This window comes from Aedes aegypti, chromosome 3 (genome assembly GCF_002204515.2).
Source record: "Aedes aegypti strain LVP_AGWG chromosome 3, AaegL5.0 Primary Assembly, whole genome shotgun sequence".
Taxonomy (NCBI): Eukaryota; Metazoa; Arthropoda; class Insecta; order Diptera; family Culicidae; genus Aedes; species Aedes aegypti.
In genome coordinates this window covers 160,263,469-160,403,910 of record NC_035109.1, presented here as the reverse complement: position 1 = coordinate 160,403,910, position 140,442 = coordinate 160,263,469, and the positions used below count along the sequence as shown (strand labels likewise).

The following is a 140,442-nucleotide window of genomic DNA, read 5'->3' as shown; positions in this document are numbered from 1 at the left end:
CATTCTTGAGAGAATGCTAGAAAATATATTGAAGGATCTATTATGAACATTGTTAAAACAACCGCTAGATGAATCACTTTTGATTTTTTTTAAGCAAAGTTTGAGTAATTTCCAAAAATTAATTAACGAAGCACTATTTGATGTTGGGCCAGAAGTTATAGTCAAGATATTGATCGAAATACTTTTAGTAACTCAGTGAGCAATACCCATAGGAATCCTTTAAGATTTTCTTTGAGGAATTTTGAATTTTTTGTGACATTTTTCTAAGTTCATTATTTTGTTGGGTGATTTCCGAAAAAAAAACAAACACGGAGGAAAAAAATCCTGTAACTTACCGTAAGATTTATTAACGAATTCCTCAAAAAGCTCCTGGAAGATTTCCTGAGTAAAATAAAAATATCACAGGAAATCGATAAGGAATCTTCGCATGAATCAGCTGCTTTACCTGCTGAGTCTTAAGTTCATTCTGGAATAAGATTGATAATAATTCTTGCAAAAATCTCTAGGGTTATACAAAACATCTTCTGAAAGAATTCTTAACGTAATGTCTGTAAAAATTCAAGAGGAATATAAAATCCCTGATTATTTCTGGGAATCCTTCAACAGAATTTAAGAACTTGTATAAGTTCTAATTCAAGAAGAAAACGTAGTGAAAATATAACGATATTACCGTAGTATTATTATAGTAGTTTACGTTCAAGGCAAATACCACTGAAAAGTTTAAAAAAAAAAACATGCGTCCAAGATTTATTAGATTTTTTTACTGAAATTAACTCTGAGAAACTCTGAAAAAATACAGGATTTATTAGATTTTTTTAAATTGAAATTAACTTTGAGAAACTCTGAAAAAATCGTCGAAAAAGTTGTGAACCATATTTTTGGATGATTTCCATGAAAGCTTGCAAAAATCTGTAGGAATAGCATTTTATTAAAGCTTAGCATGCTGCTCGCTCCAAAAATATATTAATAAATAAATAAAAAAATACTTGACAGAATTGGATAAGAAATTTATTACAGGGAGCTCCATTTGGAATTATATTTCTTCTTAAACGCATAAAAAAAAAGATCATCTAGTACATAGTGCGTCACAAAATCGTAAATTCCCCCCTTAAATACTTAAATAGCTATTACATAAACAGATTTTAAATAATAATCGTGAATAAATTAATTGTAAAAAAATATATTTTGGAAAAAAAAATCTAGATGATCTTTGAAAAAAATACATTCTTGGCTGAATAAAAGGCTGAAGGAATTTCTTAAACATTTTTAGAGAAATCTTTGGAAAACGCTGCAACTCAAATCTATGAAAAAGTTATGAAGGAATCTTTGCAAAAATTCTTAGAAAGTTTATGAATTCCTGGAGGAAGCCTCAGAAGGCTCCCTGAAGGAGATTTTAGGAAAATCATTGTTTGCTTCTTTAGAGGATCCTTGAAGTAGAGCCACTCGGTAATTTCTTTAATTTTCTTTGGATTTTTTTTTAATTTCTGGTGAACTTTTATCCACTAAGAAAAAGATAATCAAATAGTTGAACAATTATTTTTGCCATTAATTTTAATTTCTGAAGTTGTGCGTTTTCAGCGTTGATCCTGCTATCAATTCAAAGCCTTCCGTCGATTTTAAATACTGTCGAAATTCTTATCGGGTTGATAGCATGAATATTCAAAGATCCGGCATTTTCAATCATGTAAACAAGAACCTGATTCACTTGAAGGTACGTCCACACATTGCCCAGCTGCAGAATCTGGAAATAAATCTCCATTATCCAAACGAGAAAAAAGTCCGTATACAACAGAAAACAACTTTGGCGTTCGTTCGTATTGCATTGAGCATGGTCAGTAGCTGACTCAGGATTTTCTGAGCATTTACTCAGCTTTCACCGCTTTATTCATACGAATTCGGATGTTCGAAAAGTAAATGCTCAAATGCTCAGTTTTATCATACCAACTTGAGTAAATGCTCAAGAAAATAATTTGACAGGTGGATTTGAGTAAAGTAAAAGCTTTTGCTCAGTTTATTCATACGACCTAATAGGTCATATGAATAAAACCGAGTACTTGCTCATGCTCAAGCCGCTTTGAGTAAAGTTAAGTCTTTGAGCAAAACCATATGAATAAAACGATACTTTACTCAAAGTAAGTTCGAATTTCGAACTGAGCATTTACTCTGTCAAAAATGTTGTTTTTGTTTTGGCTATCTGATTTTTGCGAAAAAGAAGGAAGTCAGTGGTGCAAACAATCTTTGCGGATCCATCCGGCTTTTGCCGTAAAAAAATAGTTTGACCCGTGCCGTTTGTTATCGGCTGGTGATGGAAGCACGCCACACACCCCGGTGAAAATCGACTGCCAACATTACGTAACTCGTAACTGGCCCGTCTTCAACGGTAAGTGTATTGCACTTGTGCTATTCTTCAATTTATTTATTATTTCTGTCCCTTCCCTTCTAAATAGTCCTCATCGGTGTGTAGTCGCCTACCGAGATAGAAGATGATCGTGTCCCCCAGCAGAATCGTTGACCTTATTAGAGCGTGGGCGATTACCATATGAGACCAGCAACAGTGCCAGCGGAATCAGAACCGGCAGCAAGAAACTCATCAGCTGCGCAAGGAACTTTAATTCCGATCAAAGCCGTGCCTGTCTGTTTCCTTGTGCTCGGTGTTGGCGATCGAAAGAAAAAATGATCCACCGCACATTGCAGCTACCCTTTACACACCGGATAAGGAAACCGGTGAAAACTCTTGCAGACTATTGGTTCACGATGCCATCAAGGATTTGCAAATAAGTGGACGAGGAGCCGAACGGAGAGACTGTCCGCATTCCAAGGCAGTCGACATTCTCATCGGGCTGCATTGGCGTAAGGACAGGATCAAAGCTGATGGTGCTGAAGGAATATTTTCATGAGGATTTCTTGACAAAATCCCTGAAGCAATGCATGGGACAATTTTTAATAAATGTATCGAATAACTTCTAAAAAAATTCTACAAACATCAAAATTCCACCGAATTTTCCGCTTTTTAAACTTTTATGAAAATAGGTGCAGAGCTAGTTGGGCACTTCCATATTTCACTTTGGCATCAGGGGTTTTTCTTGACCGAATCGTCTGAAACTAAGAAGCACTTAAATACGCCGCATATTGTAGCCAAATATGAGCTCAGTAGTTTTCAAAAAACAACCCACTGCCGAAGTGAATTAAAAGTGCCAAGAATACGATCTAGCTCCCTACCAAAAAGAAAACTATCACAAATTGCTCCTGAAATTAGATTGATTTTGTGAAGTATTTATCATGAAGTTTTTGGACATCTACCAGACATTTCTACAGAGGATCTATCTTTAAATTTTATCCAAATATGGCCTGACTTATCCAGTAATACAGAGCAATACTTCATCGGAATAATTAAACACATCTACAGTCACTTTCATAATAGGATATTCTTCTGGTTCTCCTTCAGTGTCCTCCAAAATATCTCAAATATTAAATTTCTCCAGGTTTCCTGGAGGAACCCCTTGAAAAATTTATGAAGGGGTATTTTTTGGATTTCATTAAGGAATCCCAGCAGGAATTCCGGGGAGAAGTCCTGGTTAAATACCTGAAGAAGTTCTCGCATGACTCTCTGGAGGGATAGCCGAAAGGAGGGAGGGATGCGGTCAAAAATTCTAATTTGTCAGCGATAAAACATCCTGTTAGGCAAAAAAAATATGATTTATGAGTGATTCTAATTAATTATATTTCCAAATTTCAATCAAATAATTTGGCAATAACGGAAGTGTGGGAGGCCTAAATATCCGTTGCAATAAAGGCGTAACTATTCCACAAAACCATTATTTTGATATCCCTCAGAGTATCTTCGTATCTGCCACATGATATTCACATGTAAAATAATCAATTGGCAAAGAATACTCTTAGTAAATAACTGTAAAAGTGCTCATAAGAACACTAAGCTGAGATGCTGGTTCTTTTCCGGTTGGGACGTAACGCCAGAAATAAGATGAAGAATTTTATGTTTAGTATTTCGCAATGTGACTTTTTAGGTCTGAATGAAAAATTATGACTTTTGAACTGTCGCATGATGGATCTATATGATGGTCTGAAAATGTTCTCATCACAGCCTGTCGGAATCGGTTTCGGAATGTTCCGGCCAAATACGGCCAAAAAAAATTCCACTTGATGCTCTTCAAATCGGAATGAAAAATCGTGAAATTTGAACCGTCGCACCATGCTTATGAACTTCTAAATATGATAAGCTCTAGTTCCTTCCGACATAGGTTCCAGGTGCCCTTGTGTCCAAAATGGCCATACTTACAAAAAATATCCATGGTTTCATATCTTTCATATAAAGATAAACGAACGAAAATCGATTCAAAAATTGATTTTTGGGAGGGTTCCATGCCAGTTACTTTCTGAGATATCGATAAAATGATGAAAGCGTCCGAGTTTCTTCATTATTTTTTACCATTTTAAACATAACATTCGCGCTTTTTTCCATCTGAGCATGGTCAGTATGTGACTCGGGATTTTTTGAGCATTTACTCAGCTTTTACTGCTTTATTCATACGAATCATAATGTTCGAAAAGTAAATGCTCAAGTACTCAGTTTTATCATACCAACTTGAGTAAATGCTCAAGAAAATGATTTGACAGATGGATTTGAGTAAAGTAAAAGCTTTTGCTCAGATTATTCATACGACCTAATGTTGAAACATTGGAACAAATGTCAAATACAATCATTAATAATTTCAGGCAAAAATCGTTACAATCTTCTATTGCCACGATTAATGCGTTATATGTTTAGGTTAAGTTAGGTTAAGTATATTAAAAACGTTTTTTTTTCTCTTATAAGCAGGTGAAATCAACTCACCTGTAAAAAAACTGAACTGCTACGGCAAATGAAATGTAATATGTTGTTAACAAAATGTTAATTAAATCTTAAATTTGTTTTACCAAATTAAATTAGGATGATAGTGTTGTCAAATAACACAGAACACCTAGATATAAGAAATGAATGTAATGTTTGGAATGATACTAATAAAGAAATTAAAAAAAAAAAAAAAAAAAAAAAAAAAAAAAAAAAAAAAAAAAAAAAAAAAAAAAAACAAAGCATAGCTGGTGTCTCCAATTAGCACACCGCAACAAAATGTCGATATTTTCAGAGTCGCTCTGCCTCGCAATATTGAATACGCTCAAATATTAATAATATTAATATTAATAACAAAAAGAGAACGAGGTACACAAAACTGTATTTTGGCACGGCAGCAAAACGAGCAACGTGCATGCGCGACTTGCGCACATATAGGTATTTGCAGAGCAATAATTCACCGAAGAGCGGAGAAGGTGTATGTATTTGTTTGGCATTGGTTTCCTACAACACAATCGACGGCGCCGTCGTCGTCATCATTTCCCACCGCTATTTCTTGTTTGCGCCGAATCAGAGGGATGACATCATAGTTTTTCAATATGGTATTTGACAGGTCTTGTTGTGCCTTCTTATCGGGAGCATAAATTTATACTCCAGTTTCAATTCTCACGCACACTCATATATTTGTTGAATGTTTACCTTCCGTATGAGTGAAAATGGGACAAAATGCGCCAAACAAGTCAAAAACTGCGCAAAGCTGGTATGTGAGAATATGCATTGCAAGTTTTCGGTTTTCTTATAAGTGGTTTTATCCGCGTTTGCAATAGCATTTAGCCATCGATCCCTCGCATCGGTATGTGTTGGAAACTTATAATGCGAAATGTTATCATCGTGATAATTGTTCTTCTGATTATGAAAATCGACACCGCAAGAAGGAAAACAACACTTCATTGTGCTTTTCACGATAATACAAATGAAACTTACCTTGGAATGGAAATAATAACGAACAATATACGTAGATTTTGTGTTCCTAGGTTCGTTTTCCCATATTTACACCAGCTACATTGCTTATAGCGTAATAGTATTGGTGAGCACTGCTTGCGTTCGATAAGAGGCAACAAAATATGGCCATCATGCCGGCCCCCTGCGCCGAATGGTGCCGAATGCAACACAGTCGTCACCACCCATCGTGCAGTGGGTAACTCACACACGAATAAGTGTGGGCGAAACCAGCATTGAAACGGGGAGAAGATTGAGAGAGAAACAGCGAGAAAGCAAAAAGTCCCATGTACAGCTTAACGTTTTCCCTCTTTCTGTTGTTACATAGGACACACAGACGGAGGGGAAAAAGTGACGTCGTGGCATTGAATGAATCAAAACAAAGCACAGCTGGTGCCTGCGATTATCACACCGCAACAAAATGAGCAGTTCAACTTGAATGTTGAAGCAGTTCAACGCACGTGGATACAAAATGAAATAAAACATGCTTGCTGTGTGCTCAAATCAAAATGTCCGATGTTACTATAACTGAAACAAAATGACCGAAGTGAATGTCCAATGTAACAATTGTTGAAACAGAACGACCTATGTGATTTATCCTATGTACATATTTTTGGTCAAAACGTCCTATCCGATGTTTTTATAGATTTCAGTGTAATTTCCAAATAAATTGACAAAATTTCATTTCTTACGTTGAACTCTATTACACTGCTTCCCTCTACAAGCAACACAGTGGGGAAAAATTGTTTCATTTTGATACAGTTTCAAAATATATTTTTCACAACCTTCAAGCTCGATTTACTCGAAATGTGTGAATTGTTAGATAGGCCGTTTTGAAAAGTTACGCGAAATCATCACTACGAAAAATGTCGTAAATTGGTTTTAATCATGTTTTCAGTGGAACAGTGATCTATCACTATGGTTTCCTGAATGTGTACTTCATTTTTCGAGGTTTGGGAATGATCGTGGGACAATTTTCCTATAAATGTTAAGGTGTCCATACTGCCCCATGGGGGTGTCCACTTTGCCCCGCTAGCTTGATGGTTTCTACCAAATATGAGTTTTTTTTAAACCCAGTTTTGCAAACAAAATATTTTTTTCAAAATTTTGCAACAATGTTTAACAAATGCTTGAGACCTCTAAAAAGCATACTGCACATGAAAAAATGTATATTATTCGTGTCTTTACAGACAAAATAGAAAAATTCCTTAGGGTGTCCATACTGCCCCGTGTTCCCCTAAATATGAGAAACATTAGGGGTTGCTTCTTGGATTGCAACATAGGTTGCTTCCTTGTGGGACGCCTGTTCTAAGCCGTTTGTAAGAGCTACGCGAAGCGTTATGTGAAACAAATTGTTTCCGATTTGCTAAATAACTGCTTAATAACTGCTTAAAAAAAATGCCGTGATCGAAAGTGTTGAAAGCTTTTTTCAAATCCAGAAACAAAGCTCCAACCATTTTGTTTGCATCTGTTACTTGAACGATTTTATCCACAATGACTATGGTTGTACTGCTTCCATTACGGAAACCATATTGAAACGAATATAATACATTATGCCTCTTCAGTAAATTCACAAGCAGAAGCAGTTTTTCCAGAATCTTGTTAAACACAGAAAGGGTCGAAATAGGACGATAAGGGCCCAATCACAAATTTCATAACGCTTTAGGGGGTGGGTGGGTGTCCGAACGTTGTTACGGGTGGTGGGTGTCCAGAATGGCAAATTTTAGCGTTATGAAAAATATGAACAAGCCCTAATTATCGATTCTACGAGTGTCACCTGATATGAATATCGGAACCACTTTTGCTGTTCTTAGACACTCTGTGTGTTGCGACCCCTCGGTAGACGCGGCTCATCAGAACGATCTTCCTTAATCACATGCTACCTATTGAATTAGCAACGCGACTCAGAACGATGACGGATCATGAAAAGCGAATGTCACAAGCGACATGCGAAGAATGCAAAATACGAAAGTTGATACAAAATGTACATGCTCATGCTTAACGTTAGCTATTTTGAAATTTTTTATAATCATTCTTAAACAATTAGAGGTCCTAAAATTAATTCTTTGAAAGGTAATTAATTGCGTGAATCGCAAGTCAGTCCCACCTACATTTTCGTCAAAATTGAGTTGAGTTTAATTTTTAACATATCTTCCACTGCTCTTTTAGCTGAACTAATGAGATAAAAAATTGAACAAAACAAACAGCAAGTCAAATTGAAATAAATGAAAAGTAATCGCATATCAGTCCCACTACGGATTTACGCATTGTGTAACACATGCGTGTTTCAATCATCTTTATATTTTTCTCGAAAAGATATCGTTGTGAAAAGCAAATTTTGAAAGTTTCATTACTATTTGAACATGTTCCAATCCTCTGGAATTTTTTGAATATTCGAATGGAAAACGAGTTTGGAAACTTCACAGTCTATTTTCTCAATGCCTTTTTTCACAGATGGGACTGACTTGCGATTCACGGCAGTATATAAAGGTGCAAATTTATTAAAGATTCTTAATTGTTGTAGAGCTTAAAATTTGTGAACTCGCCAAGCTGTCGGTTCTCCTAGAACGAATTACCATAGTGGTCCGAAGTAACGTAAGTCTTGCAGTCAATATACGAGAGTTTGCATTCGTTGAAACTTATTATAATTAATTAGGCGAAGCTAGTGCGCATCGTACCTTCGTGCTGTGCGTACACGAATTCTCTCTGCTCTTGGAAGTTTTCTTAAAAACTACCTAAAGCAATAAAACAGTACTTTTCAGTGCTACACAAACAGTACTTTTCAGTGCTAAAATTAAAAACGGTACTTTTCAGTGCTACTTAAACAGTACTTTTCAGTACTATTTTTTCTACTATTGATCCCTTTACGATCCTTGTTTGGACCCGTGCCTTCGATTTTTCGTTGGACCCGTTGGCGAAAGCTAGCGGTGGTAATCCTTCTTGGACACCGTCTAGGGAAAAAACCTCTCGAAGGTCACGTCTTTCTCGTTTATTTACTAAACATGGTATCAACAACAAACAAAAGGAAGGGTGAATCTCTGAATTCACTACTTCCTTCCAAAAAAGTGGGTTTTAAAACTGTCACTACACGTGGCAAGAATGGAAGAAAGGACGCTTCCCCGGAATGCGAAGTTTCTTCCAAGGGTGAAATGAATAATTGTATTGAAATGAGCAATCAGTTCGATGCTCTAGACAAATTTTCCGAACACCAAATCGAAGCAGCCTCTAGCCCGAGCTCTTTGATTCAAGTGAGGAAGCAAAGAGTGCCGCCTATCGTGGTCAGTTGTTCCGAATTTGGGGGATTTAGGCAGGAGATCTTGAACTCCATTAGGGGAATCAAGGTTTCCTTCCAAATCGCAAAGAAAGGAGACTGTCGCGTTTTGCCGGAAACTCTTAAAGATCGCGAACTTCTTCTCAGATATCTTGAAGAGAAGAAGCACAAATTTTTTACTTATGACGACAAAACTGAACGTTTGTTCAAAGTCGTCTTGAAAGGTCTCTCAAGTGACTATAAGTCACCTGAAGAGATCAAAAATGGAATAAATGATTTACTTGGATTTTCCCCAGTCCAAGTAATCATTATGAAAAAGAGAACCCAATCTGGCATTGTTCGGAAAGGGCTTTCTCAAGAATATTATTTAGTTCACTTTAACAAAAAAGAACTAAATAATATTAAAGCTTTAGAAAAAGCTAAACTTATGTTCGATGTCCGTGTGACGTGGGAACATTTCCAGAAACCTGGAGGAAATTACCAGAACCCCACTCAGTGCCGTCGGTGCCAAAAGTGGGGTCATGGTACAAAAAATTGTCGCATGGATGCTAAATGCATGATTTGCGGAGGTTCTTCTCACGCTAAGGACGACTGTCCTGTGAAAGAAGATACCAGAAAATTTCAATGCGCCAATTGCAAGGGCCCTCACAAAGCTAACTTTTGGGAATGCATTTCACGCAAAAGAGTCGTTGAGGCTCGTGCCAAGCAGATGAAGGATAATATCCGTTACGATAACGGTCGTTTCCGGAATTTGCCTGGTAGAGTATCGAACAATGCTCATTTTTCAGTTAACGATCGCTTGATTAGGAATCATACCCACCAGGAAGATCATAATCATGCTCATTCACAAACAAATTTTAATCCGTCGGGTAGCCGTTCGAATCTTTCAATTTCGAATGTATCTACCCACGGTAAATCCTTTGCCGATATCGTAGCAGGTAATTTGAACTCTTCCCCTGTTCGTTCCATGAGTTCTACTTGTTTCAAATCAAATGGAAAAAACCCTACCGCCACAGGTAACTCCACTTCTTCGTCTACCGGAAATTCCAATGGGAAATCACATGACATGTCTGCCTCTGATTTTAATTTTCTAACTGAACAATTGAATCTAATGATTGATGCAATGTTCAAAGCCACCACTATGACTGAAGCAGTCCAAGTAGGTGTAAAATTTACAAATAAAATTGTTATTGGATTACGTTTTTCTAATGGATCCAAATAATAATTTAAATATTTTAAATTGGAATGCTCGTTCTCTGAATGGTAAAGAGGACGAGCTGTTTAATTTTCTTACGGTTAATAACGTGCATATAGCAGTTATTACCGAAACTTATTTAAAACCTGGATCCAAATTTTAAAAAGATCCTAACTTTTTTGTTTATCGTAATGATCGACTTGATGGGGCATGTGGAGGAGTTGCAATCATCATTCATAGGCGTATAAAACATCAACTGTTTTCGTCATTTGAAACTAAAGTTTTTGAAACTTTAGGTGTTTCTGTTGAAACACAGTTTGGTAAATATACTTTCATAGCTGCCTATTTGCCTTTTCAATGCTCTGGACAGCAAGTTAATTGGCTTCAAACTGACTTGCGAAAATTAACTCGCAATAAGTCAAAATTTTTTGTCATTGGTGACTTCAATGCCAAACATCGGTCATGGAATAATTCTCAAAGTAATTCCAACGGCAGAATTTTATTTGATGAGTGCTCTTCAGGATATTTCTCAATTCAATACCCTGATAGCCCTACATGTTTTTCCTCTTCTAGAAATCCATCTACGATTGACTTGGTCTTAACCGACTCTAGTCATCTTTGTAGCCAATTAGTTACTCATGCTGATTTTGATTCTGATCATGTCCCTGTTACATTTCAAATATCGCATGAAGCGATTCTCAATCCTATCAGCTCCACTTTCAATTATTTACGAGCCGACTGGAATATATATGAAACGTATGTTGACTCTAATCTTGATGTTAACATTTCTTTAGAAACTAAAATTGATATTGACAATGCTCTTGAAACTTTAACAAATTCCATTGTTGAAGCCAGAAACATTGCAATTCCAAAATGTGAAGTAAAATTTGAATCCGTCATTATAGACGATGATCTTAAACTCTTGATCCGTCTTAAAAACGTGAGGAGAAGGCAATTTCAACGCACTCGTGATCCTGCTATGAAAATTATATGGCAGGATTTGCAGAAAGAAATCAAGAAACGTTTTGCAGATTTAAGAAACAAAAATTTTGAAAATAAAATTTCTCAATTGGACCCCGGCTCTAAGCCCTTTTGGAAATTATCTAAAATCTTGAAAAAACCTCAGAAGCCTATACCGGCATTGAAAGAGGAAAACAAATTATTACTAACTAATTGCGAAAAAGCTCAAAAACTTGCTATGCAGTTTGAAAGTGCGCACAATTTTAATTTAGGACTTACTAGTCCAATTGAAAATGAAGTTACTCAGGAGTTCGAAAATATTCTCAATCAAGAGAACGTTTTCGAAAATGTCTGGGAGACTGATTTGGAAGAAGTGAGAACTATTATTAAAAAAATCAAAAATATGAAAGCTCCTGGCGATGATGGAATTTTCTACATCCTCATCAAGAAACTTCCAGAAAGTAGCTTATCATTTTTAGTTGATATATTTAACAAATGTTTTCAATTAACATATTTTCCTGACAAATGGAAAAATGCTAAGGTTGTTCCAATTTTAAAACCAGACAAAAATCCTGCAGAAGCTTCTAGCTATCGTCCAATCAGTTTGCTTTCCTCCATCAGTAAACTTTTTGAAAAGGTTATTTTGAACAGAATGATGGCCCACATCAACGAGAATTCAATTTTTGCCAATGAACAGTTCGGATTCCGCCATGGACATTCGACCACTCATCAACTTTTACGTGTAACAAATTTGATCCGTTCCAACAAATCTGAAGGCTACTCTACTGGTCTTGCTCTTCTAGACATAGAAAAAGCATTCGACAGTGTTTGGCATGAAGGTTTGATTGTAAAATTGAAAAATTTTAATTTTCCAACATACATTGTTAGAATAATTCAAAGTTATCTGTCAAATCGTACACTTCAGGTTAATTATCAGAACTCCAGATCTGAAAGACTTCCTGTAAGAGCTGGTGTTCCCCAAGGCAGCATTTTGGGACCAATATTATACAATATTTTCACATCTGACTTACCTGAGTTACCTCAGGGATGTCAAAAATCTTTGTTTGCGGATGACACAGGCCTCTCCGCCAAAGGACGAAGCCTGCGTGTCATCTGTAGTCGATTGCAAAAAAGTTTGGATATTTTTTCTTCATACTTGCAAAAATGGAAGATTTCTCCTAATGCTTCCAAAACTCAACTAATAATATTCCCACATAAACCAAAAGCTCTTTATTTGAAACCTTCAAGTAGACATGTTGTCACGATGAGAGGGGTTCCAATAAATTGGTCAGATGAAGTTAAGTATCTAGGACTCATGCTAGATAAGAATTTAACTTTCAAAAATCACATTGAGGGCATTCAAGCCAAATGTAACAAATATGTAAAATGTCTTTATCCCCTTATTAATAGAAAATCAAAACTTTGTCTTAAGAACAAGCTTTTGATATTCAAACAAATTTTCAGGCCAGCCATGTTGTATGCTGTACCAATATGGACTAGCTGTTGTAATACCAGGAAGAAAGCTCTGCAGAGAATTCAAAATAAAATTTTGAAAATGATTCTGAGGCTTCCTCCCTGGTATAGTACCAATGAGTTACATAGGATATCCAATGTTGAAACATTGGAACAAATGTCAAATAAAATAATCAATAATTTCAGGCAAAAATCGTTACAATCTTCTATTGCCACGATTAATGCGTTATATGTTTAGATTAAGTTAGGTTAAGTATATTAAAAACTTTTTTTTTTTTTCTCTTATAAGCAGGTGAAATCAACTCACCTGTAAAAAATCTGAACTGCTACGGCAAATGATATGTAATATGTTGTTAACAAAATGTTAATAAAATCTTAGATTTGTTTTACCAAATTAGGATGATAGTGTTGTCTAATAACACAGAACACCTAGATATAAGAAATAATGAATGTAATGTTTGGAATGATACTAATAAAGAAATTTAAAAAAAAAAAAAAAAAAAAAAAAAAAAAAAAAAAAAAAAAAAAAAAAAAAAAAAAAAAAAAAAAAAAAAAAAAAAAAAAAAATTAGGCGAAGCTGGTAAATTTAGAGTGGTTTTTGCGAAGTAGGAGAAGAAAGCCAATGAAGAACGCTAAACGAACTAAAAATAAGTTGTTTGAGTATACACTTTCATTTACTGATAATTAAAAACGAATTAATGAAATTTTAGGAATTTTTTGATGCTCGCCAATAAATATTAAGAAATTGGAAATTCGTGCTTTCTTCTGCTATCCAGTTCTGTTGACCGGAGAGTCAACACTGGGTATGAACCTGTTAAATTGAATGATTCGGACAAAATCCATGAGGAAGAAGCCGCATTGTTTCTATTATTCTAGCTGGGACGTTAGCAGGACCACGACTCTTGTTCACTTTCAGATCATTGATCAATAAATTTATTCCATTCACTGTCGATGGCTGCAAATAAATTGAATCAGAAATGGGAGTAATGTGTCGCAGTGGATTTCCAGAAGTAGAATTTTTTTTCTGCTACCTCAGGACCAACTTCCAAAAAAAAACAAATAGAAGCGCTTTCAGTGGAGACGACGCCATCAACAACCAAAGAGAGTTTAGATTCATTTACAGATTTTTCAAATATTTTGTTAATATTCTTTCACATTTTAGAAGGCGAAGCATAGTTCAATAAATTTTCATAATATCTTTTTTCGCTAGTTTCTTAGCTGTGCCCAAGCAACATTTTTCAGAAATTCAGCTAGTTGGACATTGTTTGGATCTCTGCGACATTTTTTTTAAGTTGCTCTTTAAAATAAATTAGGGTCCACAGGTCAAAGTTCATCCGGGGGCACTTCGTGTTTTTATTGTTAGCAATCCTTGAGTATCGTATTGTATTTCGAGATTATTGTTTCAAAGCATAAATCAACATTTAACACAGGGCCATCGATGTATCGATGTAATTTTTAAATTCTAATTCTTATCTATCATGGTTAACTACAGTTTTTGTTAAGGTATCCCGGGGCAAGTGGGACATAAAAAAAACGATAGTTCAAACAGATTGTTCAATATAATTTAAAAATGTCAATATTTTTCAAATCCAACAACACAGTCACATTTTGGCTACATATTTGCTGGTGTATGCATGAATTTGATCGAATAATTTCGAAATTGTAAAAACCTAAGAAGACAGATGGACAATGAGCCATTAGACGCAGTTACCTCGCCAAACGGGGCAAGTGGGACACATCCAATTCCATGCGTCAAACCACATCAGTAAGTAAACCATTGCAATAATAGGATTGATAAATCATAAATTTTCTATTTTGAGTACATATTTGATATACATAAGGGATCAACCATAAAATACGTAACGTTTCAGAAAGAAAACGTAAATGTAAGGTTATGTCACATCGCATTTAATTTTTAACTGAAAAGTCCTCACTAAAAGTATAAAGAGGTATAAAATATGTTCAAAATATATAATTTATAAGTTATCAATCGAAGTACAGCACGTAAACTTTCAATAATTGACGAATTTTCAATTATTTTATTATTATCATGCCGGAAAACCACTTAATGAGATAGAACTGTTTTCCACAATTACTGAATTTGGTAGATATATCAAATAAAGTTCAATAAAAATAGTACAGTAATTGTTCTCATGCTGTATTTTAAATTTTACAGCTGTCTTCATTCAATTTTAAATTCATTTTCAAAAATAAAAATAGAAAAAAATATTTGGAAAAATAAGTTATTTTGTCTCCCTATTCAACAATGTATAATATAAGATTGATTTTCTTTTTGATAAAAATCATTCGTTTGAATGTTTTAGTGCTACTCTCTAGGATAATGTTTGAAACGTGTAGGAAAAGTTTCGATTCTGGTGCTTGTTTCGATAGGTCCCACTTACCCCGAGTATAAAGATATTTTGGGGTAAGTTAAACTATAGATTTTTTTTTATATGAAATGAAAACATAATACCTGTTTATCGTAAACAGCTTGTAACAATACTTAAAGTTGTAGCTTACCGATGGTAATTCGATTTATAGCACAAATATTTTTTGCGAGCCAATGCAGAACGTGCAACGTGTCACAATTTATCATGCAAGTTGAAAATGGCGCTGAGCTGATAACTGTTACATGGAGCACATGGTATTAAAAATAACAGTATTTTTTGTACTAAATACTTTTCTTATCATTGTATCCTCAACTTTTTAGAAGAATACCCCCTTGAAAAACTTTTCCTAAACGAGCTATGACGGAATGTCCCACTTACCCCGGATTTTTACTTGCCCGGGGTACCTTAATATCGTTGCGTATGAACCAATATAAATTCGGATAATATTAAATAATTATCACTTAAATCAATTAAAATGGAGTGATTAGTAGTCTCACTAGACATTTCACATAAAACATGATCCAAAATATTGGAGCTAGCGAGCCTTGTGACAAAATAAATACAAGAAAGAAAATTATAGGACTGCAAGAGATACTTATATTTTAAAAACATTTTTTTTTATAGGCACTCCGTGCTCGTGGCCACTACTGTGCCGGACTCAGTTGATCTGTAGCTGCTTTATCGATACAGATCTATTTTTAACTTATCTATATTTACATCTAGTTTCACTCTCTCCTACTCTTTCTCACACCGAACAGGTAGGAGAGAGCTCTGCTATTAGTGAGGCTAGCTGCCTGCGAAGAGGGTCAGTTTGTCTCAGTCACCATCTGATACTGACGGAGGATGGATGTGCTCCGTGAGGCGTCTTCTGGTGGCTGGACGGGTCTTTTTTGTGGAGGGGCTGGGAATCGAACCCTTGACCTTCCGCTTATGAAGCGGAAGCGTAACCTCAAGGCTACAGACCCCCTTATTAAAAACAATTATTATTAGACAAATTAACTGGAACATCGCCAAAAATTAAACAAGGTTGATTGACGCAAATATCATTCAGCTAACCTTCTAGACGATCGTAAAAACATTAAAATCATAAGATGGTGGACGATACATCCCGTGGATAATGAAATTTGCCCCATTTGATGTTAATTTAACGCTAATATGGTGAAAACCACAGGATACATTTTACGCGATCTTATAAAAAATGATGCTCTTAATATACATTGCTAACCTCCAGATAAGCTATTATAGCCACTAATAGAATAAAGTGAAATATTACCTGCTTTCACCCACGTTTCTCCGACATACATCGATAGGATACACAAAATGATCAATTGCAACATTTCAACATATTTACATAGGTCATAAATACTTCGAAAATTCCTCTGCAATATTCGTAGCTGTTTGGAATTATTTCTCCTTTGTGCCACGTTGAACTGGTCAATGTGATTGTGGAAGAAATTAAGCTGTTGAGCCATTTTAAAAATTATTCAAAAACACATGAAAAAGCAAAAGAAAGACAACATAAGAAGGTTATTTGCAATGCATTGGATTTGGTTATTTCTTCCTTGATTTGGTGAAACAGTTCCTTTCCTTTTCCTTTTCGAACAATGTATACTTTTCGATGACGCGGCTTACCTAAATCTTTCCTAGTTTTAATTACATCTGGTTTGCAATTGTCACTTTTTTAAACCAAAATGTAAAAAGAAGAGTGCCCGAGTTTTTTCTTTGAGAATACTAATTCCTTGATATACTTGTCGCTGAAAGTGATTTGAATAGATACTACAGCATTTGGCTTGTTACTATGATTAAACCTCGCAGCAGACACAATTGAACCATTAGGTAAGTCGACGCCACGGTGCGCAAAAGTTTTTTCAACCAATGACACTACACACTCGTTTAGCACTTGTGACAAACCTAGCAAAATTGCATTGTTCGATACTGACTTGCGATCATATTTATCGGCGTTAGATTTAAGTTGATAAACAATGTTAGCCAGTTTAGAATTAAAGCTAGATAAACCATTGATTTGTGGTTTTAGCCTTTCATTAACAGCTTCGATGTTCTTAAACTCTAAAACAATGTTATCAATTTTTGCAGATAGAAAATCTTGCGAGTTTTCTATAGCAGCAGTTACTAAACGTATCTCGGATTTCACATTGACCATTTGTTAAGCAACAATACTAGAGTGATCACAACAACAACAGCAGCAGCAACATACACACCATTCAACAATTTTATAGCAGGTTGTCTTTTATCAGGCCATCAAATCTCAATTGTTATTAATGTTCGCCAAATTTAATCGTATTTTCCAAAGCTTGTTACACACCTTACCTTAGAATTTGTTCCCAGTGAGGGCAGAAAGTGATCAAAGCTACAGTCATTTTCTAGGTATTTAGGAGTTGCTTGGAAAAGGTTTTAAGATTTAAAAGGTAGAGGCGATAATCGTTATATGTTTGCCACCATAAACAGTGTTACCAAGGAAGGATTATTAAAGGCATGTTCTCCGGTACACGCGTGATTTATTTGCAATCGTAATAAGCAATACCGTAAAATGGGGCGAATAGAAACACTCTCTTACATGTTTGAATGTGTAAAACTTAAACAGTGTGGATAAAAAACAATTTTATTAGTCCCAAACATGGGTCACGTCTTCCTTTGCTGAAACCCCAATTGCTGTTAAAAAATAACAATTATATCATACAAAGATTTATGAAAATGTTGTATGTTTCTATTCACCTCGCGATGGGGCGAATAGGAACACTGTTCAGTAAATATCAATACTTTTTTCATTTTAAATGAAAAATAAACTCTTTTTCAAGTACATCTCAAAGAAGTTTCCCAATGTATTTACCTAGTCAAGAAAAAAATTAAGATTTTTAAAAACAATTTCCATTTTTGATCATGTTAGAATTCGGCAAAAATGGTCAAAAATGTTTGAGATTTAATATTTTCTTCTCAATTTTATAATGAGAAATGCAGCAAAATTATTAACTTGAAAATAGTCTATCGATACTCTGTTGCTATTGAACTAATGGGAAAAAATATATTTCATGAGCAGGGCTGGTAGCAGTCAGACGCCAAAATAATAGTGACTTTAGTGAACAAAATTATCAAAATAGTGACCAAAAAGTTAATGCACATATTGGGTAAATTTAGAATGTAAAGAACAGCAGTAATTATTGGAAATGTTTCTTAACATTTATCTGTCCAGGATAAGATTTGATTGCTCAAAACGATGGTGCATCTAAGATGTAACTTCTTCATAAAAAGGATGAATTTCAGAACATTCTGAAAACAAATCCTCGCTGTATCAAAAATTTCAAACAAGCAGAAAATAGAAACAAAGGTAAAATTTGTGGCAGAATTTCCGTAAAATTAAAACCTTTTTTTCCAATAAATGAATTTCTGAGAACAATCATATCATAAAACTCGTAAGGTTACGGGATTTAACTGTTCTACGACCCTGAAATTGACTAATTTTGCATACCGTGCACCCCCGCTAATTTGAACGGTACCTCATGCAAACCATTAGAACCTAAAACCGTGTTTCTGGTTAGCCTTCTGGCTGTTTTGTTTTGATTCAACGTTTCGTATCACAACGTTTTATTTGACTTCATTGCCTTCCATGAGCTAAATGACTGTTTAATCATTGTTTTATCTGAATGAATCGGAGATCAAATTAAAAAGTGATCAGATTAAAAGCGGTCAAATCAACAGGGGTATCCAGTACTTAAATTATAAACAAATAGTAAACGATTGAAACCGCATATGTGTTGCTAAAATTCATGAACAGGTGTATTTGACGTTAGGGAATCGCCACTGATGTTACTATTAATGAATCATAATTGTCTAACAATGTTTAAACATTCATTATAGAAACGTTTGTAAGGTTTTTAAGTTTCCATGTACACGACGAACAGGCTGGAATAGCCTGTTAGAACTCGACAATTTAAATGTGCAATATAAGAACGTGTTTTTGTACAAAAAGTCGAGTGAAAACAATAGTAAGGGTTAATGAATGGAAAAATGTATATTTTATTGATTGGAATTTCTAATGTAATTTCTAATACGATTTCTAGGGAAATTATTACTCACATTTAAAATTCTGGACGAGTTTTTAACAAACTCTTATATTATTTTGCTGTTTTCCAAACCGTCTCTGGTTAATCTTCCAGAGGAGTTTGATGAGGATCTTTCAGAAAGCAGATTTAAGATTCCTTCTATAATTGCAGATTACTACAGAAGGTTCACTAGAAATTTATTCAGTAGGTCTGTCGGGTATTGGTCCTGATTTTCGCTTAGGGACCGTCCATAAATGACGTAGCATTTTTTCACTGATTTGTTATACCCCCCTCCCCCCTCGTAGCATTTCATCACAAATGCTGATACCCCCCCCCCCCCTTGGAAATTACATGGCATATTTTCACGTAGCATAGCTTTCACAATTTGCTATTTACAACGATAACTTTCTGAGAAAAATATAAAGATGATCAAAACACGGTTCATTTTTGTGTTACATGGTGCGGAAATCTGTAGTGGGACTGATATGCGGTTACTTTTCATTATGGGACAGTTTGACTTGCTGTTTTCCCGAACAAATCTTATTATATTATTAGGGTAACTGAAAGAGCATTGGAAGATATGTTGAAAACTGAACTCATCTCAATTTTGACGAAAATGCAGATGGGACTGACTTGTGATTCACGGCAATAAATATGTAGAAACAAGATAAAAATCTTGTTTGGAGTGATAAAACGAACAGCAATAAGTGAGTTTTTTAAATTATTCGTGGTTAAGAAACATATTTTTGTCAATATGATCAACAAAATACCCTAATTTGGAATGGTTCTCCGTCATTATTCTCTTAATTCAAATCCATTCAGCAAATAGTGGCCAGATAGAAATAAAATAAAATTGTAATATTTGGAATGTTTAAAAAATCAGCAATTTCAGGGCTGTTCCATCAAGACTGTGTGGAGATCGGGTCTACCCCGTATGGCATAATGCCATTTGGCATAATGCCGTTTGGCATACAGTCGTTTGGCATAAAGCCGTTTGGCAGAATAGTCGTTTGGCATAACAGTTGTTTGGCATAATAGTCGTTTGGCATAATGGTCGTTTGGCATAATTTGAAAAAGAAAATTTTGCAATGGTATAGTAATATCCAGGACCATAAGATGCGTCATAAAACATTATGTTCCTTCTTTTTTCAAATAACATGACATAACTCAGGCGTTGGACACAATTTGTTAAAAAAATGCGCTATAATATCTCGTACATAATGGCCCCGGAAGTCATGTATGATGCAATTATAAAAGAGCTTCATTATATGTTGGTTTCCTTTTAAAAATGAAGATTTTATGTATGTCCTATTAATAACTGACAGCAGAATGTGCGATCACGAGCAGTTTATCAAAACCTCTTTTGCCTAATGGAACGAATTTGATTAAATGCAATGCTATTTACAATTATGCCAAACGGCTATTATGCCAAATGGCGATTATGCCAAACGACCGTTATGCCAAATGACATTATGCCAAACAGCTATTATGCCAAACGACTGTATGCCAAACGGCATTATGCCATATGGCATTATGCCAAACGGGGTAGACCCGTGGAGATCTCATGCAACATTAAACGCACTGAATATTTATCTTGTTTTACTAAAATAACGTTAATATTTGTCTAAATGAGCATATTATGAAATAATATACAGAAAATGTGAATTAAAATAAAACGGTTGATTGTATGTCTTGTTAACAAATGGAATAATAATACTTTCCAAGTCGATAAAGCATTGATTTTTACTTACCTTATTGAGCTTTTAATTTGTTTATTCATAAATTAAATGGTTTGGACACGAATATAATATAAAATTAACATAACTATTTAAACCTTCATAAAATCTGTTTAGTTGTCAGGAACTAAATGATTAAGGAATTAATGATTTGAAGCTGAATCATCATTTTATAACTTAAGTTTAATGCTTCAGCCAAAGAAGTTTGATAAATAACAGTTCTTAATTTTTTTTCAGCGCTACTTTTTCTACCGAAATTAGGGTTTCAATGCTAGTAATGGACCCCTTAGTAGCTGAAATTCATTCTAGACGCTTTTCCGCGATGATATCTCAGACGGATATACGTTTTGTGGAGTCTAACAACAAATTCAATGTCTTTACTTCATAGTACGTCTATGAAACATACAAAATCATTCGATTTTTCCAGCGAAATATGCATTTGAAAAACTGTTGTCCGAATGCCTATTATGGACCCTCCCGGGGTCCATAATAGGATTGTTTACAAATTTGACGTTACGTATTATGGACCCTCCATTTGATTCCCATGTAATCCGGCTCGCTGCCGACGAGCCTATTATGGACCCACCTGGAAATGCGTATTATGGACCCTCTTGTGTGGTTTCATTTACAAAACTGTTCAAATATCTGTATTTATGCGTCTCAAACCAAATATTTTGCCTGAAACTGCTGACTAACAATGTAATCGAAGTTCCCCCGGTGGATTTTCATAGGAATAAAGTTGCTTTGAGTGATAATTTTATGTTTTTCTGTAGGGGGTCCATAATACGCAAAGGGTCCATAACCGGCATCGACTCCCTATTTAAAATGCTACGTCCACAAGTTGGGACCCCTCCCTCCCCCTCGTCACACATCGTCACAAATTCGTGAAGATCCCCCCCCTAAAATGCTACGTCATTTAAGGACGACCCCTTAAGTTTAGTAAAATATTTTGGTCAGAAAATTCAGTTTTAATTTGCTTTCTTCTGGAGGAAATCGCCAGAGGAATTCCTGGACAAAATCCCAGGAGAAATTCCTGGAGGAAATCCTTGGATAAATTATCTCAATAAATCCCCAAAGCAATTTGTAGAAGAATTCCTGGACATAATCTCCGGTGGAATTGCTTTTGGAATGTTTCTGAGAAACTTCTGAAGAAAATTCCCGAAGGATTTCTTAGAATTCCTGGCCTTAAAGGATTTTCTGAAGGTAATTCCTGGAAGAAATTATGGATGAAATCTACGCAGAAATTTCTGATCGAAATACCCGAAGGGATTCCTGGAGGACATCCCCGGAGGAATTGCTGTAGCAAATCCGCAGATGAATTCCTGAATGAAGTCCCCGTAGATAAACCAAGGGGAAACTGCTGGTGGGAATGCATGGAGTAGTTCCTGGTGGAAATTTTGTTAGACACATCGGAACAACTTTGGTAGAATTTCTGGAAGAGCTCCTGGACGACTCTGTTGAAAGACTTCGTTGTGGAATCTTTAGATGTATTCTCGTAGAAATTCTTGGTGGAATTCCTGCAAGAATTCGTAAATGATTCCCCGGAGAAATAGCCTGATGTTTGCTTTCCTTCTTAAATCACTCAACTTTTGCAATCTCATCTCCTAGACTACAAAGCTATTTCAGGGACAAAAATCCGAACAAACATATGTCAAACCAGATTAGAAACAGCTCAAATCTTAATCCAAATATGACCAAAAATGGACCAGGCAGCTAGCCTGTTCAAAAAAAAAAAAAAATGAACCAGAAAACTGGTATAAAATAAAATTGGAACTTCATTTGCATCATCGGTTCAAACTCCATTTTTTACTATGGTCCTAAAATTTGGACCATACCTGTGATTTACCCTAGTTTCGCCAGAATCTCCTACATAAATTTTCTCAGATTTTTTTTGTGGGAAACGTTTACGAAATATTCACCTGAATCTTCCAGAATGCTAGCCAGGATTCCCTATTTTTATTGACACTTTCTTTTCCCAATCACACTAATTGTCTTTAAATATGACAAATATCTACTTCTTTTTGATGGAGTTTTAAAGGCTCAACCAGTCTTAAATTACATTTTATCAGATCACGAAAATAGTGACTTTTGTGACCATTTTTCTGGAAAAAATGACTTTAGTGACTTTTTGTGGAAATAGTGACTTTTAAGTGACCAGGTGGAAAAAAGTGACCAAGTCACTAAAAAGTGACTTGCTACCAGCCCTGCATGAGGTTTCTAAGATTTATCATTACATAATAGTCGCATTTCTAACTGTAGGTCGCTTTGTTTCTATTCTCCCCACTTTTTCTATTCACCCCGTTTTACGTTAGAGGTAAAAAACTATAGAGTAAGAATGTCGCTGTCGGAACATCTTTTGCTGGCGCAGATAGGCGGGGCTATAAATTTCAACGCGAAAAAGTATGCAGTTTGTCACTTATGTACCTGACATGTTTCTGAGCAATAAAAAAGGAAACAGCAGCGACATTCGTCCTCTATAGTTTTCTATCTCTATTTAACAATGATCCAATTTCTTAATTAAATATTATAAAGAATGAAAATATGAATAGGCCAAGCTCCTCTATAAAAGACTACATGTCGAGGAGTTTCTCAACGAATACAATTTTGAACGATCGAAATTGCATATTAAAGAGTAGGAGTAAGTTTTATTACGGCAAACTATGCCATTAGCATATTACAAAAATATTTGTTTAAAATTTAATTCGCCATTCCGCTAAATACCAGATTTACGGCGGCTTCTACATTACCATTGCACACAATCAACGCCTGTAGGTTCGTTTCCGTATCCGTCAAGCCCATTTCTCTCATCTGATCCAACTCAGCCCGGTACTTACTGAGGCTGGCTTCTAGCGTTGAATGCTGCGATTGGGTCTGTGCACCAACATCATGGTCCACAATGTTCGAAGTGCCACCGGTTGACGGAGATGATGTGTCCATGGGTTCCGGCTCGTTTGCATTGGCGCTGGATTGGCGTCTATGGGATTGAATAACGTCCGACAGGGCACTCATGAACATAGACGATGTGATGCGATTCGATGCCGGAGCACTGCTAGAAGTGGAAGGTTGATTCGCTTGGTCAGTGGTACTCTCACGATTGTCAGCGTCCCTCTGGGAAATATTCGAAAGAGAGTTGTACGATGACGACCCAGCGATGGCCAGCGCGGAAGCCAACTGGTCAGCAGTGATACGCCGGGCGGAACGAGTCCCGGCCGAAGTCGTTGGCGATGTATTATCATCACTGGATGAAGAATCCGACAGGGCATCGTCTAGGGCGCTTTCAATGGTTGGAGAAAAGGTCGTGGATTTCGAAATCATTTTCGAATTGAGTAGCTGTACAATGGAGCGCGACGCTTCGATTAAGATATAGTGCTTCTCGGCTACACGCCGGATGGTCTCTGGTTGTTGCATTGACGACAAAAGAATGGGATCCTTCAGAATGGACAAAGCCCACAGATCCTTCCGAATCGCAGGGTTGGCATCGAGTGCATTCTTCATGAATTCTGGGTGACGAACTTTTTGAAAGTTAGATGAGTCTACCGTTCGCCACAGTCCCAACGTTTCCTGAACATCCGCTTCGGTGAAGCTGTGAATTTCCTGAGGTATTGGAGATTCGGACTTTTTCTGAATGAGATGAATCATAGAACCATTCTCCACGCCTTTGTCTTTCAAAACATCGTCGTCCTGCAGCAGATCTCCGCAGTAAATCAAATCTGTAAAAGTAAAGAGACCAATCAAGAACCAAACAGAACCAGTAAAAGACCAAAAATGAATCAAAAAGATATCAAGGAAAGAAACGAAAACATGAGTGGGACTAAGGACTGTTCATTTTATAAAGTGGACACCTTCTGCGTGCTGTATCTTTTTAATTTATCAATGCAATTTCAATCGGTTTTCTGCACATCGTTCGACTAGTATTGTACAATGTTGTGATAATAAAAATTCCCCGAATTAATAAAATTTCACAAGAATATGGAACAACGCATAGAACGGTCGATTTTTAGAGGTTATCAAAATCAATGATTGTTAGAAATTGGCTGGAAAATTCGACAATTTATATTTTTTATTTTCAAAAAAGGTTTGTTCTTCAACAGCATCATCAATCAGAAGCTTGATGGAAAAAATCAAGTTATTTTTTGAACAACAATTTTACAGATATAATAAAATCATCTTTCCCCTATATTTTTTAGAGAGAACTATTTTAAATTTGAAGGGAACTGATATGAGATGAATTTTTTGGTTAAAAGTGTGTCCTGACGGAAGTCCTAATATAGTATTATTATGAAAAATAACTTACGCCCTCATAGAGTTACTTATTAAGTCCCCACGTCACATTTAAAGCACAATAGAAACACAATTGCTTTATTTTTAGATGACCTTTCAAAGTACATTGATAATCATCAAAATTGGCAACACTGCTGTACTGCCCCTACTCGCACAATAGTCCTATTTTCTATGGGATTTTCTATATAAATGGGACTGTTATGCGAGTATGGGCAGTGTTATAAAATCAACTTTGTTTTCCACATATTATTTCCATATTATGTTATTCTGAGATTACCCTGGGCTTGGGATTATATTTTCCAGGGAGCGATGAATTTTGATAATTGATCGCTGTTGTTAGTAGTTTTGATTAGATGTTGGGTAAATTTCAAAGCAATGGCAACCTTTTTATTACAAAATTTAGATTTTATCTTCTGACCTAAAGATTCTGGTTAAACTACTGTACTATGCAGTTGGGCTGCACTACGCTATCACTCATCAAAATTACTTTCACTTCGGGAAAATATAATTTCAAACTGGCGAGAAGATTACAGACTGAGGGTGGGTTAGGAGCACAATCAGACCCTTGAATGTGCAATGTGGGGTAGTAATTGGGAATGCCATTGACGGTTTGTAATCTTCTACGAGGTTTTCGAAAACCAACAGGGCGCGTGCACCGGGTTGCGGATAGGAGCAAAGGGAGATCAATAGCATCTACCTAAAATAATAGCCGTTCCATGATTAGGTAATGTTAAGCGATCTTCTATGGTGTTCTAGTACTATAAAATTTTTCACTCACTGGGAATTCTGGCCTTGATAATATCAATAGTGATAAAAACATAAAACAATACCTAATACTTAATAAGTACAATGTAGCTTTAATGTAGTAATAAATGAAATAAAATCAATTTTCTATACTTGACAAGGTTTTGAAGACAATCAATGAGTGAAAGAACTACCTATTAGAAAAGCCACATCAGCTAAGTCTATACATATACAAATGTTGGTCATAGGGTCATGGCGAGCATTCGATATGTATGTCTATGACTGATTCTGATCTAATAGGGGCACTAGAAGACCACGCGGACAATTTCTAAACAAATTATTTTTATACATCGGTCTTACGTTCCGAAAGAATCAGCTATGCTGCAAAGTAATTTTATAAGTTATTCATTACTGCTGTTTAATTGTTTATAATTATAACAAAACTACATAATTAACTCATTACTAATTACTGTTCCTATATTCTCTTTTTCTCTCCTTATCTGTTGCATGATTATGAGCATCACTAATATAATGCATGAGCATGCACAATAAGAATAATTTCAGGATTGAAAGCAGTACATGGATACCTGGATAGAATAGCTTCGAAAAGGGCGCTCAAAATATAATATTTCTGGTCAGGGAAGTATTTCATCAAGGGTATGTAAAATTTTTCCATTATTAACACCTAGATCACACAAACAAATGAACTAATATCAAATATTTTTTAAATATTTTTATATAAATCAGCATCGTCAATCAGTGTAAAAACAGATAAAGTTTGTAAAGTTATCACCATCGATTAAATTGCGCTCTGTATAGTAATGTTCATTCAGTATCAAAATCTCCTAAAGCGTCGCATTGTGCCATCAGCAGCCCTTAGCATCACTCTCATATTGTTATTATTTTGTTGTTTATAAAATTTCTAGAAAGCGATCAGCATATTCTTTCTTACTTGTACAATGGCCGATCTATTTGGAATTTTAATAAGTCAAATCAAACTTCAAAACTCAAATTAAATTGCTTTCAGCACATTTACATTTTGCAGCATTAATCGCATTACTGTGTCAAGTCTTCTCCATTCCCTATACCCTACCCCAACCCTTCTTATCCTTTCCGATGGTGTTCAAGTGGTCCGCATAGACTATTACGGCCATTACCTATCCCTTACCCCGGCTTTGGACTGACTTGCGCTATCATTGCCCCACCAAACGCTGCAAAATGAAAATGAAAATGAAAATGAAATTATGTTATTCTGAGATTCCCAATTGAAATATTCGGAGAAAACCATTTAAAATTTGCTGTAGATCGATATATATGCGTACACGATTTTAAAAGTATGAGACTTTTTAGTAAAACTACCATAAACAGTAAAATTTGTACTTAAGACTGTGTTTAAACGCACGTTTTAGCTCTCGTTTGTACAAATATAGTTTCTTTAGTAAACCAAACTAGTTTTGATCACGCTTTTTACTTTTCTCTTTTGCTGGGAGTGAAAGGATGGTGTATCAGCAAATTTGGCCATAAATGGGTAAATCACTAAAGTTACTCAATGTCAGAGAATGGTGGAATATAGTTGTTTTTTTTTTTAAAGCTATACCATTAGTAGAATAGTAAAGGATACAAACATACAATTTGTTCATAAAAATTAGTATTTTTGTTTTGCGAAAAATAATGTTAAACTTTGACAAACAGCTTTTCTTAGGAGTTTTTGGAAAAAAAACTATTTAGCTCCTCAACCAAAAGCATTTCCTAAGATCTTATATTTTCATAGCATTGTAGAATAATAGTTGAACGATGCACAGAAAACCGATAACGATGTTCCCTGGCCACGATCACAGGGTTTGACGGTGCCAAAGTAGAAGGTGCACCATAATAATACCCGTCTGTGAAACATATCACCTTCCCAATACTTTGGCACACCTCCAACGGTTCATGATTTATCATGAAACGGCTGCATTCAGGTGGAGGATCTGTTAATATGTTTCGGCATATTATCAGGTCCTCTTCGAACGGAGGGACCGCCAGGGCTCATTAGTTACTTATAAACCAGTGCTGGTTGTTTGATGTTTCAATTCGTTTACACGAGCTGTGGCATCCTTTGTACTAGTCAGCAATGGTGGTTAAGTTTCGAAGCCAACGTGTGATCAATCGTTTTATAATGCAACATAAGAATGGGTGTTTGGTGGAACTGTGCGTTACACTCGTCGTTATTAAATTTAGTGATTGTGAAGGTGCTAATAGCGATTTTATAATTAAATCTATAGTGATGAAAATTTGAAAATTAAGTTGAAGTGATTCTGATAGTTTTGTTAAAAATATAATAATAATGATGTGAACTCTACTAATTTAATAATGGTCATAATACATTGTGCAATCATTTTTCTGAATATAAACTTAATTGCCTAGTTCTTTAAACGTGCATGATAAAAGTGTTAATGACAGCGAGTGCAAAAGAATGGATCGAAGTGATTTTGTTTAATGTAACTTTCTTGATCATAGTGCTAAATCGTAGTTTGAATAGTAATGACTCTGCAGCAACAAAAATAATGATGCATTTAAATTGAATATCTTTTAATTACTTAGTAATACTAACAGATGGTAATGCTAACAGATTTATATGAAAATGGTGTGATGTGAAAAGTGATATAATAGAAAGTATATCTGAAGTGTATTACGAAAGTTGATGAGTGATAATCGGTGATATACGTGATAGTGTCAAAAATAAAAGTGACGATAGTGAGTGATGAAATGAAATGGGGAATGAGGACCTTTTGATAAAACTATTTCGTTCTTCACTTTAACCACTCTAGTAGCATTTCAGGCCTTATCATAGTTTGATAGTAGTCTGAACTACTAGACTGCAAAACTACGGCAAGGGCTGATTGCTGCTAGCGTACACAGTGACCATTTGAGCAACATTGCTTAGGAACGTCTGTGTGATGAACGCAATAGAGGCTTATAAAAGCAAATGCTGGGAAGGAGCTTAGGGCAGATTAAGAGTGCCAGTACTACCCCTATCGCTACCGACAAAAAAAAAAAAAAAAAAAAAAAACGATGCACAGAAAACCGATAACGATGTTATTAATAAATAAAAAAGATATAGCATAAACAAAGTGTCCACTTTATAAAATAAACAGTCCTTAGGAGATAAGATGTTCATTCCTCAGAAATCTAACCATAGGGGGGGTAGGGGGAATATTGAACACCCGGGTGAAATGGACACCCCCTCAATCTCTGAGAATATGCATACTTCATCAAAAGTTCATACACTGCATGAAATCTGTATTGCATTTGAAATGTTTGACGGTAAAAAAGTTTATGTTTTGCTTCAATTGTGCTTTGAAATTTGACTTTAAGTTTTTCTCCGCTTTAAATTGGCATATAAGCAAGGCGGTGGGAGAATCTAATTTTTGAGCAAAATAACGAACCCAGAAAGATTCTTTTTAGCTCTTATGATAGAGGGAGAGCCCTTTTACATACCGGAACGACTGACAGACATTAAATATTTTGGAATAATTAAATTTCATGCAAGTGTTCATTTTGCCCCGATACCTTTTTGATACCCTTGTTTTGGACCTAATTTTCAATCTCACTTTTCTGGCATATGATATGATTTTTATTACTATGAATGAATGTAGCACGTCGTATTGTAATTGTAATTGTAATTGTAATTGTAATTGCTCAATCCACACCCTGGCAGACAATTATCCGCCCATCTAGACACGGGCTGGGTGAGGACCTACCAAGCCTCCCCCGTTAACATGTCCTATACCGTTTAGCACACCGGGATCTTCCACAAGCAGGCGCCGGAATTAAAGCGGTCCCACAAGCTTCAGATACATTAAATAGATATAGTCCCTCTGGCACTAAACCGAATGGCGCCCTCCGCTTCACCACTAGTACTGCTTCCCCACACGCCAAGCACAATATCGAAAGTAGTGCGTTGTATAGCAAATACAGTACACCACCTCCGACACTATGCCAAATGTACAGGAAAAACAGCACCAGTAAGAAAGCGGAAGGCGCACCACTCGGTTCAGTGCCAGAAGGACTATAAGTATAACGAAGAAGAAACGAAAAGATAGTAGAGTTGGATCGGTTATTTGATTGCTGAAACGAAAAAAACAGAAAAAACAGAAACAAAGTGTTAACATTAAAACGGGGTTTTATAATTGATAAATGTATCGATAGTTTCTCATCTGTTACGTTTCCTTATCGTAGCGCTGTCGATTTTTTCCATCTCCAGGGTGTTCGTCTCCGCTCGAGCAATGAGGACCATGATGAAATGAGAATATAAAAATGTGAGCATTAGTGTTGATCTAGTAATAGATTAATTTAAACTGCTTTTCATGTGCTAAGTAACTTGTAAACTCCTACTCAATTATGTTTTGTTGGCCTACACGTTTTATTTAGATACAATTTTTATTTAGAAAACTATTTGGATCCGAGATTTTAGGTGCAGATTGAGCATGTTTGATAAAACAAGCATCCTGTTTTCAGTTGAAGAATGTTCAAGAAGTTGATGATTCTGTTATTTATACTGGCTACATACAAGAATTCACTATTGATGTAATATATGGATATTGAAAGTTCCAACGCGCGATTATAATACTTCAGTTTTCGTGCTGTTGTATTGGTGTAAGTAGTGGGAAACCAATCAGTTTGGTGATTCTAACGGTAACAAATAGCAAGACGAAAGGAAAGTTGATAATCTATCATCATTATGATTTCAGTCCTAATTTCATGATCAGTTTAATAAATTCCGCGTATGATTCGGCAATTTTAACAATTTATACATGTGTATTCGAATAAAACAGACTACGGGCATTTATTACCTGTTGCAAGGTTCCTAAGTGATCAGATATTTATCATTTTCTACAGCCTAATTTAATAATACCTACATTGGGTTGTAACAAAAATTTGATCTTGGGATGTTGATTTGCCTCCTAATCATAGTTTCGACAATAGTCACATGCTTACTATCCCTTATGGCAGTGTTGTTGATTCTATTGTCTATCGCTCATCAGTTTCGCGCCACCCGGCAGGGACTTGGTCCTATGTACCCAATACTCTGCTGTGTCTTAACTTCACGCAATACATTCTGTAGATGTGTGATACAGTTTGCGGAATAATATGATTTATCACTTCGTTCAGATGGAAAATTCTGTTATGGTACCATATTCACATATCAGATAACTCCCACCTGGAACGATGTAATACATCGGAGACATGTAGATTCAGATGTATGTAGACGATCTATGCCTAGTTCGGCTCTGATCGACAGGCAATCAGTGTATTCAGTTTTTCAACTAGCTTGAAGCGATGAACGTATCAAGACAAGCTCTCCACTATATCTGCTAGCAATCACCGGTCGTCGATAGACATTTCGGTTCTTTTCTGCTAAAGAAAGACCCGATTGTATGCCAAAGACTATGGCTCATGCTTTTCAATACAGCTGGAAAAACAAGAACTACACCCAGCACCAAATAGTACGTAACTATGAGGCGGACCGGAAGGTTTGATAAGCAATCCCCACCTGAATGAATGTAGCACGTCGTATTAACATAAAACTTTAAAACTAGTCGGAAGTAATTTGAAAAAATGTCATTGTATGGTCTTAAAACAAGCATTTGCTTGATGTGTCCTACTTGATAATTATTCTAAGAATATTTTCCGATATTTTCTTAGGGGATTCTTTATGACATTAGGATAAATATTATTGCTCGTATTGCTGTATTTTTACTTTTTTCATTATTCATCAAATGGAGAATATTTTCTCCAGGAATTGATTCAAGTATTTGCTCCAAATTTTTACGTCAGCTATCGCTACAAAGATTTCTTCAGAAGTTCAATAAACGTTTTTCACAGATTTCCGTAGAAATTCCTACAAGAGTTTCGTTTTACATAGCCATAACAATTTTTCTAAGGACTGGGTTGGTGGTCTAATATGCTGCATAAGCAGAAGGTCATGGGTTCAATCCCAGGTCCGTCCCTTTCCTCGTACTTTGTAGTTATATCTTTCACTTGCTTCTATCTCAAACTCTTAATCTATCACAACCGATCTTATTTGTTCATAGCATTTGCCAGAAACATAGACGGACAAAAAACCCGTTTCTTTACGCTTCCATTCTTCTATCACTACCCCGTTTGGCATAAAGTCATTTGGCATAAAGCCATTTGGCATAAAGTCGTTTGACATAATGGTCATTTGGCATAATGGACGTTTGGCATAAAATAAAATAAATTATAAATTTAAATAGTGCTACTTAAAAGAAAATCTGGTGATCAAAAGAAGGGAAAATCGTCGATGAAAATGTTAGTAGTCATAACGCCAACGTAGGAAAGAAGGCAAAATTGTCAATGAAAATGTTCTTTAGTTACAATGCAAACCACTAGTTTAACAAAGTAATGAGAAAGAACAGCCTATGACCAAAAGAAGGGAAAATCATATATGAGAATGTTAGCAATGGTAACGCCAAAAACATAGCAACTCAGTTTTCAATGATTATGCTAAATGACTATTATGCCAAACGACCGTTATGCCATTATTTTATGCCAAACGGCTTTATGCCAAATGGCATTCCCCTCACCCTACATCTTCCCGCGTGCACTGGCGTAGATGCAGGGGTATATCGGGTCTGCAATGGGCCAGTTTTAAATGCATTATCAAATCCCAAAAATACCGTGGCACCAAGGCACATTAGATGTAAGTCTGCAGAAATCCATACAAAATCTTGTCCGGATGCACTTTGTCACGGGTCTGGGTCATTTGGCATAAAGCCATTTGGCATAAGGTCATTTGGCATAACGCCATTTGGCATAAAGGACATTTGGCATAACAGCCATTTGGCATAACGGTCATTTGGCATAATTATGAACAATGTGAAAATAAAGGGTCATTTGGCATAACGGACTTTTGGCATAATATCAAGACATGTGTAAAGTAAGAATCAATTGGCATAATATCAAACCATATGTGAAGTAAAGGTCATATCGGACATTTGTCATAATATCAAACCATCTGAAAAGTAAGGGTTATTTGGTATAATTCAGATATTCCTTTTTCTATGTGAAAAAACTGTTGTAATATTACGCAAAAGAAAAAGTCATGTTAAAAAGAAGGGCAAATTCCTATATAACAAAATAACGCGTCGAATCGCTATAGCAATAACCCTCGAAAGAATACCTTATGTTTAAAAGAAGGGTAAATCTCTAGATAAATATCATGACTAAACAGGATAACAGAAGATGAACTAGGGTGTCAATCAGTGACGCAATATTTCTTAATTTGAAATTATAAATTGAAAACAAGGTAATGACTTTGTAAAACAGAAGAAAAAAATGCAGCAACATTGCTACAACAATTATCTTTTAAATAACATTTCGTGTTCCAACAAACCCGATCAACCAGTGCACACTGGTCCAGGAAGCTAATTTAGGCGGACATGAGGTTTTCGTCTCGATTTGTTGATTTTAGAGCCATAGTTACTTCTGATAATATGTTCAGAATTTTTGGTTCCTGGTCATTTGGCCGAATGTCATTTGGTCGAATGCCATTTGACCGAACGCCGTTCGGCCGAAATTGAAAACAAAAGGGAAATAGCATGGATTTATAATGAATTTCAAAGAATTTATTCAGCTTATTCATGAATAAGGTTACACCATCATTGACATACACATAATTAGCTTTTAGAAGTATTTCAAGAAACATTTAAATAAATGTGTTTTGAATAAGACGTAAGGGAATCTGGGGTAATATACACCCTTGAGGCAAAACAACCCCACGGTGCCTTTTATAAGTATTTGTAAACAAATTGGAAAAAAATCGTCAAGGGCGGATAGGAGTGACCCACAACATGCTATTTTACAAATCCAACTTCCAGAAAAATGTCTAAATTTTTCTAAAATATTTGTAGAATCCCCCAAAACTCGTTTTACTCCTGGGGTGCATATTACCCCTGATACCCTTATTACAAGCTTTAACATGAATAACTATGAAAAATACTTCACTCTTGAAAGAACAGCCTATGATCAAAAGAAGGAAAAATCTCTTATGAAAATTTAGGCAAGTGTAATGCATATAATAGTTTTATCAGTACAACTACAAAAAACTTCCGATGATTTAAAGAAGGTAAAATTCCCAATTAAAATATAAGTTGAACTATTTTCGATAGTATAACTCGAATGAATAGGTTATGTGCAAAATAAAGAAAAAATTCTGATGAAATCAATAAAAAACTTGAAACCTTATTACACCTTTGGTAGTCCAGAGGCGAATTAACCGTCACCTCAGAGTCGTGTCGCAATGTGAGGAGTTCACTACTTCGTCCTGAATTAACGGGTCGATATTATCTTTCTCTTAGAGCTCTTATGGAGTGACAAAAAATTAAGTCCCGTCACATTATGAAAAACAATAAATTAATTAGCTTATCAGTTATTGGGTCACACTAATGAAACCTACATATCAGAGGTGGTGTTATTTGATTTTTAATTTCATGATTCAGCCAAACAGCATTCGGCCAAGACACCGAATTTTCAGTACTACAAAGTGTACGCATCCAAAATTTTTTACGATGATTACAAGATTGAAGTAGGTATAGGCCAACTTCTTTATTTTAACGAATCGTGAGTTGGTATGTTCAGCAAAGTTGTAGCAAATGATCAGAGTTGCTCAATATCAGTCGTAACAGCGTATGGCTGATTAACATAAACTATTAATATCAGTTGCGAGCTATCAATATCACTTTGATTTGGCAACCAAAAGTAGTGATGCGACATCGCACTCTAGATTATAATCAATTCAGAATGAGTGACCACGTGACAATTCTCCTTCTCCCTGGGGCCTTTGCCGAGTGGCTAGAGTCCGTGGCTACAAAGCAAAGCCATGCTGAATCCCAACTGAGAAACAGGCTCTGTCCCAGTGAGGACGTAATGCCAAGAAGAAGAAGTGACAATTCTCCAAGAACAATAATAGTCTTCTGTGACCAACACATAGTTTTAATTCATCTGCAGCTTTATCAAAAATATCGTATTGATAAATTGCCATTTTATTTGCTTAATTTAAAATTGAACTTAACCCATCATTGATATCCATAGTCTATCGCTATCAATCATCAATGCATTGGTGATGGAGTAGACAGCATAATGTTGATGTGATATAGAATGATCCGTATTGTATCGCAAATCAGCAAGTTTTAGGCGTGGATAGTGACAGCGAGCAACTCTGCAAACGATTAGCTCAAGAGCCGCGATAATTGAGTATTTTTAATAAAAAAAAATCGTCGCTTTCAAGTGTTTTATTTTTTCGATTTATTGGCCTACTAAGTTCTACAAAGTTTTAATACTTATCATTTGCTACAACTTTGCCATAGTTGTATTTCTCATGGTTTTCATGTTATTTGAGTTTTTCATCTTAAAATTTAATATTTTGTGTGCCTTGTATCTCAACTATGAGCACCTGAAGAAAATGATTCTTCCCACCTAATGATTTTGCAGTCTTTCGAGTATCTCTGAGCAAAATTAAGAGAAGATGATATTGCTGTTTGCATTTGACGTGCAAATCCAGTATAACTGAGCTGCCAATGCGGTAACACAAAGTAGCCAAAGGATACTTAGCAACCATGATCCATGTCACCGCCAACATAGCAAAGAAATCACTCTTTGACTTCGCATTCCTTATTAAAAATCTTACCGCGATTGGTGTTCCCGCATTTGATATTTGCATTTCAAACGCACACAGCAATATTTTCTATCTCGTTCAAAATCGATTTTACTAATAGACGAAATGAGATAAATCCATATTTATGGAATATTCACACATGCTCAATTCACAAAAGTCATCACCTGAGCATATAAAATCTGAAAGAAATTTACCATTTTTCCTTTATCGGTATTTTGTCTATTAGTAAGCGAGATCATTGGAAGTCAACATAAGTCGTATAAAATACATCTACAAAGTTTACAATCCGATTGAATTCGGTGGTATGATTTAACCGGAATCTTCTGATGAATTCATACCGCACTTGTTGTGCTTCTTCGGCGGCTTGCCGGAGAAGAGAATAAATAAATTATTATAGAACAGATTCAGCTGTTACTAAAATGAAACAGTAATAAAATGCTACAATCTTCAATTTAAGTATGTACAGAAAATATATTGAAATTATGCCAAATGTCCGTTATGCCAAATGACCCTCATCTTTCACTTAGTTAAAAATTATGCCAAATGTCCGTTATGCCAAATGACCGTTATGCCAAATGTCCTTTATGCCAAATGGCGTTATGCCAAATGACCTTATGCCAAATGGCTTTATGCCAAATGGCCCGCTCCCCTTTGTCACGATCACGGATTTGTCAACCCAGACGAGGTTTCTTCTAAAAACCGTTTCAGTTCCTCCAGGAATCCGATAAAAATAAATTTGTAATTAATGTTTCCAGAATTCCATTGGAAAATCATTTAGATATTCAAAGAAATGTCCCAAAAATATTTTAACTCAAGTTTTCAACGACCATTTTTGTGCTTTTTCCGGTGTATTCTATAATTTCCCGGATATTTCTCGTAATGTTCATTTGTAATTCCTGGATGTAGGGTAAATCTCCAATTGTTGAACGGTCAAATTGCTCGCTAATTGTTGAACATGTCATAAAGAATACACGGGCTGTTCAACAATAGGCGACGTTTTTAGCCGTTCAACATTAGGCGACTTGCCCTACATCCACATCCACGTTCAGGATATTTTTTGGGATTCCAATCAGACATTTCACTAAGAATACTCCAGAAATTTCTCCTAAGATCTCTTAAGGAATTCTTCAAGGAATATCCCAAGGAAGCCTACGATTTTTTTTTTAGTAATTTCTCCAAGGATGTCTCCAGGAAAGTGTCAAGGATTATTGGAGATTTTTTCTAAATCCAGAAGGTAACCAGAAAATAACATCAGATGAAAATTGATAAGGTCTGAAGTGATCATTGAATAACTTCTACAAGGTTCTCTGAAAGAAATCCTGGACTCTTGAGGAAATCTTGGAGGCGTGAAACCTTAAATGAACTTCAGAAGAATTCATGAAGATTTTACTCGAGAAATTGTTCGGAAGAACTGCAGAAGTAATGAATGAAATGGTGGAGAAATTCCAAGAGGAACTCGACTCAAAAGAGAAAAGGAACTCCCAAGTCGAAAATGTTGAAGTCCTGGAAGAGTATTTAATTTCCTGAATATGCCTTGAAGGATTTTTTTTAGCTATTGGGTTGTTTAGCGATGAAAAACTTACAGTTTTTCGTAACTTGATTGTAAGAGCACATTTTTTTAGCCTAACACAATTTTATTGCGCCTCATTAAAATAATTTTAATATTATAAATGATTACCTATTAAAGATTTCAATCAGTAGACTAATTCTCGCATAACTTGTGATCTCGTCCTAAAAGCCATTGGTAACCGAGTTTGTAGTTCCTTGTTTCTGAGCAAATGAAGGGACTAGGATCAAAACTATCACCACTGGGAGATAGAGGAGGATCTTCTTTTGATCGTAGCATTATCGAATAACGTTTAAATCCGTTTGTTTGTGTAGGGATAGTGAAAGGCAAAGAATAAAATAATTCAAATTTAATAAGGATTCAGATTCAGATCACAGTAGGCAGTTGTTTCCGAGTATGAAAAGCAGAAGTCAGTTTGTTGGTATGTTTTGGGGAAAATAAACGTGTTTCTGTGAAACGAGTGAAAATTGGTGTTTGAAATATAAAAAGTATTACCGAAACCGTGTGAAAAATAGGCCTGAGAAAAAGACAGTTAACTACAGTTTGCTCGGTAACAACAAGCTACACACTCGGTTACCAAAGGCTTTGAGGGTTATGCGAGAATTGATCTTTGGAAGATGTCCTATAATAACAAATGGGGGAATCGATGGAATTTTTTCCATTGATCTTCCCAGTTTTTTTTTATTATAGGAGCTCTTCTAAAGATTCCTAATTATTAAGGCCGGTTTGCTACTGACAAGAAAAGGAATCGCCTATCTTGATGCGTGGAAAATTTCTCCCAAGAAATGGTCAAGAAAATCACTTTTTTCTGATCGCAGTACGCAGTTGAGAAGAAATGTCACTTCAAAAGGGGTTCTCTGTAGGAAATTTCTTGACCCTTTCAGTCAAAGAATTTCTTTACTTTTCTTGAGCGAAACAGCATACTTAGCTTTAAAAAAAAACTATCTGAAAGAAATTCTGAGATAGTCTCTGGTAAACTGGAGTGCTCAAAAATTCTCTGGAGCTAGGTATTTAATTCTTAATAGATTTCTCCAAAAATCCCTTTGCTACACTGCTTGGAGATTTTCTGGGAGAGTTGGTGAAGGAGTCACTAAAAAATTACTCGCCACCAGCCCTGCCCGACATAGTCCCTGAAAGTATGCCAGAACAAATATCTGTAAAAATTCATACAGCAGTTCCTGAAGCACCTGCAAAGTACTGAAATTCTACTTACCAAACTCATCGCTGCTGAAATCGCTAATTGCTTTGCTGGCCTCTTCGCGCAGTTGACCCGTTTTGCTGTCCAAATCAAAGTTGTCCACCTTGATCTTCTGGTAGGATCGGAACGGCAGATGGACACCAAGGTAGACGAACGGCATTCTGGTGGCACTTGGCAGACACGATTTCTACACGTAATAGCAGTTTACTAGCGTAAGTATTGTTAAAGTTTTTCAACAAAATTCACTATTTTGCAGAAGAAAGAGGTCCCGAGAAATGACTTGTCATTCAAAAAGCAACACCAAAACAAAACGCGACTGTCACCAACTGCACGCTCAAAGCAGAGTGGTGAAAGATGAACAAAAAGGTATGAGCACACAGCAAATGATATCTACCTATATGTTTTGACAATTATACCCAAAACGAGGAAATCGCACAACTATTTTACCTAAAAATATGAACATGGAGATAAAATAATTACCTATATGATTCGCATACCCAATCGCACAATCAATCACGTTTTGCTCGTTCGGTACTTTTTATACTGGGTATGAATTGTTAATCATAAAAAACTGAACATTCAGCTTTTTAATTGAAAACTTCTGAAGCTCAGTAGTAATAGAGTCCTGAAGCCCTGTCCCAATTTTGGTACCAAACCCTTAAGCTTAGGCCAAAAACACATGTTTATTCAATTGGGTCCTAAAATGTTTAATGAATTCTCGTTTTTATTCAATAATACGAAAGAGCATGTTCTTGCAACTACTTTAGCAAGTTTTCCCGCTCAAATAACGGCTATATCATTTTTTAACTTCAATTTTAAAAATGGTTCCAAATATCAACCATGACACTTGTGATCTTGTTTGACATTCACTTTTTCGACAAAAATGCCACAGGGCATATAGTTTTAACACTGGGGTTGTTCCTATCTGACATTTCGGAAGGGACACGGAAAACAAAATATACCCAAAATTCGAGTTTAAACCAAGGGGTGTGACAAAATCTCAAAAATCATAAAAAAAATGTTTTTGTACTTAAACCAATGAAAATCATTTAAAAATTAAGTAAACATGTGTTTCTGCCCTAAACTTAAGCGTTTGGTAAGAAAATTGAGACAGGGCTTTAGGACCCTATTTTTAAATAATTTTCGTTTCAAAAACAAAACATTTTTTTGAGATTTTGTTACATTTTTTGGTTTAAACTCAAATTTTGGGTATATTTTGTTTCCCGTGTCGCTTTCACGCAGCGAACTGGACTAACGAATTTCATACATTTTGCCTTATGAAAGGTGGAACGATAATTGCAATACGAACGCTTTATGTATCGTTTTAGTATCACTCCACATCAAGGCGTCGATAGGCGCGTGGTGTACGCTCGGGCCTATCGATCGCAAGGTTCTTGGTTCGATTCCAGGTTGCCGCGTAAACGTTTTTTGTTTTCAAATTCTGGTTTCATAAGGCAAATTTATGAATTTCAACCCGGTTTATTGTGGCGAATTTTCATAAGGGGTTCCTATGTTTATCGATAGTCCATTTTCCTGAGTGTTTGAAATGTCAGATAGGACCAATCCCAGAGTGGTTTCTACACTCGTGTACATACACGTTACATGTCACCAACAGTACTTAGAGAGTGCTGATGGAAAATATTAACAAAGATCAGCTGTGCCCAGCAAAATCAAACGGCAGTATTTTCCACCAGCAAATTTGCGCATGTGTTCGTGACACCGCTCGACGAGAGCTCAAGTGTTAAAACTAAAACCCCTGTGAACGTCAAACATGATCAAAAGTGTCAAGGTTGATATTTTGAATCATATTTAGAATTAAAGTTTGAATGTGTTATGGTCGTTATTTGAGCTGGAAAAAATGCTAAAGTAGTTGCAAGAATATGCTCTTTTGTGTTATTAAATAAAAACAAGAATTTATTTAAAGTTTTAGGACCCAATTGGGTCCTAAAATTTGTAATGAAATCTTGTTTTTATTTAATAACACGAAAAAGCATGTTACTGTAATTACTTTAGCAATTTTTCCCGCTCAAATAATGGCTTTATCATGTTTAAATTTTAATTTAAAAATTTGGTCCATAAATGAACCTTGACACTTTTGATCATGTTTGACGTTCGCTTAGTCGACAAAAACACCACAGGGGTTTTAGTTCGACCACTGGGGTTGTTCCTATCTGACATTTCGTAAGGGACACGGAAAACAAAATACACCCAAAATTTGAGTTTAAGCCAAAGGATGTGACAAAATCTAATAAAAATGTTTTTGGGCTTAAACCAACGGAAAACATTAGAAAATTGAGTAAACATGTGTTTTTGGCCTAAACTTAAGCGTTTGGCACTAAAATTGGGACAGGGCTTTAGGACCCAATTGGGTCCTAAAATTTTAAATGAAGTCTTGTTTTTATTCAATAACACGAAAGACCATGTTACTGCAACTATTTTAGCAATTTTTCCCGCTCAAATAATATATATATATATATATATCATGTTTAAACTTTAATTTAAAAAATTGGTCCGTAAATTAACCTGACACTTTTGATCATGTTTGACGTTCGCTTAGTCGACAAAAACACCACAGGGGTTTTATTTTTAACACTGGGGTCAGAACTCCATTATGTTGTTCTCTTTCCGATTTCAAGGGTAACTGCAGTTATATATACAGTTAACTGACGGAAAGCAAAAAATAAAAAGAAACAACATAGAGCCCATTCACAAATTTCATAACGCTAAAGGGGGTAGGTGGGTGTCCTCGTGGTGTTACGGCTCATATAAAATTTGTATTGCTGTGTGCGTTTGAAATGCAAATATCAAATGCGGGAACACCAAATGCGGTAAGATTTTTCATAAGAAATGCGATGTCAAAAATAGATTTTTCTTGCTAGGGCGGCGGTGATTTCTATAATCGTTGCTAGGTGTCCTTCGATTGTTTTGGGTTACCGCACTTGGAGGACTTTTAGTCAAAATTTGCATCTCAAATGCAAACAGCAATAAAATATTCAAACAAAAAGCGTTACGAAGGGGTGGGTGGGTGTCGAAAATGGCCATTTTTGGCGTTATGAAATTTGTGAATAAACCCATATGAGATTGGTTTGTATCAAACTGAAATTTTTGTTGTTTTAAACGCGACTAAAATTTTAGTTTGTTTCAAAGTATTGCTTTCCCGCATAGAAAAATACAATTGGGTCCTAAAATGGTTAATGAATTCTTGTTTTTATTTAATAATACGAAAGAGCATGTTATTGCAACTACTTTAGCAAGTTTTCCAGCTCAAATAACGGCTATAACATTTTTAAACTTCAATAGACCATTTCCGTGAATTTTTTTATTGGCTTATATGCTTTCTGTCAATTTACTGAACAAACTTTCCTAAGGAACCGATATGTTTTGGAGCCTCTAACTATTGAAAAACAATGAAAAACTGGTGGCACGTTACTTCACCCCTCGGTCCCCTAGAATTTAATTCACCCCGAAAAAACGAAGACCCCTTTTTCCCTCATGATTTTGCCATCACGTTGTGGTGAGTTTTTGATCAGTTGGTATGACAGATGATTTTTGTTTATGTTTTCTTTCATCATATGGGCATTTCATTTTACAAGATCGTTATCATCCCTTTTCGCCGTGTTGTTTTACTAGTGGCCACATATGAGCAAAAAAAAATAATTTTTTCATAACGCCAAAAATGGCCATTTTTGATACCCACCCACCCCCTCGTAACGCATTTTGTATGGAAATTTTTCAAATTTTGTATGAGCTGTAACATATCATTTGACACCCACCCACCCCCTTCAGTGTTATGAAATTTGTGAATGGGCCCTAAGTCTGTCGTTTTGGCTCAAGTTATCAATGTCCTCAGCCGCACCGGTTCCCAGGGTCAGTGGGCCAGGCGAAGGTAAAATTTTCAGCGAGCAGAACTGTCGGATCATCCGCAACGCCAAGGACCCGGCTCGCGAAGGTGACGATTTTAGTTTTTTTTATCCTGACGCTGCTGGAATCCGAACGCGAAGCCATAAAATTTCGATAAGTTCGCTGATGGGAGCGGTTTTCGTTCGGGATTGAGATGGGAGAGAGGCTGGTTTATAATGTCCGGTCTGATATAGTACCGGGTGTAACAGCAAATCCGCAAATTCTTTACTTTAATGATAACGAATGTCGTTTCTAATGAAAAATAGCGATTACTGAAACTATTGGGTGAATGATAGTTGTTTTTTTTTTCGGGGATTTTGAATCTGTGGAGGGAAATGTTATATTTTCCTGCTGGAAGACGATTCTCAGTGTTATAGTTTAGAGGAAAGGGTGGATAAATTGACTCTTAGTATTCTACATTTGCATTTTTTTTTTCCATATTATTCCACTGCTTTCAGCAAAAATTGAGATCCGACCGGTGAAAACGCAAAGTTGAGGTTAGCAAAGAAAGTTATTTGAGGTTAGTTTCGTTTGATCTCCGGTCTGGAACGCCCTGATCGGGATTTCAGTCATTCTGATCGCAGACCTGGATTGACGTTTCCAAATGTAAATAAACATCCCAATGCAGGGGTGAGATCCAAAATCGAGTTATTTTTAAAAATGTGGTGAGTATCCGCGTTTTCAAAAATTTATAAGAAGATCAGGAGTGCATATAAACAAGATCTGAAAGCGTATATATTCATTATGAATGATTGTCTTTCGAAGAAAAATACAAAAATTAGGTTAGATCCGACGGAAATGGTCTATTTTAAAAATGGTTCCAAATATGAACCTTGACACTTGTGATCTTGTTTGACATTCACTTTTTCGACAAAAATGCCACAGGGCATATAGTTTTAACACTGGGGTTGTTCCTATCTGACATTTCGGAAGGGACACGGAAAACAAAATATACCCAACATTTGAGTTTAAACCAAAAGGTGTGACAAAATCTCAAAAATCATAAAAAAATGTTTTTTGTGCTTAAACCAATGAAAATCATTTAAAAATTGAGTAAACATGTGTTTCTGCCCTAAGCTTAAGCGTTAAGTACTTAAATTGAGACAGGGCTTTAGGACCCTATTGTGTAAAATTTGTATGATAACAATAAATATGAATACTCATTTTACATGACAACTGTTAACACTGCGTTCTTAGATTTATTAAAAAAGAAAAGAAAATGACGGTTCAATATATAGTGCTGAAATACCATAATTAACTGTAAAACAATTATTTCGCATACATTATTTATTTTTGTTCCGGCTTTATTGTTTAACTGTTTCAAAACCGTTTGCATTACAATAAATCAAGTGAACAATGGATGGTATATTGACTGTTCGGTTAATTGTAAACGCAAAAAAATGTTCGGAAAAATCAGCGTTTTAAAATGGTTACATAACATAACCGCCCATTCCCCACATTGTGTTTTTTAAGGGGGACGGACCTGGTGTAGTGGTTAGAACACTCGCCTTTCACCCCGAGGACCTGGGATCGAATCCCATCCCCGACATAGTCACTTATGACGTAAAAAGTTATAGTGGTGACTAGAAATCCTTTATAAGAGAGATTCGTTTTGATATGTAGCTCAAAGATCTATAACGAAACAAAATACACTTTATAGCAATGAGGAAGTCATGTCCGTGTTACAATATTATTCTCGACGCCGAGCAAAATCAGCACTGCTGGTCTGTTGCCAAATCATTCCATTTTACTTCCGCTTATCTCTCTATAAAGGATCACTAGTGGTGACTTCCTTCGGAAGGGAAGTAAAGCCGTTGGTCCCGAGATGAACTAGCCCAGGGCTAAAAATCTCGTTAATAAAGTCAAACCAACCAACCACATTGTGATTTGCACAATTTCTGTTTCCCAAACTGTAAAAACCGTTCGCGATAGGGTTGGTTTATTGTTATTTTGCATGTTATATGAAAATATTCAGATATGGTTTCAAATGGGTGTGGATGGTACAGGAAACTGTAGAAGTATGGTTCTTAATTATGCGGGTTGGTAGAATCAAACCTTTTAGGGCCCATTCACAAATTTCATAACGCTGAAGGGGGTGGGTGGGTGTCCTTAAGATGTTAGGGGTCATGCACAAATTACGTCACGCTACAAGAGGGAGAGGGGGTCAAGCCAAGCGTGACAAGCCTTACAAAATTTTCGAAGGACTCATACAAAAAACGTGACAAAGGGAGGGGGGGGAGGTGGTCGAAAAAGTCGATATTTAGTGTGACATAATTTGTGTACTATCCCTTACAGCTCATACAACATTTTAAAAATATTCATACAAAATGCGTTACGAGGGGGTGGGTGGATGTCAAAAATGGTCATTTTTGGCGTTATGAAATTTATGAATAAACCCTTATTTATGTTGACAATTAGAGTTAATCGGAGAAACAAACAACCTTGTTTTTGGTAAAATTAAACCAGTTGTTTGTGGAAACAAACTAAAAAATTAGTTCAAAACAACCATTGTATACATTAAAAAGAAACAAAGATTCTATATAAGGGGGGTCCGTAGCCTTGAGGTTACGCTTTCACTTCATAAGCGGAAGGTCATGGATTCAATTCCCAGCCCCTCCAAAAAATTACCCGTCCAGCCACCAGAAGACGCCGCACGGAGGACCGTGCTAACGGGAGCACATCCATCCTCCGTCAGTATCAGATGGTGACTGAGACAAACTGACCCACTTCGCAGGCAGCTAGCCTCACACGACTCAGGAACACGGCAAAACGAACCACCGCAAGAGCAATGGACTATGGCTTATGGAAATCGATTGGACCAACAGCAGAGCACTCTCCTACCTGCTCGGTGTGAGAGCAAAAGCGCAGAAGAGAGTGAAAGCAGATGTAAATATAGATTAGTTAAAAATAGAACTGTATCGGTAAGGAAGATACAGGCAAACTGATTCCGGCACAGTAGTGGCCACAAGCACAGAGTGCCCTGAAAAAAGATTCTATATTGAAACAGCCTATAAAACAATTTAGTTTCAAGGGCTCATTCATTTATTTCATAACGCTGAAAATGACCAATTTTGACACCCACCCACCCCTTCGTAACGCTTTTTGTATGAATATTCTACAAATTTTGTATGAGCCGTAACATCGTGAAAACACCCACCCACCCCCTTCAGTGTTATGAAATTTGTGAATAAGCCCCAAACAAAGCAATGAGTTTGGAACAACAAATTTTGGATTAAATACAACAAAATTGTTAGTTTGAAATTCAACCAAAATTTTGGTTGTTTCAAACTAATCTGATTTTTCTCCGTGTACTTTTGGGTACTTTCGTTTTTCGAATTGAAACAACACTCTGATTTGAGTAAAACCTCGTTTCCAATGGGTTTTCTCGAATTGTCGTGTGGTCACAGTCACAGACTGACAGTTTGGTGTTTACAGTTTACTCCGTGAAACTTGCGAATGTATCACATTTTCATTCAACTTTTACATAAATTAAATAAAAAAAGTGCAGTCTTTTAACACTAATGTTGAAAAGTAAATTTTGACCAAAATGCCAACACAGAAGAGCAAGCTAAAAAAGTCCAAGGTGGAACCCGTGCCAACGGTGGTAGCTCCGGTTCAAATAAAATCCGAACCGCTCGACATTAAACCTCTGGGCGCTTTTGTAGACGACCGGGTGGAACTGATCCGGCAAGCTTTCACATGCCTCAAGCCCAAGGAGATCAAGTGCCTGGTTCCAGATTTTCTGCAGGGCAAATCTATCGAATTTCTGCAGGAGCAATGTCTGGATGAAGTGCTCGGAATATCCACAAAGCGACTGCTGTCGATTATCAACAGCACCAAGTGTCCCACGGATACCGAATCGTCCTCGGACGAGGATGAGAAAATTGTGGGTGAGTCTAGTTCTTGTAAGAAATGTGCAGTTTTGTTAAACAAATATAACGTGAAAGCTACCATTGCAGAACACATATCGCTGGATGAAATTTCGTCGGATTCCGATGTCGAAATTGCTAAACCAATAGCAAAGAAAGGCAAATCAAAAGATGTCAAGGCTAAGAAGGAGAAAGAACCAGGTGAGTCTTTGTCCCTGATATTTCTCAAAATGGTTCAGGTTCCTGGACTGAAAATTTTCTGGAGTTTTGCGCTTTGGCTCAGGGGCAGTATTGGGAGGGAGTATTGAAAATTTTATCAAATCTTTCAGAGAGATAAATGAAGAAACTATATGGATTTTGAAGAGCCATAGTTTTATTGGGCTCCGGAAACAAAATCATCCGGAACGTACCTCAGTTCCATTCCTTGCACAAAGTGCTCGCCGAATCCAGTAACAACGAAGTTACCCGGTTTCAAAAAACCGAACTTACGTCCATAGATAGTGGCGCATTTGATGAGATGTCGTTTCGACCTTGCACCACAGACTAAAATTGGGAAGCAATACTTTCGAAGCAAAAGGTAGTACATTGCATCTTCGTTGTCGGTTGTGACCAGTACCGGACAGGGTAAACACCTTCGGGAGAATTTTTCCGCTTCGCATAGAGCTTTCGGAGTGCAAAAGATGACGGCATTGGCTTGGCAGTTGGTGCTGGCATATTCAATGCACTGACATAGAACACGTTGTCCTTGTTCTAGCTGCAGTGAATAGTTGGATGGCTTCAATGTACGAAGTGTTGCTTGATTCAATTCTTTAAGACGAAATTGCAGGGTTTCGATTATATCCGGCTTGGTAATGAAGACATCAACTTGACGATACACTTCCTCCTTGGGCAGTTCATTCAAGCTTGAGATTTCAAACAGAACTACTTTACAACATTCTTTACATTGCTTCACGACATCGACGTCTTGTGTAACACATCCAGCAACATGTTGGATATTGTGTCTGATACATGGATCATTACCAGCGGATGTAAGTCTAGCGATTGTTCGAATTATTTGATCACCATTCGAATGAAACTGCATTAACTCATCCAACGCATGAATTAGAATGTGATTTTCCACTTCCGGTATGACAATGTAGTGACAATTTTTCCTCACTGCTAGTAGACACTCTTCTGTGTCAGTATCGGTCAACTTGGGGCTTTTGTCCAAACGAATGTTTGCTATGCGATCGAAAGGATACAGTGACGAAGAACTGTTTCATAAATGATAGAAATGTTATTTAAATACACTGCTTTCATGCTTCATTCTATAATATTCCACAGAAAACCGTTCCCCAAAATTACATATCCCAGAATTTCGTTCCCCACAAAACCAATATCCCATCGGAAAACGATATACACTACTCGTCAAAATATAGAATCGCATTCGAGTGCAACCACCCATCCACAAAATTACGAAATCGTTTTCAAGTACAGTTGTCAGGGTGTCCATCCATCCGGGAAAAGCGGGAAAACCCCGGCAATTACAAATGACTGAAAAAAAGGGAAATAACCGGGAAACTGTAGAACATACCGGGAAAAGCACTAAAAAAATTGCCAAGGTATATCCGGCTAAGTTACTAGATAGCTTGTTAACAATTCCTAACATAGGCTGAAGATATTAAGCACATCCAAACTAGTCCTTAGGAAACATCATTGAGACCCTTGAAAGTGTACTTAGGAGTTCTTGGCAAGGATCTTGGTGAGATGCTTTATGAATTTTTATTAGGCATATTTTTGATGACATCTTCACAGGAATCCTGAATCACTGAAAATAATTAGTGTATTGCTAATAAGGTTTTTAGTGGTTTCTATAGATTAGTTTTGGCTGATTTTTTCTTGACATTTTGAGCAAATTCTTAGCGATTGGTAAAAAGTTAAACCAAAAAATTTTTGGGAAATTTCGTAAGAGATCTGAATGTTTTCTCAATGAAATGTTGAACACATGCATTAGGAATTGATTTTTGGCGGAAAAATCGATATGGACTCTTGAAGAACCTTTGTTTAGCTAGTAATCTTGACTAATTCGTGATCCATGACAAAGTGCTTGTGTGAAGTCAAGTGACAAGGTTTTGAATAGATCTCTGCAAATTTACAATGATTTTTTTTTTTGCTATTCTCAGCATATTATTTTTGAGATCCCTTATACATTCGTGAAGAGTAGACCTGTTCATATTTGAAAAATGTCTGGAAATCTACCGGTCAAGCAGTATTCCGAATTATCATGCTAAGAACAATGTGTGGTCAAATTTTCAGCTCATTTGATAAAGATTTCAATATGCTTCAAGTTGAAAATGTGTTTTTGAGCTTATATCAAGGTTTGAAAAATCATAACTAGCATTTGAAAAATATTTTCAAAACTAAATTTTGCAAATTGAGAGTTTTCAATAATTTAAAAGATTGTGTTTCAAACGCAGTGATATTTTAATTGAGTAAAATCTATGTTATATCTAGGCTATGGTGAAAATTTCAGATCAATCGGACTACTAAAAGCTGAGATTCAGATCTCCAAACTTGACCATTTTGTATGGAAAAACGGCCAATGCGTACTTTATTATGTCCAGTACTGTATATGGTACAAAAAACACACATTGACATTATTTTTTCAGACCATAATCAATGGGAATAGAACAATGTAAAGCTATGAATTCATTAACCATTAACAGCTTACATGTAACCTAAGGCAATAAATTACAAAAAATGCCCAAAGATCACTGAAGAGCTTTTTGAGGGATGAATATTTTTTTCATGTATTTTGGGCAGATTTATGTTTATTTCTTGAAGACATTATTGGAAAAATCTTAGATCTTTTGATCTAAACAAGAATCTTCTCAGGAATCGAAAGATGCTTTTTTTTGAGTTCTGTCATTATATTTGTAACGTAATTAAATGTTTTTTTTTGCTTGATATCGTTAAAAATATCTCCTTGGATCCAACGTGAATTGTTCCTGATTAAGAATTAGCTATGTATAGACTATGTTCAACATATAATTTTGAAGGCATTCTTAGTAGAATATATATAATTCCAAAATATCTCCGAATTTCCTATGAATTCCAGTCGATGTGCATGTACGGCATCCTCCGTATTTTAATCCATTTGATTGAAAATAAATATTAGTAGGTTATTTCCACAATGCCAAATATTTTCTTCAACAAATTCTAAAATTAAACACGATTATTTGACAACAGATTTGTATTGATATATCTGAAAAATCAAAAATCAGGACCAAGGGTTACTCCAGCAAATTTTAGGTTTTGAATATTTATTTTGAATTTGATTTATTGAATTTTTTCAAACACCGTATTTTAAAACTATCTTTTTTCATGAAGTATTTATATCAAGTCATAAAAATTCGACCTTTTTGTAGAGCAAAACGAAATTTGCAAATGTTTCAATAAGTTCTTTACTGCCCATACTCGTATAACAGTCCCATTTATATAGGGAATCCCATAGAATATGGGACTGTTATGCAAGTATGGGCAGTTTATTACTTGACAATCCACATCCAAAAGCAAGTACCTTTATTATTTAAAGAGTTAGTGATTAAATTCAAATAATCCGCTATTCTGTTTAATTCAACAGTAATGGCATTGATAATATTTCCATAATTTGACAATTTATAGCATAAAAATGAAATGGTATTCTGATGTTATCAAACTGCATAGAGTTTTGATCGGCGAACAACTAACCTATGTATTTGAAGAATTTGAAGCATGATGTGAGCACGAATATTTTGAAAGTCAAATGAATTCAAATATCTATTTTTTCATTAAAAATGTCTACAAAAAAACTGAAGTCACATAACCATGCTGCCACCCAGTTTCGAACTTTTAGGCATCCGGGGAAAATCCGAGAATTGGAAAACTGATTTTGAATGGACACTCTGAGCTGTGTTCAGAATAATAGTAGTGAAAGCCGATTTTCATACAAAATGTTCTACTTTGGCATGCTGTAACTTTTTTTTTTCCTATAAGCAATCGGCATGAAATTTTGGCAGAGTACTACAAATACCCTTCATTTCATATTATTTATATTATTTATATTCAACTCACCTGTAAAAAATCTGGACGGCAAATGAAATGTAATATGTTGTTAACAAAATGTTAATAAAATCTTAAATTTGTTTTACCAAAATAAAATGATAGTGTTGTCCAATAACACAGATTTCCTAGATATAAGAAATGAATGTAATGTTTGGAATGATACTAATAAAGAAATTAAAAAATATATATTATTCATTTATCACAAAATTTGAAATTCACAGTACCGGTTGAAAATATAAGCAACAGGTGAAATTGCTCGAAATAGCAGTAGTAGTAGTAGTAAATCTTGTGATAATGAAATTGAGGACATTTGTAGTTCTCTACCAAAATTTAATGCCGATTGCTCATAGGGGAGCAAAATTATAGCATGCCAAAGTTGAGCATTTTGTATGAAAATCGGTGTTAGCGTGACAGTCAGAACTGGTAACCCTATAAATAGCTCAGCTGAAATAATAGATCTGTTGAAGAAGACAAACTGTCTGAAGAGTTGAATTCAAGAAGGATTGTTTGGAAAGCAGCTTCAGTATTATTAGTTGATAGATGGTTTGAAACCTAGAGGATAGAAACACTGAGATTTGTAAGTAGATATGCATTAACATTTAGCTATAATATCCAAATAAATCTATTTAGTTTAAGCTGATCAACATAAAACGGACTTTCGATCTGCTATAAGAAATCCGTGTCGTGAATGAATCACTCCCAACACATCAACAATCGGCTTTCACTAATATTATTCTGAACACAATTGTAGGTACATTAAAAGGTCAGCATTGTTATTGATTACACTGCGGAACACTTTTTTGTCTCAAGCTCCAAAATACTGCAATTTATTTAATTTAAGATTTCTGAATCCATTGCCGTTTTCAAAAATATCACAGCACGTCTAGTTTTTGAGATATTGGCTGTTGAAAACGCAGAATTTGACGATTTATGCCAACTTGCATGCAAGTTTACGAACTTGTAAGGCAATTTGTTCGCTTAATTTGCCACAGAATTCAAACTTCATGTGTATAACAATTATTACCAATAAAATTCAAAATAATTTTGATGTTAAAAAATTATGTTTTGATAGTTTTGAAAAGTAAATAAGACATATAAGACAAACGAAAAATTTTGTATGGAGACTGAAAGCATGTTGAAATAATCGATGTTATCTAAATTTAGTCATGTAATTCAAACCCAATTATATCATAAAATAATGTTGAAGTCCTTAGCATAAAATTCTGACGTGCTGGAACATTTCTGAAAACGGCATTAGATTCAACAATCCCAAATCTACTAGAGATACAAAAGTCGATCCTTGAGACACGCAGAAAGGTGATTTTTGTTATGCTATGTTATCAATTCACTAATTACAGTCAACTCTTCATAACTCGATCTTGTATGAACAATAGAGTTAGAGAGGTATCGAGTTATATAACACAAAACCAGTCACGGTGCTCCTCTGACCGTTATCATCTGAAAAAAATCTCCATCAAATTCGTGCTCACCATTCGTTTTCTATAGCAAGTCTAGGCAAAATTTAATAAAAAAAAATCGCAGGGCCCGTAGTTGTTTTGTCACATTGGTTTGTTGAGATTATAAATGAGATTATAAATGAGCCTCGTAATGTAATAGCAATGAAATTTCTATCAGAATATGTTTTTAACTATTCACCTACCGTGAACGTACCATATTTCACGCGGGTCCAAACTTCACGTATCTTCACATTATTTTATCATAAAATAATTCTAGTTCAGTCTAGCACTCGAAAATTAATTGCTAATCTTCATTTACATGTTATTGAAGGATTCCAATCTAAAAACGTTTATTTTTGATTAAAAATAGGCAAAAAAAAATTATTTGAGAATGCATCCGACAAGTGCGTCAATTTTTTCATTCCTTAGTGAATGTGCTAAATAATCAATTTTCGTGAACATATTGTGCTACTGTACCAGTGCTGGGAATGGTAATAGTTAGTGATCCTTTATAGAGAGATAAGCGGAAGTAAAATGGAATGATTTGGCAACAGACCAGCAGTGCTGATTTTGCTCGGCGTCGAGAATAATATTGTAACACGGACATGACTTCCTCATTGCTATAAAGTGTATTTTGTTTCGTTATAGATCTTTGAGCTACATATCAAAACTAATGAATAGCCGAAAAAATCAAAAACTAAAAATCGCATTGACAAAAATTCAAAAAAGTAAAACATTTCATATTTTTGCTTCATGCAAAATTACTTTTACCGAAATAATTTCAAGTGGATTACATTACTCCTCAAGAAAAGTTCAAAACAAACACAACGCATGTTCATTTGGCTCACACTTTGACAGCTCTCGCTGCTCGATTGGCTCACATTTTGACAGAAATGTCAGCTTCCGCGAATCTCTCTTATAAAGGATTTCTAGTAATAGTAGTAGGCTTGAATTTAAATAAGCTCACGTGGCTCTTCCCAGTACAGTAGTTCAAAAACGGGAATCTCATCAAGTAGCTTATGTTGGGTGCATGAACTTTCGAAATTATTAGTGTTGGCTTGACAGCTGTAGATGAAGTTCAACAAAATTTATTTTTGTTCTTTAATATTTTTCCTAGTAAAACAACAATATTTTTGTATCGAAATAAAAATTTCTCGTTTGAAATGAATGCTTTTTGTTTTGTGATTTTACAATGTTTTCATTTTAAATTAAAAAAGTGTTTTGCCCTCGCATTCTATTTTGAACTTGTCTTGAAACAGAAACCATCGATAAAGCCATTGAGAGAGGTACTTCATCTCTGACGACATTTTAATTCTATTTTTGCTTTTAACAAGTAGGTTGCAGTGAATAAATCTCCTTGGTTTAAAAGGCTTAGCACTTGTAATACACAATAAAAACGACTTCAACAGGTACTCTTTACTCTCTGGACGTCTAAATGGTGAATAAAGTTTTTTCAGCTCCGCATGTCATGATGGCGGGATCAGCAGCTCTTTCTTCTGCTGAGTTACTCTCAGTTGGCTACATTAATCAAAATTCTATAATGCAATAATGAAAATTAGAATTCAAGTTCAATCCAAGATTGGTCACTTAGCTTACCAATAAAGTATTCCATTATAGTGTCGGACATTCCGCAGCTATTGAAATAATCACTTCCTCCACACATAATCTGCTGCGTCAGACATTTCACTTTTGCGCCGCTTACAACTATCAACAAAATGGTAGGTCAGTTTGTATGCATTATCTACTGAAGTAAATTTTCATGAAAATCAACAATTAGGAAAACTGAAACATAGGAATGTTTCACTTGAAATAAAATTTATGTTTGTTGTTTTAAAACAAACTCTACTTTAAAATGCTGCTAATAGGTTTAACAATAATTCGTATTGTTTTGATCAGAATCATTGCTGTTTCAGCGCAATTTGTTCAATTACAACACATTGTAAATGCCTGTTGAAAACAACAGGAATAATTATTGTTTTGAATTGCTGTTAATTCTTTGCGCGAAGTTTTTGTTAACAAACCGGTTCTAATAATATGAAAAACCGTTAAATTACTGCTGAAAGGATCACCAAATCTTAGTTTACAAAAATCTGGTCGGATATCAACACTGAACCAAGAAATATCATAGAATATTAAAAACCTCACATACCCTTGCGATAATTAAAATCCGATTCATTTCATGTGCATTAGACCTGTTCATATTTGAAAAAATGTCTATAAATCTACCGGTCAAGCAGTATCATGAATTCTCATACTATGAACAATGTCTGGTGAAATTTTCAGCTAATTTGATAAAGATTTCAGTATGCTTCAAGTTAAAAATGTGTTTTAGGGCTAATTTCAAGGTTTGAAAAATCATAACTAGCATGTGGAAAATCAAAACCTCTTGCTATTACCACTATTTGGAAGCTAATTCTATTCTGTTCAAGTTTGTCGAGCACGCAAATAAGATTAAATTGAGTTTAAACATGGTTTGATCATGATTTGTTCTCCACAGTACCCAAAAATCACAGTTTTCTGAACATATATGGTTGAAAAAACACATTGACATTAGTTTTTCAGAACCTAGTCAACAAAAATCGAACAAAATAAATTTATGAATTCATTAACCATTAAGGTGACACGGGAGACCGTGTTATTTTCCCTATCTTTTGTCCCACTCTAACAATTATCATCAAAACTTTGTGGAAGCAAATCTCGAGTTTTAGTGAAGCGATGGAGCTGAAAATTAATTGGGTTGTGCACTACATATATAAAATCATAGTGATACATTTTTCAAGTCGATATATGGAGTGGTTCTTGGGATTTGCTTCTTCAAATGGATAGGGTGATTATAATGACGTCCCGTGCGGCCTTAACAGCTTACATGTTGCTTTAGGCAATAAATTACAAAAAATGCCCAAAGATCGAACACCGCATCGCAATCTGATGATAGTTAATTCACGCATGACACATGTACCAATCAATGAATGAATTAAACAAGTTAGTATTGCATTTTCTTTCCGAGTGATGATTGTTTGGATCGCATTTCATTGACGATTCAGAACGATTTGAAAACAATCATCATCATTGACTGAGAAAAAGCAGTGCTAACGTTCATTTTTTACACCCGCCAAAGCTCACAGCGGATTTATGAAAGTGCTTCTTAATTTTCTATTTTTTATAATTTATTTCCGTAAGATAAATTGTAACTTAAATCGGGATTAAGTTTTAGATATGTGTAGTCATCAGATTCTGGAAATAAAAAATCCGAAATTTTCATACAGGTGTGTTTTTCAGACTTTCAGAGAGACTCCCTAAAAATAGTGATTTTCAAGAACCTTGAAGTACAAATCTCAACCAAACTATGTTGAAACTTGCTCCAATCATAAAAGTGTGTTCGACAAAAGTTCGTAGAATTGAATCAACTACTATGTAGAAGTATTTTCGATCATTTTTGGTGTTCCGTTCGACAGTTATGAATTTTTAAAGCGTGAAATTAGCTCAGAAACACATAATTGATTTGAAGCACACCTAATTTATCTCCAAAATAACTGAAATTTTGACCAGAAGTTCATTTTGACATAAAAAATCTAAGTGTTGGTTGGCTGGGAAATTTCCAGACAAATGAATAGGTCTAATGTGCATCCATTGATATTCATTGAAAGAACACATAAAGCTCATGATATTTCATACCATTCATTTACCAACACTGTGGATTGTATGTGACATAAAGTCATGTATGTCATTCGATGAATGTTATTTGATTTTCCGATATGAAAACTCAGTCTTATTATTTTCGTTTTTGATTCGTACTTTCGTGATGGCGAATTTGACTTTGATAATTTTATTGTGATGGATTTAAATCAGTTTAATTATAAGCGACATGAATTGGAACTGTGAAATAGTTAACGAATATGTGAAAGAAGGGTAAATAAAATATTCAAAACACAAATAGAACGGTAATAAATTTTGGAATTAAATTTACAGGAAACATCAAAAACTTTGGAATAAGAACGAAAGGGACAGAAAGTTCAGCACGGTCAGTAGTATAGGATGTGATTTTTTAAGTTATAATTATATCAATTAAAGTGATTGGCTATTCAATGTAATTGATATTTATTAAATAAATGGTGTTTCAATTATAATTATATTGTTGATTCTATTAAAAAACTGAAATGAAATCGTCGCAAACTTATTATACTATCGTATAAAAACCATTGACAATATTGATATTTGTCATCTGAATATAACATAACATTCATTGGCAACAAACAATGGTTCATATCTCCAATTTTCATGAAATGTATGTGTTTTATCAGATGAATCTAATTAAAACGAAATCTTACAAGTTTATGTGATAAGTTGATGAACGTTATGTGAGAAGCTCTATGGAAAAAAAAACTATATGTGTTTTCAGATAAATATGACATGATTACTTGGTTCACTGTAATATTCGCTACGGGGCCTTCCTTAGCCGAGTGGTTAGAGTCCGCGACTACAATGTAAAGCCATGCTGAAGGTGTCTGGGCTCGATTTCCTGTCGGTCCAGGATCTTTTCATAATGGGAATTTCCTTGACATTTTTGGGCATATAATATCATCGTACCTGCCACGCGATATACGAATGCGAAAATGGCAACTATGGCAAAGAAAGCTCTCAGTTAAAAACTGTAGAAGTGCTCGTTAAGAACACTAAGCTGAGAAGCAAGCTCTGTCCCGTTGAAGACGTAATGTCAGGAAGAAGAAAAAGAAGAATCAATATTCGGTCCATCAATATTCTTTACTTTAGCAGTTTTTCAAAAATAAATTTTAAAAACACTCGGATATAAAGCTTTTTGGGGAAATGTGCATCCTGAGGAACAGTTAATTCTGACAAACTGAATTTCAGAGAATGGTTTTCTGGGGATTGTTGCAGAATCGTGTTACATACCTAATATTACTTGTTACGCAGCACTGCATAAATTTGCCTTTAATTTTGCATATTTTCATCTTCACTTCATTTATACCCAATACGTCACCAGGATTCAAAATATTCAATTGCTTCTCAAAATTCGTTACGTATATTATGGAATCAACTTTTCTGTCCTCATACTTTGTATCAGATGTGAGAAAAATCTTCTGTCCTGGAACCACCTCAATGGGGCCCGATTTCCGATCGAACTTCAAGCGACAACTTTTACCACTCAGTTCGCACGCGACACCAATTGCAGGTTTCCTGAGGTCCATTTCCGTGGCATAAGTCGCAATCGCTTGGTTCGCCATATCCAGCAAATGTTCGTTCTCTTGCTTTGTGTGCAATCCACACTGTAGATACAGAATATTGACACCTTGGTGTAGAAATTTCACTACCTCATCTACGGTAACAGATAAATTTAGTTCAACGGCTAATTTTTGCCATAGAAAGGTATTTTGTGCAATAAAAGTCATTTTTACTAGAAACAATGGACAACAACGGTTTGTTACAAAATGAGTGTCAAGCAATGTTGATTAGGAATGTAAGCACGGCTTACTTAGCATAAAAGAACGGTCAAAATCAAACAGTTCTTGCAATTTCTTGTCATGGAACTCAAATGAATGGATAGCGCCTTTGGTTATATGTAAGTCAAAAGTAAAAATAGTACTTCGCAACAAGGTGGAAAATGATGATTTTTACAGCATTTTTGTGTAAGTCATTATGTAACTAAAACTCTTACGAAACACATCATGTGGTGTAGAATACAATACCAGTACAGGTTTTTACGATGAGAAATTGTCAGAAACACATGTTTTTTTTTAAATTTTAGAAAGGCCATATATCATCATATCAAGATATATACAACAATTTTCTATTTGCATTTTATTTTGAGTTTCATAACAAATCATTTCCCTGAAATTGTGATTATATTTTCTAGGCAGTTATGACTTCCAGAATTAAGTCGTTGTATTTTTTTTGTTGTGTTGATTAGAGTTTGAATTTTGAAGTTTACAATGTCCAAATGATTTATACCTAATTGTCGGATTTTTTATTTTCTGCTTTATTCCATTCTGGTCAAACTTTCGAAACAGCAGTCAAACAGCGATCATTTATCAAGGGCATTTATACATTCGAGAAATATAATACCATTGAATGTACAATGGGTTAGTTCCGAGTTAGTAAAAAAATTAGCATTTTGACTTAGGGTAAGAATGGCGAAAATTAGTCAGGGTACAAGATAGGTCAGTGTACGCAACGCATTTTATACTTGTCTTGATGACATGAATAATTTTATTAGTTTTCAATCACGTGGTCACTTGAGGCTAAACTATAATTATTTAAAAAATAAATATTATTTTTTACGGCTCTCATTTGTAAAGAATAATAATGTGAAATCTCCAAGTTCCTTAAGCGATATATCACATACAATCGACGCACAGTGGCCGCACTCCATACAAATGTTGGCCAAATCTCCCTCAAATCGTTCGAAAATCCTAATTCATTGACAAAAAGTGATTTTTGAAGAGAATTTGATGAAAAAAGACGTCGAAACGAAAAATCGATTTTCTGGTACATTTGACAGAATCGATTTAAAATAAGCATTTTTCTATATTTTATTTCATAAAATTGAATCAACATCAAGATTTATTGTAGCGTTATCATTTGTATATCAATTTGAAGTAGAATATCGTAGGTAAACTTTTTGTCGTTTCTGAATTAATTTGACAACTGGTGATGATCTAAATATGCGATCTTCAAATCAAGTCCTATGATCTGAACGTCCAATTCACTATTTTTCAAAAATATTTAGTTTCATATCTTGGCACAGAAATGCGCAAATGAAGCCATAGTACATCGAATACTATAGAACATTTCTGACACATTGAGGGATAATTATCATTTCAGAGCGTTTCCTATATATTTTACAAAAGCAACGAAAAAATACAAGTTTTTGATGAAGTTCCATATAATGCTTTTCTTGACATTCTGAGATGGTATACATGCCAAATACGATTCACTTTCAAAATAAAGATTAAAATCTATTCTTTCAAATGAGACTGGTTGTGCTAGGTTTGGTTGAATTTTAGTGCTGAAACAGCGGTTTTAAAAGAACAATATCACACTTAAATTATTTCACCGACCTCAGTAAAATTTTTCGCCGAGAACCCAACAGCTGAGAATTCGGTAATTTTTAACGCCGAATCTCGGTATTTATTTTACCGAGATTTCGGCAATCCGAATTTTTTGCCGAGATCTCGGCAAACGTTACCGAGTTTCGGTAAACGTTTACCGAGATCTCGGTAAAAGTTTTACCGAGAATCGTCAAATTATTACCGAGATATCAGCTGTTGGGTTCTCGGCGAAACCATTTAAGTGTGTACAAGAATTTTGGAAAATTTTAAAGGGTTTTTTTTTGGCTGACATCTCCACAGTTAACAGGATGTGAAAAATCTAAAAATGCTCCTACACATCACGATTTGCTTGTTCGGTATTTTTTTATACTGGGTACGAATTGTAAATCATAAAAAATACCGAACTTTCAGCTTTTTGATTGAAAACTTCTGAGGTTCAGTAATAATTTTTACTTTTTACTGAACTACGGTTGCTGTCAGACCCAATTTTCCAGCATTACCGAACAGGCCGAAAAGTCAGTAAAAACAATTACCGACTATTCAGTAGTTGATGTTTTTTACTGACTTGTCGTCAAAATAAAATCAAAACAAACTTATGCGCATGCGGGGAAGTGTCAAATGAGAATAACCTGCTGTAAAATCGTCCGGCGCCGGGAGACACGGCTATGGCAACCAATCTTTTCCTGCACTTATTTTGCGCTTTCTTGTGGTAAGTAGTCGAAATTTAGTGAGAAACTCAACCATTTTAAGCAACCAAAAAGGCTCAGGACTGCTTACGTTGGTAAATTTGGTTGGTTTACATACAAGAGGTAAATTCATCTGCATCATTGAGTTTGCCTCTTGTATGCAAACCATCCAAATAATGATTTTGTCACACATTTTTCGGTTACTTCCACTACCGTAAATGTTTATTCGTACGAAAAATGCATGTCGATGTCCATGTTCATGTCGATTGGGTTTTAATTTGTATTGATTTCTGAAAAAAACAGTATCCGGAAAAGCAAAGCATGGAGCATGGGAAACTGGAAAGTCAGTAAAAACGCTCTACAATTTTACTGACTAAGTCAGTAATTTCCATCAATCAAAACATATTGTGATTTACTGGGTTTTTTCGGTAATCGTAAAAATTACCGAAAAAACCGTAGTTCCAAAACCCAGTAAAATTTTACTGGGGTCGGTAATCTGAATTGGCTGGAATCTCTGCATCAATGCTATTCTGTACCATTATTCTTTAAAGCAATTTGGTTGTTATTTTTTATGCAAGTCGTTAGATTTTTAATATAAAAATGGTTTTTAAAGGGAATACATGGCCAACATTATACAAAATGTCTACGGGTTTCATCATTATTCATCTCTGTCTTGATTTGTTGTTCTTGTTTTGTCAAAATGTATGTAAAGGTTAAATGTGTAGCAAAAGTAATATGAGTATTGCATATTTGTTCAGAGAAAAAAACAAATGTTGACTACATATTAGACTGATGCAAATTTTTGCTCCCCTATGCTTAAACGGTGTCAGTTATGATGAAAATTTCTCCCAAAATTTGAAGTGATTTGGAAGAAATTTGTTTGTGCACACGTCATTTGAAGTTTATATGGAAATTACTATGGAAAAGCCAAAACTATTGTGTTCAGTCCTCTATCTGCTCGTCATAATAATATATGAAAAAGCGAACACACTCTTCTCATGTAAAATCTACCCAGCTACAACTTTGCCGAAGACCACATTTTGTTGGGACGTAAGGATAATTTGTTATTCTTGATTCCAATGTCTAAACCATGCTCAATTACTTCAATTACTTTCAGAGCAGCACTGCTTTTTTGCTGTAGAACATACACGCAAAAAAATTGTGCGGTAAAAACTACCATTTTAGGGGGTTAACTTAAGCGCTCGCACCGGCAATTTTCAGCAGACCAGAAATGCGCTTGTTTTTACCATGTCTGTTGTCGAAATCAGATTGTTGTAAATTATTTCTGTCAAATTTACCAGTTATGTGGTGGGATGTACCGTAAACATAGTAAATTGGTCTGAAATTCCATGGTAGTTTCAAGAATGGGCGTAGTCAGCTAAAATAGTAATTTTTACTACATAATTTTTTCCCGTGTAGTAGCCAGGATTACTTTGATCTATTCTTCCCGCCAGGAGCACCACTGTTGCCTGCCGAATAGTTGGTGAATCTAAATGAAGGTAAACCCACTTTATGATGATGGATAACAATTTTTCCTGGGGGGTCTCGTAGCCTCGAGGTTACGGTTTCGCTTCGTAAGCGGAAGGTCATGGGTTCGATTCCCAATCCCCCCACAAAAAAACTCCGTCCAGCCACCAGAAGACGCCGCATGAAGGACTGTGTATAGGGGAACACATCCATCCTTCGTCAGTATCGGATGGTGACTGAGACACACTGACCCTCTTTGTAGGCTGTTGCCTCACACGACACATATACATGGCAAAATGAACCACCGCACACCAATGGACTTCGATATGGATATGGATTGGACTAGAAATCCTTTATAAGAGAGATTCGCGGAAGCTGACATTTCTGTCAAAATGTGAGCCAATCGAGCAGCGAGAGCTGTCAAAGTGTGAGCCAAATGAACATGCGTTGTGTTTGTTTTGAACTTTTCTTGAGGAGTAATGTAATCCACTTGAAATTATTTCGGTAAAAGTAATTTTGCATGAAGCAAAAATATGAAATGTTTTACTTTTTTGAATTTTTGTCAATGCGATTTTTAGTTTTTGATTTTTTCGGCTATTCATTAGTTTTGATATGTAGCTCAAAGATCTATAACGAAACAAAATACACTTTATAGCAATGAGGAAGTCATGTCCGTGTTACAATATTATTCTCGACGCCGAGCAAAATCAGCACTGCTGGTCTGTTGCCAAATCATTCCATTTTACTTCCGCTTATCTCTCTATAAAGGATCACTAGATTGGACCAACGGCAGCACTCTCCTCTACCTGCTCGGTATGAGAGAAATAGCAATAAGAACTAGGATATAAATAGATTCTGTATATATGATCCTCGGCATAGTAGTGGCCAAGTGCACGGAGTGCCTAAAAAAAAAAAAAAAAAACAATTTTTCCTGACGTTCAATCAAAATGTGGTCTTCGGCAAAGCTGGAAAAATTTCACATGAGAACACAAAAGGTTGGCGTTTTCCATAGTAATCTCCATATAAACTTCAAATGGCGTGTGCACAGTCAAATTTCTTCCAAATCATTTCAAATTTTGGGAGCTTGCTTTTACCGCAGACAGACGTTTAAGCAGGAACAAATTTATTCAAAATTCCTGTGTAAATTCTACCGTGGTGTCACCTAGGGAGCAAATTGCTACAGTACAGTGACAGTTCGTAAAAGCACGTGGCTTCAACTTTTCGCTTACCACCCAGTCCACCACCCACTGAACAAAAATATCAAAACAATCACTTTACAAATGATTCACACAATTGTAATACTTTCACGTGCTTTCACGACAATTTATTTTACCCGAGTAACGATCATTCAAGGGTATTATACAAGCATGAATCTGTGAGTAAATTTATTGCCAACTTGTGGTAAAAATTACAATAGATTTAATTAACTTTTACATGAGAAATTAGATCCAAAAGGGAACATAACCCAACAAGCGCAAAATAAAGGTGCATAGTTTTTTTAAGCGTTGAGCACGCTGGCTGTGGGAGCGGTTGTGTTTCATGCTGTCAACGAAATGTGATCGGGGTGGTGGCGGGACGCATACGCCACTAACGCCATCTGTTAGCTGATTGCCACTTGGCGATTTGTGGCGGCCTTGTTTTTACACAAGTGGCTGAGTCTAACTTGAACGTCTGTCTGCGCTTTTACCATAATTTTAATCCTTTAAGCATAGGGGAGCAAAATTTCGAAATTTGCATCACTCTACTACATATACATCATAGTAGTTATGAAATTTTGGTTTTAGTATGGTTCCATGAGTCGATATCGAGTCATGAAATATCGACTCATGGAGGTTTCACTGTATTTTGCCCCTGGATTTATGATGACTGTAACAAACAGAGATTCGAAGAGAATCTTATACATTATACATGATAAAGAGACTATTAACGACATTTTTATTTTCCATTGCAGAAGTCAAACCGAATGATAAGCCTAATAAAAATGGCGGCAAGAAAAGTAAGTACCCATGTTTATTGAAGATTAATAATTGAAGTACCATTATAATTATGTTAAGGTACACCTGGGCAAGTTGGCGGCTGTGATAAGATAAAGTAGCAATGTATCATAGTAAAATTTTCAAATGATGAAAAATTTGACGAAGAAACTTCTAAAATAATCATCTACAACCATCATGCTGAAAATTTTGCGGTTCATCTTGTCCCACTCGTTTCAATTTGTCCTGGTGTACTTTACCTAATGTTGTGCATAAAAGGGCGGACAAACAGATGAATATTAGAATTAGGTTAAACTATTTTTGGTGGTGCAGCAATGAGTTTCACGCGTCGTGGCCAGCATTTGGCCGTATTGTGCTAAGAAGTATTGTTGCAGTCCGGAAAACAGTAAGTAAAGGACATTTTTCGACTGTGTAATTAGGTTTTGCATGTTACACCGTTCGGACTTCTGTAAAACGACCCTTCGGACAAATTTGTCATATGCAAGCATAACGCAACAGCTCGTTTTAAGGGGTTCTATTGTAACTGTTAACAATAGTCTTATCAGACAACTTTCTTAAAATAGTTTGCAAAAATTGTTAGTACAAAAACATTTTTTAGAAGTTTTTTTTTTTTAATTTCATGGAAACATCGAGAAAAATGCAAAAATTTGAACTGAAATCTCCAGTTTTCATATATAATTTGGTTGTCTGTAAGGCAGAGATTCCCAAACTTTTCGAGAGCAAGCTCTTCAAAGTTTGTATGGGAATTACTATGGGAAATGCAAGCAATTCATTCAATCGGGCATAGTGTTTGCCCACGTGCTTTTGAGACTGAGAGCAATGCTGATATTATTAGATATATTCATCAGTTACAACTTTGCTGAAGACCGCTTTTGGTCAATTTAGGAACCGAAGCGAAATCTCTGCCCGAAACTGGTACTGGTAGCCTATATTGAGGATATTGACAAATGAGATTTTGAGCAAAAAACAGATTCAGCTCAATTCTGGTATTCTTCATACATAATATGGGTTGAAAGCTTGCATTTGTGACGTATTTGCAATATTTATTGGGCTTTCCATACATTTTTGAAGAGATTTTTTCTTAGACTGGCCAAAACCGGCGCTTCTACCCTAATTTGTCTGCTGATTCCCGAGAAAATTAAATAATAAGCGCGACTATGGCTTAGACTGTCGAGGACTCGAGAATCCGTAAATTCCCTTAGGCCTACTTTTTATCCACAAATTGATTTCAGAATATTACGGCACTATTGAAAATTTTCCGTTCTACGGTAGCCACCAAGTTCTACCGCAGCTGTCAAATTTCTACCGCAGGCTTAAAAATCATTGTACATATTTTTTCGCTAAGTTCATAAAAAATGCTTCAAATGATGTCCAAAATACCCTGGATTATACAAGAATTATCTACGAAAAGTGTTTTTGTTTTGCCTTCGAATCTTCAGAGTAAAATTGTTGTAAAACCCCAGGAATTCTTTTGCTTCAGGTAAACGAATCTGTGAAGAAACATAAGCTATCAGTACACACTTTGCCAGATGTGCAAATATTTGCCAAATTTTGACAAATTTATTTGTCATATGTGTACTGACCAAATATATTTGCACAAACATTGATGTGCAAATATTTGTCTAACTTTGTAATAGCCAATACTTGAATATATGAGGAAATATATATTGCAAAAGTATGCCAAAACAAGTTTTATTTGGTCAACTTTGCAAACTCCGTTCAGTTCTCGAGTGGCAAACATGGACAAATAAGAGTTTGTCAAATGTTTGTCCACCGTGTACTGACCATTGGCAAACAATAGGCAAACGGCAAACGTTAGGCAAACGTCTGAAACGTCAAATAGCCAAATATTTGCACACTTGACAAAGTGTGTACTGATAGCTATAGAGCTAAGCTAATAGCTGGGAAGGTGGAAGTGATTTATTGAGATAATAATAAAGAAATGTGTAAGGATCTTCCTTAAAACAATTCTTTAAAAATAGTTTTAACTATTATTGACAGAATCCCTACCATGACATGCTCTATTACCGTGAGGTTAATAAAACTCAACTTTCAATCGATCACATAAAAATAACGTATGATTATTTTCAAGTCTTTCATGTTTTATATAGTAGACCGTTTTATATACTTTGCATAAAAAATAAGATTTTAACCATTTTGAAAACCATGTTGTTAACCCTCTCTTTCCCATGGCAGCACAGGTGATCCACCGATTTTCGACGAACGCGGGCTTAACCGAATTGGTACGAGTAGCTCAATAATAATTATAATAAATATATACGCTCATTTGTCTTATCAAACATCGAAATAAGTGACCTAAGGGTCAAACTATTGAAAAACAATAAACTAACTATTGAAAAACAATCATTTTTTAATGTGGTTTTGAATAATATAGCTTATTTGGAACAACTTTTGTTCAAGCACTTTTTTTAGAAACGCCATTTTGATAGTTAAATTGTTGAACAAAGCTGTGGGGAAGAAAGGGTTAAACATACCAGTGTTCCAAATACCGTGCATCTGATCAAATACCAGTGTTCCAAATACCGTGCATCTGACATATATTCTAACATTATTTTTGTTTGTTTGTATGTGCAACTTTAGTTCAAGTTTGTCATGGCTTTGTAAATACTACTTAATGTGCTAACGTTTGTGACAATCGTTTAGAAAAATAAATAATATAATATGCTAGAAATCCACATTATTCCCAAATACACGGTGTTGCCTCACGGAATTAGAGCAGGTCACGGTAATCTAATACTGAATTCTTGTGCAATTCTTGGGTGAAGTCCATTGAGGCTTTCTGGTAGAAATTTGAAGAATCCAGAAGTCAAGAAAGGAAATATGCTAGATTTCAAGGATAATTTGTAAAGACTACACACTTAATTCAGAATGCCAAATCTCGGCTAATTTTAACCGAGATCCGCACAGCCGACTAGTCGGCAAATAAATTAACTGGGATCTCAGCAAATAAAAGCCGAGCATCAGTAAATCGTACTTCGTTGCTAAGCAACCGGACATTTTGTTAGCTGAGTCTCGGTTAAAATCGGGAAACCGAGATCTCATAAAACCACTTATGATTTTCTGTGAGCTATATTGTCAGGAACTTCGTCTAAAAATTAATAAATTCTATAATGAATTCTCGAATTTTCCGACAGGAATGTAGTAATATGTACTTCGATTTTTTTTTAAGCTGATATTATTCAACAAAGGGTTCTTAAAAGAATCACTATAAATATTCCTCGTATTGCTTTGGAAGAATATTTGAAGGATGTTTATTTTGCTGGATTAGAATAAATATTTTCCTAAGTGGAAATAGAAGTTTGCTAAATCACCAACAAATAAAATCAAAACTACGAAATTTGTAAAAATTGCGATCGACATTACTTCTGTAAAACAATAATTTACAATAATAATATTTAATCTTTCACTAGATCCCTTTTCCTTAAAAACGATGTGATTAACGGACGACCCGTGCTCTTGAAAATTTGAGGTTTAGCTTCGATGCATCTTCACCTTAATATGTTCAACTACATCTATTATAGTTATTATAGATGAAGGAAAAGTGTACCAGTTATGTTCATGTTGATTCTTTATTCAACCATACATGAAATTTATTAAATTTTCATGTTTTAAATCTTTTAGAATATTTCAAAATCAAGATAATATACCTATTTTGTATCTTACCATTACCAATTTTACATATATAATAAGTAAAACAGAATTCGATATTTATATAACAAAATCTGGTTTGTATATCTTTTGTTTCAACACAGGCGAGAAGGAAATGACCGTTCTGGAGCTTCTGGAGTTGCAAGCTCGTGCCAGAGCAATTCGGTCCCAGTTGGCTTTAGAACCGATTACAAAAATTGAATTGGATTCTGACCAGGATGGCGAAAATGATTCTGATACAGAAAAGACGACCAAAAAGTCGAATGATGTAAAGGCAAAATCAGATAATACCAACAGCACGAAACAATCCAAATCAATATCACCCGATAAAGAACAACCCAAGCGAGTGCGATTGAAGAGAAATTTTCGCATCCGCCAAGTAGGAGATGAAGAGCTATCTGAAGAACCATCCCAGACATCTGCTCCGGAGCAACAAGCTATGCGTAAATCTAGGAGCAAATCGAAGGAGAAAGAACCAGAGCAAAAGCCACTGGTTAACGAACAAACGAAAGCAAAAGAAGAAATTCAAGAAACGAAAAGCAGAGACAGTTCACCGGAAGTCATTCCCGTTATACCAAGTCCGGAAACACTATGCATATCTTCCGATTCTGAGGATGAAAAAGCAAAGAAAGCCAAATCATCAATTTTCGTAGATAACATTGAAGAGTTGGAGAAACAAATTAAAGAGAAGCAAGCTCAAATTCCCGCCACAAAACCGGATCACAAAGATGAACCGGAAGAAGGTGAGTTAACTGAAGAAGATAAGTCTCCCCAACGGAACAGGAAGGAATCTGCAAAGTCGATTGAGACAAATGGCGAGAACGCTGTGGTGAAATCTCCAGCAAAAACAACAATTTTGGATCAGGAAGAAGAACTCGACTACGAAGTGCGAGAAATTTCCGACTCAGAACCAGAAGCAAACAATGATGATTCCACAAAAACCGAAAAAGAAGATGTTGAAGAGAAGCGAACTGAAGAAAAGGACGAAAGCGAATCTGAAAGTGATAGTTCGGAAGATGAGCCAAAAGACCAATCTTCCAGCGACGACGAAGATGAGGAACATGATCCAGACGTTGTTGAAATACACGACTCAAGTGACGAAAATTTACTAGAACAAAAGCTTGCAGAAGACGAAACGGAGAAATCGTGGGGTTCGCGATGGCTGGAGAGTAAGCGTGTAGCGAAGGTGATGGCTGCTTCACGCTTGGGGAACAAAGTGCGTGATAAACTGAAAAAGAAGAAGCAAAAAGAGCAACAGGAACAACAGGAACTTGAAAGAGAAGCTGCAAGAGTGGAATCCCCAGAACCACCTAAAGAACCAGAGATGCCGACGAATGTTGAAGAGGGGTCAGTCGAACATTACAAAAAGTTGGTAGCAAAGGCTGGAGGCGGTGGCGAACGCGAAGCTACTTCGAAGGGAAATGAAGGCGCCAAAAACGCTGCAGTAGAGGATGACCAATAGGAGCGCTTATCTGTTGATGTAAGGTAATTTTCCCTTGTTTCCATCCTCTTTTCAAGTATGTAACTAAAGTTCATGATATTCTCATTTTTTTACGTGATTGATAAAGGACATAAAAGAAAGCCTTTGCAACAATTCGCGAATAAAAGTGAGGCTAAATTTTTGAAAATTCAAGATTAGCCTTTTCCAGACCGATTTATCAATAATTATTGTGATTGAAATGTAGGGAAAATAATTGACATCAGATTTTGACGATGTATCCAAATTTTCCTAAACATAACCCAACTTTTAATCGTCAATAGCTATAGCAATCAGTTGGCAGACAAACACCGCACGCCATAGATATACAGGTCGGACGCGATTATCCGAGGATTCGATTATCCGGAATTTTAGACTCAATTATCCGGAATTTGATTTTTGATGTTCTTGTTTTTCAATTTTTATGCATAAATGTGAGATATTTTTTTACGGACAACTTGAATTAGTCGTGTTACACGTGATTTATTTTTATTTTTTTCAATCCGATGACCCTGGAGGGATCGGTTATTTTTTGTAATGACTATTGAGCAAAAAATCCGTACAATTGCCGCGAAATACTATTCATACAATAAATAAAATACTGTTTTCTCTTTTGATTGCCGGCATTCAAAAGATTAAATTAAAAACACTTAAACAACAATACTCTTGGTCTATCGCCAGCTTTTAAGGCGAATCCTGACCTGCTACGGGTCTACCACAAAAGGCCGAATCACAAAAGACCGAATCACATAAGGCCGAATCACAAAAGGCCGAAAACACAAAAGGGCAAAACATACAAAAGGCTGAAACATCCAAAGGCCGAATCACAGAAAGCAGAATCACAAAAGACCGAATCCCTCGCGAAAAATGGAAGGGTATACAGTGCCGGTTCGATTTTGGCAACATGCCAGAAACATGCTCTTGGGGAAATCCAAGAAACTGATTTTTCTCAGCTACTTACGCATGTTAAAGTGTCCTTTGTTTCTATCCATGAAAGAACTAAGGTCTTTTAGAACATATTTGGCATTTTATTTTATCCACATCCATCATACAATTTTTAAACGTTTTTCAGGAATGATGAAATAGGCTCAGAAATGTTGCACTTCATAATTCGTACAACCACGTCTCATATACTAATAGAAATAATAAACCATAATAATGTCGCTGGTGTTCCCTTTATTCTCGCTCAGAAACATGTTGGGTACATAAGGTAAAAAGGTGTAATACGCCCCCCCTTAAGGAAAAACTGCTCTATCGCAGTAGCAAATGCATCACTCCTAAAGTTTTTTATGTCAATGTGTTGCTCATTTAGTTGGTCATGCTCTGCATGCAACTTTCACTTTCCAGGTTGCTTCTAAAAAGTGTACTAGATGTTTTTTTGTAAACCGTTCCAATGTTTACATTTCAAAACAACACGGGCAATATGCCCCTCCCATAGAAAAAAGGTCCACAGCGTTATGGAAATGTTTCCAAGGAGAATTCCACCACTTGATAAGCTTAAAGGGGTCCATTAGCAGTCGTCTTCCGGTAAAAGTTTTTGCAATAAGTACAATAGTAAAGGAAGGGCTTCATTAGCGGAGAGGCTTGCTTATCAAACGCATAATTTTACGCCAAAAACCTGATTTCCGATATTTTTAGAATTTCTAATGATTGTTAATACTTCTCAAAGAATATATATGCGCAACATCATTTATTCGCGAATAGTTACGAAATGTAATCATATTTACGTGTAAAAGAAGCCTCAATCCCGTGAAACTTCAAAGGGGCGTATTGCCCCGGTGGGGCGTATTACACCGAGTTACCCTAAGTGTTAAACTGCATACATTTTCGCGTTGACATTTATAGCCCCGCCTATCTCCGCTAGCAAAAGATGTTCCGACAGCGATGCCAGCGACATTCTTCTTCTATGGTTTATTACTTCTATTCATATACTAGATCAAACTACAAACCTGAACTCAATATAAGATTCAAATCTGTTTGTTGTTTATTTTTGTCAATCATCTACCCACATGTTTCGAAAACATAATCGAAAGGAAACTTCCAGCACACTAAATAATATCTTTAATATCAATTGTAATATTATTAATATATATATACAGCCATTCCATGAAAAACCGATCTAGTGGGTCTCCGAATTCCGTGCAAATTTGCTATTTTGTTCCTTATCCGAAATAAGGATACACGTATTTTTGGATTTTTTGATTAAGGTGACCATTTCCAAAATAGGGTGACCAGAAAAATCGCGATCTTGCAAAATTTTTATTTTAAAAAAAATTATAACTTTTGAACCGTTTGACCGATTTTCAATCTTTTTAGACGAAATAAAGGCTAAAGATTTTGACTTTTCGGGAAAAATATAAAATTTCATAAAAATTGTGTTTTTTACATGAAAAAACTCATTAGTTTCCGTTTTTTCGTGTTTTGAAGGCCTCGGGACCAAAGGGGCTATTGCTGCTCTTATTTTTTCTTAAAAGTTCAAAAAATTTTACGTAAACTGTCAAATTTTCAGCGATGTAAGTTTTTTAGTTTTTGAGATATATTTTTTTGAAAATAAAAAATCAGTCATTTTTCATCGACACACACTGTAGATCTCAGCGCATTAGATTTGTAATGTTTAAAAAAAATCATAACTTTTGAACAGTTCAACCGATTTCCAATCTTTTTTTATGGAATGAAAGCTTAAGGTCTCAACTTTTCAGTAAAAATAGAAAACTTTGAAAAAAAAAATCACGGTAAAAATATGAAAATTTCTAAAAAAAAACTAGATTTTTTTTATATTTTTTCACGTTTAAACATATTTTTATCAGATTTTTCCATTTTGTCTGAATAGTTGAAATTTTAAGCTTTCATTCCATACAAAAAGATTGGAAATCGGTTAAGCTGTTCAAAAGTTATGATTTTTTTTAAACATTACAAATCTAATGCGCTGAGACCTACAGTGTGTGCCGATAAAAACTAACTAATTTTTTATTTTCAAAAAAAAAAAATATCTCAAAAACTAAAAAACATACATCGCTGAAAATTTGACAGTACAGCCGGGATTCGCTGGTTGGAACACGACTGCCTTCCATCTAACGAATCCGACCTGTTAGTTGGAACGACTGACAGCTGGTGAAAATGCTCCAGACTAACGCATCTGGAACGCAAATCGTCACGAAACGCACATATACATACACATTTGTTATATATATGGAGACTTCAATGCGCCGGTAGTCAGACGTCAAAGTCAGTTTGACATTTTCTCTTGACATTCGAGTGCTTTTTAGTTGGCATTTTTTCCAACCAGCGAACATCCAACCATCGAGTCATTCCATGTAGCGGACCCCCAACGAGCGAATCCAAACTGTATACGTAAAATTTTCTTAACTTTCAAGAAAAAATGAGAACAGCGATAGCCCCTTCCCGAGGCCTTCAAAACACGAAAAAACGGAAACTATTGAGTTTTTTCATGTAAAAAACACAATTTTTGTGAAATTTTATATTTTTCCCGAAAAGTCAAAATCTTTAGCCTTCATTTCGTCCAAAAAGATTGAAAATCGGTCAAACGGTTCAAAAGTTATATTTTTTTTAAATAAAAATTTTGCAAGATCGCGATTTTTCTGGTCACCCAATTTTGGAAATGATCACCTTAATCAAAAAATCCAAAAATACGTATATCCTTATTTCGGATAAGGAACAAAATAGCAAATTTGCACGGAATTCGGAGACCCACTAGATCGGTTTTTCATGGAATGGCTGTATATTAATATTTTAATACCAGATCAAGGGTCTTGCCCCATGTACTTAACTTTACCCTGCGCTAGCTAACTGAAATACTGACCTATCATCCTCATACCAATCGATGTCAGTTCAAGGGTCGCTCGTAGTCGTCGCTTTTCTCCGAAGACATCAATAGAATATTTTCTAAAGCATTTTTAAATCCCAGTAAAAATTTCCGAAAAAAAACGGTGGAATAGTCGCGTATGAGACTGTGATGGTTTTTCTGGTGCCTCTAAAATTTTGCATCAGGATTCACTGCAAGGAAAAAGGTGACTTTGATATCATTCTGGTTAACGAAAACTATGAAGATCTTCCATTAAAAAAAGGAGACTTAAGACTTTAGAGACAGAGTATTCGCTTTAAATACGATTAAATTTAGCGTCACCTCCAGTGCTAAAAAAGTTATAAAAGGTTCATATGTAGTCGTCCGTAGATCCTTAGTGAACAGTTGACCAACCATGTGGAATATTTTTTTTGCTTTTTTTATTGAAGGATTTTCTTCCGTAGGCAGGTTCATCCCCAGTCCGATAAGTGAACAATAATAATAATTGCTAATATGTGAGTAATGATAGTAATACTTTTTTATTCAGTAAATTATACAGATATTAACATTTTCGTTATATTAGAATGTAAATAAGTTTCTACACATTTTTTTTTGTTTCACTAATAGAGGCATTTAAATGACCTGAATTAAATTAAACAGCCAATAGTATAATATTCTACTAGTGAGTGGTTCATTGTTATGTGAGATATTATTCAAATTTTTCAATTACATCATTAAAGGGCGTTAACATACATTATTCTTGTTATATTATGAAGAGATACACGTTAAAAAGGAGAACACACTCGATGTTTAATGCTTAGCAGAAACGCTCGCTTAGCAGACAGCCGTTTGGGCAAAACAAGTGGTGAAATTATTAAATTAAATTAAATTAATTAAACCTGGAAACTGAAAATATTCAATAAAAAAAAAGAAAAATGCAATCAAATCAAAACAAATAGATAACATCTAAAATCTTCGAGCTGTTTAGTAGAATACCTATAAGTAAATGAAACCTGAATTTAGCACTATACAATTTAATTTCACTAGAGTTTGTATCCTTCGACAAAAATACACGACACTGAAGTTGAGTTCGAAATATGTGTATCTGTCTAAGGATACTAACTCTAGAGAAATTAAATGGTATACTTAATACTCAATTCGGTTTAAATTTACTAAAATTTAAAATGTTAATTTTTAAATCTGCTTTCAAATCGATTCGGAATCGATTTCAATAAAACATTTAAAACTTTTCTAGAATCATTCACATCCATTTCCCATATTTCACCGTGTTAATTTCAAAAAAATCCCCATCGAGTGTCTTATTCTTTTTTAACGCAGATCTACCTATTACCTATTATGAAGCGTAGATTGGCGAAATCTAGGTCGCGCTAAAGTTGCTAAAGTCGGTCTTCAATTGAATTGTAGGTTTCTGCTGTTGAGTTGCACTGGCCCGAGCTGCTGCGTTGGCGGCTTCGCTTTTGTTTTTCGCTTGGATTGCACTCATCTGATTGCGTTTGATGGCCGTTTCCAGTTTGATGCGTAGTTCCGGTGCCTGTCCCATAAATGCCTTGAACTCCTGTGGATACTTCGGTCCAATCTTCATGAGCCACTGAAGTGCGTGTTCGTGAAGCTGGACGCACTGCTTAGGCTTGGAACGGAACTGATCCGGGTCTAGCAAATAGTTGATCAATATCGGAACCAGCAGAGTCAACATTTGGATGCCTGTAAAATTGAAATATCATTAGTTTATATAACACCATCGGCACAAGTTAGGGATTTCGAAAACTTCTTGTATAATGTTTTATATGAGCGTAATTATAGTGATGTGTTTCTCTTGTTCGATTTCAGGAGTTATTAATCTTAGCAATAGAAAAAAGAAATTTGAACTTATGTACAGTCATGAATCCTATAGGATACATGGTTGGGGGCGTTATAGGAATCCGTATTACAGAAGACCCAGGGCTTATGAAATTTCATCAGTTTGGGGCAAAGGCGTCCCGTGAGTAATTTGATTACCTGATTATGAATACGAATTTTGCAATTGAGTTTTAAAATGTATTTCAGTAAAAAAAATGATCCAGGTGGCAGGATCTGTCATTGATTTCATAATTTTCAAAAGCAGTTTTTTAGTTCAAAATCAAGAAAATGTGTTCACTGTATTCTATTATCCAACTGAAACACAGTGAGCACATTTTCATCGATTATTTTTTGGTTTTAAACAAAAGAACTGCTCCTGATGTTTCGATGATGACGATAATTACGATGACAGATCGTTGAACGTTAAGCATTTAGGATTTGTGTTTGAAATACCTGATTAATCACGAGTTGAAAAGGTTGCAACAATGTTAAAACCTGTGATTATAATGACAATTTTGCTTTTGATTGTATCCCTATCCGCAAAAGTTGGGATAAACGGTTGTTAGCGACCATGCTTTATTGTTTGTTTTTCGTCTCCTTTGATGACAATTTGATTCACTGGTTATATTTTTTGTCCAAAAACGTTTTCGCTATTTAAACCGTTTGAAGCTTATACCATTTTAGAAATATAATAAAAAAATATTCATAAATAAGTTAGTGAAAGTCCTCCGAATTTGTATGAGAAAAAACTAAAATATCAAGTCCAAAGATCATTTTTGCCACTAGTTTGTTAATATTTTGGGCAACCGGGAAACATCCGAGAATTTAAAAACTTAGTTTTGAATGGACACCCTGTTCGAAACTTGGGGTCTTCAGTAAAGTTATTTTATAGGTAGAACGCTGTATGATGGTACCTCATTTTATTCGGAATTTGACCAATAGGTGGCACTAGTGCCAATAAAACTTTTACTTGTGTTCTGCAGATATCTTAGGAGCTTGTCCATTTAGATGGCGTCTTCGGCAAAGCTGTTCAGTAACTTAAGCGCTATTAGCCAAAACAATCTGAGATTTTGCCACCAGGTGACGCTAGTTAGCATGGAATTTTTGTTTTGTGAATATTTCGGGATTCTGACCATTTAAAAGGATAGCGTTCTCGCAAAGCTGTTCAGTAAGTTAGGGACTACCATTACTTTGTTGATTCATTGATCAATAATTGCCCTTGGTGAAACAAGTTTGGCGAAGACGCCACCTTCCTAAGTGGTCAGGATTCTGATATATCCGCAAAACAAAAGTTCAATGCGCACTAGCGCCGCCTGGTGTCAAAATCTCGAATCTGTTGGCGACAATAATTATAGCCCAACGGCTACTGAACAACTCTGCTCAAGACGCCATATTTCTAAGTGGTTTGGATCCTGAGATATTCGCAAAACAAAAATGTCATGTTCACTAGCGTCGCTTGGTGGCAAAATCTCGAATTTCTTGGCTCTTATAGTGATAGCCCTTGAGCTACTGAATAACTTAGTCGAAGACGCCATCCTTCTAAGTGGCCAGACTCCTAATATACTTAAAAAAAACTTTCGTACACACTAGCGCTGCCTGGTGGCGGATTTCCATATCTGAATGATCACCGCAAGTTAGACCTTGATCTCCCAAACAACTTTGCCGAAAATGGGTTTTTTATATTGAATCTAGATCGCGAGTTGTTTCATGTTGAACATGCAAAAATAAGGGTGCTGTAATATTGCCGGGGGTGTTAATGTTGCAGAAGACGACAACCTTCAATGTCATCAAGATCTTGGGATATCATGTGTTGCATACATGGCAGTACATGTCTCATAAGCTTCATAAAGCAAGTCAGGGAAAAGCGCTCGTACAGGCCAAGTTCTAATTTAAAATGGTAATCCTCAACACTGAAATGTAAGTTACACTGAATACTGGAACATCGCCGAAGACAGTACAGTGCTATCTCTTAACTCATAGGGAGCCGGATCATATTCTTGGGACTTTTGATTCACTTCGGTAGTGGATTTTTTTTGTTGAAAGCTTCTCCTTCTCTCTGGCGTTACGTCCCAACTGGGACAAAGCCTGCTTCTCAGATTAGTGTTCTTATGAGCACTTCCACAGTTATTAACTGAGAGCTGTCTCGGCCGATTGACCATTTTTGCATGTGTATATCGTGTGGCAGGTACGAAGATACTCTTATGCCCTGGGAATCGAGAAAATTTTCTTTGCGAAAAGATCCTCGACCAGCGGGATTCGAACCCACGACCCTCAGCATGGTCAAGCTGAATAGCTGCGCGTTTACAGCTACGGCTATCTGGGCCCCAAGCTACTGAGCTCATATTTGGTCACAATATGCGTTGTATTGAATTGCTTCTTATTGTAAAGTTTCCTACAATTCGACTGAGAAAAACCCCCCATGTTAAACGAATCATGGAAGTGCCCAAGTAACTCTGCACTAGACTGGCCCAGCTTAGTATGGGAGAAAATTAAGGTTGTTTTATTCCACGGGACACCTCCCAGGATTATTCCGTAGGTTTATAGGAAGACTTGCTGAAAATTTCAGCTCCATTGGTCGTTCCATGAGCTGGCGCATGTGAATTGAAATTAATATGGGATTTCCAGCTCAAACATATGAGAAACAGCACATCACCTACTGTTTGGTTCAAAAAAAAAAATGTTGGTCGCGTTCCATTGAACCCAGAATATCAAAAACACTACTTGATACCATAACAAACAATATTGTAGAAGGTTGTACCGTAAGGGCGCCATTCACCGCTCATGCTCCATTCACTGCTCATTGAAATATTTTGAAAAATCTGATCGAATTTTCGCAATAAAAGTCATCAACATGTATTAGTATACCAGAATGGATTGTATCAGAATGAAATTCATATGATTTAATTTTATATGCTATTTATAAAAAATAATTTTAGGCTGTTTAAGGCGGTAAACATGAGTTGAACAATGATTGTATTATGGCAGATCGAAAAAATGCTTCTTAGCTGGCACGCTTTAATATGTTGTTGTTGTATAGTACAAAGATAACAACCAGCTAATGGAAGTAAATTAATTCCAACTAATTGTGTATATAGAGCCTCATACTTAAGATGAGCGGTGAATGGCAGCCTACACATGTATCATTGACATACATGTTATTCGGTATCATTATACACCCGATTCTGTTTTTGCACGGAGGATGCGTACCGTGCAAAAAAAGTTTTCAGTTCAAAATTTCAAAAACCGTGCAAAAAAAGTAACACTATTTCTCGACGTTTCATGCAAAAATAAGGTTTTGGCGGAAAAAAATGTATGGAAACTTTTTTTGCACGGCCGTGTAAAAAAAATCCGTGCAAAAACAGAATCGGGTGTACGTTGTTTACACTTCAACTTCTTTCTTGCAAAAACAAATGTTTTATCTTGCGTCTAGCGCAAAAAGCTGCGAAAAATATCGTAAAACCAATTTTTGACAGAATTTTATGTGTTGAAATGCTGTTAAATGAGCGGTGAATGGCGTCCTTACGGTATCATGATTAAAATTGATAAAGTTGAGGTTTTAACTATCTGCAGTAGATTTGTTAAGCACATACAATACTGCTTTGAATTTCTTCAGCATAGCCACTAAGCGCATCATAGCCATCTATGACGCTGGGCGAGCTGCTGGACGAGGCGCCTGCTTATAGGTGATTGTACGGGAGTGCTGATCTACGCCTAACTTTCAACAACTGAAATGTTAATGAAAATGAGGTTAAATCCAAATACAACCTTCTGCAATTATGTTCATTAGGGTATCAACTAGTGAATTTGACATTCTGGGGTCAATTGAACGCGATCGACCAGTACACGGAACGCAACAGCGACATAGGGTCAATTTTCAATATATTTGAAACGAATATCCCATGCAAATTTCGAATCGAATGCGCCAGCTGGTGGAGTATCCAATCGAGTTGAAATTTCAGGAGAGCTTTTTTATTATCCTAAAGCACATATCTAGGGGTGCCCCGTTGAGATTTACAACTTTTTTGTTTAAGGGCCAGTCTACTCTGCACCCTACGAGATGTTCAACAACTCCCTCAAATTAATGAAATACCATAAGCTCTGGGTCTCATATAACGCTCAACCGTGTCTTGAGTGCGTGTTGTAGGACTGTGTTTGAAAGGAGCTCCGACTGTACTTGTTAGTGAAACAAAACATTAAGAAATGTAATGCTAATGATGAATAATTTTACCTTGGATTAGTTCATCTGTTAGCAAGTGAGAGACATACAAATTGAAAAGTATGGTTAATTAGATGGATTGAAATTTGAACTTCGAAATTTCTTACGATACTTACGGTTCTGGGGTTCTGCCAATGCGATAAGTGCTTCCAAAGTTGTTATCCCTTCGAGTATGATAGCCAGCTCCATATCGCTCGCGGGAATCCGGTTTGATTCGGCGAACAGTGTTTCAATCAATCTGGGAGCCAGTGCATGGATGTATGGCGTTGACACTTTCAAGTCCGCATTGACGAAAATCGATCGCATAGTTTGGACACACTTCAGCCGAACCATGGGCGATCCGGTCAGAAAGCATTGACGGAAGTGGTTTATACAAGGATACTGTAAATTTGGTACTGATACCAACGAGGATGGCGTGTGTAGGAGAAATACTGCAATCGTCAGCATCATTGTAACCTCATCCAGTTTGGTTTCATCGCATCCGGTCTTGGTGAGATCGATTATCTTCCCGAGGGCACTCTGGAGTAACTTTCGCCACTCGTTCGAGGATAGATCGTGCTTGCTATATCGATCGGTGGCGAGAGTTTTCAGCAGCTGCAGTGCGGCTTGAATGATATTGGAATTGGCAATAATAGTTTCATCGTTGACCGATTTCGTTGCCACTTCTTTGATCACTCCCGTCGTTAGATACAGCATTGTGGGAAGGATTGATACGGCTCCTAGAAAAAAAAAAAGATTGTAAATTGGAATTATTCTTGGAGTCGCATAAGGTATATGCTCAGTTTGCCGAGTACGTCAGATATTCAGATTTATTCTAAGAGTGGAATGAGAATATACATTTCGGGTCGATCTCGTTGACATAATTGGCATATACAGAAAGGACTTAATTTCGTCTATTTTTTTTTTTTTGTGGAGAGCGGTCCTTTTTCATAAGGTCATTTGATAACGGTAAAGCGAAAGCAGGGTCTTTTGGCATAATTTTAAACCGTGTGAAAGAAGAGGGTCATTTGCCATAGTTCCAAACATATGGCATTGGCCATTTGGCATAATAGGCGTTTTAGCATAAGCTAATGAATACTAAGGGTCATTTTATGCCAAATACGTCCACACGTATAAGGTACCGTGGGGCTAGTGGATAAATGGGGTGAGTGAAAATAATTTATTTCTCGATTTTTCATGCAGCAATAAGGTTTTGACGAAAAAAATGTATGGAAACTTTTTTTGCACGGCCGTGTAAAAAAAATCCGTAGATGAAAAAACTGAATTTAGTACTTCCACTAGAGTTTGTATCCTTTGACAGATACGCGTATTTCTACCTCAATTGTAAGACCGTCTTGAGTGTCGTGTACTAGACTACAAAAACAGAATCGGGTGTATTAGATATGGGAAAAAAGCTACGATGTGGGAAGGGGTCTTATCAAAATTCTGCTTAAAAATGCTACGTTATTTATGAAGTATCCAGACTGAGAACAACAAGGCATGTGTGCCAGATACCGAATAGAATGATAATTACAAGAAAAAACTATAATTCCTTACTAGGGAGAGACCCCTCCTTTCTAGCACCAATGCATATAATATCTCTTGTTAATAATTCTTCTTCTTCTTTCTGGCATTACGTCCCCACAGGGCAAGAGCCTGCTTCGCAGCACAGTTATTAACTGAGAGCTTACTATGCCAATGACCATTTTTGCATGCGTATATCGTGTGGCAGGTACGATGATACTTTATGCCCTAGGAAGTCGAGAACATTTCCAACCCGAAAAGATCCTCGACCGGTGGGATTCGAACCCACGACCCTCAGCTTGGTCTAGCTGAATAACTGCGCGTTCACCGTTACAGCTATCTGGGCCCAGCATTACAGATATAATTTTTTTGCAATTTCTCATCGTAATAGGCTGTTTTTCATCACGCCAATCTGTCATGAAACGGCCTACTTTCCTGCACTGAAGTATGGAGTGCGGGAATAGTCATTACCTAACTGAAACCAGTGCTGTAATGATTCATTACGCAACGCTTTCTCATTACGCAACTGTTTTGAGTTGCGTAATGAATCATTACCCAACATTTTTTCAGAAATTGTAAAATAAAGGTGAATGCATTCTGATATAATTTCTGATAACCTCAAGTGGTCTTCTACGAAATTGCAAAAAATGTTGTACGTAACTCGTTGCAGAACTCGATTTTTGCAGCACTCGTCGTAATTATCCTACTCGGCAAGCCTCGTAGGATAAATTTACGACTCGTGCTGTAAAAATCATCATTCTGCAACTTGTTCCGTAAACTACTATTTTGCAATTTCTCATCGTAATAGGCTGTTTTTCATCACGCCAATCTGTCATGAAACGGCCTACTTTCCTGCACTGAAGTATGCAGTGCGGCAATAGTCATTACGCAACTGAAACCAGTGCTGTAATGATTCATTATGCAACTGTTTTGAGTTGCGCAACACAACAATTTTTCAGAAATTATAAAATAATGGTGAATACATTCCGATATAGTTTCTGATACCCTCAAGTGGTCTTCTACGAAATTGCAAAAAGTGTTGTACGTAACTGGTTGCAAAACTCGATTTTTACAGCAATCGTCGTAATTATCCTACGAGGCTTGCCGACTCGTGCTGTAAAAATCATCATTCTGCAACTTGTTCCGTAAACTACTATTTCGCATTTCAAATACGAATTACAAAATCGCACATAACTTTTGATTCGAAAAAATACACCTCTGTTTTTTTCATATTTTGTGTAAAACTAGCTCAGCTTTCCACTGATGAAAAAACTGTTAAAATCGGTGGTTGCGAACACCATGAAAATTCGGTTTTCACGATAAAATCCATTATGGCTGCCAAATTCAATATGGCCACCAAATATATTCTTTGCAAAGATCTGTATTTTCTTGGACAGTCAAGCAGCTTTGAATGCTCTAAATGCATTCACATGTAGATCAAAGTTAGTGTGGGAATGCATTCTTTCTCTGAAGCAATTGGCCAGTAGGAACGAAGTTACATTGTACTGGGTGCCCGGCCATTGTGGAATTGAGGGGAATGAAATCGCCGACAATCTAGCAAGACAGGGTGCAGCTTCGAGCTTGGTCGGCCCTGAACCGTTCTGTGGTGTTCCTGAGTGCACTCTTAGGATGAACCTGAAATAATGGGAAATGTCCATGGTAGAATCCATAAAGTGACATGCTCTATTACCGCGAGGTTTAAAAAAACTCAAGTGTCTATCAATTAGAAAAAAATAATGTATGATTATTTTCAAGTTTTTTAAGTGTTATATGGTAGATCGTTTTATATATTTAGCGCAAAAAATATGATTTGTACGATTAAGAAAATTTTAACCATAGTTACAGTTGCTGTTGTTGAACATACCATTGTTCCAAATACCGTGCATCTGACCACGACTGCCGGGTGACATTTTGAAACATCTCTCGATTGAACAGACAAAACGCATCATAACCAAAAGTTTTGTATCAAACAACACTCTGAGGTTTGTATTGTTGATTCGGGAAATAAAATATTTTTTTTACTCAGCCATTTTGGAATGGTAACTGAAACACGGTATTTGGCGCTTGAATTCGAAAATTATTTTCGTTTGTTTGTGTGTGCAACTTTAGTTCAAATTTTTCATGGCTTTCTAAAGACTACTTAATATGCTAACGTTTATGACAATCATTCAGAAAAATAAATAATATAATATGCTAAAAATCCACATAATTCCTAAAAACATGGTATTAGGCAACACACGGAATCCAAGCAAGCGAAAAGATTCATAAAACCCAGTCTAGCTAAAGCCCGGGCTATACTGAATCTTAATAAAGGAAATCTTAGGGTAATAACTGGCCTGATGACCGGTCACTGCCCAAGTAGGTATCATCTTAAAAAGATAGGAAAAATACAATCCTCTGAGTGTCGTTTTTGTCAAGCTGAAAACGAAACTGCTGAGCATTCACTGTTCAACTGCGGATCATTGCTTGATCAAAGAATGTTAGCATTTGGAAAAGGGTTATTAGAGCCCATGAAAATTTGGCCAGGTACCCCCTAATAGGGTAATAGACTTTATAAAACGAGTTGTGCCCAGTTGGGACAGTGTGACACATCAACCAATGTCGATCACATCTCAATCGTGAAAGGATATTTGATGAGCACCAAATAAAATATGGGTCATACCACAATATTCCTAAGTAATGGAAGCAGTGGTTAAAAGGCTCTACAGATGAGGAAAAATAAAATATTTCTGTTTTTTTTTTGCAAGTGAAGCTCCTGTGTTTTCTCTTTTTAAAACCATGTTACTGTGAAGGAATTGTTGAAGAAATTTCCGTGTCATGGCAGCTTGAGTGAGGCAAGAATTGTCAAAAATCGAGGGGTTCTCAATGACTGTTGATTATAACTACCGAGGGTCCATCAATTTGACCAGCCGAATGCAGTTTTTTTGAACATTTTGAAAGACCAAGTGTAAATAGTGGGCCGGTCTCAGCGACAATTACTCACTGAGTTTTTCTTTAATTCTTGAAAAAAAGCTCTGTAACGATTCCTGCAGTAATTTCTGGAATCCCATCATTTCAAAAATTTGAGTTGATTTCTTGTAAATATCCAATCAATAAACTTTGAACCCTATACAAAAAACCTTGAGGTCATATATAAGTTCCTTTTTTATTTTAGGTTCCAAGACACCAATTTTTGGTTTCTTCTTCTTTCTGGGGTTCCATCTCAACTGGGACAAAGCATGCTTCTCAGCTTAGTGTTCTTATGAGCACTTCCACAGTTATTGTAACTCTCCAATTGACCATTTTTGCATGTGTACAATATACAAAGGTGGTCACACGAAGTACTAACACTATGTGAGCCAAAGGGGTGCATTTACTTTTTTTGCGTTATTTTTTTAACATCATGTCTCAAATGCAAAAGAATTTGTTTTTTATTCAGAACTCGTATGAATTGACTTTGTTTTTACATTAATAATAATAAACATAACAACATTTATATGTGTTTTAATTTTTTGGCGTTTATTTTGGAAGAAATCTAAGTTTTCATTAGGGGTGGATAACCTTTTTTTGCATACTGTATATACTGCCCATACTAGCATAACAGTCCCATATTGTATGGGACTTCCTATATAAATGGGACTGTTATGCGAGTATGGGCAGTATAGTATGGCAAACATTTTGGGGCGCCTTCCTTAGCCGAGTGGTTAGAGTCCGCGGCTACAAAGCAAAGCCATGCTGAAGGTATCTGGGTTCGAATCCCGGTCGGTCCAGGATCTTTTCGTAATGGAAATTTACTTGACTTGCCTGGGCATAGAGTATCATTGTACCTGCCACACGATATACGAATGCGAAAATGGCAACTTTGGCAAAGAATGCTCTTAGTTAATAACTGTGAAAGTGCTCATAAGAACACTAAGCTGAGATGTAGGCTCTGTCCCAGTGCGGACGTTAATGCCAAGAAGAAGAAGAATATCGTATGGCAGGCACAAAGATACTCTATGCCCAGGGAAGTCGAGAAAATTTCCTTTACAAAAACGATCCTCGATACGAATTCACGACCCTCAGCTTAGTATTGCTGAATAGATGCACGTTTTTGGTTTCTGATAGTTCTATTTTTCAGACATGTGATCTTTGAAGTTCATATTTTCTATACACTTAGTCGTAATCAGCCCTGTGTCAATACATCAAAGGAAAAAAGGCATATGGATCTTATGACACACCTTAGCTGCCGTTCTACGCATATTTTTCCCGCGATCCATAACGTTTATATAGAACATGGGACAAGTAGACTTAGAAGGGCAGTTAGAGTACCAAATATTAAGGTGACACAGGAGACCGTGCTATTTTCCCTATCTTTCGTCTCACTCTAATAATTATCATCAAAACTTTGTGAAAGCAAATTTCGAGTTTTAGTGAACCGAAAATTTATTGGGCTGTGCACTACATATATAGAATCATAGTGATACATTTTCGCATCGATATATGGATTCATTCTTGAGCTTTGCTTCTTGAAATGGATAGGGTGATTATGATGACGAAAGAAGAAGATAATGCGGCCTTAAGATACCACTGCAGTAGTTTCTCTTCAAATAATTGCAAACGACTATTATGCCAAGCAACTGTTATGCCTCCGTGCTTATGTGCATCATGGAAATGCCCAAGTAATTCTTTACCCTAATTATTGAAAGACTTCTCTTATAGATCATAATATGATATGATATATTGTCTTACCTGTAGGTGAACAGAGTCTCGTTAGATCAGTCATAGAGTTGATGGCCGTTGCTACCAGTAGACTATTGTCTTCGGAAAGCTTGAACAGACCGTTTTTGGTCTGGGCTATTTGACGCTGAAGCTGCTCGTTTGCCACTCGAGCGGATTGTGATGGACTCATAGCGGGGATTTGTCTGGCCAAAAGACACAGGACTACTTCTAAGATGGCGTAAACGTGCGATTTGCCCGGTAGTATTTCCCCTTCTTCTCCACCCTCGCCGAGGTTATCAATGTCACGGTTCTCGTCATTACCGTTGTCGGTTTTATTCTCGAACTCTGCCATTTTATCTTGTTTTTCCAAATCCAAGCATTCATTCGCGGCAACGATGGTTTGCTTCAGGATCGATATGCACAAATACTGCACCTCCAGACTGTCTCTGGTGAGTATTAGACGATGTAGGACATTGCACAGTTCAACTGGGAGAGATTTGTTCTTGGTTAGCATCTGGCGCGACCACTTGGAATCGAACATCGTGTAGAGCGCTTGAAGGCAGGCGATCACGCTTTCGAGCTTTTCGTTTGTTCGCGTACTGCAAAGAGCTTCCATGCAAATGCCAAACACTAGATGGAAACGATCGGCGCTTACGCTGCCATAGGAGATGGTGGCACTTGCCGTGCCGCTGATCGTAGACTCATTTGGATGCATTCTATCCGTGGCAATTTTGTTACCATTCGCAAGATCAGTAGCGTTGACTTTGTCGTCGTTATCGATCGAGGTTTCGTCGGATTCGGTTTTGGAGAAACCTTCGGAGTTTAGCCACAGGGCAGAAGCATACAGGATAGGTGGCCAAGATGTGAGATAATGCGGCTTGGATAGATTCATCGTATCGTTAGTGTAGAAAGCTCCGCCATCGTGTGGCAATTGACTGGCGTATTCCGCTGGTAATGACAGCAGAGCATAATCCTTAAGAGCAGATAGCCAGTGGGTGGAGAGATTAGCTAGCTCAGGTTGCACAAGCGACAGTAAACTTTCGCCACGACTCTCAAAGTCACCGAAGTCATCTTCCAACGTGAGACGGTTCATATCGTTTGTTGGTGCCGCAATTGTCGTTGACGAAGAAGGCAAAGATTTCAACAGCATACTTGACGGAGCCGTTCCGTTATCCATCATTGCCATGATGTAGACCTGGCCCCATGCCTTCAAAATGCTCAATTTCTCTAGCGTAGCCATACTTTCATTGTACAGTTTCGTACTGTTGGTTTTATCGTTGAGTTTGCTTAGGTTCGATACCAACAATTGATGGACACGTCTTAAGTCATTCAAATCTCTTGCCACTCCGGAACCAATCCATGCCGAACAGACTTCACACGCAGCCGCCGTAACATGAGAGGGCGTATCCTGTGAGAATGCTGGTCTCAATGCTGCTCCGACTTGAGCTTGGAACTGCTCTAGGAGTAGATGACCAGGAAATTCTGGTTCAGGAACTCTCGCAAACTTGTCAATGATCTCCTGCAAGGTTTTCAAACCTTCGAGTCTCAACTGATCTGAATCGCTTGTGGCAGCCATAAAAGCCATACGAATGAGATCGGATAAATGCAACACCAGATAATCGCCACGTGATTTGGTGATTTGAATCTCCTTAGCCAGCAACAAATCGAAATGTGCAGCATTTGCATTCTCGCACGTGGATATAATCTTCCTCACACATTCGGCGGCAAAAACGCGCGTTGGCCATCGAGGTTGAACTGCTGGATGAGTCGCCTGATTGTCTTCAGCGTGAAACTCAATGTTGTCATCATCTGCTTCGACATCTTCAGCATCATCTGCGTCTTCTTTGATGGTAGCGGCTTCCGCTGGGCCAGCTGTTAGCGCAGCTTCCGATGCCACAGTAAGAACGTTCTTACACATACTCAACCACTGCGAAAGATTGTCTGCTGCCAATATTTGCAGCATTGATGTTATTGTGTCGTGGATGTTCTTTATCATTATCGTATCACTTTCGGTATCCAGCATACCGAATAAAACACCTGGCAGTCCATAATCGGACAAAGCGAATCCATCATCATCACTTACCAGTGTCATTGCATGTTCACAAACTTCCTTGGCCTCACGAGTAGTTAATTGACGAAGACATGATACGGCGGCTTTTCGGAGCATCAGATAGTTACTGCTCAGATTTTGGCACAGATTAGGAACCAACGTTGATAAATTGACATGGCGGGGTGCAAACAGATGTAGCTGCTGTAGACATCCCGTGGCTTCAGCCTGGACCAACGGATCCGAGTGGGCTTGCATAATCGCTGCCGCACAGAGGAATGATGATCTAGCAGTACTGATGGATTGACCATTGCTTTGCAGTTCGGGACCTATCGTAGTGATTAGGGCGCTCAGGACTCGTCCAATACACTGATGGACATCAACGTGCGACTGAGGAACTGAGAGCAGCAATTTTAACGCCAAAGAAAGCGTTGGTTCTACATAACCTCGGAACATTGGCCCACCGGAGTCAGCAATCAACGACAGTGCATATAACGACCAAACTTGTACGACCGGTGAGCTTCCATCCTGTGCCAATGCCAACAATATGGAAACACTCGTATTGAGGTGTTGTGACGAACCCATTCCACCTACGTATCGATGCAGGCAACCCAATGCCAAAGAATGCCCAGTTCTTGTCACCACATCCCTGGCAGACTTTAGCCTATCGAAACTGGTCTGTGCAAGTTCAGCAGTAATGCGCGAATCCCCAACAACTTGTGCAATTCTTCCCAGTGCCTCTCCAGCTGCACATCGCAGTATAGGATTTGTGCAAATCAAAGCATTGATAATCAAATTAGTGGCACTCTTTCTGACTTCCTCCTGTCCAATACTAGATTTCGTTTCTGTTAAACCCTTCAAACCGCTCAACAGCGCAGTAAAAATGTTCATCTGCACCGCTTCCTGGCGCGAACTCTTGGCATGTTTTATACACTCGCCAAAGTGCTCCAACATCTGCAAACGGTGCTTGTTGGCCACTTTCGGGAAGATCAGGCCAAATAGGGCCACGGACATATCAATCACCGCCACACCCAGAGGAAGAGGGCCAGGGCATTGCTCTCCGCTGGAAACTGCCCGGTACAAACAGCAGGGATCGTGTTCGAGAGCTCCCGAGCCGGCAGCGCTGTTCGGTTGAAGCTGTAAAATAGAAAGAAATTCGTTAATATAATCAAGGTCTCAACAAAAGACTAAATATTAACTAGAAGCTTTATGAATTTCATAATGGTTGATCTTTCAATTAATTGCGCATTTGTAGATACGGGTTTTTGAAGAAATGAAAGGATAGTTTAAATGATCGTATTATTTCTGAGTCGATTAGGAAGAGATATTGACATTTACTTCGATGTCTAATTTTGAACCACCTCGTTCTAAAATTTGTATAAAATGACTTGTTTCAATTTCAATTTCAAATCAAAGCAATTTATAGATGAGTTTCCTTGTATCCTATTCTCTGAAACCCATTAAAAACAAGAAAATGTTTTTTACAAAAAAAATATGATAATGTTAGATAACTTAGCGCACAGTGAAGCCGCGACGGAGAAAAATCAAAAAATCAACTTGTATTTACTATCAGTTTCAAAAGTATTTTTGTATTTTTCTTTGCTATTCAAAAAGTTATCCAGAATTCCATAAAGATTGGACGAAAATTGATTTGTTTACAGTACTTTTCTGTCAACTCGTTTTTCTTTCAAGGATAAAAGGATCATCTTGCGTAAACATATGTTTTCAGTCGGTTGATTAAATGGTTTAGATCAGGCCCGCCCAACCTTTCTGATCCGCGGGCTAAATCTCAGCAACAGTATTTGGTTACAGGCCATATTTTTTCGTACACCTATAAATCTATTTATACCAAACCAAATACAAATCATTCAACGAAAAAGCTTCTTTTGGAGAAAAAGGAAAAAAATACCTACTTGCTGCTGACTCTGTAAAAACAACGCTCTGAGTAACGCCATCTAGCCCAGGGTTTTTAGAATCTTGTCCTGAATTTTATAGCAATGGATTTCAAGATTTTATTATAGAAAACCTGTCAGAAATTCAGATGATTTGGAAGTCTGGCCCACGATTCTAATAGATTCATGTTTTGGACACAGAGAAACAGACGTAACACTTAGAACAAATCGCGATCAGAATCATAGTCGAGAAAACATGTACGCCCAATGCTAAAATCGTTGTGTTTGGCCGATGGACCAACAGATGGCGGTAGTGTGTAAACGTCAAACGCGAACAAAAACGATGCGAGCGCTGCGGATGGCGGATTGACCAACTACAATATATTTGAATCGACCGTTAAAAAGGTGGTCGATGGACAGTGATGAGAGTGTGACGTCTGTTTGTCTGTGTTTTGGATTTCGTGAGAATGCAGCCCAAGATTTAGCGAAAGTCTTGCTTAGCATCAACAAAGAATCAAACAATTGATGCTTAGGATTCTGTTAAAATCTTGCCCAAAATTATTTGGTAATCCTTTATTGAAGAATTTATACTTCATATTCAGTGTTTTTCTTGTCGATGATATTGCTTAAGATTTTTTAAGGACCTTGTTGTTATTTTTTTAGAAAATCTTCCTATTTTTTTAGATAATTCTGCTCAATATTTTGCTTAAATTCTTCTCAGAGGTTGGCCAAATTATGCCCAGGATTTTTTGAGCATCCTGCTTATAATTCAGTAAGATTTTGTTTTATCAATTTGACCAACTTTTGGTCAACAACGATTTTTTTCTATAAAATAGTGACAAATGGGCTTTCATATTACGAACCTCACAACAGTCTTTTCAAGCTAAATTTTCATGATGAACAGTTGCACAGTTAATTATTTTTCAAGTTATAGGCAATCCCGGCTAAGGAATTTTGCTGTTATAAGGTTTTGAAGTTTACATGTACACGACGAAACACGTGTCATATGTACAAATTGAAATTGCAACTGCGAAATAAAAACACATGCTCCGGTAGGAATCGAACCCACGACTCCCTATTCATTAGATGGGCGCTTCAACCTACAAGCTGCGGAGCCCCTTAAGAGACGCTCAAAAGCGAACTGAACTCGTTTACCCCGAAGTTTAGACTGCGAAATGATGATCCCATGTACTTTGAGACAATCGAGTTCAGTTCGCTTAGAGGTATGCAACACCCTATAAATGTTCCCTAATTCATTCAATTTTGTTCGATTTATACTCCATTATCAAAGTTACCCCAAAACAGAAAAACGAGTTTCGATTATATGAAAAATAATATATCCATTCAGAATAAATCTTTTGGCAATCTATCAAATGCAATCGATAGCTAGAATGTCAGAACTTGTAAAAAAAAAAAAAAAAAAACATATATATATATATATATATATATATATATATATATATATATATTTATATATATATATATATATATATATATATATATATATATATATATATATATATATATATATATATATATATATATATATATATATATATATATATATATATATTTATATGTATATATATATACTGTAATTCTTTGAAACAGAATGCATAAATATTGGAGTTTTCTCCGAAAAAACTATCAAAATTACCCCGTTTTACGGAATTTAAAGCTTTCGGACCAGTAAATGAGCATTAAAATTAAGGGATTAGTGGATTGATAAATTGTTACTTTTTTGATTATAAACCTACTACACCTTCTACAAAAGTATTCGGCTTTCACAGAACTCAAAAATTGAGTGTTGCAAGTCACCCCACATAGGAATATTTTATAACAAGTATTATTATTGGACAGTTATTGCTACTATTTCGTAAAATAAAATGCGAAGTATTATTGATTATAGTAACTGACACACCATAGAGCATTGTTGTTTTAAATGGATTCCAACTTATGTTTTCAGGTCACGATTTTTAACAATCATCAAGTATCAGTTTTCAAGATATTTAAGGTGAAGATGAATCGAAGCCAAACCTCAAATTTTCAAGAGCACAAATCTGGAGAACCGAACACCCGTTTGAGCTGAAAACTTAATCGATTGGTCACTAGCTTGTGGTGACCAATCGATTAAATTTTCAGCTGAAACGGGTGTTCAGCTCTCCAGATTTGTGCTCTTGAAAATTTGAGGTTTGGCTTCGATTCATCTTCACCTTAAAAGAATTATATTTGCTGTTTTGAAAATATTCTAATAACAGCTTCATTTGTGACTGACTACTACTTGAATTATTGGTCGCACGGATTGAAGGACCGATTTATAACAAATTTTCCCTTGATATTTGTGTTGTATAGTGAAATATAGTTGTAAATTACCATGTGTTGCAAGTCACCTCACAGCTGCAAGGTGACGTTAGTCAAAATATTTAAATGAATTTGATGAAAATTCTTTCTGAAGTGTTGAAAAAAGAAACACTAACAAAATATTTCAAAAGATGCTAATACTAAGAAGTTGAGGGTTTTCGTTTTACAATCCTTTTTCGTCTTGGCTCAAGCGCCATATGGCTTGATAGAGCCAGTATCACATGTTGTTCTTAAAAAATTCTGATATGTAAAAAAGTTGACCAAAGAAGGGTTGACCATGCAATGAAAATTAATAGTTCCAGACGGGTCACAGATGAACAGTTCCCGACATAACTATCCAACTTGTTGGATAAAAGTACGACTCGTGCTGTACACAGCATCATTCTGCAAATTGTTGCGTAAACTACTGTTCTGCGTGTCTCAAGAATCAAATTATGTGTCTAGCAGCGTCCTTTCATTACATAACGCTAAAATTTACCATTTTTGTAGAAAGGACGAACATGCGCTTGAATGCAAAGTTGAACGAAAAGTCGTTTTTGAGATGGAAAAAAAGTGGGAGATAGCAGAGAGAGACTTCCCGGACTGTGGACTGATTAACATATTATATTATTTTATTTTTTATTTGCAGGATATAAAAGTGGCGACGAGGATCATGGAAACGTGTGTTGAAGATAATATAATTTCTTTGGGGTGGCGAATTGCCAATTGTATCTGTTTTTGAAAGTGTGGTGAAATTGCCGTTTGAGTTGAACCAAATTGTTCTTGAGAGCTGACGAAATTGTCGTTTATTGTGAACACAGTTGTTCTTTTGTGAAGCGATTGCTGTATTGAGATGAACGAAATTGTTCTTTAGTGTTGACGAATTTGTCAAGCGTAATGTTGAGCAGTAAAATCCAATGATTTGAATGTTTTGCTGTAGTCATGGAATTAGCAAATTTGCGTATTTAAGATAAGATCGTGGAATTCTTTGGATATATTTTCGATTCTTCGTTGTATGAGTTGTTGCAACTTGTAGGTGGTTTTTGAAGAGTTATTAGAAAGTTTCTAAAGGGGAAAGGACTGTCATGTCTACCTATCTCAAGTGATATAAGTTATTCTACCTTTTGACTTGATACCTTTTAACTGTTCGTACCTACGGTATTTCTGAGCTATTAGTACTAGCTGCGAGTGGCGCAGAAGACAGAGACTTCCCGGACTGTGGACTGATTAACATATTATATTATTTTATTTTTTATTTGCAGGATATAAAAAAATGGAATGTTGTGAAACGGGATGCAGAACCAAAACAAAACAGCCAATGCGACCAGTAACACGTTTTCTCGTTGTGCGTAGGGTAAATATAAGTTCAAATTAAAAATAAACCCCTATGGTTTGCATGAGGTACTGTTCAAATTAGCGGTACTTGCAACCTAACAAAGAGTGATCAGTGCATCTAATGGTGATGGTTAATGGTCAAAATGCTTCAACCCTGTTGCAAGAAACGCAACAGAACGTGAAACAATACAAAAACAAACGAAAACAGCAAACCCGCTTGATCTATGACAAAAAGTCTGGAAAATGCGGAATGTGAATATTATCTTAGGTAAATATAAGTGGGGAAGCTGCGTCGATAACAAAACCACTTAAGATCTACGACAAGCTCAACGCTCCCGAAAAGGCTTCGTGTCGCGAGCTGAATTTTGCAAGGATAAGAATGGAAGCATCTTAACTGAGGAAGGTGTGATGATCGAAAGGTGGAAGCAACACATCGGAATGGCACGAAGTAAACAGGCATGATATGGTCAAGACAGTCAACTGGTAGAAATGGTATTGCAGTTGAACTCATTAGTATAGGTCCGAAGAGGTAGGCTGACATTCAGAATCTGGGAGACGGAACAGCTACTAGAGGAGTGGAAGTAAGGGTTTGTATGCCCTATCGACAAAATGGAGACAAACTGTAATGTGAAAACTATCATGTAATCACTATCGTAAATGCCGTCTATCTCAGCTTGTTTCAAATTTTCTTCCATTACACAGCGTAACAAAAATGACATGTTTGCGTGTCTCAAGGATCAAATTATGTGTCTCTAGTTTTGGGTCGCTGAATCTGATGCCGCTCTCAGAAATGTTCCAGCACATCACAATTTTTAGCTACAGGTCGCCAAAGTTGCATAAAACGCTGATTTTATTAATGTTCACATGAAATTTAAAGTATGATTTATCAAACTTTTTTGTGATCTAATCAACCAAGCACGAAACTAGGACTTGAACTTTAAATTTAGATATAATTTAGTTGAAATTGCACGATAAAATTTAGTTTAAATCTATTTTTCAACATGTTTGCAGTTTTCATATAAAATTCATAGTTTTTCTTATATGACAAAATACAATACTTTTCTGAACCACCAAAAATAACATTTTACCATCGAAAATATTATGAACTTTGTTGATAATAATTATTATTATTATTGTCTTTATTAAAGAGACTTTCAGCCCTTGGCAGGTTCGTCTCTGATCAAAAGTTGATAATTATTGTTTTATACATGAGGTTTGAATTCTGTGGCAAATTAAGTAAACACAAAGTTTTATTCAAGCCAAATTAAATAGAAAGTGTTGGTGCCAAAAATAACGCCGTGAGTGTCTATATCTCTTCAAATGGCAGAGGGCCTACTCGTCAGTGAGGTGGGTTGTGACTACGCTAAAGTGTTTAGCATGGCTTTTTGAACTGTTTTTGTAAATGTATAGCCTACTGAAAGTGAACGCGTTGATATTAGCAGATTAGCTTAAATATGCACACTATCAGATATTATCATAACTATCGTTAACTACTCGTACATTATCCAATGCAAGAAAGTTTTGTCTGTTTGTGCTATATTACTTTCCTTTTTTCACTATTCTACTAAATCAACCCAGGTCGTTCATTTTTGCGTTTATGAATAGCAGCTAGAAGCAAAACAATATTTGTGTACGCAAAAGTGCAGCTCTCTAGCTTAGGGTTTTGCGGTGTAAAGCTTTTCAACAGAACCTCATCGAGAGACGAGTATCAATGAAAAGGATGTTTAACTTACATATTCACCGTCAGCTTTACGATTCGGTTCCATCTTGTATTTCAAAACAATTTTAAACAAGGAAGAAACGAAGAAGTTTTAACGTAAAATAAGTTGAAAAGTTTGGAATAATTGAAAAACCTCTCACCTGATCTTCGATTGTGCGATGGTCAGTTTCCTGCAGCCATGTTCCCAGAATTATAGAATCATCCGCATGGCACATCTGTCTCAAGAGGGAAGTGGTTGTGTTGGCTGGATTCTCCGTCAACGTGAACTCGGATACTAGCATGCGTAGCAGATGTGTGTAGGACGATTCGAGTGCATTTGCCGGTAGCAGGGAGAGCGTTTCGTACAAACGTAAACGAACCATAGCCGTTGGAGCCTTTAGATGTTGTCCGTAGCTCTTCAGAACCGACGTAATGCTGTTGATTGTATTAAAAAAAAAACAAAATGTTATTAGTTTTTTACGGGATAATGACATTACATGTTTTCACTGTTGCCTCTAGACCGTTATTTGAAAATAAAATTATCCATGAAAACTAAGTACAGTACAGGACTCGATTATTAAGGTCATTATGTACTTCTGGGTCAATTAAAAACAAAAAAAGAAAGGAGATAAGGTTATACAGAGCCGTAGCGTCATTTTACGACGCCCTTGGCGATCTCTCAGTTGTGCGCCCCTTAGCCAGATGTCAACTTCATTCCTCACGTGAAACAAACCGAAAAAAACCATGAAGTGTTTTATTTCATTTTTTCATTTTCATTTTGCTTGGTGGGGTAATGAAAGCGCAAGTCAGTCCAAAGCCGAGGACAGGGATAGGTAATGGCCGTAATACTCTATGCGGATCGCTTGAACACCATCGGAAAGGATAGGAAGGGTTGGGGTAGGGTAAAGGAAATTGGAGAAAACTTGACACAGTAATGCGATTAATGCTGCAAAATGTAAATGTGCTGAAAGCAATTTAATTTGAGTTTTGAAGTTTAATTTGATTTACTAAAATTCCAAATAGACCGGCCATTGTACAAGTAAGAAAGAATGAGCTGATCACTTTCTAGAAACTTTATAAACAACAAAATAATAACTATATGAGAGTGATGCTTAGGGCTGCTGATGGCACGATACGACGCTTTTTTAGGAGCTTTTGATACTGATTGAACATTACTTTAAAGAACGCAATTCTTTATCTGTACTAATACAGTACTAATGAATAGTTTAAAAAAAAATACTTTACAGCGTAGCTGAGCCTTTCGGATCGTAAGACCGATGTATAAAAATAATTAGTTTCGAAATTGTCCGCGTGGTCTTCTAGTGCCCCTGTTAGATAAGAATCAGTCATAGACATACATGACCCCATGACCAACATTTGTATATGTAAAGGCTTAGCTGATGTGGCTTTTCTAATAGGTAGTTTCTTTACTCATTGATTGTCTACAAACCTTGTCAAGTATAGAAAATTGATTTAATTTTGTTTATTACTACAGTGAAGCTACATTGTACTTATCAAGTATTAACTATTATTTTATGTTTTTATCACTATTGATATTATCAAGGCCAGAATTCCCAGTGAGTGAAGAATTTTATAGTACTAGAACACCATAGAAGATCACTAAACACTACCTAATCATGGAACGGCTTTTTGCTCTATTATTTTAAGTACATGCTATTGATCTATCTCCCTTCGCTCCTATCCGCAACCCGGTGCACGCGCTCTGTTGGGTTTCGAAAACCTCGTAGAAGATTAACCAATATATTTTGGACCCCCTGGGCCGTTTTCCTGCTAATTTCCCAGTTTTAATCGAAAGACTTCAGCAAAGTTGTTCAGAAGCTTAGGGACTACCATTATTTTACAAAATCTCGAACTTTAAGGCGAAGTAGGCCATCATTGAAATTTGTACGCGTCGTTGATGATTGTTGCTAATTCATCTCACGATTTCGAATCAAAAAAAATCAGTTGGCTTTGCACTGACACAGCTGAAAAAGTATCTGCATACTTTATGCATGTTAGCGCATACAGTGATACTTTTTCAAGTCAATATAAACTATCAAGACTAAGTTTTATCACTTTGAAATGCAAGCTGAAAAGTCATCATTGTTGCCAAACAGAATGACGGGCTATTTAGCCTTAAGGATTTAACAAAGAAAGAATTTGAACTACTGAACTACTTTGCCGAGTACACTATCTTTCTAAGTGGTCAGGCTCCTGAGATATCTACAAACAAAAGTTTCATGCTCACTAGTGCCGCATAGTGGCAAAATTTTTAATCAACTAGCTCGAACAATGGTAGTCCTTAACTTACTAAACAACTTTGCCGAAAACGCCAACCTTCTAAATGGTTAGGATCCTGAAATATATGCAAAACAAAAGTAAAACTTCCATGCCCACTAGTGCCACCTAGCGGTCAAATTCCGAATTAAATTAGGTACCATCAGATAGCGCTTCACCTCCAGAACAACTTTACTAAAGACCCCAAGTTTCTACATTATCTGGATTTTGAGATATACCGATTTCAAACTGTGGTTTATTCGAACCTATAGTGCGTTCATTATTATGCGACTTCCATGTACATTTGTTTATTTTACCGTATTATAAATGGCCATACTGTAAATAAAAACTGTCAAGTATTGTTCTTAAGAAGATTCTTGAGGAATGCATTTTGGTTTGGTGGCGATAGATATCTTTGTTACAAAATGATAGCATATAATTCACAACTGTTGTACAAAGTACAACAACGCGACAGCCCGAAGGTTAATAAAAGCAAATTTCGCTTTACGTGCTTTAGACCAGTGGGTAAGTTGTTCATAGAGTTTCTTTGAAGTGATGTAAGATTCAAAGAAGCTTGTGCCACAGACAGTTGTTTCTGGCCAAAACAACTGTTGAGCGAACGGAGATTTGCGAAACTAAACATAAAACAGATTTTTGATTCGCATATTGAAAAATTGTGAAAAACTGATAATTTTAATGAGTTAATTAGCGTGGTACTAACTCCATTTTGTTTAGTATCTTTCAGTAGGCAGTGCTCTATTAGCATTTGGCGTTCTTGCTGGTACACTCATTCAGCTGAGAACAAAAGGCTGAATTCTGAATTCTTTGAAGGAATGAGATACGAGCGTACAAGTTCTGCGGCGAGAGTCAAGTTGCTTGTGACGAAACTTCGGTGAGAGAGCGAGATCTTGTGAGAAGAGTGAGGAAGAGAGCCAAGCTGAACTGAAAGTGAGAAGTGATATATCTACCAAAAACTGCATGTGCATTTGCATGAGTCGGCTGGTGCGGTCTATGAACCTGTTGCTTGCTGTTGTTGTTGCTGAGCTTCGAGAGTCAGACGGTTGGTTCAATCATTGGGTCTTGGAACACTGCTGAAAATAACGATAATTTTGGATCTACTGCAAACCGAGGAGCTTTGTCAATAGTCCAGATGTAATCATCTGGTGGATGAGCATTGGTGAATCACGATTGGCAGCTCTGGACGTAAGTTGCTGCATCCGTGAGTATTACTTTCGTTTTGAACATTCATACAGTGAAATACGAAAATGTCGATCCCAGGAATGATAGGGTCTATTGACCATTATGTTGTTGGAAAATCTTTAGCAATTATATTGAACGGTTCGAGATACTATGCAATTTGAATAAAGTAACAGCAGAAACGAAAAAGTCCTGGTTCATTTCATTGAGCGGCGATGATGTGTTTGATGAAATTAGGCTTTCATCTCCGTTTCAAGAGGTCAACACTTTGCAATATGACGATATTATAAAGAAATTGAAAACCAGATTTGATAAAACTGACCCTATTTTGATGAAGCGATACCACTTTTACAATAGATCTCAAGAACACAACGAAACTGGTGATTTTTTTTCTGGCGATAAAGCTTTTGATCGAAGGATGCAGTTTTAAAGATTTTAAAAACGAAGCTATTCGGGACAAGCTGATTTTAGGTTTGAGAGGTAGTGATTTACAGCATAAATTGTTAATGGAAGATGAAATTGATTTGGCTGCAGTAGAGAAAACAATCGTTAATGCTAAATTTGATGAAAAACAAAGAAAAACTATACGTGAGAATAATGAAGCAACTTCGAGTGTTCTGTCGATCAAACATCGTTTAGGAAGAAGAATGGGGACTCCTGGGATAGTCGCAAGAATCAATCAAGCAGATTCAGATCGAGAAGTAGGAGTAACAGCAATAATAGAGAAAGTAGTAACAAATTCAATTATAACAACGATAGATAAATAGGGGGTCCGTAGCCTTGAGGTTACGCTTTCGCTTCATAAGCGGAAGGTCATGGGTTCAATTCCCAGCCCCTGATGCTAGACGTGATGGGCGTAACTGGAATAATCATTTTAATTACAATTAGATTACAAACTGAGGGTGAGTTAGGAGCAAAATAAGACCCTTGAATGTGCAATGTGGGGTAGTAGAGTAACGGTCGTATTTTAGACCCCCTAAGGAAGTGATTTTAGTTTTTTGCTGCAATTAATTAATTGTACAGCGTAACCAAGTCAAAGAATATGCTAAAATGTAGAGAAAAATTTTCTCTACGAGATAAAAATGCCCATACGGTCATGTAGGATTCACAAAACGTCGAAAATAATTGAATTGTGAAGCACTGTTTTTCATTATTTTGGACACACCAATACATTTTGGACCCTTAAAGTATATATTTTGGACACCCGGCATTTTTTATCCATTGGCGATAAAGTCCACGGCACTAGTTGTATAATATGCTTGCCCATAGTCTAATCAATTGATTGACAATGGAAAACCAAAGAAACTCTACGCTCTTAGTTCAGAAATTTGAAAAAAGTTTTTGTTTGCATTTGAAAAATTTCTGACGTGTGACGTGTTGTAACGATTGCATGAATGAAACGATTACATTAAATTAATTTCAGATAAAATAAACACATTTTCTATGTACAAACGGTTGATGCACGTGCGGAATAGTCCTATCTTTCCAAATGGCATGCGAATTGAGTTAGCCTTTTGATTTAAACTGGGAAATTTGCACTTACTTCACAGCAGTACATAGACCAATTACCGCCCTACAACATCTTTCTGCCACGGCCTGTCTTCAGCCTCGAATTAATCAAGCAAACCCTCGGCTCAGTTGACGTCTCGAAAGGTCCTCAGATCGCATCCTGCCGTCCTTCATCGGGAACTATGCATCTTCGTTGGCATTACCTGTCGCATTCATTTTCAACCGCTCGCTTCGGGATGGAGTTTTTCCAGATGCCTGGAAGCTTGCCTCAATCACGCCGATCTTCAAGTCTGGGAACATTCACAGAGTGGAAAACTATCGTCCTATCGATTCTCAACAGCCTAGCTTAAGTTTTGGAAAGCCTTCTGCACGACAAGTTGTATCCCGCAGTTCATGGTATCATCTCGGAATTCCAGCATAGATTTTTGAAAAAGCGCTCGACAATTACGAACTTAATGAGCTTTACCGTTATCCGCAACAATAAGAAACGCCAACAAACAGACGCCGTTTACATAGACTTTTCCAAGGCTTTTGACAAAGTACCACACGCTATCGTTATAGCAAAACTGAACCGCCTCGGGCTTCCATGCCGGCATGGGTTGTTAGCTGGATAAAATCATATTTATCGTCAAGGAAAGCATTCGTCAAGATTCGCGGCGCTAAGTCCGACGTGTTTGCCATTCCTTTGTCATGTACCTGCGCATTCTAAGCGCCGTCGAACTGTCATTCGATGCGAAGTTCGTATGACGAACAAGCGAACCGATGGGTTCGATCTCGAACACGAATAAACTGATGATTAGTCTGATCTGAAACGTCAAGCCTATTGGTCTAAACTCTAGAATCACACGTCCAATCGCGGTTATCAAACTCAGTGTTTCTTTAAGATTGGTCATTTCTACCTTTCGGTTAAATATTTAAAAGTGGCGAACGAGGAAAAACACTTAGTGCGTCAAAAGTTTTACCCCGGAAAAAGTGGACAGCTTACAAAGAGCCAACTTCCCAGTTTCTACACGTCACATCGGCGAACACCATTGTATCTGGGGCATTGAAGGACGGCTGATCATTTGTTGCACTACTGCGGCGGTAGAAAATCGGCGGCTTCATCCGACAGGTGCTTAAAGTCCAACTGTGGGTCGAAATTACCGTCTAGATTGGTAATTTATCCTACGTCGTAAGTAGAAACCCTCCGTTGGTAAGCGGAGTGATTTCTGGAATTTTTTTATTCCTTTTAACGTTGCGTAACCATTTTGTGCAAAGCGTCTGACGAGACAAAGAAAAGGCCTTTTCGTCTATTGAAACACACAGCATAATAGGGTGACTAACTCTTTTATATGATTAACAATTAATGATAATAGACATGCAAAAAGATTTCTTTTGTGGTTCTATTTAATAAGAGAGTTTATTCTTTTTTTTAACAGATAACAGCTAGCGTATGAAGCCATTGTGTAGTGATTTTTATCACATAATTCATTAGCCGGAGATTCTTTCTAGAACAAAGGGAAGAGTTTTAAAGGAATAGTTGCTAGCGCCTTTGGCCATTGCTGGAAAGTTAAGACACGGTCCGGAGGTGAGCCAAATCCAAATTCTTCCCATCAGCGGCAGTTATTGAGGATCGACCGTTTGAAAAACCGCCAACTACATCCGGTAGGATTAGAGATTAGCTTAACGATAACGGTCGTCTCGTTGGCAAAGGTCAAAAGGACATTTTTCGGTAAGTCAGTTTTTTTTTTATTTTTCTTTTAATTGAATCCCAAAGCCAGTGATACTTTTCTCATTTCTAATTGATTTTGTACACTTGTTTTGTTTTACTATTGTTATTTTTTGTGGATTTGTGCAATTATTTCTGGCTGTTACTTATATTTTTTATCATTGACGAACTGCGTACATATTTTCGCATATATTTTGCATAATCATATAATTGTGTAGAAAACATAAAAATTTTAACGATGAGTTCGAACATTGCCTGTACCATTGAGCCATACCGCAGAGGTGCAAGTTTTAACGATTGGTACTCCAGGCTGAAATTTTTTTTCAAAGTTAATAAAATCGTCGACGAAGACAAAATGGCGTATTTCGTCACACTCAGCGGGCCAGTAATTTTTGAAGAAATTAAACTACTGTACCCGGCTGGCAATTTTGAAGAGGCGGCTTTCGACGATTTAATCGCGAAATTGAAAAACCGTTTAGACAAAATAGAACCCGATTTAGTCCAGCGATACAAATTTAGTACCAGAATCCAAAATCACGACGAAACTACTGAAGATTTCATTTTGTCGTTAAAATTACAAGCCGAATTTTGTGGTTTTGGAAATTTTAAAGATATAGCTATCTTAGATCGCATTATTGCGGGAATTAAGGACAAAAACTTGAGACTTCGATTACTAGGAGAAGAAAAGCTGACTTTGGCAAATGCAGAAAAAATCATAGCGACTTGGGAGGTGGCAAAGGCGAATGCGGATACAGCAGAGGAGAGACAAACGTCGAACCCAGTACAGATTGCGGCAATCCAGAACGGTTCAAAAGGAAATTATGGAAAAGCTTATGGGAAAATGAAGCAGACGTTTGATCTAGCGAGGAGATACCAAAATGATGACTTCCATGACGAGGCAGGAACCAGCCGGGGTCCAGTTAAAAGTCGTCTTGGGATCAGACCATACGATTATGGACAACAAGCGAGAGGATATCGACCGACCGGATCCAAAAGGGTTAGTTTTAAACCACAAGGAGGAGCTGTACCACGGGCTAGACCGGATTATTCGCAAATGGTTTGCAATTTTTGCGGTATGAAAGGCCACATAAAGAAAAAGTGTTTTAAGTTGAAGAATCTCCACAGGGATGCGGTCAATCTAGTTGACAGTTACAGGCCAGGGCCTAGTGCAGATCGACACATAGCAGAACTGATGGAGAGGATGCAAACTAACGAGTCGGAAGACGAGCAGAGTGATTCAGGTGATTGTTTGGAATGTATGTTGGTTTCGTCCATTAACAAAATAAGTGATCCGTGTTTGGTTTTTGTTGAAATTGATGGTAAAACTGTTGAGATGGAAGTTGATTGTGGCTCGTCAGTTTCTGTTATTAGTAAAAGCAGATATTTTTCGAAATTTTCAAACCCTTTGCGAAAATACAGCAAGAAACTAATTGTGGTCAATGGATCAAAACTTAAAATTGAAGGTGAGGCAAAGGTCATGGTCAAATTTAACAATAAACAAGAGATGATGCAATTGCTTGTGCTTGATTGCGATAACGAATTTTATCCTTTATTGGGGCGTACTTGGCTAGATGTGTTTTATCCAAATTGGAGACATTATTTTACTAATTCATTAGTTATTAATAGTCTTGGAACAGAGTCCAGCGAAATTGCTGTTAACGAAATAAAAATGAAGTATAGTCAGGTGTTTGAGAAGAATTTTTCAAAACCCATTAAAGGATTCAAAGCTCAACTTGTAATGAGAAATGAGTCACCTATTTTTAAAAAAGCCTACGACGTTCCATATAGACTTAGGGAAAAAGTTGCTGATTATTTGGACAAATTAGAGAAAGAAAAAGTCATTACTTCTATCAAGACTAGCGAATGGGCATCACCTATTGTTATTGTTATGAAGAAAAACAACGACATACGTTTAGTTATTGATTGCAAAGTATCTATCAACAAATCAATTATACCAAATACTTATCCATTACCTACAGCACAAGATATTTTTGCAAATTTGGCAAGTTGTAAGATTTTTTGCGCCCTTGATTTAGAAGGAGCATACACTCAACTTGAGTTGATGGAGAGGTCCAAAAAATTTGTGGTTATCAATACTATGAAAGGATTATTTACATATAACAGACTTCCTCAAGGAACTTCTTCAAGTGCTTCTATTTTTCAGCAGGTAATGGATAAGGTTTTAGAGGGTATAGCGTATGTGTCATGTTACTTAGATGATGTGTTAATTTGCTGGAAGAAATCTGGAAGAGTGTAGGAAAAATCTGTTTTTGGTCTTAGAGAGACTAGCAAATGCTAATATAAAGGTGAATTTTGAGAAATGTAAATTTTTCGTTACTGAGCTTACTCATCTAGGGCATATAATTAGTGAGAAAGGATTGATGCCCTGCTCTGATAAAATTGCTACAATTGAGAAAGCCAAGGCTCCCAAAAATGATACCGAATTGAAGTCATTCCTGGGTTTGCTCAATTACTACCATAAATTTATTCCACATTTGTCTTCGAAATTATATCATTTGTATAATCTATTGAAAAATAATGTCAAATATGTTTGGGATGACAACTGTCAAAAAGCCTTTGAGGAAAGCAAAAGTCTGTTATTGAAAACCAATTTTTTGGAATTTTATGACCCTAAAAAACCGATAGTAGTTATTTCTGATGCATCAAGTTATGGTCTCGGCGGTTTGATAGCACATATAATAGAGGAAGAAGAGAAGCCAATTAGTTTCACATCATTTTCATTAAATGAAGCACAAAAAAAAATACCATATTTTACATTTAGAAGCGTTAGCGTTGGTCTGTACGATCAAAAAATTTCACAAATATCTGTATGGTCAACACTTTACAGTTTACACTGATCATAAACCGCTAGTAGGAATTTTTGGAAAGATGGGTAAAAACTCGATATTTGTGACCAGACTTCAGAGATTTATCTTGGACTTGTCCATATATGATTTTGATATAATCTATAGACCTTCACATAAACTTGGGAATGCGGATTTTTGTTCGAGATTCCCTTTAAGGCAGGATGTTCCTGAAGACCTTGATCCAGAGATTATTAAAAGTATCAATTTCAGCAAACATATACCGTTAGATTATCAAATGATAGCGGAGGGTACGAGGAATGATGAATTTTTACAAGAGATCAAAGGATTTTTACACAAAGGTTGGCCTGAAAGAGTGAGCAAACGGTTTAGCCAAGTTTTTGCGAATCAGCAAGAATTAGAATTAGTCGACGATTGTTTGCTCTACAAGGACAGAGTGATAATACCAAAAATATACCAAAATCAAGTTTTAAAACTACTGCATAATAATCATGCAGGTGTGGTCAAAATGAAACATTTGGCTCGAACCATGGTTTACTGGTACGGAATCAATGCAGATATAGACAACTTTGTTACACAATGTGATGCTTGCAATGGCATGATGATTCCGCATAAATCAGAGAATTCGTCCAAATGGATGCCCACGGCTAAAACTTTTAGTAGAATACATGTAGATTTTTTTTATTTTGAACATCGTACCTACCTATTGATTGTTGACAGTTTCTCCAAATGGATAGAAATAGAACTAATGAAAAAAGGCACTGATTGCAACAAGGTTTTAAAGAAGTTAATAACATTCTTTGCTCGTTTCGGCTTACCAGATGTGTTGGTATCGGACAATGGTCCTCCGTTTAATTCCCATGATTTTAAAATTTTTCTTGAGAGGCAAGGTATCAAAGTGATGAAAAGTCCTCCTTACAACCCTTCAAGTAATGGACAAGCCGAACGATTTGTAAGAACTGTGAAAGAAGTGTTGAAGAGATTCTTGTTGGAACCGGAAATCATGGAGATAGATCTGGAAGACCAGATAAGCCTATTCTTATTTAATTATAGAAACAACAACATGACAAGTGATGGACATTTTCCAGCTGAGAGGATATTCTCTTACACACCAAAGACCATCTTAGATTTGATTAACCCCAAAAGACAGTATAAACACCATTTAGAGGTACCACAACCAGTTGATGAAATCATCAATAAATCCTCAGCGGGGAAAATCCCGATGTTTCCAAAAGATACCATTGATGATCTGATGGTGGGAGATGCTTTATGGTACAAAAATCATAATCCTAACCACCATGCTAGATGGATAAAAGCATCTTTCATTAAGCAATACTCTCCCAATACATTCCAGATACGTATTGGAAGCGCAGAGACCATGGCACATCGGGACCAAATCAGGATTCGTAGAGATGACTCAACGTGGCGAAGGCCTAACGTTTTCATCACGCGATATGACCCGAACAAAACATTGAACGATGCAGTTGTGAATCCAAGCGAAAGACAAGAGATTCGCAAAGGCGTAGACGATGGTCTGTTGGTCGAAAATACACGAAGCAAAAAAAGGAAACGTGTGGTCCCCGAAGCTGATTTACAGGAGCCTAGACGGTCGAAGCGAAGTAAAAAAGTGAACCGAAGTGATGATTATCATTATGATTAAGTTTTGAATTATCTATTAACAAGCTCATGTTTATATTTTAAATTTTTGAATTCGATTTCTTGATAAATGTCAAGTTCTGATTGTATAATATTCTTCCTTTGTAAAGGGGGAGAACTGTCATGTACCTGCGCATTCTAAGCGCCGTCGAACTGTCATTCGATGCGAAGTTCGTATGACGAACAAGCGAACCGATGGGTTCGATCTCGAACACGAATAAACTGATGATTAGTCTGATCTGAAACGTCAAGCCTATTGGTCTAAACTCTAGAATCACACGTCCAATCGCGGTTATCAAACTCAGTGTTTCTTTAAGGTTGGTCATTTCTACCTTTCGGTTAAATATTTAAAATCCTTCACGTGTCCCGCAAGGTGGTATCATGGGGCCTCTAATTTTCGTACTTTTCGTCAACGATATTTGTGATCAGCTACACTGTTGTAAATTACTGCAGGCCAACGATCTGAAAATTTACCGTGTAATCAAATCGATTCTTGATTGTTCTGCACTCCAGGAGGATATCAATTGTTCGCGAACCCACTAGGAACCCTCGCATACTAGGTGAGTCCCGGTTTCGCCCTTTGCAATGTACAAAAATCTCGTTGACAGGGCGTACATTGTCAACGGTAGGAACATAAATAAAACCAAGAAACTAAAAGGTAGAAGTAAAACGAGAAAAGAAATTAAAAAGCCAGGTGTTCAGAATTTAAATAGCGTAACGAAAAATAAAGTAGTTGAAATAATTTATTTATTTATTATTTATTATAGAGGTTTTAACTGGTGTCATTCACCTCTGATTTGAAATAATAAAAAGTGAATTACCGTAAAATAGGTGTTAAGGGATGAAAAAAAATTCTAAAATTTTGAGCAACTTCTAGTATGTCAATAATTGAACAAAATACAGTCCTACCATTCTCTCGATGTGTATACCTACCTTGATACCTTGATGGCTACAGCGTAGCATCACGCCATTGCCGGGCGTATTGTAGAGCTCCATCTTTGTCGGTCTTGGGCGAAACTTCTCCAGTTGCCCCGAACGTTTAGGGTCGCCAGGTCCTCTTCCACTGCGTACAGCCAGCGTATTCGTGGTCTTCCCCGAAGCCGCCGACCTCTACCTGGTTCCCTGCTGAATATTATTTTCGCAATTCTTTCTTCCGACATTCGCACTAAGGGACCAGCCCACTGAAGTCTGCCGTATTTTACACGATTGATAATATTCGCATCTTTGTACACTTGATACAACTCGTGATTCATGCGTCTGCGCCACACACCATTTTCGAGTTTCCCACCGAGTATTGTCCGCAGCACTTTACGCTCGAAAACACCAAGAGCTTTCCGGTCTGACTCTTTCAACGTCCACGCTTCGTGCCCGTAGAGAGCCACCGGAAGAATCAATGTTTTATACAGGGCGAATTTTGTTTCGGTTTGCAAGCTGCGGGACCTAAGCTGGTTACGTAGTCCGTAAAAAGCCCTATTCGCAGCCGCAACACGTCTTTTCACTTCGCGGGAAACGTCGTTGTCACATGTCATAAGTGTTCCAAGGTAAACAAATTCTTCAACAACTTCAAACACATCCCCATCAAACACTACCTCAGCACTTACACCACCATGCCTGACTCTATCTCTACCTGCAACCATGTACTTCGTCTTGGTAGAATTGATGGTCAGGCCTATCCTCGCTGTCTCTCTCTTCAGAGGCACGAAGGCCTCTTCCTCTGACCTGCGATCGATTCCAATCAGGTCTCCTTGGCTTTGCGGACGAGCCAAGGAGCATGTGCGACCTTGTGATAATAGTGCCATTCCTTTGCACGCCAGATTTCCTAATAGCACCCTCAAGTGCAATGTTGTACAGTAAATCCGAAAGTGCGTCTCCCTGCTTCAATCCGTCTAAGGTCACAAACGAGGTTGACACCTCGTCTGCGATCCGAACACTTGATTTCGAACCATCTAGCGTAGCACGTATCAGCCTAATTAGTTTCGCTGGAAAACCATTTTCAGACATTATCTGCCAAAGCTCATTTCTTTTCACTGAGTCATACGCCGCCTTGAAATCAATAAACAGATGATGAGTCTGCAAGTTATACTCCCGGAATTTGACAATGGGGCAAAATGGGGTGTTAAGGAATTTGAGCTTTGTAAGTAAAACTATATTTTGCCAACAGCAAAAAAAAAATATTTTGGTCAATATCGATGATGTGGTCAATCTAAAGATGATATTACTTCAATATAAATCAAATTGGAACTCCTGCAAACGTTAACCGATTTAATTTACCTACTAAATCTCTCACACATATTGATTCTTTTTTCAACCAAGCTATAAGTACATCGCACAATTGTCTTGAAAGGATTTGTATACTTATATGCAGTATTCGTATCCTAGAATAGTGCAGAACAACCTTGTCATGACTTGTCAAAAGAAGGATAATTTCAACAAGCTTTCAGTTTGAATAGAGTAAGTGTCCAATTTGCCTTTTCAATAAAGCACCACCACAAATAACGGATTTGCATGTAACACCCAATGGCATAATCGAAAAAAAAAATCTTAACGAAAAATTTCCAATATAAAGCGGAAATCGCACACACTATACTACAATGTACTCAATGCTCGACAACACTTAACACATGACCACAAGTGTAAAAGTTTTCCAAAAAGAGATCGGAATAACCTTATATTATTATTGTTTATCTAGGACGTAGGTAGTTTTTAAAAAAAAACAATAGCTCAAAACCATCTCATATAAGATAACCATTCCTATTTCCAAACTTTTCACCAATGCAATGGAACAACTTTTGAAAATACCGTGCACCCCCGCTAATTTGAACGGTACCTCATGCAAACCATCGGGGTTCATTTTTAATTTGAACTTCTAGTCACCCTACGATCAACAGAGAATCGTACTTCTGGTTACCCTTTTGGCTGTTTTGTTTTGATTCTGCGTTCCGTTCCACAGCGTTCTTTTTCACTTTACTCCGTTCCATGAGTTGAATGACGTTTGAACCATTTTTAATCTGAACGATGTGCAAATTAGCGGGGTACAAATTAAAAAGTGTTCAGATTAAATGTGGTCAAACCAAAGGGGGTACCCGGTACTATCATGAAAACCCCATATTTAGATTAATTATTTTTTATCTTTTAGGTTAAGGCCTTCAGTCTATTATGCTCAAAACGGATTTTAAGTTTTCATCCGACGTTTCGGAAATGAACACTTAAAATCCGTTTTTGAGCATAATAGAGTGAAAGCCATAACCTAGAGCATAACTATCACAGTCGTATCCCCAATTCAGTTTTAATCTACATTTTCCTAACAATTTGACCAAATTTTGAGATAAGTCTTTTCTGGGGATATTCAGTGACTTACGAAATAGATCCTTTAACTTTCCATGCAGGTTAACTTCACGGAACAACCCAAAGCTATATTGAAATACATAACGGCATAAAACAACTAGTAACTTAGAAAAGTTAGAATAGATAATCCCTTAACACCCCACTTATTTACAAAACGAGACTTTGTTCATAAAAGTTTCTCAAAATCGAAACCCAGATATAATTTTAAGAAGTTTTTGGCTGCACTATGATCTGAATTAAATTTACTTTTCTTCTACGTTACTCGCGAATTTTTCTCAAATATATTTCATGGTTTTGTAGATGAATGTATTTAGCCCATAAAATTCGAACAAAAATGTTTTGAAAAGTTTTCAATATCTAGCAACCACAATACTTCATATTATTAGATAGCTCCTATTACATAATGCAGCTCACAATCCTCCGAACAAATTGAGCATTTCAGATGATTTATATATCGATTTTCCACGTTTCAGTGATTTGTCAAACTTGACTGAGAAGTTCAATCCCTTAAAACCCCACGAATCCTTAACACCCCATTTTACGGTATACTTAAAATTATCTGGTCTAACAAGGAATTAGATTGCTGGGAGAATTTAAGAATTCTAGTTGGAAGGAGTTAGCCAGCGAGGTAAGACCCATTATTAATAATCTAAAAAATGAAACAGCTTGAAGCTGCGTTTCCTGTTGCTGAAAAGAGGTGTTAATCCATCGCCAGAATCCCAAAATTCTCCCCCCAACATCAATCGATTAACTTCATGGTGTCAAATCAATGGGATGTTAGCCAATGTTGCCAAGTGTAAGGTTATCACTTTTGAGCGTGTGAATAGCCCAATCAATTTCGATTATACGATCGACCATGCCCCGCTTCAAAGAGTTGATGCCATCAAGGATCTCGGGCTCATCTTGGACGACAAATTGCGATTCAAAAGCACATATCTATGGTCATCCCGAAGGCAAACTTAATGATCGGCTTTTTGCGTCGCAACACTATGGAATTCACTGACGTGCACGCTTTGAAGTCTCTCTATTGCTCCTTGATTCGTTCTTGAATATGGAGTACAAGTTTGGGCTCCGCATCATGCAGTACACGAAAGGATCCAAAAAAAGTTTGTTAGATTTGCTCTCCGACGACTTCCGTGGACTGATCCCGATAATCTACCTGCATATGAGCATAGAGGCGCGCTAATAGGACTACACTCTTTGTCAAGTCGTCGCACTTTTCTGCAAACGCTACCGTGACATGCTCTATTACCGTGAGGTTAAAAAAAACTCAAGTTTCAATCGATCAGATAAAAATAACGAATGATTATTTTCAAGTCTTTCATGTTTTATATAGCAGACCGTTTTATATACTTTGCATAAAAAATATGATTTGAACCATTTTGAAAATTTTAACCATAGTTACAGTTGATGTTGTTAAACATACTAGTGTTCCAAATACCGTGCATCTGACCCCGACTGCCGGGTCACATTTTGAAAAATCTCTCAATCGAACGAACGAAGCGCATCAACAATTAAACTTTTATATTAAACAACGTATTGAGGTTTGCATGATTGATTCGAAAAAATAAATATATATTTCACTTCGCCATTTTGGAATTATAACTGAAACACGGTATTTGGAACACATAAGCAACCGTACCCTAATACCGTGTATTGGCACCAGGCGATTACATTCTAACATTATTTTTGTTTGTTTGTGTGTGCAACTTTAGTTCAGGTTTGTCATGGCTTTCTAAATACTACTTAATGTGCTAGCGTTTGTGACAATCATTTAGAAAAATAAATAATATAATATGCTAAAAAACCACATAATTCTAAAATACACGGTATTAGGCAACACACGGAATTAGAGCAGGTCACGGTATTTGTTTTTGACATTGCCAGCAATCACATTGACAGCAGTGTTCTCCAATGCGTTAATTTTCATGCGCCCACTCGACAACTTCGCAACTTCAACTTGCTGTGGACCCCCGGACATCGTACTGCATACAGATTTCACAACCCGGTTGACAGATGTTGCAGATTATTCAATGATGTGTATGACGCCTTTGGTTTTAACATTATTAGACTAGTTTTTAAAAATAGGATTAAGGATCTTTAAGCAGTCTGTGTGACTTTTTGTCAAAGATATAGAACAAACAAATACAAATTTATAAAAGCCTCCCACAAGACTCCGGCCCGGGCCCCAAAATTTTTAAATCCTGCCCTGAGTAGTTTGAATAGTATCACTAAATCAGAATACACAAAAAAATCTGATTGTAATAAAAACATTGCCATTGTTTCGAAGTTCATGCAGCCTCTAATCAACACTACAAAATACAGCGATCAAATATCTAAAATCATCACTCCCTGGAAAATATAATTCCAAGCCCAGAAATTTTTCGAACACTCAAGCAAGTTGTTGAACAAATGTTTTTCAAAATATGATCAACAAAAATAACATTACTTGCTCACAGTAATGATCCTTTGCAGTATTGGAAACACAGTAATTTGTTCTTTTGATATTAGTTTTTTTTTGTTTTGGTATGTGTTATAACTCGATGGTCCCTTGAAAATTGAGTTATGAAGAGTTGAATGCAGATCGATTTGAAACATATTAGCCTAAAGCTTCACTTCAAAATTTATCGAGAATCCTCCAAGGTTTTTTTGCTGATTGGGCCTGAGGTACAAGCGGCCTCAGGAATCGAGTCCTGTACATAGTTTCGATTGACAATTCTAGTTTAACGGAGCACAATGCATTTTGGTACTTACTTGATCAACATCGCCAGAGCACTTTCGATGGGAGTCAGCAACCGTCTCGTGATATCGTCGGTGACCAATTCCGGGCAGTGTAGCAAGAAGCTATGCATCACCGACAGGGCTCCGGCTCGTCCCTCCAGCGTGACTTGCCAGGTGAACGCATCGCCGCGTGCCTTTTCCGAGTCCAGTTCCTTCGTGGAACGTGGGAACGCATTCCGCCAGAGCAGCAACATTCGCGGGAGCAGTCCTTTGACTACGGGGACACCTAGGGTCATGATGGCGCCGATGAGCAGCCAACCGGCTTGCGTTCTGTTCAGGGATAGTCGACTGTTCTGGCTAGCAGTGCGGAGCAGTTCTTCGGCGGTGTTGAAGATGATCTTTCCCCGGGTGTGGGGAATTCCCAGCGGCGAGAAGCGAACTCCACCGAGAACGGCAGCTAGGGCGCCACTGTAACCGGAGATGGCATCGGGAGAGGTTCGCATTTTCTCGATGGCTTCGATGAAGCGGTCGATGAGAGGGGTGATCTGGCTGGGAACGGCCACGCAAACGCAGCGCAAGCACCATGCAGCGGCCAGTCGCGCTGCCATGCAGGGATGGATCAGGACAGCACAGGTAGCGTCGATGAAGTTTAGTGATTGATCGGTGAGGAGATTTTGGGCAGTGGTTCCCAGGAGGAGGACTAAGCTGCCGAGCTCCTGCAGAGCACAGACCAACAAATGCTGACTGAAGAGCGTTTCCTGGTTGGAATCCTTGGCGTTTTCTGGGTTGAAATCGATGGAGTTCATTTGTTTCGCTATTATGTGGATCAGTTCTTTGCATGCAGAGGATTGGGCTTTTTCTCCGAGCATTTTACCAATGACCGATCGTAGGATGAAGTTGATGCATTTTCTTGAGTATACTGCGTCCACGTGAGAGGAGGCGGCCTTCGGATTGGCCACCAAGTCCAAGACATGTGCCAGGAACGTTTGCATGTTTCTTTCCAGCCACAGACCTCCCATTGTTTGCACGAAAACGACATATGCATGGGTAACGCCGACACGAACTTCCCGATTGACCCCGGAGCTTCCCTTGATAATTTCTCCGGTACCTTTGAGGAAGGATACACCCCCTCGGAGGAATCCAGCCATCAGAACACCCAGGGCTTCATCCAGCGAAATGGAGCGGATCGATTTCGCACTGGAAGCCGACGAGGTCATGCTGTTGAAGTTCCTTAGACTTCCGTTCTGGGTGCACGCGATCAGCGTTCCCAGTAGCTTCGCAACGGCACATCTCACCTCGTAGTTGCAGCTATCGAATGCACGGAAGCACAGCGATGCCAGGCTTTCCAGTTCCGTGGTGTACAAGAACGGTGCATGTTTGGTCATTTCCAACAGACAATTAGAGGCTGCAACCCGTACGGCCATAACGCGATCAGTCAGGCAGTAGCGCACCGCTTTATAGACGTCTTTGTGCACGTTGGAAATAGCCGAGCCCATTCCAGCGCAAACTTTCTCCAGAGTAAGCATTATTTCGATTCGCACCTGCGATTCCGCATTCTTCAGCGATTTGATCAAGATCTGCACCGTTTCCTCGTACGACCTCCCCATCATTCGGCCCAGTTTTTCGTACATACACCCGACAACGCAGATTGCGGCCAATCGAGTAGACAGATAGCTCGGGGAATCATCCTTGTTCTTTAAAATATCATTGCACTTGTTCACCGTTTCGAACAACAGAAAAGTATCCCCCACGGAGAACAAAGTGGCCAAACAGCGGGCTATCAACTTCCGTGTCGGCGGACCGGGAGATCCTTGGATGTGCTGGGTCAGCTGCTCGACCAGCTTCTTCTGGCAGCCCTTGATGTCGGACTTCTGGGCGGCCACCAGCACCTTGTCCAGGAAGCGCAACCACTCGAAGATGAACACCGGACGTTTCTGCTCCGGAATCTGATTGAGGGCCTCCTCGTTCAGCGTGAGACTGTGCGACAATTCCATGGCGCTGTGTTTTTGTTCTTTGCTGGACCTGGAACAAGGGAAATGCGAGAAAATGTAATACTTGGGAAGCATGAATCAATAGGTGATGGGTAGCTTCTGCTGACCAGCTTTGCAGATATTGTGATATCATCGGAAATAGGTCACTGCCCTTGTATGTCACAGCGTAGCCCCTTTTTCGATTTGCAAAATACGCTTTCTTTAAAGCAGTTTTACGTATTCTGCACTGCATTTTAAAACTATTAGCTTACCTACTCTTATAATTGCATTTTTCTTCACTGCTGGAAATAATTTTGATCTATTTTTTCAGCAATTTGGAAGTTGAGCAGAAAAAAAATCAGCCACTGCACAGCACTGCACTATTTTTTTTCTCTATCAGAGTCAGACAAACTGTCAAAGTTTTAACTACACGCTCGTTTTCGGTTTGCTCTAATTTAAATGAAAATTACCCAAAAAAATACGCGGAAACGCGATTCTACACGGAGAAATTTGTTATTCAAATTTTGAGTTTATTATACCCAAATTAAGGGTTCATTCATAAATTTCTTAACGCTAAAGCCACAGACAAACAGACGTCACACTCTCATCATTGTCCATCGACCACCTTTTTAACGGTCGATTCAAAAATATGGTAGGTGGCCAATCCGCCACCCGCAGCGCTCGCATCGTTTTTGTTCGCGTTTGACGTTTACACACTACCGCCATCTGTTGGCCCGTCGGCCAAATACACTAATTCTAGCATTGGGCGTACATGTCCTCGTGACTACACGGAGACGGAATTCAACTCAATTTTGGGTTGTTTCAACGCAATTTCGTAGTTGAGCCCAATAACTCAATTTTGGCTAAATTTCCAAGGTCCCCACTAGGTAGTTTGGCTCTAATTCCATTAGAAAAATATACTCAATTTTGGGTTGATTTAACGCAAAATTGAGTTCTTTCGACCCAAACATAAGAAAAGTTGCATTTACCCAAATTTGGCTTATTGGGCCAAAGTACCCCCATTGGGTAGATGCAGCTCTCTCTATTTTTGACAACATTCGTGTGGGAGAAAGAGAAAACCGAGAGATTTTGGGTTGAAACTATAATCGATACACTTAATTTTGGGTAAAGTAAACTCAAAAATTAGGTAAAAATATTTCTCCGTGTATGATTTGCATCGAGATTTGTTCTAAGTGTTACGTCTGTTTGTCTGTGCTAAAGCGATGTATGCACTTCAACAGAAAAGTAATCGCCTATCACAGACAAACAGACGTAACACTTAGAACAAATCTCGATGCAAATCATAGTCACGAGGACATGTACGCCCAATGCTAGAATTAGTGTATTTGGCCGACGGGCCAACAGATGGCGGTAGTGTGTACACGTCAAACGCGAATAAAAACGATGCGAGCGCTGCGGGTGGCGGATTGGCCACCTACCATATTTTTGAATCGACCGTTAAAAAGGTGGTCGATGGACAATGATGAGAGTGTGACGTCTGTTTGTCTGTGCGCCTATCTCGATGCGTGTTAAATTTCTTGCAAGAAATTCTCAAGAAAAGCATTTTTCTTTGATCGCAGTACGCAGTTGAAAAGAAATATGAATTCAAATGGAGCTCACTGTAGGAAATTTCTTGACCATTTCTTGGGCAGAAATTTTTACTTTTCTTGAGCAGAACAGCATACTTAGCCGATACGCTGATAATAAGTACTGTGCAAAAGGATAGGACAAGAAACGGTCAAGGAATGCTTCCGCTACCAAAATTAAATGAGCTGTACGCAGCTGAAAAGTAGAGCTGATTTCCTGGGATAATCCAACATTGAAGTGGATATACAATATACTTTTAGGCTAAGTATGCTGTTTCGCTCAAGAAAAGTAAAGAAATTCCTTGACTGAATGGGTCAAGAAATTTCCTACAGAGACCCCCCTTTGAAGTGACATTTCTTCTCAACTGCGTACTACGATCAGAAAACTGTGATTTTCTTGACCATTTCTTGGAAGAAATTTTCCACGCATCGAGATAGGCGATTCCTTTTCTTGTCAGTAGCAAACCAGCCTTTATGCCCGGTGCAGCTGGTAGGCAATGCTTGGTTAGTACTCGAAGGTCCTGCACCATCGTCTGCATGGAGTTGAGAATTTTATTTTGCAATTGGGTCCTAAAGCCCTGTCCCAAATTTAGTGCCAAACGCTTAAGTTTAGGCCAAAAACACATGTTTACTCAATTTTCTAATGTTTTCCGTTTATTTAAGCCCAAAAACATTTTTATTAGATTTTGTCACATCCTTTGGCTTAAACTCAAATTTTGGGTGTATTTTGTTTTCCGTGTCCCTTACGAAATGTCAGATAGGAACAACCCCAGTGGTCGAACTAAAACCCCTGTGGTGTTTTTGTCGACTAAGCGAACGTCAAACATGATCAAAAGTGTCAAGGTTCATTTATGGACCAAATTTTTAAATTAAAGTTTAAACATGATATAGCCATTATTTGAGCGGGAAAAATTGCTAAAGTAATTACAGTAACATGCTTTTTCGTGTTATTAAATAAAAACAAGATTTCATTACAAATTTTAGGACCCAATTCTAAATGCAAACCATAGCACTTCTTCGATGGAATTGATTGATTCAAATCGTATGAATTCATCACGTCAAACCATGCGTTGATGTATTGGATGATTACTGCCAGAAATTTGCTTCGTGGTATTCTCCGAAATGGCGCCTGAGATTGACGGCTGTCGTATGACTGAGTAGTTGTGCTACCATTCCAGGCATTTCTTCTCAACTGCGTACTGCGATCAGAAAAATGTGATTTTCTGGACCATTTCTGGGAAGAAATTTTCCACACATCGAGATAGGCGATTCCTTTTTTTGTCAGTAGCAAACTAGCCTTTATGAAATAAATGAATGAGCCCCTAGCTTCCCGGATAAAAAAAAAACAGTACAAAAACAATATAACGTATTGAAACAGCACCATTCAATATATTGGAAATACAATACAGTATATTGTAAAATGACAATAGAATTACAGTACAATATATTGTTTTGAACAGTTCACTGTATTTTATATGAGATTTTGCCAAAATAATGTATGGGTGGTTAAGTATCGTAACAATAGAAATATAGATATTTTCTCATACATACATTTTGAAAATACAATACGATATATTGTTCATGTATTGTCTTGATTAGCAATTCGTGTATTGTTGTACAATACAAAAACATTTCAACGAACTGTATTTCCACAAACAAACAGACGTAACAGCTAGAATTAATTTAAAACATAGTCACGTGAACATTTACGCCCAATGCTAAAAATAACTCATTTGGCCAACCGTGAACAAGGTGGCGGTGGTGAGCAAACGTCAAACTCTAACAAAAGTAATGCGAGCGCCACTTGTGGCCCGTCGGCCAACTACCAAATATTAGAATTGGCCGCTGTTCTGCTGTACGATGAAAATAATTAGAGTGTTACGTCTGTTTGTCTGTGGTATTTCAATTAGTGAATTAGCATAGAATATGTATTTTGAATGGATTGTCCCCCAACTAACCGGATATTCATGTCAACAGTAGTAAAATAATTGGGTCCTAAAGCCCTGTCCCAAATTTAGTGCCAAACGCTTAAGTTTAGGCCAAAAACACATGTTTACTCAATTTTCTAATGTTTTCCGTTTATTTAAGCCCAAAAACATTTTTATTAGATTTTGTCACATCCTTTGGCTTAAACTCAAATTTTGGGTGTATTTTGTTTTCCGTGTCCCTTACGAAATGTCAGATAGGAACAACCCCAGTGGTCGAACTAAAACCCCTGTGGTGTTTTTGTCGACTAAGCGAACGTCAAACATGATCAAAAGTGTCAAGGTTCATTTATGGACCAAATTTTTAAATTAAAGTTTAAACATGATATAGCCATTATTTGAGCGGGAAAAATTGCTAAAGTAATTACAGTAACATGCTTTTTCGTGTTATTAAATAAAAACAAGATTTCATTACAAATTTTAGGACCCAATTTAACTCCTATAGAGGTAAAGATATTTATCATGGTTGCATTCGTCGTTACAGCTAATGTCAAGTGACTTCTACAAAACTACTTATTGCTGTGTGCGTTTGAAATGCAAATATCAAATTCGGAAACACCAAATGCGGTAAGATTTTTAACAAGGAAGGCGAAGTCAAAGATCGTTTTTCTTTGCTATGTTGGCGGTGATATGGATCATGGTTGCTAAGTGTCCTTTGATTAGATTGTGTTACCGTATTTGGAACGCATTCAAGCCAGATTTGCTTTTTGAATATTTTTCACCCAACATTTCTTGCTTTCTGAACTTGTTTTGTTTACTTCTTTCAGACAAGCTAGGGTTCATTCACAAATGTCATAACGCTCAATTCGGCCTTTTTTTAAGACCCACGCACCCCCTCGTTACGCTTTTTATATGAATAGTCTACAAATTTTGTATGAGCTGTAACATTCTGAGGACACCCACCCACCCCCTTTAGCGTTATGAAATTTGTGAACAAGCCCCTACACAGAAAAAAGCAACAGTTGTTTTACGCGAAAAAGGGAATTTGACAAAAATTGTAAGGTATAAAACCAATAAAAACAAAAAAGTGTTCTGTTACAATATATTATATTGTTTTTGAATGGTATATTCAAACAAGAATAATGTTGCTTCGACATTCAATTACAATACGCTGTATTGTACACGCAAAAAAATTGTGCGGTAAAAAGTACCATTTTAGGGGGTTAACTTAAGCGCTCGCACCGGCAATTTTCAGCAGATCAGAATTACGCTTGATTTTACCATGTCTGTTGTCGAAATCAGATTGTTGTAAATTATTTCTGTCAAATGTACCAGTAATGTGGTGGGATATACCGTAAACATAGTAAATTGGTCTGAAATTTCATGGTAGTTTCAAGAATACGGCCAGCTAAAATAGTAATTTTTATCACAGAATTTTTTCTGTGTATCCAATACGTTATATAAGCCATTTTACGAGACGTTCGAATGACGTTTTCTGGCGGGCCGCTCATTGTTGTTGTTCAAAAAACTAGCATGATATCTGAATGGCGCTGGAGACATTTTGGTTGCCGATGACTTTCCCGTCTCTTTCAGCGCATGTTTCTACCCGGTTTACATGTATTACAGGTAACGTAGATGAAACATATCTTCCCCGCATACTGATTTAAATTTTACATGCGAACATTAAAAACTTTGTTGCATTGCCACCAGCGCCATTGTTGAATATGCTTCTTCCAAATGTGGCGCTAGAAGAAACGTAGATAAATCGGCCCGCCAGAAACTTTCAAAGCTGGTAAACAAACGGAAACCATATGATTCGAAACGTCTCATAAAACGGCTTATTGTACATTAATGGTTTATTCCTGAGACGAGACTCGCGAAGACGGTCTACTTTTTCTGTGATTGCTGAGTTTTTTCTTATTCCACTTTGTGTTTATACCTGAGAGAGACTCGCGAAGAGGAAAAATATCAACGTCATATGCAGCCCTGATTCCCCTCTCACGAAACGTCAAATGCAGCCCACCGTTTTTATGGCTGAAAAAGTGAAAAGTATTGTGTTCAAAGTAAATTGTTATTAGAAACTTCAGTCAGCGGAGCAGTTTTTTCCAAAGTTGCTGATAAATCTAAGCAGAAGATTAATTATTTCTAATGTCTGCTACGTTTGTTGGCATGAAATTTCACTTAAACGGCTATTTATGATTCGATGTGATGCAAAGTCAATCATTTTTTGCTGAGAGGTTCATGTGAGCATTTGAACGGCTTGCGCATCATTGGTATAAACACAAAGTGGAATAAGAAAAAAAAAACTCAGCAATCACAGAAAAAGAAGACCGTCTTCGCTAGTCTCGTCTCAGGTTTATGGGGCTCTGCACTGTTGTGATCTTGCATGAGATTTTGACGTTTACTGGCCTTGTTGTTTACTAATTCTATGAAAGTGTGAAAGAGCGAGGAAGATTTTTGTGCAGAGCCCCATACCAATTATGCGCATGCTGTTCAAATCCTCACATGAACCTCTCAGCAAAAAATGATTGAGTTTGCATCACATCGAATCATAAATAGCCGTTTGAGTAAAATTTCATGCCAGCAAACGTAGCAGACATTAGAAATAATTAATCTTCTGCTTAGATTTATCAGCAACTTTGGAAAAAAACTGCTCCGCCGACTGAGGTTTTTAATAACAGTTAACTTTGAACACAATACTTTTCACTTTTTCAGCCATAAAAACGGTGGGCTGCATTTGACGTTTCGTGAGAGGGGAATCTGGGCTGCATATGACGTTGATATTTTTCCTCTTCGCGAGTCTCTCTCAGGTTTATTCCATTCACTGAATGGTACGTTTTTACCCGGGTTTAATTTGTCTTTGGTTTAAGTGTGATGTCATGAATTTATCATCAAGGTGTTTTCAGGTATTTCGAAAAGATCGATTAAAATTCTCATCATTGAAATTAATCGATCATTCTGTCAATAAACCCGCCATTTTTTTTACTGTGCCAAGCCAGCAGCCGTCCAAAAATTTGACTTTTCCTAAAACCATAATTTTTCAGGCATTTTCTGAAGTTTTTGTTGTGGGAAAATCTACCAGCATCAGAAAGAATCAGAAGCATCATGGAAAAGGCTATCGAACAAAAACTAGCGGATGCCCGAGCGCAAAGTGACAAAAAGGACGTGAATCCTCCTGGTGACAAAACATCGGACGATTCGAAGAAAGCTCCGAATTCGACGACCAAGAAGGATGACGGAAAGGAATCGGGACAAAAAGCAGCGAATGCTAGCGTAAATAATGACGGTAAGAAAGCTTCGTCGTCCGGAACTGCGGTGAAGAAACCAGCAATCCAGACGGCAGCCACAGGAACGCAATCCGGTACTAAGAATACCGGATCTCAATCCGGAGCAAATGCGAAGAAACCCGAGGGGAAGGTGACAAATCAGAAAGCGACCAACACCGGAAAGGCACCACCTCAAAAGGCAACGGGTTCCGCTTCGAGTCCGAAAAAAGTGGCCGCTAAGCCGTCATCGACTCCGAAAGCATCCGATTCAGGATCACAATCCAACTCGAATACAAGCAAAGATGGCACTAAGCCACAATCCGGATCAAACGTTGCGAAAAAGGTGGGAGGTGAATCTTCGAAAGAGGTAAAGATGGAAAGTGATAGCGACAAGAACCGTAAAGCGGAACAAAAAGATAAGGCGAAGGACGATAAATCTAAAACAGACAAGTCTAATGGCGATAGAGATACAAGTTCGAAAAATGATGATAAAAAGAAAGATCCAACAGAAAAGCGAGATGATCCTGGTGAACGAAGATCGCGGAGAAGAAGTAGAAGCAAATCCAGCCGGGAAAGATCCAGGAGTCCAATGCTGTTCCAAAGGAATTACCACTATGCTCGCAGTTTTGATCCCGATCATCCCCGCCGTAAGTTTGATGAGCGGAATTCTTCCTACAGACGCTCCCCGGATCGTAGACGATCTCGAACTCGATCCCCTTTACCACCCCGGAGGAGATCCCGATCTCCATATGCAAGGCGGAGTCCCTCTCCGAGGAGGTACGATTCGCGTCGTCGCAGTCCTCGGAGAAGATCCCGGAACTCCCAGGACAGGACGAGATCTCGGAGTCGATCGCGCCGTGATCGCAGCAGATCCTCGGATCGCAACCGGGATCCCAAGGTGTTGCGGGCCAAGAAAAGCTTCCTGGACGATTTGGCGGTGAAGTTTGCCCAAGAGGGCCGCGAGTTCCCCGAGCTAGAACAGTACCGGTGTGAAATCAACAGCCAGTTTGTTCAGTATCCGCAGTTTAGGAATCAGTTCTCCATTAATGCCGTGGAGCATCCCTGTGATCCCCCATACATGGACATGGATGGGTGTCCTCCGGGCGATCCGATGGGCACTCAAATTGTGTTGGCAGATCCTTACAACGCGTATCCGCTGTACGCGGAAGCACAGCCCATCGTGTCCTATCCAATGCTGGGCGAGCAGCTCGCGTTGCAATCGCCGGCATTGGATAGTCCGCAGGCGTCCCAGGAAGCGGTACGTAATTTTGGTGTGATCTATTTTTTGATTTATCAAATTTACTATGTATTTGAATCATTATATACTGAATAATATTCTTTTATAAATATTTCTAAGCAGTTTCAACAGGATAAAATCAATGGCGCTAATTCAGGGGACAGATCTAGAAGCACAGGTAAGCTTATTTTCAATTTAGTATATAAACATGATTGACAGCCCAACCTATAGGTAAATACTTGCACAAGGGACGAACGGATGCTCCTCGGGATCAGTTGTCACCTCAATGTGGAGTTCCCTTTGTTTGTACTGAGCAATATTGGCGCCTGCTGCGCCTGAATGCAGGTCAATTTGGGATGGGGAGGAAATGTTGACATGTTATTCACTCAAAGGCAGCCGTTGAGTCCTCTGCACTTTCACAAGAAACCCACGAGCTGTTTGTACCATGGGAAAAATAGAATTAAAGGATTCGTCTTGGAAACGACTCGCTTGATCATAAGAATTATAGACTCGTAACGCGGGTAGATCACCTTTTCGTGGTGCATTACGGGGTAAGATCCACGTAGTGTATTACAATCTGGACCCTACTCTCTCAAGTATTCACGATACAAAGTCCTTGTTAGGCGCCGTCCACAAATTACGTAACGCTTAGGGGGATGGGAGGCGTAGGCTCAAACGTTACGGTTCATACAAAAATTTGAAATTTTCCATACAAAAAGCGTTATGGACGGGGGGAGGGAGTCCAAAAATTGCCCATTTTAGCGTTACGTAATAAATGGATACCGCCTTACTGACATCAGTTTCTTAAGCCTGATTTGCTACTGAAAAGGAATCGCTAAAGAAATTTCTCGCCGATTCCTTGCAGGGATTTTCTACAGCGTCTCCCATTTGAACTGACAGTTCTTTTCAACTGCGTACTGCGATCAGAAAAAAAGCGCATTCTTGACCGATTCCTTGCAGAAATTTCCCATGCATCAAGATAGGCCGAGAAATTACTTGTCAGCAGCGAATCAGGCTTGAAAGTGAAAATATTTTACCTAGCAGATGGTTAACTTAACAAGGACTGTTCAATACTGGTAATCGATTATGTTCCATAAGAAGTGCGCTTTCGCTGAGATGTACACTTTCGGACATTAAAAATGCACTAAAGCCGTTTTCCCATACCAAATGGTCAACTTCAGATAGCTGTATCTCCGTCGTTTCTCAACCGAATCTTTTCAATTTTTCGTGATGAACTATTGACTGTTTAACGATAAACTTGCGACGATCGCCACCATATTTCATATAACGGAGGTTATTAGAACTAACTTGGAGGTGGTGTTTTGGAGGTTATTTGGCAATTTGTAGGTTAAAATCACCTCCAAACACTAGCGATTTTGCGGTGGGATGTTGACGTTTGATCACGAATAAATTACCTCAACCTTGTGTGACAACTATTGATTCAAAAGTTACAGATAGGTTGAATTTTGACAGTTTAGGCCACGTATTAACTTGGTATCTTTTGCACATTTGTTCATTAAGTGATAAAGAACAAATGCGCTGAAGATATCAAGTTTATTCGACGGACAGTTTTTCCGCTAGATCATGTTTTGTCACAATTCAATCTATCTGTAACTTTTGAATCAATAGTTTTCGCACAACTTTTTCGAAAAATTGAGGTAATTGTAATTTAACACAAACAAAAAATCGGTAGAGAAACGACGGAGATATAGCTATTTGAAATTGATTACTTTGTATGGGAAAACGGCTTTAGTGCATTTTATATGGCCGATACTGTTAGTCTCTATGAAAGGTGTAAACAACGGTACCTTTATATCACATTCGATTTTTTACATCAATCTCTGACAGGGTGTCTACTGATTTATAGAAATAAAATCCCCGGATATTCCCGTTTTTTCCACTGCCCATACTCGCAATACAGTCCCATTAGGAAAATCATGATGTCGAGAAAAACGCTTCTAAACATAAAACCCTCCATTTTCGTTTTTCCGCTGCTGTAAGTAATAAATGCCGGTGGCATTGCTCAATATAATATCATTGCAATGTGCAAAAACCGTAAATAATTTAAATTTAGTAAAACTGGTTGTTTTTTCTATCCAAATTAGGGTTATTGCAGATGGGACTCGTTATCCGAGTATTTCTCTCACTAAACGCTTAAATACCCGCATACCAGTCCCATTACTGAGGATTCGCTTACTTTGATATCGTGCACCTTGACACATTGTTGTTCAAGTTTACGATCGATTGCAATGCATTTTTCTTTTTGTAGCTTTCAGTCATCAACTATCTTTCAATAGTTATAATGTCCCTTGAAGTTCTTAAGCTGTACAGTGGTGATAGTAAATGAGAAAATGGTGAAGATTTCCTGAATTCAAATTAACCGTTGCGATCGGCCATATGGAAGGCTTGCTGAAATCGCAGCACGTGACGGGTGAAGGATTTGAAAACTATCAAAGAAAGGTAAATAGAACATGTTTTGGTCCACTTGATGAAGGCAAATGGCGGTTCCCATGATATAGATAATCCTGATGAGAGTCAGGAACTTATCTGTTTCTCGGCATTTGGTGCTGCAAACACTTAGTTTGACCATGTAGATACTGGCGACGATGTGCGTAATCTTGCGGCGGCCAAAGAAGCATTTCACTTCTTGTTGTTGGACTTCAGCCTGCCAGAGATTCTGATAATGATTGGCCGCAGGAAGCAGTAGAATGAATGGAGCAGTAGAATATTCTCAGGAAAACTATTTACAGGTAACTAGCCTGATGTGGTGTTAGTATAAATCGAAGAACAGAAGAAGTCGTTATGGTAAAACATTTTTTAAACAAAAATAAGAGTTTTTCTTGATAATAGTTGATTTGTACTTTCCTGATTTGTTTGATTGTTTTTATAAGGAAATGAGAATCGCAATGCAAGCTTTCAGAAATGATCACAGGAATAGGTTTAGTTGAATTTCTTCATAATCTTCGAATGGGACTGTTTTGCGGGTACTTTCAATATGGGACGCACATGGTTTGGTATTTTTTTCACATTTTGTCCATACAAAGACACAATTTGGAGTTTTATTTCAGAAAGTACACTAAAAATGAATACTATTTATGGAGCTAACTGAAAAGTGGTAAAAAATCAAATGGGACTGTTATGCGAGTATGGGCAGTCCAGGCCTTGGCAAAAACTTCCAAGTTCAAGAAACACTCAAAAATACAAAAAAATGATTCACGAATAGTTAATTCTGAATGACTAAAGATTGTTCTTACATGGCTTCGAAACACTTCGAAGAAAAAAAATCTCAAATTTCAATGGTTTTAATACATATAATGGTTATTGAAACTTTCATACGTACTCCAACAAGCATCATGAATATTCAACAAACTTGTGAAAATATGTTTAATTAGAGATTCGTTAATTTTTTTCACATTTTTTTTATTTTTACGTTTTTATTGGAGTAATCCTTAAGGAAATATATTCCGGAAAAATCTTTAGAGGAATCCTTGAACACGCAGAGAAACTCAAAAAAAAAACTTAGATGTTGTGACCTTTCAGAAATCTTTGAAAAAGTCAATGTTGAGCAGTCCATAATCATTTCTAGCAGGCAATTATGGAACTTTAAGAATTTCGTTGTGAGAAATCCATGGTAAAATTTTTAAAATAAATACTTTTGTAATTTCTTGAAAGAGTTTTAGAGAAAATAGTTTTTCCTAAGAATTATTTAAAAAATCTATAAGAGAATTCACGAGGAAATTAGTAGAGAATTAAAAACAAGAACTATCCTTGGGAGATTTTCTATTAAAAAGTGTTTGAACGAATTAGAGATGGGCAAAACGGCTCAATAAATTTTTGTAATAAAAAAATCCATAGCAAAATCTCTAGACGAATACTTTAAGAATTACTTGAAGAACTTTCTAAAAAAATAAGTTATGGTATCAAAAAAAGATTTGTTTTCCCATAGAATCCTTGGAGAAATTGAAGTAATAAATAGAATGGTCCTTGAACAAATAATCGGAGAAACTCCTGCAGATATTCGTAATGAAATTGCTGGATTTTTTCCAAGAAGATTGTTTTTTAGGTTTTCGGATCAAGATTACCTATACGATTTTTTTAGAATAATTTCCAGAGCATTCGAATTCACAGGACTGTTCTTTATAGGGTCGCTGGAAGTATTCATGAAAAAATTCTGGAATAATTTTCGAATCTCTAGACAGTAACTCCGGGAAAAATTGAAGGTATCGTAGACGGAATGGTTTCAAGAACTCGCTGTAGAATCCTATGAGAAATTACTTGATGACATTCTCAATCGAAGACACAGTAGATTTCATAGATATATTAAAAAAAAAAAACTAGTAGAGAAATTCAAAATCCTTGAATTTCAAGTTCCTAGAATCCAGAGTTTCTTGGAAATAGTTCACGGACATATTCTGGAGAAATTCCTGGAACAATATTTAAACTTTTTCTTGGTGGAACTCAATGAGAATTCCTCAAGAAATATTCAAGACGGGAATCCTTTATTTCAATACTGATCAAATGTTCTACAATACTTTATTTCTTAACTTATGAATAAACTCGTATTGTTATTTTTGCTAAGGAAACCCTACAAGAATACCTATGCCGATTAGTTTAGTTTTTATTCCATCAATTTTCATATTTAAGCGAAGATTATTCCAAAGTTTCTCCGAGAAATCACTCCAAACATTCTTCCATAACACATTGCTCCATTGTCATCCACATTGATACCGTTTTGGCTCGACAATGAAGAAGTCTGTAAGTCGCAGGTAAAATAGCCCTATCTGTCAAGAAAAGCAATATATTCGATTTTGAAGGTATTTTTGCTTGCCTTATTATATAATGATTTTCAGTATTTTCTATTTTTCTTCTGGAAAAATGAAGTGAAGTTTTAAAATTCAATTAGTGTTTTTCTTAAGATTCTTATGAAATGCTACGATTACATAGGATTTTAGCCATATACAAATTGTATCTGGGACAATCTTTACAAAATCCTAGGCAGAGTTTTTACACATAATCTTAAAACGAATTTTAGAGCATTTTAGTTATTCACTTTGTTTGAAGTAATTGTTAACAAATTTCTCTGTATTATCAGGGTCGCAACCTTCCGTACCGACAGAAATCTGGACTAAACAGGAAGGTAAATCGAACATTACTAACCTCGATATATTACCCTACAAAAGTTCGCTAAAAATGTACAATATTTCTAGTGAAACTCCGTATCAAACAGGCAATTAAACTGTTGGAAGATGCCGACAGTGGAAAGACTAAACCTGCCAAATTCTTGTACCGTGCGCCAACCTTCCACGGCAAAGGGATTAATGAGGGTCGATCGCCAGTTTTGAAAAGCGACAAAAATCCGACTTATGCATTCAGTTGCCGCTTTTCCGAAACCAGCGATCCATTTGGAAACGTTCCTCGTACGCTGAAACCCATCATTGATGTGCTGCGCATGGACGAGGGACACATATCGTACCGGATACTTCAACGCCACAATCTGAAGCAACAGGCGGTGATCACGGAGAGGGATAACCTTGCTCGACGACAGCAAGGAGCAACGACATCCAATACTGGTACTGGCTCATCCCTTCAGAAGACCACCCAAACGGATCCGACTGTATGCACCGATTGCTTATTGCGCAAAATAAAGGTCCGATATAATGGTGAAACTCAAACCGATATTGTTCGTACTGTCGATTCAGTTGCACAAACCAATCCGATGCCTGTGCAAGCTGTTTCGGAATTCGGCTCAATAACCGAACTCACGCCAAATCAAGTGCGTGCGGTTAGTGAATTGATAAAATACATAAAATTAACTGTAACCAGTGGTACGGTAACCGAAATGCGCGATTCTCTTAGGGACGATCAGGTTTACAATCTAAATAGTGATCTCCGAACGGCATATAACTACTTTGACGCGATGGTTGAACACAAGAACTCAACTGTCCCATCAAACAATGAACGCGAGGTAGGGAATGTGCCGTTTGATAAGACAGACGATTACACTGACCCGGACACGTTTATCGAGGATGAAAATTTCACCAACGAATACGAAGAAATTCACAAGAATTTTTGCGACGACGAGTTCGCTGAAGGCGAGGAACTGGAATCGTACAGCAATCCGCTGCTCCAAAGCCAACAAACGAGTTCACACCGAAACATGGACACCAGAGACAGCTATGGGCGGAACACCGGCAGCTCGTTCGGCAGGATGGGAGGAAATCCCGGAGGACCTAGTACAAGCGCGTTCCGTCAGCAGCAACACCGGCCAGGCGACAGACGAGAAGCGACCAAGGGACCCCAATTTGTTCCATTTAATAGAAGGAATTATTGAGTTAAGCGCAATGTTAAGCTAAGAATGTGAATATCCTGATAATCTGGGTAGTGCAAAGCTTTTTGTTCTACAGCAATGTAAACCTATTGTATCTGGAAATGAATACATGAATAAACTTCTTTCGATGTGCTACAACTATTTCGATTTTTTTTTCTAAACTAGCATTGGAAGACGACTACAACCTATGGAAATGAAGAGACACAGCATGATTCAATATGAGGATCCAGAGGCATCGTTTTTGATGAGATCAACTTTAGCAGATGTAAATGTATTGAGTTATCAATAAAGATTTGTATAGTATTTGTAGTATAAAATATACTTTGTAAACCTAATAGGTATGCTAATATTATAATGTTGATTTAATAAAGAATTAAAGAGGAATTCTGTATGGCAGGAAACAATCCTGCACAAGATGGAGGGGGGGGCATGTCCATCTTGCAACCTGAAAATTATTCGTCCGTTCCTGGCAAATCGATCGTTCCACGGTCATACCTCTAGCAGCCATGAAAAAACCTTCGGCGTCCCTCAAGGTGCTGTTTTAGGCCCGAAGCTCTACAACATCTTCACCGGTGACCTGGTGATGCAGTGTAGAACTAGCCCTCGTGCGTTAAAATACACTCAAATAAAGATTAAAAAAAAAAAAAAAAAAAACCTGGTGTTGCTTTATGGCGTGCAGTACTTTCTCTTCGTGGACAATACTGGGTTCATCGCAGCGGATAAGGATGCATAGTGAAAAAACTCCAAGCGACATATAACACCATTAAAACTTATCAGCGTAGATGGAAAATCAAGACCAACTCGAACAAATTGCAATCAATTTTCTTCACCAAAAAACGATCCCCACAAAAACTTCCATATGGGGACAACAAATTCCATGGTCCGACAACGTGGGATATCTGGGTCTAGCTTTTGATCGTAGGCTGGCCTTCGCATCCCATGTCAAGAACACACTGATTAAATGCGACAAACTGTCCAGAATGCTTTACCCACTGATCAAGAGACGCTCACAGCTGGATAGGAAATCTGAAATGCTTCCTTACAAGATGTTGTTTCCTCCTTCCATAACGTATGGCTGCGCCCTTAAATACAGGAAGAAACTTCAGGTGAAGCAAAATCGTATATTGGAGATGATACTGAACTTGGACCCGTTCTACTCCACTGAAGACGTGCATAGGTTAGCGAAGATGGAGATAATTGACGACTGGATCCAACGTGTACTTCCCAAGTTCTGGATGAGATGTTCAATTTCAGCTAATTCATTGCTAGAACAACTGGTGCGTAGACTGTGATATTAGAATAGGGACTCTAACTCTTCGTCTAACTATCCCCATTACTTTTTACAATTTCGAAGGGTTTTTTTGTAGTTTTTCCCTTTAATGCTAATTTGTCTCTTGTAACCAGTAAATTTGTTGTCAAACTGAACTATTGAGCTGTTGAAAGGAATTCCATATCATGGATAGGAAAATTATGTAAAATGTTTAAATGCTAAAACAAACCAATAAAATGAAATGAAATGAAAGAAGAAAGTGAATGAAAAGTTATAAATTTGCAATTAAGCTAATATTCAATAAAATAAAATAATTAATCTACAACCCATAAATAATGACAACGTGGTTATTCAAAAATAAAAAAGGAGAAACTATCAATTAATCCTACGCAGTAGGTATAAACGGTTTAATAATCACCATTAAACATTTCTTAAAGTGAATGTTATCACTGTCCATGATAGTTCCACTATTGTAATTTCATTCTTTAAGTTATAACCAAAAAGTACGTTGCACAAGTTGTAAAGTTTGTAATCAAATTATTTTTTATATAAAATGTCAAACTTTGGAACCCTGTAGGTATCCCAGATTCTGGTAGTCCGAATGGGTTGAAATTTGAACGACAAACTATAAATAACCCGAAAAGTTTTCTGCGGCGAGTTCAATACATTGCATAATTTTTTCAAAAGTTATAGATGGTTGTTCAAAGACAAAAGATAGATTTTTAAATGTGATTCAAGAACTTAAGTTGCGGGTGGTTTGTGTGTAAACCTCTCCTTCCTATCGTAGCTCCAAAGCTCCACTGATTTTCGACGAAATCGAGACAAACTGTGTTGGTTGAACACCATGCGATAGTTTTTTACATAATACTGATGATAATATGCTGCCTCAGTAGGTTATTCAAATTGTTACAATAGTGAAACTGTTGACTATTCATAAACAACTAAATATTATCGAACTGATTTCGAAGCATATAGCCAATTTGCAATAATGTTTGTTGAAGCCTTTTTTATGGAAACATTATTACATAGAAATAGTCGCTCAAAGCCTTGGGGATTAAATATCTCGTTTATTAACTGTTATTTCCAATAGAAAGCCTCTGAAGTCTCTGATCCAACCAAAATGGTCCCTAAGGTCACTTTTTCCTTACTCTGCATGCAGTGAATATTGGTGCATCAGCTGGCGTCGATGGAAGCAATCCGGAAACTATTCGAATGCAATTGTTATACACCGGAGCAAGGTTTTTGAACCATCCACTCTCAAACATATTTCAGCTGAATAAACTGTTATTCAGCTACTAATGTTTGTTGGGTAGGTCTCTATTTTATTGAAAGTCTCTTGATAGTTTCTATTTTGAATGGAAGATCTCTTAGCTCTCTATTTTAATCAAAATGCTCTCTAGAGTCTCTTTTTCCCTTATTAGGGTTACAGTGAATCCTGATGCAAAATTCTACAGGCTCCGGAAAAAAAAACCAAAGACTTTAATGCAACTTTTCAGCAGGTTCTTTAAGAATTTCCTCTCACATGTCTCGTGGAAAAACATCAAGAAATCTTTTAGTGATTTTCCCAGAGATTTCATCTGAAATACTTTCAGGGACTCATACTGCGATCCCTCTAGATTTTTTTCTAGAGATTCCTCTACCAATATCCCCAGAAATTCTTCCAGCGATTTTGCAAAGGATGCTTGGAGGACTTTCTCCAAGAAAACCTTGAACACTCCAACGATTACCCACACCACCAGTTATTTCCTCAGGGATTACCTCGAGTTTTCCAAAGACTATACTAGGAGTTTCTCCATATATTTTTTTCACTAATCCTTTAACCGAATTCTACAGTTGTTAATAAAGAAATCGATGGATGAGTCACCTAATTCAATCACGGAGGACTTAGGCTTTCTTTGAAAAATATCTAAACTAATTTTTGAAGAAATTCCTGGGTAATTTCTATAGTTATCCTTGTTCAAATGTTCTTGAGATATCCAAAACAAAATTCTTGGAGAAATTCCTTAGAAAAATTCTTGGAGAAATTCCACAGGAAATAATAACTTAATCTTCGGAATTATCTCTGAATCTTTGGAAAATACCTAAATCCTCACGAAATTCCTAGAAAAAATACATACAGTAATACGAGCAGTAATACTGTCGTAATGTCGTAATGAAGCATAACAATAAAAAAGAGAAAAGTCTGGTCTGATTTTCTTTTCCTCTGGTTCATTTTAGTTTACTTTTTGTTTTTTTTTCTGGTTCCTGTTTGATCCATTTTCGGTTTCTTTTTGGTTCCTGTCTGGTCTCTTTTTGGTCCATTTTTTCAAGCTAGAGTTAGGAATCTGCACAAGCCTTTTAAAGTTTATATGGGAATTACTATGGGAAAAGCAAGCAATTCATTCAATCGGTCATAGTGTTTGCCCATATGCTCTTGGGGATTAGAACTATGCTGATACTATGTTGATACATTCATCAACTCAACTTTGTCGAAGACCGTTTTTAAATCGGACGCCCCAGTAATTAGTTATTGATTTTTGAATGAGTTGTAAAACTTTGGCTATGATTATTGGGATGTTATGCAGGTATCACTGTATATATGTGCTGTACAACATAGTAGCCATGACTTGTGCATGCTATCTTTCGCGCCAGGTGCAGCAATGTTGCTTGTTCAGAAGTTAAATGAGCACTGCTGAAGAATTTGTGACTGGATATAAATCAATAACTAATTACTGAGGCGTCTGATTTGAAAACGGTCTTCGGCAAAGTTGTAGCTGATGAATGTATCGCACAGTATCAACGAAATTCTAACCCCCAAGAGCACATGGACAAACACTATGACCGATTGAATGAATTGGTTGCTTTTCTCATAGTAATTCCCATATAAACTTTAAAGAGCTTGTGCAGTCTCAGTTTTCATCCAAATCAGCTCAAATTTTGGGAGGACACGCAGAATTTGATCTAGAATCGAATGAGCGGTGTGGAGCAAAATCGATTTTTTGAACCACTCTAATGAACCACGAGCTTGAACAACGCTACGACGAACCCAGTATCCAGAAGGTGGCCAAAGCTGGAAGGATATGATGGGCAGGCCATGTTACAAGAATGCCGGACAGCAACCCTGCAAAGATAGTGTTCGCGTCGGATCCGGTTGTTACAAGAAGGCGAGGAGCGCTGCGAGCTAGGTGGGCGGATCAAGTGCGCATCGATTTGGCGAACGTGGGACAGAACCGAGGATGTAGATATGCGGTCACGGACCGAGTATTGTGGCGCGAAATTGTTGATTCAGTGTTATTCGTTTAGATGTTAACTAAATAAATGAATCTCATGGTTCTTGGTATAGTTTCTTGGTTTCTGTTTGATCTCTGTTTGGTATCTTCTTAGTTTCTGTTTGGTCTCCAAAGTTCCTATTTTAAGCACACTCAGTAGCTATCAGCTTTGATTTAGCTGCAAATTTCTGCAAAAAAAAATAACGTTTTTTGTAAGACCTAAGGATGCTTTTTGATGTGCAATATTCAAAATGGTGGCGACATGACGCGACAAGAATTGTTTTAATGTTCAAAATAATCAAAATAACTAAAGTGCAATATTGAATTGTATTCAAACTTCAACCAAATATTTTTTCCATCCTCATGCTTGATAAAAGTGTTGAACCATAAGCTTTCAGATAGTGCGTAACTTTGGGAAAATATTGTATTCAAAAATATAAATAAATTTAAATTTTAGTTCAATTTCAGTTAAGAATCATAATAGGTGAGGTGTGTTTATTTTAAAATGATTAAAAAAAAACATAAAAATCTCAAAACAGATTTCGGTAGTTTTGGCCGCCCTTTTATATGGAGCCCGACCATTGAGCATGGGCTGTACAGCGTTTTTGCTCCCCTATGCTTAAACGATGCACAGTGGCGGGCCTTCATACAAAAGTCGGACAAAACTTCAAACAGCTGGATAAAAACTGTCAAAGTGAAATTGAGATTTTCTAGTGGAATTTGTCCAAATTAAGTTTTTTCATCCAATCGAATAAAAAAGCTTTTATTACAAAAACTTTGGTTCTAATGCAAAAATTTGTGCATAAACCGGAACTAGAGATGCCAATTCAGCTTCCTTTTAGTAATTTCCGTAAAGTTTTAAACGAGTGATACATTATTCGGATTTGAATGATGAAATATATAAATTATAATGAAAATATTGAAATAAATTCTCACCTATTGCATATCTCAAAGTATGGATGTTTCATGGTTAGTGACTCATTTTCCCGAAACACTTCACATAAAACGGACGAAGTTTTGAAAATTTATTAAGATTTTGGAGAAAGCTTGTATAAAATACGCTTTGCTGCAACTTATAATGGTCAAAATTATGTATCTGTTGTAAAATCAAAGCTTCAAGACTACGCTTCCAAATTAAGCCTATTGAGCTTAAATCTATTATGATTTTGTTGAGATACAGCTGTTTGAAATTTGATATGTCTATGGTGCACATATCAAATTTCAAACAGCTGTATCTCAACAGATGCATTTTAAGCAGTCCAATTTTGCTGACTTTCCCACACTTACGATGCTTCCAAAAATTGAAAACAAAACAGATCAGTCTCACATTTTGAGAAATCGTCATTCGATGGTATAGAAGTCTAAAAAAAAATTTAAAAAAATGATTTTGAGAACAGTGGTTGTTTTTATTTTCTGTTTTCTCCAAGTATTGAAACTTCAATACTTCCGTTTTTTTATTTATTTACACGTCAACTCATTCACGTGACATTTTTTTTTTGTTCTGATGACCCTGGAGGGATCTGATCAGCTTTTTAATTATTACTTATCAGATATTTAAAGCTTACTCTACATTAACAAAACCGGTTTATAGTACTATTTGAAACAAAATAATGAATAATTCAAATTCTTCTCTTTTGATTGCCGGCATTCTTGCAAACTTAAAAAAACTTAAACAACTATTGACAGCTTTTCAGACGAATCCTGACCATATACCTATCCCAACCCTCAACTCAGTAGCACTTATGAGGGCGTCGCTGGCCTCTCATTAAATAAATGCTACATCAACATTTCCTTCCCCTATCCCAAGTTACGGTAAAGATGGGCGTGGCCTGGAATAGCGATATTTATGCTTTTGGTATTCTTGTTCAAAATTGGATCAAGGTTTATTCCCCGGCCTTGTTCCTAAAAGCAGCCAGGATGAGATAATCTAAGAGAAACATTAATGTTGCTAGTATTTAATCTACAAAGTACATCGTAGCTACCCTAACGCTAATGCTAACCCGATCAACCAGTCTTTCGATTTCTTTATAGATCTTTGTCCAACGTTGGCGATCGCCATCGATTCAAAACGAATCGATATCGAATGCTATCGAAAATCACTGACTGGTTGACCGGGAACACTGATTGTTTTATGGAGAACATTCTACTTAGTTTGGATTAGTTTGATCTATTCTTCCCACCAAGAGCACCACTGTTGTAATCCTGTAATCTCCATATAAACTCTTCCGAATTACTTAAAACTAGTGTTCACCCAGTTAACGCACGATTGTTTATGATAGATAGGATATAATAGTACAAAGATGGAGGCAGGGCCGGATTTACAAATGTGGGGGCCCGAGGGCCATTGTCTTGTGGAGGCTCTTTTCCTCAGAAGAAATCAAAATGTCAAAACTTGTAATGTCTAGATAATGACTAGATAAGTTTAATGTCAAAATATTGTATAACATTCAAAAAAATGTTTTTCCATTGTGAACGTAAATCAATTTAAATTTATTTAACTAATGTTTTGTAGTTTTTTTATGTTAAATTCAATGTTTTTGGGGTTTCTTCGCCAACAACAAAATTCATTTGATGATTCACTTCTTGTTGGTACATTAATTGAAATTATACAGATTTTATTCATGTTTTAAACTTCAAGTTGTTGAACATACAGATTTACCTAACAATTTTGAGTTGAAGAAATTGATGTAGAACTGGTATCAGGTATTTTTTTTAGAGACTTGGGCTCTGTTTTAATGCAAGTCTTCAAAAAGTCTCTATTATCAATGGAAGGTCTCTTTGGTCTCTGTTTTAATAAAAATGGTCTCTAAAGTATTTTCCTTCCTGTGAAGCTCAGAATCGTTGTTGGCAAGCGGGAGCACCACGAAGAACCTTGCATTCCATTCTGACATTACTATAGGAGTGAGGCGTCGAAGTTGTGCCATGCCTACTAGATCGTTTGATGTCCGATCCGATGTTACATTCTCGGAGTTCTTTCAACAGGCTTTTCATTGTCAACCATCATAACAGGGTTGGAAAACAAGATCTATGACAATGTTCATTCAGTACCACACATCCTCCCTCTTCTCAGGAAAAAACAGTTTGAAGTGAGTTTTCACATCGTTTCCGTTATCACGAAAGCTTTCAGGAATTCAGGATGTATATTTCACATCGCTAAGAACTTCACCGTTTCATATCTCAACTGTTCACTTGTAAATGCGACTTTGAAACATTTTTCCGCTGTAGGATACCCACGCAATCAGAACGGCGTTGAAATTATTGATCGGTTGAATGTCGTTCCATACATTAGAAACGGCAAGCTAATTATATGAAATGACATATCTAAGACGAATTTTGGACAAAATATTGCTATTAATAAACTGACATATATGCGTTCAACAGAGTAGCATCAGTGTTTGACTTTCATCTTGTTGTACATTAAATCCACCGTACTTTCACGGAAATACTCACTCAAAGACTTGTTTGACTGTTGTTAATTGTTTTGATATAACATATTTACTAAGTTACTAGCCATCATTGGGCTTACATATCTTATTCTATAGATACATTTTCGACCGCCAGTCGCGCATGCATGTGAACATCACTTTTATTAGGAACCAATTTGTGACCACTAGTCGCGATAGCAAGTGTACACCACCATTACTGAGAGCAAATATACGACCACCAGTCGAGTTACCAAAATCAATAGCAGTTACTATGAACAAGTATGCGACCACCAGTCGCGGTAGCAAGTGTACACCACCATTGCATAGAACAAATATACGACCACCAGTCGAGCTTACAACATCAATAATACTTGCTAGGAACAAGTATAAGATCACCAGTCGAGTTAACAACAACAATAGCAGTTGCTATGAACAAGTATGCGACCACCAGTCGCGGTAGCAAGTGTACGCCACCATTGCATAGAACAAATATACGACCACCAGTCGAGCTTACAACATCAATAATACTTGCTAGGAACAAGTATACGACCACCAGTCGAGTTAACAACATCAATATCTGTTACTATGAACAAGTATGCGACCACCAGTCGCGGTAGCAAGTGTACACCACCATTACATAGAACAAATATACGACCACCAGTCGAGCTTACAACATCAATAATACTTGCTAGGAACAAGTATACGACCACCAGTCGAGTTAACAACATCAATAGCAGTTACTATGAACAAGTATGCGACCACCAGTCGCGGTAGTAAGTATACACCACCATTGCTTAGAACAAATATGCGACCACCAGTCGCGCTAGCAATATCAATAACATTGATTGCTAGGAACAAGTATGCGACTACCAGTCGAGTTAATAACATATTCATTGCAACCATCTGTCGCGTTAAAGACAACCAAATACCAAACCAAATGCAACCACCAATCGCGGCAATAATATTTTTTTAATTGCAACCACCAGTCACGTTAAGGACATTTTTTTTGCATTGCATACACCAATTGTGTTAAGGGCATTTTTTCCATAGCAACCACCAGTCGCGTTAAGGATATTTTTTTCAAACATGTTATTATTTTTTTTTACATGGCATTTATTTATAAATAATAATGAATTAAGTAGATTTGAATAGTTTGGATCTCACCGGTTATCGACACAAAATTCACAAATTTCACCGATTCAGTATGCTTCACACTTAACTTGTTCGTTAAACATTACGGGATACACAATGTACTGAAGCAAATAGGAAAGAAAACAATCATGTGTATTATTGGTCAAATTTGACCAAAACATCGATAATACTGCATCGATTAAAATTCGATTCGTCCTTTGTATCGATTTTATTTAAATCGATTCGATTTCTTCACTCGTAAGCAAATTTACAAGAACAACGACTCAAAATAAGATCAAATCCCTTGTATTAGGATTTCATGTTGTTTCAACATCAAAAAATCGATTAATTGGAACGAAAAATCTACTTTTGGAACACCAATTCAATATCGCCCATGGTTAGGAATATTTGCACACACTTACATTCATTTTTCACTCTATTTTATTTTATTGAAATTATTTTGTTTTTATTTGAAAGCAGGAGAGATAAGATATAGAAATGTGTGTATCATCACAGAAGAAACGATGAAATGATCACATACAACAAAGCGAAGTTTTATTATTATTTATATATAAATTTGCACAGTTGATAAATGTTACGGGAGTTTTTTTTTCGATTGAAATTACTAATTGATAAGTTTTACAAATTGATTAATATTCATGAAAACCACTAATAACTTTAACACTTCACTTCTCTTTTGCAAAATCACATTATTTTACAAATTATACTTAATTATACGATATTTTTTATACACGTTTTGTACGGATATGTTCAATTGACTTCTGCAAAAAAATAGTTCAGTTCCTAACATTATTCTTTTTTCCGTTCAACCTATGCAGAAAATAGGTCCCTGATAAAAGCAGAATGCGAACTTCATAACTTAGATGAATCAGCTCGAAATGATCATAATCTTTGAATCGGATAAAATAGATGAAACACTTTCTATTTTATTCAAATATTTCCATCGAAGCAATCTGTTTGAATTCAAATGCAAAACAAAATATTCACTTCAAAGCCTGCATCGCGCAACTCAAATAGTTGAGGTGATGCTGGTGTTCAATAAGAGCAACAACAAGAACAGAGAGAAACATTGCTGCTTCAGCGAGTAGTGAAGCGGCTGATGCATAGTAATGTCATACTTCCTCTTCAATCAGTTTTCTATTATTCATAGAAAATATCACATTGCTGTTTACTTACAGATGCCTTTTTATCAGATTCAAACTTCACTCCACAATCACTCTGAATACATATTTTCACACGCGGTTTAAGAAGCACTCGACACAAACACATTTCCTAGTGGACACTCCCGCTTGCTATCGAATCCAGGCTCTCCAGGAAAAACGAAAATGTATTTAAAACTCCTGGCAGGATCGCCAAATGTGAAGCTCAGAATCGTTGTTGGCAAGCGGGAGCACCACGAAGAACCTTGCATTCCATTCTGACATTACTATAGGAGTGAGGCGTCGAAGTTGTGCCATGCCTACTAGATCGTTTGATGTCCGATCCGATGTTACATTCTCGGAGTTCTTTCAACAGGCTTTTCATTGTCAACCATCATAACAGGGTTGGAAAACAAGATCTATGACAATGTTCATTCAGTACCACACACTTCCTTATTGCGATTGCAGTGAATCCTGATGCAAAACACTACTGGCTCAAGAGAAAAATTAAAAGACTTTAGCGTAGCTATTTAGCAGCTTCTTCAAGGATTTTGTATCAAGAATTTCATAACTTCAAGAAATCTTCAAGTAGTTAGTCTAGACATTTCATCTGGAATACTTTCATGCACTAAAATAGGATTTATCTAGAAATATTTCTAGAGAATCCTTTACTACTTCGCCCAGAAATTGTACTAGCGATTTTTCAAAGGATGCTTAGAGAATTTTCTATAGGCAATCCTTGAGCACTCCAACAATACTACATCCAGTAATTTCCACAGTGATTATCCCGATTATTTTCCAAAGAATATACTAGATGTTTTCCAGATATTTTCACTTATCCTTCAAACGAATTCTTCAGTTTTACTCTAGGAAATCTTACAAAGATTTTTTTAAGATATTCTATACGTAACTCTTGGAGGATATAGTAAGGAAATCGAGTGAAGAAACACCGGAGAATCCTGGAGGACTTGTGATTTCCTTTAGATATATCTAAAAAAATCTTTATTGAAATTCCTGATGGAATCGATAAGGTTATTTCTTTAATGATTCTTGGAAATTGTAATTGTAATTTGTAATTGCTCGATCCACACCCTGGCAGACATCCGTCCGCCTATCTAGACACGGGCTAGGTGAGGACCTACCAAGCCTCCCCCGTTAACATGTCCTATACCGTTTAGCACACCGGGATCTTCCACAAGCAGGCGCCGGTATTTAAAGCGGTCCCACAAGTTTCAGATACATTAAATAGATATAGTCCCTCTGGCACTAAACCGAATAGCGCTCTCCACATCATCACCAGCACTGCCCATCCCGCGCGCCAACAAAATGCCGGAAGTAGCGTGCCGTGTAGCACATCAGATGTTTTACACAGCACACCACCTCCGACACCATGCTCAACGTACAGCAAAGACAGCGCTGATAAAAAGCGGAATGCGTAACGAAGAGGAAATGAAAAAGAACGAAGAACGAAATGTAACGAAGAGGAAATGAAAAAGATAGTAGAGATGGTTTGGCTGTTGGATTGCTGAAACGAGAAGAAATAAATAAAGTTATTACGTTAAAACGTGGTTTTTATAGTTAAATAAATGTATCGATAGTTTCTCATCTGTTTCTTTTTCGTATCGTAGTTGCGTCGATTATATCCAACTCGAGTTTTATCGTCTCCGCTCGGGCAATGAGGACCGCGATGAAATGAAAATATAAAAATATGAGCATTAGTGTTTATCTATTATTTAATGTGGTTCTCATTTGCTTTCCAATACCTAAGTAACATGTGAACTCTGCCTCTATCAGAAAATTCTAATAAATTATAATTTATCCTCCTACACTTCCCTAACACAAAGTATCTCTACCAAATAAAACATTTACTAGTGCAAAAGCGCAAATAATAACGAAACAAATACCCCAAAATTCTTTCTCATTGTACTACAAACATTTCAAAACAATTACGAAATGCTAAAATTCAACAATAACTACCCTCAACAAAACTTTCATTCAATCACCCTTAAAATACCTACACAGTCATCAGTAGACCCTGCACTATAATAACCTCCTAATATAACGCTGAGCTAAAAATGCTCTCTTGCGTTATACAATCTAAACAAGAAGCCATTTTCAAATACTTCCCATAATTTGTGCGCGGCAAAACAGATTCCACTTTCTACATAATGTAACCCAGCATGAACAGCTGCCCAACTCTCCAGATCTGCGCCCTCCAAGTTCCAAGGTGCTGCTGCCTTACGTTGAAAACTTCTTTCCTCAAAGTCTGTCTATCAATTCCGAACTCTATTGCATTCTACCATACCAATCAGACCCTATTCTTGACTAGACACAAAGTCATAACCCCAATGTGATGGATTTACCCAGTAAATCCACAACCTTGTCATAGCCCCTTTTACGTTAAGCAATCCTCGAGAGTCATCCATATTGATGCTTGGCAAAAAAAAATATAGGTGTCAGTATTCAATCCACAAATTCCAAATTACACCACATTACGTTGGTCCGTTTGGCGTCGCCGGTGGATACCTGTTCTGGCATTCGTTTCTTTCAAATTTTACTTCTGTCCTCCCACTTTATCAATACGAATGTTGACGAATCACGATAATCTGAAGATCGTGACCAGAACGGAGGTAGGATTTATCACTAGGGACCAACCACCACCAAGGTTATTTCTTTAATGATTCTTGGAAAAATCCAAATTATATTCTTGAGATATCCGAAACAAAATTCTTGGAGAAATTCCTAAGCAAAATGTGTGAGGAATTCCACTGCAAATAATCACTTAATGAGCTCCTGCAGAAATTTCCGGAATAATCACTATATTTATAAAGAAAATCATGAAAACAAAAAACTACGAATTTCACGAGAAATTAAAAAAAAAAAAGAAAAATGATTCGATGATTAAGAATCAAAATCTTATGTTCTGTTCCCTATTAGTTTACGTTTTGTTTTTTTTTTTCTGTTTCCTGTTTGGACCATTTTCGGTCTATTCTTGGTTCCTGTCTGGTCTCTTTTTGATCTGTTTTTTTTTTTCAAGCTAGAAATCTCTAAAGTTCCTATATTCAAGGCACTTAAACACTTCCAGCCCTTCAGTGTGATCGCTAGAGTATTTTTCAAAATAAGTATATAAATTAGTCCTATTACTTGATCTGCAAACATAAATTGCATGCGAACCTAGTCTTAAACTTCGTTGAGAAAGCTTTCGTTACAGTTGTATA

The 140,442-nt window shown here is 36.9% G+C and overlaps 5 protein-coding genes across 12 annotated transcripts; 2 read left to right on the top strand and 3 right to left on the bottom strand.

Annotated features, from left to right (window-relative positions):
• Positions 1–23,549: 23,549 nt before the first annotated feature.
• LOC5575805 (ubiquitin-like protein 7) lies at positions 23,550–38,750 on the bottom strand. The gene is made up of 2 exons (XM_001662181.2): positions 38,416–38,750; positions 23,550–24,641 (listed from the first exon to the last, which is right to left on the bottom strand). The coding sequence occupies exons 1-2, from the start codon at positions 38,558–38,560 to the stop codon at positions 23,629–23,631; spliced, it is 1,158 nt and encodes a 385-aa protein (XP_001662231.1). The 5' UTR covers positions 38,561–38,750; the 3' UTR covers positions 23,550–23,628.
• A 6,950-nt stretch (positions 38,751–45,700) lies between these two features.
• On the top strand, positions 45,701–91,844 carry LOC5575804 (probable serine/threonine-protein kinase kinX). 3 transcript variants are annotated; one of them, XM_021849698.1, is made up of 5 exons: positions 45,701–46,190; positions 46,260–46,370; positions 62,881–62,925; positions 66,697–68,077; positions 91,669–91,844. In XM_021849698.1, exons 1-4 carry the CDS (start codon positions 45,848–45,850, stop codon positions 68,052–68,054), a joined length of 1,857 nt encoding a protein of 618 aa, XP_021705390.1. In that variant the 5' UTR covers positions 45,701–45,847; the 3' UTR covers positions 68,055–68,077; positions 91,669–91,844. The 3 variants fall into 3 exon arrangements, with proteins under 3 accessions (XP_021705390.1, XP_021705389.1, XP_021705391.1); XM_021849697.1 differs by lacking the exon at positions 91,669–91,844 and having other exon boundaries at positions 66,697–68,220; XM_021849699.1 differs by lacking the exons at positions 62,881–62,925; positions 91,669–91,844 and having other exon boundaries at positions 66,697–68,220.
• On the bottom strand, positions 46,521–57,346 carry LOC110677892. The gene is made up of 2 exons (XM_021849700.1): positions 56,621–57,346; positions 46,521–47,422 (listed from the first exon to the last, which is right to left on the bottom strand). The coding sequence occupies exons 1-2, from the start codon at positions 57,115–57,117 to the stop codon at positions 46,543–46,545; spliced, it is 1,377 nt and encodes a 458-aa protein (XP_021705392.1). The 5' UTR covers positions 57,118–57,346; the 3' UTR covers positions 46,521–46,542.
• LOC5575803 (HEAT repeat-containing protein 5B) lies at positions 72,388–113,056 on the bottom strand. Of its 5 annotated transcripts, none has more exons than XM_021849692.1 (8): positions 112,925–113,056; positions 110,712–112,700; positions 93,602–93,875; positions 93,475–93,507; positions 84,158–87,311; positions 78,061–78,663; positions 77,957–77,971; positions 73,077–73,593 (listed from the first exon to the last, which is right to left on the bottom strand). In XM_021849692.1, exons 2-8 carry the CDS (start codon positions 112,670–112,672, stop codon positions 73,250–73,252), a joined length of 6,384 nt encoding a protein of 2,127 aa, XP_021705384.1. In that variant the 5' UTR covers positions 112,673–112,700; positions 112,925–113,056; the 3' UTR covers positions 73,077–73,249. The 5 variants fall into 5 exon arrangements, with proteins under 5 accessions (XP_021705385.1, XP_021705384.1, XP_021705383.1 ...); XM_021849691.1 differs by having other exon boundaries at positions 112,921–113,051; XM_021849693.1 differs by lacking the exon at positions 77,957–77,971 and having other exon boundaries at positions 72,388–73,593; positions 112,921–113,051.
• A 6,075-nt stretch (positions 113,057–119,131) lies between these two features.
• Positions 119,132–127,131, top strand: LOC5575802. 2 transcript variants are annotated; one of them, XM_021849249.1, is made up of 4 exons: positions 119,132–120,683; positions 120,786–120,840; positions 125,755–125,799; positions 125,870–127,131. In XM_021849249.1, the coding sequence occupies exons 1-4, from the start codon at positions 119,265–119,267 to the stop codon at positions 126,991–126,993; spliced, it is 2,643 nt and encodes an 880-aa protein (XP_021704941.1). In that variant the 5' UTR covers positions 119,132–119,264; the 3' UTR covers positions 126,994–127,131. The 2 variants fall into 2 exon arrangements, with proteins under 2 accessions (XP_021704941.1, XP_021704940.1); XM_021849248.1 differs by having other exon boundaries at positions 120,783–120,840.
• Positions 127,132–140,442: the final 13,311 nt, after the last annotated feature.

Excerpts from the sequence above, each read along its gene's own strand:
- LOC5575805 (XM_001662181.2), bottom strand. The coding sequence starts at position 38,560 with ATGCCGTTCGTCTACCTTGGTGTCCATCTGCCGTTCCGATCCTACCAG. Across the intron at positions 24,642-38,415 it reads TTTCAGCAGCGATGAGTTTG|ATTTGATTTACTGCGGAGAT; the intron begins GTAAGTAGAATT and ends TTACTTTTACAG.
- LOC5575804 (XM_021849698.1), top strand. The coding sequence starts at position 45,848 with ATGCCAACACAGAAGAGCAAGCTAAAAAAGTCCAAGGTGGAACCCGTG. Across the intron at positions 46,191-46,259 it reads CGAGGATGAGAAAATTGTGG|AACACATATCGCTGGATGAA; the intron begins GTGAGTCTAGTT and ends CTACCATTGCAG. Across the intron at positions 62,926-66,696 it reads TAAAAATGGCGGCAAGAAAA|GCGAGAAGGAAATGACCGTT; the intron begins GTAAGTACCCAT and ends GTTTCAACACAG.
- LOC110677892 (XM_021849700.1), bottom strand. The coding sequence starts at position 57,117 with ATGACTTTTATTGCACAAAATACCTTTCTATGGCAAAAATTAGCCGTT. Across the intron at positions 47,423-56,620 it reads TGCGTAACAAGTAATATTAG|TTCTTCGTCACTGTATCCTT; the intron begins GTATGTAACACG and ends TTTATGAAACAG.
- LOC5575803 (XM_021849692.1), bottom strand. The coding sequence starts at position 112,672 with ATGGAATTGTCGCACAGTCTCACGCTGAACGAGGAGGCCCTCAATCAG. Across the intron at positions 93,876-110,711 it reads GCTCTGGCGATGTTGATCAA|CATTACGTCGGTTCTGAAGA; the intron begins GTAAGTACCAAA and ends TACAATCAACAG. Across the intron at positions 78,664-84,157 it reads GAGACTCTGTTCACCTACAG|GAGCCGTATCAATCCTTCCC; the intron begins GTAAGACAATAT and ends TTTTTTTTCTAG.
- LOC5575802 (XM_021849248.1), top strand. The coding sequence starts at position 119,265 with ATGGAAAAGGCTATCGAACAAAAACTAGCGGATGCCCGAGCGCAAAGT. Across the intron at positions 120,841-125,754 it reads GGACAGATCTAGAAGCACAG|GGTCGCAACCTTCCGTACCG; the intron begins GTAAGCTTATTT and ends CTGTATTATCAG. Across the intron at positions 125,800-125,869 it reads AATCTGGACTAAACAGGAAG|TGAAACTCCGTATCAAACAG; the intron begins GTAAATCGAACA and ends CAATATTTCTAG.